This window comes from Netta rufina, assembly GCF_964035555.1.
Source record: "Netta rufina genome assembly, chromosome: 5".
NCBI classification, from domain to species: Eukaryota; Metazoa; Chordata; class Aves; order Anseriformes; family Anatidae; genus Netta; species Netta rufina.
The window spans coordinates 36,653,645-36,775,540 of record NC_140128.1 but is presented as its reverse complement, the minus strand read 5'-3'; the positions used below and the strand labels follow the sequence as shown (position 1 = coordinate 36,775,540).

At 39.4% G+C, this 121,896-nt stretch overlaps 1 protein-coding gene across 1 annotated transcript; it reads right to left on the bottom strand.

Moving 5' to 3' along the window:
* Window positions 1-12,292: 12,292 nt before the first annotated feature.
* On the bottom strand, window positions 12,293-42,678 carry SEL1L (SEL1L adaptor subunit of SYVN1 ubiquitin ligase). The gene is made up of 21 exons (XM_084287704.1): window positions 42,550-42,678; window positions 35,908-35,945; window positions 35,358-35,580; window positions 31,823-31,990; window positions 31,094-31,199; window positions 29,229-29,391; window positions 27,412-27,465; window positions 27,271-27,330; window positions 26,580-26,661; window positions 26,098-26,252; window positions 25,339-25,395; window positions 24,343-24,411; window positions 23,589-23,666; window positions 22,831-22,893; window positions 21,878-21,965; window positions 21,471-21,619; window positions 20,688-20,853; window positions 19,945-20,019; window positions 18,711-18,883; window positions 17,010-17,138; window positions 12,293-16,253 (listed from the first exon to the last, which is right to left on the bottom strand). Exons 1-21 carry the CDS (start codon window positions 42,617-42,619, stop codon window positions 16,050-16,052), a joined length of 2,370 nt encoding a protein of 789 aa, XP_084143830.1. The 5' UTR covers window positions 42,620-42,678; the 3' UTR covers window positions 12,293-16,049.
* Window positions 42,679-121,896: the final 79,218 nt, after the last annotated feature.

Below are 121,896 nucleotides of genomic sequence, written 5' to 3'. Positions count from 1 at the left end.
CCTACCTCTTTCAGTGACATTTGAGATTCTGGCAGTGCATACCAAAAAAATATGCTCCCAGATACCCACTGAGCTTTTATTCCTCATGTTGAACCGAATACCTTGTAATTTGGAATGATATGTAGGAACACACACCTGATGTTTGCACCGCATATAATTTTTTACATATGGGATATAATTTTAGCCAGGCAAGTATTTAAACTTCAGTGAACTGGAAATAATATGACAAGGATGAGAGAAGCTGGAACATTTCTGGTGGTAAGTTTCTGTCCTCAAGGAGAAGCTAGTAATTAAACAGCAACTAATCATTAAACTTCATAGGCCAAATTCTTCTCTACAGCTGCTCCACTAAAACCACTTCATTAGAAAAATAAACTGGCCCTGTGCTATGGAGCTTGACCAGCTCAAGTTTCAGTTATGCAGCTAGTAATACTTATTCTCTTCCAAAATGCTTAGTAGGGCTATTTCCATGTGCCTCAATCACCCACATGACCACAAAACCACCACATAGTCCTGCAAAATGGTACCTTCTGTTCACGAGAGGCCTCTGCTTTAGATAGCAAAAAAAGAAAATTACTGTATCGCATACTCACGCCCATTTTCAAGAGTAAATTAAAGATGAGTCTTTCATTTCGTCTCTCAGCTGGCAAACCCAAAAGCCCACAGCTTCTATAAATATTCACATCTACAAATGCCGGCTAGAACTTGGCCTAAAAGAGCATAATGAAACAAGAAACAACTCCAAAAGCTGATCCTATTTCTCCAGCACACCAGGCAGGTCTGCTGCCCATGGACCACAGGAGCTCTGCTTTGAATCAGTGCTCCAGCATCCACTGGCTGCTCTTTGAATACGACAACAGTTTTGGATGACTACAGCACCGTCATAGGATCTCAAAGTGTACCAGTCAATTCTATCCTCAGTTTCAAGCCAAAATGATAGTGCTGAGACATTTAGTTTGGTTACCTTAACAAATGGAGATGAATCACATTTCATTCAACTCCGGACACCCAGAGTTAGACATCTAAGCAGTCATCTGATGCTCTGTTTATAGTTAATACAAGGAAGATGACACCCCCAGAGTACCCTTCATCTGATCTATTTTAGAACAAGGTGAATCCCCCTTCAGAAAGCCTAAGGCAACCAACTTAGGCTCGTATGTCTTTTGCACACCTACATTAGGGCACCTGAAGCTCAGCCAAAAATAATGTTGTACCAATACCCAACTTCAGCATGTTTTCAACGTTTTAGGAAATACTTAGTGTCAGAAAAGCACATATGAAGGATTTGGGGACAGGTGAGGGCAAAAGTTCTTTAATTTATGGCTCCCTTTCAACAGCTGTATAGAAGTGATTTTAAGAAACCTACACATCTCAGTAACCTACTTTCTATAAAAGTATATTCTATTAATAAAGCACTATTTGTTTGTATTGCTATCCAAGGGACACATGTTAATTTCATCTCTTTGGTTTTTTAAACCATTATGCTTTGATGTTTTTCCCACGTATTTTTGTGTAAATATACATCAAGGAATATGTTAAATAAATAAAGTGCAAACAAGATGATATATCCAATGCTTATATTAACCTTATCAATAGGAGCAGAACTGTAGGGTGAAATACTTGGCATTAAGGGACAGCTTTCACATTACTTCTTAGAGGCTTTTACTTCAAATTATCTCTAGTCTGATCCTGTGGATTGAATTTGCATTAGCACTTGGAGTACATTAAATGAGCGCCTGGAGTAATACGTCTTCTGGCTTCGTTTCAGCCAAAGCAAAATCAGTTGATGTACTCTGAGATGCAAAGTAAACTGCAGTTAAGCATGGATTATTGGGACATTCATTTTGAAAGCGTGCTCCTGTTGTAACCAATGCACTAATGCAGATACATCCGTAGTTTTTCAAAAAGGGATGGCACTTTCTCATTTTTTTTTCCCTGTCCAATCTCAGTCTATGAAATTTTACATCCTGAAGTTTTGAAAGTGATAGGATCTGCCACTCAGCTCACTTTATTTGCACATTTAGAAGATGAACAGTGAAAATTGATAGCATAAGTAAACAGGGATTTGTAAACCCCACCTGGGTGTCTATAGATAAGATTGCTCCCTTCAGATGAAATTCTGGCCCTGGCTGAGATTCTGGCAAAACTTTCACCATCTAAGAGGAGCAAAACTTAAAGTCCCCCTCTTGACAAATGTCCAGATGTATGAGCTGTAACACTTGTAGCTGTGTTTCCTAGGATTCAGATTAACCAGGTCACAGCTACAGCCATACTGCTGAAGACAACACGTGCTTGTATCCAAAGCATACAAAGACAGGCATTCCTTCCTTGAGGTTAAACGGCTGTAAAGTTATTGCATCCATTAGCAGAACTCGCTATCCTTTAGGACACTATGCAGCATGGTCATGCAACAAAGAAAACATATTAAGAAATCAGAGGACAAAAAACATCTGGTTTTGCCATTGAGTACCTTATGGATTTCTTTTTTTAAATAATACAACTAGCATTTCAGAAAAAAATGCCTGAGAAGTTCCTTGTAAAGGCTCTCCTTTCCTAGCTGACAGCAGAGCAATCCTAAGCGACTGGCTCAGACATACCCAGCTCTTTAACTTGGCAAGATTGGGTTAGAAGATTGCTGCCACCACGTGAATCTTCATAGGTGTGTATACCTTCTTTGATGATGATGCTTTCTTCTTCTCTTTTTAGTTAAACTTTTCCATTTTCAAAGAGAAAGCTAATGTTGTTGAAAAGCTTCAGAGTGATGCTGAAGGCTTTACTTTCACAGCCTGCCTTTAGGCATAGGGCTTTTCAGCAGTTTAGAATTCATTTACTCTGTTCGTTGTCTACTGGCGGAGACCATGATGCCTGCTTTGCACAAAGCCTCAGCACAATACATGGGTTAAAGGCTGCAAGAGGAAGCAGGAGCAGAGTGCCAGAGCCAGGGAATCTACGAGCTGTGGTCCTTTAGTGAATTCCATCTTGGCAACCCCTCTCTGACTGGAAAAGTCATCGCTTCTGCAAGAGGGGCAACAGAAGCCTGGTAGAGCAGAACAGCTTGTGAGATTTCTAGCATACATCGATACTATTTCTCAGCCTCGTTTGCTGATGCCAGACTTGAGATAGCTGAAAATTAAGGACTCTAAACACGATGTGTTTAGCCCACTCACAATATGGTTTTAACCCACACACAGTCTGGGTTTCTCAACCAGGGAACTGTACCAGCTGCTACTTCTTAACAGGGTAGCTGGCAAGGTAGCACAAACAAGGGCTCCAGAGTGAAAACTGGGCACTATCGAGATGCAGCTGTCACTTTTGCACATCACAGCCTTTGGACTTTTACCTAAACCAACCACTCAACAGAAGAGTAATTATGCCACTGATACAATTAGGGATCCAAGGAACTCACACAAAGGAGAAATCTGCAGCCTAAAGACCAAGATGTGCTGGCAAGTTCTTAATGCTAACTAAGGTTGTGAACCGTAAGAGGCTACAGTGAGTCTGAATTGAGACATGGCACAATGTGGGAGAGAAAAATTTGGCCATTTCTCTTCCCGGAAAGTTTAAAGGTCATGTGCTTGATGGCTTTCATGTTTTAGAAATAATTCAAAAGCTACAAGTATTAGAAGAGCAGAGATCATTACATTTTCCAGCTGCGTTCCCATATGTAGGCAAAATGAGACATTAGCTCTTTGAGAACTACTGTGATTTGCTTTGTACTTGAGGTCTCCAGAGAAGTTATCATGAAATAACTAACATTATACAGAAAACCACAAAGATTGTTAGCTGACAAAGTCATGGCATTACAGATCAAACGTAATTCATAACAAATACCACTTCAGGTTATAATCAAGACTGAAACTTTTGGAGAAGAGATAAGCTAGCTACTTGGAGGCGAAGTGTTTAGGAAAATAGCGTGCATTGCAAAATCCCATGTAATAGAACCCACTGCAGTAACTGGTCTTATTTGTGGCAACACAAACCTGATCTACTAACAAATTTGTTTAACTGGAAAATATTAAGGCAAAGTCCAGAGCTCGCGTGCATATTACACAAGGTAAATTTCACTCAGCTAGACAGATAAAGAAAAAAAGAAACCAGTCACACACAACAGGCAGTGAACGTACGCGTTTTGCAAGCATCCTATGGTTTGCAATTTACTTGCCCAAACTAGTAAGTTTACAAAACACAATTTCACAGAAGACAAGAATGATTCATGGATGATTCACGAGTACAGAAATGCTCATGTTTGCCAATTTTTTCCTTGAAAAACCTAAAAGCGCCCTCAAACCAAGACAGTGAACTTACTCCAAGGGTAACTGCCATGAGAAAGCCCAAGCAAGCCCTGGAAGCAGCGAGCTGTGAAGCACCACCTGACCTCGTCAGGCTGCCCAGCGTTATTTCTTCATTTGTTTCTCTTTGAAAAGCTACAGTCACACACACACAAAGATTGTACCGCGGGACAACAGCTGAGCCTGATGGCAGCAAACCAGTCAACAAAATTATTAACAGGAACCAACGGGGCGCAGCGCAGGCACCGAGCACAAAGGGTATTTAACTCGGGGAAGCGAGGAGCGAAGGGGCTGGATGTCAGTCAGCATAGAGCGGCACCCTGCACGGAAACCTGCTCTCAGTGCCTTCCTACCCTGCGGTTTACACGGGGTATCGGAGGCAGCCCGCAGGAGAGGAGCGGCAGCGCTGCCTTCCATCGCAGCACCCCTCATGCGGACACTGGCCGAGCACGGCAGGGGCCGGGGCAGGGGCTGACAGCCAGGTGCCCGGTGCTGACAGCCAGGTGCCCGGTGCTCTCCCCTTGGTAAAGGCGGAGCTAACCCCGATTCCCCCTGTCCCCCGGCTTCCCCCTACCTGCGCGGTGCCGCTCCCCGGGGACACGCCGCCGCCGTGGGACCGGGCTGGGCTCCGCTGGGCTCGGCCGGCGCAAGCAGCGGCCCCCGGCCCGCCCCGGGCCCGGCGTCGGCAGCGCGGGGCCGCCGCCATTGGGCGCTCCCCGGCGGCGCGGAGAGGGGGCGGTGGCGCCGCATTGGGCCGTGAGGCCCCGGCCCGCCCCCGGGGCGGTGGCAGGGCGCTGAGGGGCTCGGCCGCGGCAGGGGATGGGACGGGCCCGGGGCTCGGGTTCTTGTCCCCGGCTACCGCCAGGGAAGGCTCCTGGCCGAGGGGCAGCCTCCCCTCCTGCCCGTGTGAACGTAAATAATACAGAGGGAACAGCACTTCGGGAATATATATAATAAAAATATAAAAGCAGTCTCTTTCGGGGTGTTCAACAGAAAAGCTTACATATGTCAGCGCTTGTTTACAACTGATCCTAACCATGATTTTTTTATACCCACTTCTGGTACAGAGTAATAGGTGCCTCAAGGCTTATGGCATTAGATGGGTAGGTTTCACAGCTCAGGTGTCATCCCCAGCCCATGTGTTTGTCAGGATTAATAAAACTGCAATGCCCATGAAACACTTTTTTTTTTTTTTTTTTTTTTAAGTGTTGAGGTGTAGTATTACAGGCATTGTAATATTAATCTAAAATATTCACTTTATTTCTGTCTTTAAAGATTCCAGCTTTCAATCTGCATATGCAAACAGCTTTATGGAGGCTTTCATTTTTAACTCTAACAGTGTTGAAGTGGAAGAAAGCCAAGTTGAGGAAAAGGACTGGGGTACCATCCACCCATTCTGAAGGGATGACCTTAGCAGATTTAGGCAATTACTGCTGAGCACTGAGGAGGTATCATCAGAGAGCTTCCTAGAAAACTGAAGCATGCAAGCTGAGAAATGTTAATTACCTTAACAGCTGCACAATGGCACTGTTTAACAGCATTAACTAACATCAGAGTGACTAAAAAAAAAAAAAAAACAAAACACAAATCACACAAGTTTTGAAACAGATCACCTAGGGAGGAAGGCAGTGAAGCACTCCTGCAGAAGACTGGGAAATGCTCAAATGCCAAGAGCAACAGGCCCACACCATTAGGGTGACTGCAGCATGCTTGGCTCTTGAACATATCTGGCTCACCCTATCTTGCATTTGTCTTGAAGGGGCTTTCAATGAGGCCTTGCACCCTGCCACCCAAAGCAAGGGCCATGCCATGGGGCAGGTGCAGGACACAGTCTGGCTAGTGGGTTGATGCGAGTGCCAGCTTAAGCTGGGCAGGGGAAAACACACAGCTTGGACACTTTTGAACCTGCAGACCCTGTGCAGTCCTACCCAGCAGCATGAAGTGTTCGTTTCCCAAACAAAGATAATCAAGAAAGGTGGACTTTGGATAGCAGGTGTAGTCACATATGTAAATATAATGACTGACTACAGCAAGGACAGGGGATGGCTCTGCCCAGGTACAGCTGCTGTCTTTGTCTCTTCTCATAAGAGATTTATGAAACAAAAGTACTATGGATTAGCAGCTCCCCTATACATTCCCCATCTTTAATAAATCCAAGAGCTAGAACAACGTCACTGACCTCTGCTCCACTGATGTGGAAAAGATCTCACTTAGTAACAGAGTTCAAGGGACTCCGAGTCTGCCAGTACCATCCAGGTTTGGTCAAGCCTTGAACCCCATTTCTTCCCTCCAACAACATAGATACTGAGCAAGTAAACTAGAATCATCCCTAATCTCATGTTTTAAATATACATCACCTCATTTTTTGTTCTTTCAACTTTGCAGACAATATAGTGAAATATTAATGTTTAAATTTAAAAAAAGAGGATACTTAATAATCCATTACACTTTGGGAAGCTGTTAACTATGCTATTTTATTCCAATTCAATCCAGTCCAAAACAATGATTCCCAAGCAAATTTCACTGCAGATTTCATTGAATTACATCAGTTCATGAAGTGAGATATATTTAATTGTATTAAATGAAGTGAGAAAGTGCCAGCGCGATCTCTGGAGATTGATGTAACTCTTGGTGACACCTCAGCAGAGGCCCAATTCAGCAATGTACTGAAGCACATCCAGATTATTATTTATTTATTTTTTTTAACCCACATGGACCTGTTTCCATGACTAAGTAAATTCATGCTCCACATACCTGTTAATACCATGTCACAGAGTCCAGCTTCACAGGCATATTCACGTATGTGCCTCAGCCCATAGGTTGATATTGACTCCACACAGAGAACAGCAAGATAAAATACACAGGTATGCCAAAAAATTGCTTGTTCAGCTTCCTTACCTTACACGCACATGGATGCATGGGAAGTCTCGGCTTCAGCTGACACATGCAAGCTTGAAAGATCTGAGAGATGAACATGGCCTGGATATTTGTGTTGCCCCAGTTTTGGCAAGATTAGTTTAAAGCTGATAGTCTATCACCTTCATTTCCCATGCATAGACCGGGCATTTTCCACATGGAAAGAAATTGCTCAGGTGTCCAGGCACCCTTGTTTTGCCATATATCAGCAAACCAAAGTGATCAGTAGCCACAGAGAATGCTCTGTGACATGAACAAATGAGAAGTTTGTAGAACAGTAGTGCTACAAGCACTGCAGTCAGTGTAGGATTCTGGAAGTTGGAAGTGTTAAGTGCTTATAATAAAAGTGACAAGTACAGGGTGAGTTAAAATGTACATGTTTGCAAAGTCTTTATGTAATTTGAAAACTTCCTTTCCCATAGTTGCGAGAAAATCTTAATGATTTCACATCTAGAAATCCTGAGACAATAAAAATTTGTTTTATTGTACTTAAATAAGGAATAATATTTTTAAATGACACAGTCTACCTTTTGTCCTAGTACCTTTCACAGACAGCTCTTATAGAACTAAAAAGATCCTAAATTTGAAATGTTAAAAAAGGAAGCTTACTTTTAGCTTGCAAAGTGATTTATTTTCCCCCAACTGCTCATTTGCAGCATTTACCACAGAACTTTTTCAGTTTTCAGCCAAAGGATGAGTAAATATGAGAACAATATTTTATGATGCTGAATATACAGAAACATTTAAAAATCATTCCTATCAACCTATGCTTTGGAGATAAATTAAGAATGACAAATGTAGTGAAGAGCAAACTTCTGGGGGCTTGTAAAGTCAGTATCATATTTAGGCCCCCATCAAAGAAGAAAAATGTAACATGTACATTTTTTTTTATAGTATCTTTGTGGAGCTCTTCACTGAACATGCAAGGTATGCCTACCAGAGTAAGTGAACATTGTTAATACACCATCACATTCACTAAAATGGGTAGTTGAGACATGCATGTACATTAATCAAGAACCATTTCTTTCTTGCTCTTTAAGGAGTTCCTACTTGCACCCTTTACCTTCCAGTGAGCAAAAGATTAGATTCTTAGTAGAAAATCCATACAGCTGTTTATTTAGCAAAGGGGCAGAAAAAGCCAACACAGCTGTGTAGTGAGATCACATTTATCTCACTAAGCTTGAACTCTTACTTTAGTCACCTCCCTTCTGTGCAATGTTTCCCAGACCTCAACATCAAGTCAGACTCAAAATTACTTAAGATATGAAATCCTTTAATTATCCAATTGCAGATAAGCATTTGGCATCAGGCTTTATATTCCATTATAAAATTTATAGTATTTTGTGTAACAACTATTCCTAATGGACTGTTCAGACCAATAATCAAGTTGATGAGAACCAGAGAGTAAATTAAATGCTACATGAAAAAATTTAACCTAAGTCCTCTTGATCTCACAGCATCAGTAATGAAGGTAATCAACTGCTGGAAAACTCAGAAAGCATATAGATTTTCAGGCCTTCTGTTTTTGAATTTGAAGGTGGATCCTTCTTATAATTCAAATGCATTAGCTGTAGGCTGGCACATGCGAGATATTTCTTCAGTAGTTTTAACATTGGCTATACCAATGTTAGATTATATGAAATGCATTTTTTTCATATGTCCATTTTTAATAGCATTAATGTGAAAAATACTAATGCAAGTGAGCTTTTCCATTAAAATTGTCAATAGGTCTGGAAAAATATGAAAAAAATATTCAAAACAACTTAAATGCCATTAATGCATTTCCAATATATATTAAACTCCAGAACCTACCAAGCTTTAAAGTAAGATTGGTGAGAAACAAGTATTTCTGTAAAGTACACATTTGAAGTTATTTGTATAGCTCAAATATTTTACCAGATGGCCTCATTAGCCAAAAAAAAGATTGTTAAAGAAAGATCTCTACCTGCTGCCAAACATTTTCACTTGCTTTAGTGAGAAAGAATATGCATTCGAAGAAAATCTAGAGTTAACTTTGCAAAAATAGCTGCTGTCCTGGAAGCTATGCCCAACTAGTCCACATGTTATCTGCAAGAAGTATCCCAGAGACATTGCAAGAGAGACTAGTACAAATAGCTATGAAAAACTTAATGTACAGTAAGCTGTGCAATCAATTTAAGGTTTTCTTTTTTGTGATTGAGTTTATGAATGGACCAGTTTCTTCAGTTTGTCTTTGAGTCTGACTTTTTCTGAAGTTAGGAAAAATATTACAAATAAAGTATTTTCTTGGCATAATACATAATATGCAAATACCCACTTTCACATTAGTGTTTGTTGTAACAGTACCTACATTAAAAAGTAGACAATGACAAACAAGTTCTAACAGATAGCAACAAAAGGAGAGGGAACATTAGAGGAAGTGTTTATTGGAAGAGAGGATTAAGCAGAATACAAGCTAACTTGAAGTGCAAAAATCAAGGCTAACGAGTGTTTTGTTTACATTATTAACTTTGATTAGGGCAACATTAAAAGTTTATTTTTAAACGAATAAAGATTTGCATAGGGAATACATGTTCTAGAGAACTCTGCACTTCATGAGTTTACCTTTTAAGTACAAAAAATGAAAGATTTTATACATAACAAAGTTAGAGGATAGTATAGTTACAGATTATTACTCTTTTCTCCTCCACTTCTAAGACTGTCAAGTGTAGTTTTAACACAAAAGATGGAGAAAAGAGCTGAAAATATACTTGAACAATATCAGACATATAGGAAAGTGAGCTCTTAAAATTATGGTCTGACTTTCAGATTGGTAGGGAAAGGCATCTGAGTATTTTGATTTTTAGCAGAGTTGCTAGCAGTCTAGCTATACTCCAGCCACAAAATCAGGCACAATAGGTGAAGGAGAAAAGGGCTATAGTGGGAGAAGCTTTCATACATTTTTGTATGAAAGACCAAGTAGGAAGAAAACAAAGCAAATTGAGTTAGAGAAGAACAGTAAGAGACAGTTACTGGCTGATCTCTGAATGAGAAACAAAAAGATCTCTATTTTCTAGGGATAGAACAGATCACAGATTATGCTTCATAGACATAAGCAAAAAAAGGTTTGACTGATTTATAGACCTGTCCAGTCAAACCCTGGACAATGTTTTTGCAGAGCTCCTGTTTTTTTTTCCTCCCCCTAAAATAGGTACTATAAAAGACAATCTCCATATCTTCGCAGGTATTTCCATCCCTTCTTCAAGCACAACATGGCAACACATTCTTCTGACTTAATCATGTAGGAGAATGAGATCTGAGGAGCACACATTTAAATGTAAGTAGTCCAGATGGAGCACTTGGTAATAGCAGGCTGACAGACATAACACACAAACTTTAGCAGCCCAGGGATGTAATTCTTCAGCAGGCCTTTCCAGAAGCTAGTGACCTTAAAATTTTGACTTTTTAGTTATTAAAAATCAGTAGCTCAGTATGCTTAATTCTCATATTTGTAGAGCAAGTTCCTGAAGCTCCTGCGACCAAATGGTTAGCTCCTTTCTCTCAATATGTATACATAAACACATGAAAATTCTCCCATGACTTGACAGTATCTGATGGTGTGGAAATTACTTTTCCTAATCTATGCCTGAAACGTGTTTTTTTTTTAAACAGGTCCAAGTCATCATTTAATATCTGATGCCCCCCTGTGGCTGAAAACAAGCACCCCAGGCATAAACATTTCTACAGCAAAGGCAATTAATTTGAAACAAAAAAAGAACAATGTTAGTATGAACCTCGTACAGAGATGGAGCCGCATACAATAGAGGGAAATCTATCTAATTATGCATGATAGTTCAGGCCTGTGATTAGGAAGAATGACTATCAACAGAAATGGAAAAAAAACAGGGACAGGAAATACAGGAAGCATTAGACAGAATTGAGGAAATTTAAATATTTTGTAATAAAAATAATTTTTCCAAGTTATTCCCAAAAATCTGGAATTGCAGTTAGTGTTATGTGGAAGGTTACGTGGCAAGCTCAGAAAGTTCAGCTGCACAGAAATCCAACTGTGAACAACCAATTCCCTAGGTGAACTGCCTGAAATATACATCACACTCAAAAGCGCTTACCAGAATAAGCAGCACTGATACCTTTAAGGTTAAAAGCATTCCCTCTGGTTTACTACAGAATCCAGCTACTGTGCTGCAGAACCTAAAGTCCCATTTACCTCTTGCTACCTGGACTACAACTACAGTGGTGCTCCATCTCCACTTTTCTTTCCTGTAAATTAAAGAGAAGACTAGACATTAAACCATTCATTACCTGGATAGGTGGTATTCCATCACAGCTGAGCTTTTGGAAGACATCACTTAGTCTTCTGACTTTCTTGTATTAAAAGACTACAGTCCTTGAGTTTTCCCACCACAGAAAGCTTGTAGGCAGCATGGACTTGCTTATCAACCTGCAAACCTAACCAAATCCATTCCATAGCTTCCATGAAAAGTGCTTTTGAGGTAGTCAAGTAAAATAAGCTGTCTACATCTGTCCCCACCTCACCTGAGCACATCAGCAACCATGTCTTAAGCCACAGGCAATCCTGGAAACCTGTCACTAAGCTTGAGCTACAGGAAGGCAAGCCAAATAAGCCTGTTTTGTTGCAGGACAGTCTCAACAGGTGTTGAAAGGCTCCTCAATGGACGGAGCCTGAAGGGACAAGTACATGCAAAGAGGGCTGAAATGGAAGCGAACCTGTCAGGCTCCCTTCCTCAGTATCTGCTTCTAGTCACTGTGTTATCCACATATTAGTATGGACAATGCAATAGTAATGCTAAAGGTATTAGTCTTGAGTCACACAGCAGTTCTGTCTGCTACAGACGGTACAGATGTTGTATACACTACAAAGTGTCACACAGAGGGCAAGTCTCTAGCAGAGATGAAAATACAATGCATAATTTTCACCCCCCTTTCTAAACCTCTTAAATTATATGTGTATGCATGTATTTTTAAGAGGAATAAAAAGTGAAAGAAATGTGAAATGTGAGCATCCTTATGGGAAGTGAGGCATTTAGTAGTGACAAACATCCATACATATGATTAACAGTTGATGTCCTCCATTACCAAAACCACTGTGAACACAGGGTAACCACACAGGTGGTAGCTTTATTTCACAAGATTAAAGATACAGTACAAAATGAATCTGTACATCTTTCTATTAACAGAATTTGTTTACACAATTATATTACATTTGACCAGCCTTTATACTGATTTTAAATACAAAATAAATTTACAAAAGTCCTACAAGACCCTTTAAAGAACTGCAGCTGATAAAAACAAAGGGACTATTTTTTGGGGGGAACCCTATTTGCCATATGCACTTGCAGTAGTTCTTAAACCAAACTAAGTTATCTTAGTTTAATATTCTCTGAAACAAAAATAGAATTTGTTTGTTGTTGCCTATCTAAAAAGGAAACAACTTCCAAAGCTGACTGTAAACCCCTGTAATATAATCCTTATAGGTCAAAACTAGTATATAACAGGTGGAAACTAGATAATGCATAGTCTTAGAAGTCCTTTCACAACCCAAAATTTAATGTTCTTCTCAAAGAACATTTCTTTTCCCCCACTTTAAAGTTCAATAAGAGAAGATGACCAAAGTCATGGAAGATGACTAAAAAGTGAACGAAGTTGTGTTTCATAAAGTCTCATCGTGATATTTGTATCAAAGGCCTTAACTGCCATTACATTGTCCTATGTCCTATGATGGGCATATAAAGCAAGGAAAACTATTTCAATAGGCTAAGCTCTGGGGCAGGAGGTAAAGGGAAGAACTAGAATCTTGTTTTCTCAACATTTCAATGTTACTTTCAAACTGCAGGAACAGCTGATGTGTTTGATTAATAATGTGAGATGCAGAACAATGTTTTCCCATCATACCTTTCCACATGTTCTTGTATATAGAACTCCTACTGACAACTGTTACTGCTCTGCATCCTCCCCTGCAGGGAGAAGAGAGCAGGTGTCTGGGAAGGTCAAATAGGCTCTGGCCTATGTTACTAGAAAGAACAGTTTTTCCATTTAAAGAACAATCACATACCTAGAAAGGCTTCTCTTAAAATCAAGTTTCTCTTCTAAAATAATTCTGCGTATAAGCTATAAGACAATCTGTGTGCTACCAAAAGGGAAGAGCACTTCACTGCAATCAACTGAGCAACCCAGTTCCTTAAGGGAAAAAAAGTTTGATAAGCCAAGTACACAACAAGAAACATTGCTAGTAAGAGTTAAACACACTTCCCTCAGAATGCAAGTTTCAGAACAGAGTAGCAAGGGATTGTCACAGAAACTGAACTGATGTTGTCTAACAACCAATTTAGAAAGTATATTAATTTTTTTAATCCCTGAGTTGACTTATTACTCATGGTAAATACCTTTTTACTACCACTTCATTCATACAAATGTCATCTGAAAAAAGTTAGTGATAGCAATTTGATGGAAGTGGGGAAAAAAGCAGAAAGACTTCCTTATTGCTTCTGCGAAAAGCAGTTCTTTAAAATGAAATAACTCACTGATCTTCAGCCACGCTCTTCTGTTGGTTTCTTAGATGTAAAAATGCATCAGTTCAGTGAAAAGTGAGCTGTAAGACTGTCACATGGCAGTAATGATTCAAATAGAGCTTTTAGAATTTAGTTCTCATAGATTAAACAAAAACAATTTTACTAAAGCAGTAACAAAATTGTTAAACATCCTAAGAGACCAATGAACTAGTGGTAGTTAACTGAAAAACATTTTCCATATAATCTTTAATTTATTCATGCTGAGCTAAAAAGAGCTATTAAGTGACAGAGGCAAAAAAATACTTCAGAGGAAGTGCTCAGAAGTCAGATATCTTAGAAATGCAGCTGGGGAGTTGCTGTACATTTTAGACACTACCTTAAGATTCAATACTGTTGCATCTCATAATGATGATCAAGACTGAAACAAGACATTCCTCTATCACTTGCTGCAACCCTCCAAACTTTAATGAAAGATTTGTCTCCATATAACCAGCAAAGGCATTTTGAAGCACTGAAAAGCTCTACCTATATTTTAATACTAAATCATCCATGACACTTCAGTTTACAGAAGAGTGGATTTCTTATCCTCTCCCTCAAGCTACAGATATATTAATGCAATGGTTGCCTTACAAATGTATTAAATATAAGAACAGATCAAGTCTGAACTCTACAGCATATTGACAGGTTGCTGCCAATCCACTGGAGGAAAATAATGCATGAAAGGAAGCTCTTAACCATTTAAATGCAGCAGACTTTGACAAAAAGGTACAACCTCATCATTTGTATTTTTCTGCTTTAAGACAGCATATTCAGAGGGTTTAATGCTAGTACAAACAAATATTTAACTGCCTTTGCCAAATAAGAGCAGAAACATCTGTATTTGTTACACCTAAGCTATTCCCTCACTGCTTCCCACCCTCAACCCCTGAAATTGTAGTTCAATGAAAAATTGTCACCAACTCAAAACTCTCCTTGCAGTCTAAAAACATCATTCCACAGGTCTTATTCTTTATACTCACTAGAAAGCCTTTGCACTGACCTGGTGGGATCAAGAGGCCATAAACCATTATCTGTCTTTATCTTTGGATTTTGTTACAAGGGATCCTCAGATGACACAGCCATTCAGATGTGACTTTCTCATGTATGCCAGGTACAAGAGAGGTAGGCCATAGCCAGAGCACTGCTGTGATCTAACATACGATTTTTATCAACCAAACTTTGGAGTAGCATCACTAGTTTAAGTCCATGCCCTTCTGTCAAGTATGCATCTCTGGGGCCCCTTCTCTGCAGATACATTAAACAGATGTACATGTAAGATACCACATACATTTCAGCTGCAAGACCACCTTGCAATGCAGAGAACATGCAGGATCATTGAAAACTAAATACAAGACTCCCACTACTAAAAAATGAGTAGGCTAACTCAGTTTTCTGGCTCTGTCATTTCTTCAGTGTCCACTAATACTTGTGCTTTCTGCAATCTAGACTGAGTCTCTCTGCAAGAGAGAAGTTAAATTATTTAGGAACATTACCAACTTGTCCTTATGTCACTAAGGACTGCAAATTACAGTCTCCAAAAGAATTTTAGAAGGATGCAAGATCTGGGCACTGCGTGAATAGCTTTCAACAAATTACCATCACAGACTCAATCTGTGCCAGCCCACCTCCTGGGCTATAGATCCTTGACAACTGCCTACTATACAGGTAATACTCAAAACAAAAAAGCACAAATACAGAGTGACATGTTTGCTAGCTTAGTTTTACAGACTTTATAAATAATCCACATTAAACCATCCAGGACAGCATAGAAGACCAAAGTGTAAGAAATAAATGAAGTAAAGATTGCAGAAATGCTTGGGATGCAGATCAAAATGTAAGTTCATACAGCTCTAGCCTTTTTAGACTTGGAATAAAGTTCAGCTTCTTGGACTGATATTGGCCATAAAATCATTACTATTATTTTTGTTTTTATAGGGCAGCTGCTATCAGGCAGGCAAACAACTTCCAATGCTAACCTTCTCTCTCTACAAGATGAAAAGGACTTTGAAGAAAGAGGAACTAGATACAGCAGGCAACATTTTTGTAGTAGCACACTTCTGTGTTTCCATGAAAAAGCCATAGTGTTATTCCATTGGCACTGAAATAACATTCAAATCAGTTTCAAAATAATTCTTATCCCTGAAAAAAGGCATCATTCTAAGCAGCTTTCAGACTTTTTCCTTTATAAACTTCTTTGTGCCTCTTTTGTGGGAAGGACCATTGATCCAAAGTCCTAAATCACAATGAAAATTGTTCTTTGTGGAAAAATCCAGTTCTTTCACTGAGGCTCTTGTTGCTATTGTGGTGGTTGATGCTCTGGTGGTGGTTCTTGTTGAGGCACAGCTGGCCGCAGTCCTGCTGGTCTGGGAATTGCCTGATGTTGCCTTTGTCTGTAAGCTATAATTGTTCCCAGAAGTAAGGTGATGATGGTCATAAGGTAAAGGTCCCACTCTGGCCCCAGCAGCTGGTCCATATCAATATGTGAGAATACCTCCCTTATCTGAAGAAAAGAAGTCCACATCATCTCAAAGTAATATCAGTAATCTGGGTAGTAGCTTCTGTGAACACTACATAAACATTGCCTCAATCCATTTAGAATGTTTTGGTTGTCCACTGCCAACTATCTTAGACTTAAATTTTGTCAAATGTAGCTGAATTGCCTGAACTAAATGGCAATAACTTTCCTACCATTTGAATTTATCAAGTAATCCAAAAGGCAGTAAGATAGAACAAATATTTATGACATTATATGCAGAAATGTCACCAAAATTCCATGTAATGGATTTTCCAGTGCCATCATTAAGAAGAAATTTATCTTAGTTTAGCTATTGTGCAGAGCAACTTTTCCAACAGGAAAAAGGATTCGCACAGGATTCAAACAGGACTCAAGTGGGATTGATGCAACTGAATATAAAATTAAGAATTAAGGCTACAAAAATTTGTTTCTTAAGCAGATATTACAATAATTAGCTCAACTTTGATGGCAGATACTCATGGATAGGAGCTGTCAAACAGGTTTGAGAAATTCTCTTCAGTGGAAGAGTAGCACTGAAGAGCACTGGCTGAGCACATTTTAGTTTCTTGTAATTGTGTAAACAAGAAGAATCATGACTTCAGTAAATTTAATAAGTAACACCAAAAAAACTATCCAGTTTTCAGATGGCTCACATGAGATTTCTACTCAAATAAGAGCTCTATTTTTAAAAGATTGAGTTCCAAACACATTTTTTCCTCCCTTTAATTCTATAGTACTTACATTAATTTCTCGAACATACTGCACAGAATAAATCACTCCAAGCTTGCAAAGTGCTAGGAAGACTGGAACCTGAGCATCTGGGCTTGCTTCAGCTGCCATGTCATAAAATCGTTTTGCAAGATGAATATCCTACAGTTAAGAAAATACAAAACTCAGTTCTGAAGAACTCAAAGTTGCCGTAAGATCTAGAGATATTTCTAGAAGGAAACACTGTCATTTTAAAGTGTATACTCAAGTATACTCTGAAATGCCACATCAACCATGAAAAGACTAAGAAAACTGAAGTCAGGTAGGAGAGCATAGTGACCAATTCCTCCTAGTTATACCACAGTATGCCTGCAGCTTCCAACCATTTCTGCACGTATTCCCAAATTAGATTTTACTTTTATCCTAAACTGACCTAACTCACATCAATGATGGCAGTGTGCCAAAAGCATGAGCACCAATAGCCACTTGCCTAAAATAGTGCTCTCTGCTGGGGAAACTGGAACAAGAAGGTGACTGTATCAAAAACAGAGGATACATGTAGTTCAACTTTCCCTGAGATTTTTGGCTCTGCTTCAGATACATACAGTGTAAAGTTAAGATATTTGAATACAAATTGCTTATGTTCATTCACACTGGTGGGAAGAATAGGCCTGTGTAAGGCTTACTTCTGGAAGTGTGCAAAGTTGGAAATTCAAGAGAAATCTCCATGCCACATATTAATTTAATCCTGATTGTGGAATACCTTAATCATTTTCTGCTCATTAATACATCAAAGCTTAGTTTTATGACATACATGGAAACAAGTGTGAAAATCAGTATGTGTATGAGCTATACTAAATCACATTTTAATATTTTTAGTTCAATAGGACAACTTTTGAGTACTCCTTGAGCCTGAAAGTCTGCTTGTTCTGTAACTATTTAAAAGAATTTCCTTATCTCCTTTGTAATATGCTAGTATCAATGTAGGAGATGATCCTAGTCATGGCTTATTTTCATTTTTAATTAGAAAGCAATTTGTTCTGTTTATATGTATTCCTCACTCTCACTTGACACATGAGAAAACTGCATGAGTCCAAGATTTAATGCACAAGCCACTGAAATATCATCCCAAATTTTAGAGAGTACTATGAGAAAGTCAATTTAAGAAAATTAACTTCTTTTTAGCAGCATACAATTTTCATTCTGACTCGGCCAACATTAAATCTATGAAAAAAGTGAGTGTTTGAAATTTGTGAAGGGGCTTAACATTTGGCTTTGACATAGTATGAAAACCATCTACATATAGGAAGTGTAACAGTCTGTAAGACAGACTATTTATTCAGTAAGTAAATAGTGAATAAAGCAAAAGCTGTTTCAAAGAAATACCATATTTACTCAGGATTTACTCAAAAGAACAGTGACCTGAATTGAAGCCATGCAGGCCACACTATTGGACTGTTCTCCTTAACTTTGGACTGTTTGCAATCTTAATGACATGGATGTAGGTAGAGGTTTCCCTGTAGTATTAAAGTATCCAACTCTTTCTTCAACAGTGAAAGTCCACAGTTCATTAGGCACTGTTCATGCTAAAAATCTATATATGAACCATCCACAGGCTCCCAGTGAAGGAACAAACTTGAGCAGTAGACATCTGCTACATCAAGAAACATGCCTCAAACTGCCAGTTATATAGCTACTGGAGAATGTACTGAGAAGTGGCTATGTAATACTCACCTGCTTGATGCCCAATCCCTTCTCATGCATGTAGCCCAGATTAAACATGGCTTGGGCACTGTGCTGTTGCTCCGATGCTAGTCGATAGTGAATAAATGCGGTTTCATAATCAACATCGGTACCAAACCCATAAAAATGGTAATCTCCAAGTTTAATTCTTGCAACTGTATATCCTATAAACAACAGAAAATAGCTAGGCAAAAAGTCCTCCCGGCAAAGAAAGCCTCTTAGTTTCATATGAAGACACACTATAGGCTCTTGTTATTCATTTCTACAGTTTGCACAAAGTTTATCGCTCCCTCACAAATTTTTATCTTTTTTTAAAGGAATATTTGACTTTAAATAATCCAAATCCAACTGACTCTTATTTTCAGGAAAGTACTTCTCCCAGTAATCCTACCAACATTTCTATTACAATTTAGTGGTATCAGTTGAAAAGCTATATACTGACATTCATAGTCACTTATAAGGAAAAACTTGTTATATGATCATTAAGGGCTACAGATTTGTTTTTAAAAGAGACAATAAAAACTTGAAAACTGAAGTATCTGATCAGCATTTGGTAATTGATTTTTAACTATACTATTTCCTCAATTTCTAATTTTCTAGTAAAAGCCAACACTGTAGGTCTACAGATTTTCAGACAAATCTCATGCTCCAATTGCATTATACCCTCTTCAGTAAAAAGCTGGAGAAAAGTTAGAGAACTTGCACTGATACGCATAACCTTCAAGTTTTTTTTTTTGTTTTTTTTTTTTTAAACAATAAGATCACAAGCATCAGTTTAAACTCTGCCTGGTTGGATAACAAGGCTACATTTTTGATCACTGGGCTTTGCTTGCTTTGAATAAGAAATTGCAATTCTTACTGATGATGACAAGTACCAAAATTTTCAATGGTAACTTGTATCTATTGTTCAAAGTGGATTTTTTTTTTTTTTTAGAGAAGTCAGTAAATCTGTTCCTCATAATACTGCTCTATAATAACAGAGAATGACAAGAGAAACAAACTATATTTGTTTTGTTCTTTTTACTCTTCAGGATCTCAGAATGGCTTGTGACTGCAAGCATATTGCAATAATACCAGTGGAAAAAAACAGCAACTAGGCTCATGTAACTAATGCTGAACAGAAATAGATAAGCTTTTCCTTCCTTCCCCATTTTATAAAAACAGAATCAGACATCAGTAGCTCTTCTAAAAATAAGCAAATTGGAATTGTGTGGTACAGACTTACCTTGAGAAGCCGCTCTATTCCAGTGAAGCAAAGCTCGAGGATACGTTTCATTTTCTCCGACTATGCTAGCTTCTTCTAGAAAAGAAATTAATAGTTAAGTGGGAACTCAGTATGCACTTGCAAGACACCCCCTACTTATATTAAGCAGGCTAAAATGAATTAAGAACTGAAATGTACTATTGCCCAAACAAGATTCAGCCTGTCTGAAATTACTAAGAACTTCAATTTCAAATTAACAGAACCAATCAACTCTCTTCATCACTGCTTCAAGTGTAGAACAAGTTCAAAAGCTGAAAAAAATTGAGCATTTAGAAAAGCCATTACAAGATAAAGAACAAAGGAAACTGAACCTTGTATGCATAGCAAAGGCCAAAGGTAAAAACTAAAGCTAGTGCTACATTATAGATTTAAAAACAAAGATGTTAGGCCTGTGTTTCGGAACTCTGGAGACCAGAATTTTCAGCACTATACAAATTTCTAAAACATTCCCTTACAACCCTATTTTTAAATCCCAGAAGTCACAATTTAAATGTATTCTAACTTTTAGGCCAGGAAGATATAGAGGTGAAAAAAAGACTGGCAATTTTCCAGTGTGAAGAGCAGGAAAGGGGATAGAAGTCTCACTGAAGCACAAACTGACCAAGAGCTACTTAAATACACCTTCAAGCATTCTGAAGTTCTACTAAATGGACTACTACAGGCCAACTCTAAAAAAACATTTCAGTACAAATTTAAGTTCTTACTCTGATCAAGTATGAAAGCAGCATTGCTTTGTGCAACTTCATAGCCTTGTTCCGCCAAAAGAAGATACTGAACAACAGCAGAATTTGAATCACCATCTTTATAGCTGTTGTAGGCAGTCATAAGTCTTTCAGACCAGCGTCCCCGTTCACAAACGTTCTTAAACAACTGCAGAGGAAAAAAAATCAGGTTGTCAGGAACTTCAGAAATTAAGATTTTTTTTTCGGCATGAAGTAAAAAAGGAGGTAAGCCTTGACATAAGCCTTCTTTTTTGTAGGAGGTAAGCCTTAACATTTGAACACCTGTTCCCAGTATTTGCATTTCACAGAAAAAGCTCAATACACAAACATTACCTAAGACAAACTTACTTTAAGGTATCAGTTACTAAGCAAACATGCCAAGATTCAGATGCTTACTCAAAGTTATGATTAATGAGCTTTCTAACAGCTTTCTATTTCTCAGCTTAAATGTAACACTTGAAATCACATCTATATGAAGAATTCAGTACTAATAAAAAAAACTTACGTTTGCTTTGTACTACATCCTTCTGTTTTTTTTAAAGCTAAGAAAACTATTACCAACTCACCATTCCAGAACAAGAAAGATTAAAGATTTTTCTCATGAGATACAAAGGTTGTCAATAATATATCACTTTTCCTTATTACAGCCTTGGCTCTGCAGTCATCAATGGATTTTAACTAAGACAGATTTCCTATGTAAGTTGACATGGTCATATCCAACCATTTGCAAGTTAACATTTGACTTTTATAAATGGATGACCTTACCTCAACAGCAGTATGACAGGATCGCATCACTCCAGTGCCAGTAGCATGCATCTGAGCCAGATTATAAAAAGCCAGAATATGGCCACCCTGGGAGGCCAAATTAAAATATTTCAAAGCTTGTTTATAGTCTCTCTTGACTCCAATACCATCTAAAAAAAAGATTGAGTCAACGCTATTTCTCATAACAAGCAAGGTTATATAAAATATAGTATACATTTGCTCTCAAAAGAAGTATTACAGAAAGGTGTTATCAAAATGTTAGGAAAAAAGCAGATAGAATAAAATATAAATGCTGTGCAGTAACAACTCCGCATGCAGTATGTCCGTACTTCTAATGCCACCTAGCGAACAGTTACTGAAAAGGCAGTTGTTTATACTTGGCAAATCATCATTTTGATGCCACTTACTGTAATACATGGAACCTAGTTGAAGTTGTCCATCAACCCATCCCTGTTCTGCAGCCTTCTGGAAATACTTCAGTGCTAGCTCATAGTTCTGCAGGAAGATTGGGTCCAGTCATTAGAGCTTTGCAATACAGCACAATTTAAGTAAAGAAAGAACATATGTCTATGTGCAAAATGAAATATCTATAGACCTATATCATAATAATAAATAGAAGACATGCTAGACGTACTCTGAAAAATTGAACAGGTTGCTCAGAGACTGTGGAGTCTGCCTCCTTGGAGATACTCAAAAGCTGCCTAGACATGGTCCCAGGCAACCTGCTCTGGGTGCACCTGTTTGAGTGGAGGCTGGACCAGATGACTTCAGAGGTCCCTGCCAACCTCAACCATTCTGTAATCACTACTGGCTACTCTGAAAGCTAGCATTCACATACAGAATTACAACAAATACAACAAATAGTTTTAATAAGCAAAACCAATGTCTTGCTCTGTTTTTAAAGCCATTGACTCCTTTCCTCAACTTTTGTTAATTCAACTGTTTGAGTATCTGTTTATATAGCTAATTATAAAGCATCTGATAAAAACCCTTCACATTGAAACTTTTAATTAGTTCATTTGTCATGTTGCTTTTCCAAAGTGTTCCTCCACTCTCACAAGAGACAAAATTGGAGCAGTTAAGACCTGATAGCTTTAATTTTTCTTGTGAAAGTATAAAACTTCAGCTAAAGATTTACTTTGCTCTGCTTTTCTAACAGCTTCAGCAATATTTTCAAACTTGTTAGAAGAAACTCAGCTTTTAATAGCTGTTAACTCCAGAGTGATTTACTAGATTTCTTCATGAAGTTTGCAGTACAAAATAGTTCATAAGTCTTCTACAGTATTTTCCTCCAGAGGAAAAGCTTGTCTACAAGTTGCACAATCAGCTAGAATTAGAAAGATGACCATCAAAAGCTTACCACTGGAACACCTCTTCCATACAAGTAAGCCATTCCTAATCCACTCTGCCCAACTGGATTACCCTGAAACAGGAAAATACTCCTGAAAAGAAAGTCAAAATCTACAGCTATATATTCCAATTGCTACCTTATTAACAACAATAATACTAATAGTGCTGGAGAGAAGAGCAAAAATGCAAAGCCAATCTATTAAGCAATGGTTATTAAAGGAGAAAATAGCATCTTCAGTATTTTTTATTTAGTGACCACACAGGTGATTACTATGGGGAAGAAAGCTTTCAATGCTAGTTATGATAGTCTGTGTACTTTCAAAGTGTTGCATGTGATGTAGAACACTTACTCACAGAAAGTTGGGGCATTAATAACTTATCTTTATTTTTTTCAAGTTTGCAGTGTTCTGGATGCTACAGAAACTCCAGAAACAACTAATTTAAGAATCTGTTAGGGCAGACAGGTGGCTGCCCTGTGGGCTGTATTATTGACTAGCACCCCTGCAGAAGTATGTACCATTGTATTTCTTCAGGACAGGCAATGTGGCACATCAGAAACCCTTAATAAATGTAGGAAATAAGCAAGTGAAGAGATCCATGACCAAAACTGGAAGCAGCCTACAGAACCTTTGAAGGGGAAGATTTAGTTACAAACTAATCTGGGATAGAAGTGCAGGTATGCACATTGAAGTGCACAAAGAAGCATTTGTACTGTTAATCAAATCTTATAGCGCATTTGTTGTATTTCTAGCTAACAGATAATCATACCATATCAGCAGCTTTCTTGAAATACTGAAGTGCTGTTTCATTGCTCTGAGGTACAACATCACTTCCTTCTGAGTACATCTGAAGGAAAAAGGCATTATTGATGAACACCCAAGTAAGTCAATTCACTGTAGAGATAAAGCATTGTAGCATTAGACAATTCTAGCTACTATTTTACAAAATAAATAAATTGCACCAAAGCAGAAGACATGTCCCTATGCTGTAAACTTGAGATTCAGAGGGATTAGCTTCCAATGGAGAATTAATTGCCCAGAAAATTAAAAAATTTGAGTGGTAATATCCTTCACTTCTGATTTGTACCACTGTGGAGTAAAGAACACAAATCAGGCAAAAAATCCTGAGATCATTGGAAGCCAAACTGTATTAACATTTAAAATACTATTCGTCAAAGAAAATTGTTGCCAGACCCTTATCCTAGAAGTCCAGAAAGCAGGAAACCACAATTTTTCATGTTAAGTGCCTTGACCAGCATACTACATTTTTTTCATGCTCCAAGCACATGAATTTTGTGTCCTTTACTGCAGTGACAGCCTCGAAGAGATAAGCTGGCACTGCTACATATTGCAGCCTAACCTTAGCACATACTAAAGTAGAGTAATAAAGATTTGACTCTTCACAGGGTGAAGGTAGCTGACAACCCGTTCTGATCTCTCTACCAGAGATTAGTAAATAGGAAATATCTTTTTCTATTGAAACATGATCAATTTGCTTACTTTTGAGAGTGCTTACATCTTACCTTTCCCAGAAAGGCCATGGCATGTGAGTTACCAGCATTAGCTGCTTGATTGAAGTACTCAAATGCTCGCTATAGAAAGGAAAAGTAGTATTTTAGCAATCTTGACATATGATTTGAGTATCTTCTTGCAAATACAGCATGAGTAGACGGCTTGTCAAGTTATCAGGCTGGGATACAAAAACGCTCATCAGTCCCAGCTAACTCAATATAAGTAATGCAGCTCCCCACTTTATATAGTCTGAATATTGAACAGCAATTCCTCTCAGTGTATTCCAAAAGGCAGATGAGAAAAAAGTGAGAAAAATAAAAACAAAACTGCTACTACTTACAAGCTACACAGGTGAATCTTACTTCCTTATTGTACCTCCAAATTCTGTTTAGAAAACAGGATATCTAGAAGTTCCTGTTCCAGTTTTACACAGACCTTGCATGTACTCATTCTGATCACTTATCTCTGAACCTGTAGAGAGCAGCCATTTTAAGGTATTTTAAAGGTGATGGCTGTTAAATCATTCCTGGTTGGCAGTAATCCTCAGATCTCCATTTTCCAGTACATATTTAAAGAGGTTAATTATTTTAACTTCTCTAAGTAGAAGCTAAGGTTAGCTTACATCAGCAGAAGTTTTATTTTCTAAGCAGATTTAGTATCTTTAGCATTTAAAGTTTTGTTTTGGCTACTGAAGTACACTGTTCTTACAAGTCAGGAGCTAGAAATCATCACTAACATGTGTGCATCATGACAATCCTACTACACATGCAAAAGCTCAGCCAGTTTCGCATACCACTTAATGAAAAGCAGGTCTTTTTTTAATTCCTCCTTTATAAAAGCATTAGTCTTTAACTGTGTAAGAAAATCTGCTCAATGTACTAATCACAAAGATTAATTTTTGATGTATGGATTATGTTAACTACCTTATGATATATCTTAAATGCTTCTGCTTCATTGTGGTCTTTGCTACATTCCCCCCACACACATCAGACATACAGAAAAGCTACCTGATGATTTTGCTCTACTCCTCTTCCTCCATGCAAGTGCAATTGTCCAAGACCAACCTAAAAATAAAGTTTACAGTAAGTCTGAAGTCATAGATCTGCTTCAATAGCTACAGAGTACCGTCCTAGTTTTTTCCCCATATTACTCTGACAAAGTGGAAATTTATCTTAAAGTTATGTGATAGTCCTAGATGCAAAATAAAGACTGTTTATTTAACTTCTACCTAATTCTCAAGTCACATCTGCCTAAGCTAAATCATGACAATTTGCCTGTTATTAGCGCCCTCTAGTCCTTCTGCATTAAGAGTTCTAGCTTGCAGCATGCAGAAATCATGCAAAGAAAAGAGAAATTTAGGTCTGCTGGCAGTGCCAGTTCTCTTGATCAAGGCGTCGTCCTCCACAACATCTGAAACTCTTACCTAGTCTGACTGGTTTCTATCTAGTGAACACCAACACCTTTTCTAAGATACAGAAGTGGTAATATTTTGGATTTATTTTCCACAAAGAATTACATTTTCTCCCGAAGTTGCACCTTAAACATATTAAAATAAGCCTTCTTAAGGGGGGTTGGACCTGATGATCTTTTGAGGCCCCTTCTAACCCCTCCAGTTCTGTGATTCTCATAAAAACTCATCTGGAAATGTAAATCAACCCGAGTGCTAAGTAACTGAAAGCTAAAGCTCCAGTATCTTTCTGTATTTCATAAAGCTATTCCTGCAACTACCCAAGCCTCTGCAAACCATCAAATAACCTTAGTTGTACCTGTGCTTGTACATCTCCTTTCTCTGCTAAAAACTGGTAATACTGAATCAAGTCTTCTTCCAGCATTCCACTTGCCATTCCTGGATTTTCTACTTCATCTGCTAAGCGAATTCGCTGAACCACTGTGCCACCAGTCAATGAAATGTCACTAGCAACTGGAAAACAGATTCGTAAAATTTCCAGGCAGCTTTGTTCAATACAAATATTATACCACAACTTTGTAAAAACAACCAAACAAAACAATAAACAAAAGAAAAACTTTAGTTTCTACAGAGCTTCAAACTTTTTCAGAAAGAATATAAATTACTTTAGCATTCATTAAGTGTATTTCTATAAATAGAGATTAAAAGGCATACAATTCAGACCCAAACAATTAACTCAGTAGCAGGAATACTATTTTCGCAGTTCTAATGTTGACACAAGGAGACCTTCTAGGCATTTCTGTATCATTCAAAAATATTAGACTAGTAAAAAGTTTTTACCATGATTAGCTACAAGTCGGTAGTGAGTGAGAGCAGATTCACAGCTTTGAAGGACTCCTATCCCAGCCCAGTACCGGTAACCCTAGAAAGAAAATATGAAAAGTATGGGACTTATTTGACAACACACTACTTGCCAGGTTACAAAAAAATCCACGTTACTTGAGCAAGTTTTAATAGGACAACAGACAAAATGAAGGCCATTCTACATGCATTAAAATCAGCTGACCGATACCATTAAAGGTTAAAGTATATGCAATAAAACTCAGATATTGCTGAGAGAAAAACAGGCTGAAACTTATGATGAAAACTTAAAAGAATGCCTTTCTACTCATACACATTGCATCATCTTAAATACCACACTGACTAAACCAGCATTGTCTGTAAATCTTTCAGTTTTAAGCTACAAAAATTAAAGGTTTTCAGCCTACAGAAATTAAAGCAGTGGACACTTCTGCTTTAAGTCAAAAAGGATATAAACAGGATATAAACTCAGTCCATTTAAATCCATGGTGGTATACAGCTTATAATGAGCAGACTTTTCCTTAAATTAAGAAGAAACAATGTGGAATATATTATTGCCCACTTAATGGATGCACAACCTAATTTTTAAATAAATACTTTTAAGAGTTTAAAAAGGGGAAAGAATAATGACTTTACACATACAAGAAATTAACTGGGAAATCTTACTTACCAAGATCATATGGGCTATCAGATTTCCTCCTAAAGCTCCGAAGGTGTAATAGACCAGGGCCTTGATAAACAAACACAAATCACTGGTTACTTAACATCTGCCTCCCAAGATAACAAAAACCTTCAGCATATGCTATTTTACCTTAGCTTGACTAGAATTGACTCCTAGACCAGATGCATACAGAAAACCAAGAGCCTAGAAATAAAAATAACATTAGTCAGCACATTCTTTGAAAACTACAGGATTAGCTATTCCTGGCATACATAAGAATAAAGAAATAGAATTCAAAGCTGCAGAGCACATGCCAAGCTCTATCTGCACTTAGGTGTTTCCTGTACCAAGGCCCTTCCCTTCCTATTTCTGAATATAGGGTTACTAAGTTACTATTTACCTAGAACACTACCATAAACGTATCTCACCACATTTCAGTTTAGTGTACCAAATACAAGGAACTGCTACTTCCCTACATGCCTGCTGTAGATCCAGAGATACTGAACAGTAAGAGCACCCCAGTTTAAAGACACCTTGAGTATGAGTTAAGTATGCACCTTGTCTCTCATACACCAGTGAGAAGAAACACTAACCATGAACTTCTAGAGAAGAGTTTTATTTGATTCACTGTCTGAAAGATCCTATGAATTTAGTATTTTTGCATCTGTTCTGACATGGATTAGATGCATTTTATGACTATAAGAATAAGCAGTTAGAATAACAAGAGCTGCTTGGCTAAAGTTATTTTTATTCTTAGAATTTACATAAGTACTGCTCTCTCTCTAACACCTGTTACAGCTGTGTGACTCAAACTAGTGGCACAGCAGATACAGTGCATAGGAAGGTGTTCATATTGCACAATGCACTAAGACTATTCTAGGCAATTCTGAAAGCACAGAAAAAACATCTCATGCAGACTGTACTGAATTCTAGAACAATAAAACTCAAGGTTTTATTAAGATCAAGTCTAGAAACAACACTCCTTTCTACTGTAAATTGTTGCTCCAACATCAAACATGTAATAGCAGGAGACTTGAAAGTCTAAGAACTGAAACTAAGTAACTCCTAAAGAAACTGACACTTCAAAAACAAATTCAAGTAGTAAATAAGTTTATGCAGATACTGACACAAATTGACAATAGCCATATTTTACAACATTACCTATGAACAAGTCCACATAAACAATTCCCTGACATTCAAAGGCATACATACAAAGGGAGTTCTGTTCCACTAAACGGCTTCCAAGAGTCTTAGAGTTTATTACTTCCTAGATTATAAACATCTCCTACCACCTGCCATAAAACTGCAGATGAAAAGCTACAGTATCTGAAATCCCACACAAACCACAAAAAAAATTGACAGTTTCAGAGCAGATTTGTAGGCTAGATTCACCTGTATCCACTTGGTTTGATTTAAACCTCAAGTCTAGTCAGTCATATAATAAAAAACTAAGCAGAGACCACAATAACACTATTACTGATAGTTTAATACTACTTTTTAAAACTAAAATAGAGAACCTGTTTCCATTCGTTTACCTTGTACTTCCAAAAATATTTACTTCATAACCATACAAACAGAAGCTGTTCCTTTACACAGCTTTTGTAATTTGCTCTTGCACCCTCTGTAAGGCTAGCAGCATTTGGGGAACAATCTTTGAACCAAAGGAACCAATGAAATTTACAGAGGTAAAGCCAATGTGTAGTCAGGATTAAGAAATACTTAGGCAAGCACTAGTAATAAAAAAGTATTTCCTGAATAAACTCCAAACTTGATGTAAAACATCTGGTTTTCAGACAACTTAAAAAGCAGTATCCTTTTATCTTTTTTAACCAGGGAACAGGTGCTGTTCATCATTCTCATCTGATCTAGATGGAAGAACAATCTATATAACCAATTTAAAACAAGTACAATCTATAAGCCAATTTATAAATCCAAGAAACTTCTGTAGAATTTAAGGACATACATACCATTTGTCCTTTGGGAGAACCTTCTTCTGTTAGTTTTTCAAATAATTCTTTCGATGACTGTATGTTCTGCTTCAGATAATCTCCAAACAACAAAGCATAAGAGACTTTCTCCATTGCTTTTGTATGATTCATGTCAGCTGCTTTCAGAAGATACTGATATGCTCTTAAAGGAAAAGAATTTGAATCACCTTGAAGCAGACCAACAGGTTTCATTCATAAACCTAAAAAGATTTGGGGTGGGGGTGGGTGTTTTTTTTTTTAAGCCTGTTTTCTACAAATGCATCTACAGTCATTTGTTCCAGCTGTGAATTGTCTATACCATAGAACAGCTCATATGATTTAGTTAATAGACAAACCAGATTTTAATGTTCACTTTATTCCACATGCAAAGCAATATGTATTTCCTCTCCTGCAAAGTACATTAAAATTTAAGGTCAAATACTCGCATTTTTGTAGCAGCAGTTTTAAGTCCTGTATTAGATATTTAGTAGGACTACCTATTACACCTTCACAGAACACAGCCATTTAAAAGAAGCCTGAAAGACTATGGAGTCTCTTAGTACAAAGTCATTCAGGTGAAAATACTAAACATTTGGTCCAAGACAACTGCATATGTAATTAGTTTTGTGATGAAACCATCATGTTAAGTATGAGAAAGTTCTCTGGAAACTCTTGTTTCTATTTCAACCTCAGAACTTAGAAAATAATTTCACAGCAATTTCAAAAACTGTGACCTCAAACACAATATATAACATGCTTCAGTTTGATTTGTCACAGGCCTTTGGTAATATGCCAATATTTTTCTTTATTTCTCTTGCTTTCTATTATGAGACTTGTTTTTCTTCCTCTTCACTTTCTTTAGGTACAAGCTGAAGCACACTTGGTTCCTCACATGATTTGATCTTCTAAGAAAATGCAATGTGTTCAAGAGAGCTAAGACTTTCAAAAATTCATAGACTATTTTATAGTATTTTTTCTAAAAAATACTAGCTAGACTGTAACAGAGGCTGGTTCCTTTTTATATTAGCCAAGGTGTGATAGACAGCCTCTAGCTGTCATTCAGCTTCCTGATACATAAAGTAGGAATATGCCTCCTTATCTTGACCATGGAATTTACATGGTAATAATGCTTACAGAATAATCACTACCCTGAAGTCACCACTTGCTGATGAAGTTATCAACATGACTACCAGAAGGTTCAAAGTTAGCTACTATTAATTGTAGTAAACTGACAACTATTTCACCAACAATTGGTTATATTACAGAGTAGAAAGTAAAAAGACCAGATTGAATAGAACAATCATTTCTTTCTACTCTTTGCTTTGATTTCTTCGACATGCATTACCCTTTTCTCTCACACAATGCTAATTACATTATTTATTGAGAATAGGTTTAATGCTATTTTTCTGCTGAGACCATCAGAAAGCAAGAACAAAAACAGAGCAGGGTAAGAAACGCTTATCTTTCCTGATCATTCACCTTTGAAACAGAATGAGAAAAAGACCATAAGAAACATGAAAAGGGGCATGTCAATTACCTCTTATCACATTCTTAGTTTCTTTCAACACGGTTTCCACATTTAGATTGTGGCTAGAAAACTGCAGCACCACCTTGCATTAAACTCTGTTTTGAAGACACCCACTTCAGAAATGCATAGTTTTTTTGTGTAGTTAGGGGAAAGCAAACAAGTTTTCTTTCTAAATGCCCTCAAATCACAATTTTCAGTACCATCACTGCCTAACATGATGCTAAGTTCCATAAAATGGGGGAAGTCTCAGGAAATCTCATTTAGGTTGGTTCTTAGTTAAGTCAGACTGATCAGCTGTGTAGTCATTCTCATCTGGGAATGGAGAGGGTAGACTTACTCTTTCTTCTGAGCCTTTTTACTGCTTTCATTAAGGATTTTCATTCCGGTCTGATAGACATCCTCAGCTTCTTGCATTTGCCTTCGCTTATTAGACTGCTCTTCAGCTTTTAAAAACAAAACAATAACCCCAAAACATTAAGATCCACAATTACACATCTTAAAGACTATTTGTTCAAAAATCCCTATTTGTTCTAAGGGTAAATACAACCAAAATGATGTTTCTGAATACCAATAAGCAACCCCATGTGATTAAAAGCTACGTAAAGGAGGCATTGATTATCTTGGGAGATGGTTTCTTCCCATGTGACCTCTCTCATAGGAATTTGTTGTTATAGCATTCCTTTCATTGCTCCAAAGCAAGACATGCAAAGAAGAAAGGTCCTCCTTCAGGAGAATGTTTTCTAGGAAACTGTTGCCTGCGTACAACAAATCAGCAAGTGTAATGGGGAGCACTGCCAAACCCCTACACTTCTACAGCCTCTGAAAGTGAGTTTTACAGGTGCCTCCACTGCAAGATTTCCCCAAAGCTTTGTAAATTGCATTTGCATTATGATCTTTTCCAATATTTCCCATCATGAGAACTTTGCCTTTATCATTTCTTATACAAGGTGGCCATTAATACATGACCAGGACTTCTAGACCTTTTAATAGGGGACATAAGGAGGTATGAGAACACTGAGTTAAGAAAGCATTCCTTGGACAAGAACAAAGACATCAGTTTACTTACTTTCACAGAAGCCCCACTTTTGATCTTTCTTGTAATCATAGGTTGTTGCACACCAAAGCCTGCCATCTTCCCTCCCATCTGCAGTGCACTCTGCATACTCCTTCTCCATAAACAAAAAGGGGAAGTGACAAGGTTCACCATCCGCAGTACCTCCAATAGCTGTCAAAACTGAAAATAGATACCCAGGAGTAAGACTGCTTCCCTTTATTCTATGAAGTCATCTACTATAAATAGTAAAGCACTCCTATGTTGGTATTAACTTCTGTCAAGTTAAAAACTGCATTTCATCAAGTTTTCAGTAAAGTTTCTAACTTACAAAAGCCTGAAAAAGCAGTTGCTTTCCTAAAGAGCACTTCAAAAATGTTACCGTTCCTTTTCTTAATTGAAAGTAAGAATAAATGTGCAATTTCTTCTATTCCTTATTTCTAAGCAAAGAAAATATTTTTAGTGTAGAATGCAGATCAGTTATATATATATATTTTGCCTACCACAACAGACGGTCCTTCCTTTTACTTTCACTTCTCTGTACTCCCTTCCTCATGCAAAAGACTATCCACCGAGTGCATTCCAGTGCATTTATTCATTTTAACCATAGTGCAAGATGTAGCCATGCAACTGAACTATTCAATGGGCTACTGAAAACACTTGAGTATCAGCAAGGAGTACATTTAGAAAATACAACTAAGAAAAAACTACTTATCAATGTGAGCCCCATCACTCTTTACTGTTGTACATACTTGTTTTGAAATCTTTATTTCCTTTCACCAGTTAAAAGTTGCATTCAAGATTACTTTCAGCACTCTGATTTCTCAAGCACTAGACAAAGGTTAAGTGATTCCAGTACTGCAGTATTTTAAGTCAACCTTCTATAATGACTAAGAATTATCTTCAGTTATTGAAAATGAAGATTACTTCTATTAGCCTTTTATAAAGTTTTGTTTTGCTATGCTAAATGCAGAAGTTAGCTTCAGCTTCATCTAAAGACATTTGCAGAGACATGCAATTGAGAATGCCAGTTACCCTGTTTTTTCAAGTTAAGCTTCTAGTTCTTGTGGCTGTCAACAGAGCTAGTTCTTCTAGAGACTACACCATTTTTATAAAGCCTAGAGACCATACCTTTTTTTTTTAATTAAAAAATTCCAGAATTAGCTTGCTCAAATTGCTCTTCAGAATTCGATTCCTCGGCATATATCCCCACCCAAGTTTATTACCTCTTAACACAGAACAGTTATTTTCAGAAACTGGAAAAAAATGTCTATATGTAATTAGCCTTGAATCACTTTAGACATCTGTTAGCCATTGGGTAATGCACAAACTCATGCTAAAAGTACGTGCAGCTACAACAGATGGGACCTCTTATCGCTATGAGCAAACTCCAGGTCCAGGATGTTAACACAACTTGGAATTTGAAACTTTACTTGTATAGCAAGTATAACACTACCTCCTATAGTGAGAGCAATCGGACACAAGCTATTTGTGACAATGCTGTGCAGAAGAGTTAGTTGTACACTGGAAGTTATGAAATTACTCCCACCCAGTCCTCCCCTTTGCCTTTTAAAATTCTGTATATTTTTCCATAATGCAGTTTTCCCCCCACATAGCCACAAATATTAACTCCTGAAGCAACAAAACCATGCTATTACAGGATAAAATGTTAACCACAGTTTATCATATACTTAAGGAATACAATACATGTAATTTACATGGAGGATAATTTTTTTTTTTGTCAATTTGGGCACACAAAGATTTATTCAGAGCAAAACAGGTGTGTACATGGTGTTTTGTCATGTTGTCCTTAATTATTTACATTTCATAACTTTACACTGGAAGAAACCCAAATATAGATTGCTTATAATATTACAAAGAAGTACTATCACTGAAAGATTACTCCAAACAGGAAGACAAATGTGGCAGGAATTGCCAGCTCTGTACAAACTAGCGAGCAGTTTTCAACGAAAACTATACAGTTCTGCATTAACAAAAACATGGAAAATAAGAATATGAATATATATATTTTTAAACTATACACACAAGAACTCTTCACTGATTAGAAGATAATAGGACACTGAAGAGAAAGAACTTTTCTTTAAAAGAGAGCCTTAATTGTACTAATTCTAAGTTTATGAAGATGAAATTTTCCCTGCTCAATAACCTCCAAGATGCATGTGAAAATTTGAAAAATATTTTTCATACAATCACCATGCACATGAGCAAAAGATGTATCTGAGGTAGGCTCCTGTCCCACTCAGTTAAAAAGCCTGACAATGGAGTTTTCCTTTAGCAGTTTTTTCCCCTCCCTCACAGAATACAAGCACCTTTCCTTCAGAATTGCATTACAGATAAAAACAGTAATCCTTCCATCCACACCACTAACTTACTTCATAGCAGGTTCAAAAGAACTGAACAGGACAAGTAAGTTTACAGTTTTTAAAGTCACCTGCAAGCAGTATTTTGACAAGCATAGTTAAAAACCTTAGTTACAAGCAATACTCAGGACCAAGCCATCTGGTCACATCTTATGTAAGATAAAAATCTTAAAGTTTACTTCTGAAATAGACTGCGCTGAGTACATATGGTGCTTAGTTCACCACTTTGTGACAGAAAGCTATTTAGTGGACTTTATATACTTTTTCCCTGTACAACATCACACCTCTCAACAGCAGTATTGAATCCTATTAGTGACTTTTTACTAACTGTATACTAGTTCAGCATCAATAAGAAAGGCTTATTAGAAAATACTGAAAAACAAACAGAGACCCTATTCATTATTCCTGTTTTCTTTAGATATTCAAGACATGAGTTAAGAAGATAGCCAGCTTAGTATTACCATGTAACTATACTTTTTGGTTGAAGATTTACTTCTTATGAACAAGTAAAAAACAAAATTTGCTGCAAAGGCTGGAGTACTCAAAACTGTGCCATCTAAGTATCATCCACTACTAAGTCCAAAATAATCATATTAAATTCATATTACTGTAAGTAAAAAAGATATACTAGAATTTCCTGCTGAACTTTGGCACAAGAACACAAGGTTTTACTTGTATTTGCAAACTTATTGAAGTTTAAAAGCAATTTAGGTGTTGCCCTAATGCTCCTAAGAAACTTGTCTTCATATCACAATTTGTTTCCTCTGTCAAACCATTCTCCAGGCATACAGCCAGTAGACTGTAACACTGATGCAATTTCTTTCTACAGTTACTATATACATACACACACACAGTATAGTATGCATACCTGAGTCATATATAAAGAAATTCGTACTCTATCCATTTGATAGTTTAAGCTTTCCAGGAAGATGAAAGCAGTAAGAGTTATGAAAAACCTTGAAAATGAATCTAAAAAAACCACTAAGACTTCAAACAGGTATATTTGAAAGTTTCACATTACTTCCTGATAAAAAAGGCACCAATTACCATTCACGTCTGGAAAAACTCAGATTTTTTTAAAATATGTTCAAAATGACAATTTATGTACAACCCACAGTTACTCAGATGTGTCTTTCTTGCCACTCATTCAAAAGCTTGTGAGCAGTTACCTGGATTCTGTATTTCTGCTTCTTCCAATTCTTTATTTAATAGGTTGGACATTTCTAGAGAGTTCAACTCTTCCAGTGAATTCTCTTTTTCTTCCTCTTGACTGTGAAAGTTTTCTTCATCCTCAGATTGAGGGTCTGACTTCCCTGATTCAAGGAAGATTTGGCCTGCTACCACTCGAGTTCCCGTGGAATGGTCCTTTACCTGGTCCTCTGCAGCTAAAGTCTGAAAGAGAGCAGCCATGTATTTTAGATTAGAAATGCAACAGGAGCAGTTGGAAAAATGATTACTTTTTAAAGATATGACATTTAAAGAGCAGTACCAGAAGTAAATTGAGCTACTGCTACCAGCTTTCATCAATTCACTTCTAGTTTTGTGAAAGATGCACTTCAAAAGATATAGCACAACAGTAACTCTTCTGTTACACAGAAGTTAAACAGTGAAAGCTACAGAATATTTTAAAACAAGAATCAAATCATAGTTCTGGAATTTCAGACCCTTGTTCTCACTCCACAAGAAAAAGACAGAATGACTAGAAATGTATTTCCTTACCTTTGGCTCCAGGGATTCATCTTGATTTCCTTCTTCATCTGCAAAAAGATGTTATAAGTCATTAAAAAAAAAAACCACCAACTTTCCCATAATTTCTAAATGGTATTATATTTTACCATTTTTCTAAAATATACTACAATTTTGTTCAATATCCAAAACGTTAGTTTTTAACCCAAATTAATCCTCTAGATTAACCATCTAATCTGAATTGTTCCAGTTCAGGTAAACTGCTTGAAAAGGTACATAGCAAGTGAAAACAACCTGTGGAACCCAAGGATTTGGGTCATCAAATCAGCTTTAGTATAAACAGCTTCATTAGTGACCAGTCACATTAGCACCACCTCACTTATGATTAAACATTACTCTTCACAGAGGAATACCAATTCATTCTGCACAGCCACCAGACTCAAACCTTTGGGCAGAGGTTTCTCTTAAGAATAGAAGCTATGAGACATCACTTTAGCTCTAAGGTACCATTCAAGAGATGCAAGCCTTGTTTAACTGTTCCCTTTCTCACCTGAAAGGGCTATCTAACTGGTTAGAAAGACCAGAAAGAGAAGAAACAGTAAATAAGAAAGGCCATTAGGCAGAAACCTACTAAAAAGCAAAAGGAATGGAGGTAAAATGGAGGGAAAAGATCATCAGAAAAGCTCACTTATGACAGTTTTACACCATTGTTTTGCAATTGTCATTGAATTTTAGTTCCTATAATTTTAAAGGGCTACCCACTCCACTTCTGAGAACTTTATTTGCACTATCATCTTGATGGAAAGTCTCTAACACTATCACAGCTGAAGCATGACCAATTCAGTCATCAGGATCTGACACCACCTCATTTAGGTAAATAAGAAACATCTCAAAGAAAATGTTATAGGCTTCCCTCTCTCCCATACACAACTCACTGAAACAAAAAACTTAAAATCTGAACAAGTAGCTAAGCAGTAGTGCCACTAAGCCCTACTACATTTACGAATTCCTCCCCCCAACCCTGAGATTTTGGGTTGTGAAATACCCTACAGAAGTAGCAAGACATTGATGGGCTAGAGAGCTGCAAAAGTAGAAAGGTTACCTGAACTGATGGCTTGTAGGTGAGGTACACCACTTAGCATGTTACAGCTCGCTATCAAAGAATCCCCACACAAATACTGAACATCAGCAAAACTCTACAAGTTCACAGAACTCTGCTGACTCTGTGTAGGCATTTGGCAGCAAGCAAAGAAAAAACTTGCATACTTTTCATCCTCATGCAAGCGACGTGCTTTACCAGAAATCAGTCATCTCTGACAGGACAAGCCATGAATCACCAGTTTCATGTTTTGAAGATTATTATCATAATGGTGCAGCTGCAGATATTTGCAACGAAAAAGCAAATCTTGGAAGCCAGATTCCATAGACTCAAATCACTTCTATTCTATTTTTTGAGGTCTAATCTTTGGTCAGAACAGGTATGTGAAAATATGAGCATCAACTTTAAGCTGCGGGAGCATAACTTTAGAAAAAGAAAAAATGTTATCATAAGTGAAGCTGCAAAAGCAATGCAAAAGTAACTCAAACAGATCTGTCTACTGAGCTTACTGAAGAGGATGCAGAGCTCAATGAGTTTGACTCCCCGCAGACACAGGATTAAAAAAGGTTTAGAACAGCCTGCGTGGGTAGGCAGCTGTACTCTACAAGTCCAAAAAAGAAAGTGTGAAGAGCTCTTCAGAAAAGGTAGTGGAGACACCACGGAGTACTTAAGTTGAAACAGAGCCTGCAAGTAGCAACCAGGCAACCAGCCTAAGAACAAGCACTGATTTGGAAAAAATACCAAAAGAAAAACAGGCCTAGCTGCATTTTAAACAGAGACTACTGTGCTTCCCAGCTTGAGGATTCTAACAGAGAAGAATGATAAGTCTGAAGAAGTCCTACCACTGAATATTAGTACTTCAGACTACCACATAACAGCTGGCTTTTGAATACATTAAGTAGTATGTACATATCTGGGATATTTGCTGGTCCTCCCTATTTGGGAGCTGTTTGACAGACAGTTTAAAATGTTCCCCAGGAATTACACTCTACTATTATAAACAAATTTGATGTAAAGCCAAATGCCACCAGTGCAACTTCAACCTCTGGAGTCCGCCAGGAGATTCAAGCATGCTTCTGGAGTGGGGAAAAAGGAGAGGGTGAAGCTACCTAGTAGACTGTATACTGCTATTAATAGGTACGAAATACACAGTGCTTGTTTCTGTAGTAACATGTTATTTTTAATAGTTATACCAGCTAGGGTATCTGTTGTTGTCTGGTCAAAAATAAATAAAAATCCACCTCCGTTCCTGATACAGCACTAGACCATTCTGATTTTTGGTAAAAGCTTTAGTAATTGATTTCAATTTCTGGAAGGTTGACTTTACCATGTAAGACCACAATGGCAAATATAAAAAGGGCATGTTATTTATGCACATATACCAAAGAACATTTGTATTATGACTTCATATTCAAGGCAAAAGGATTACTGAGCTGAAAGGCAGGAGACAACCAATCCAACAATCTACAGCTCACTACATCTGCTCTTCCTTGAAAGCAACTCACCCTGTTTCAGATGTATTGCATCACCTAAATTCCCTCTGAAGGAGCCAGCACTGTTATTGAAGAGTGAAGACTTTAACAATTCATTCCAAAATATATCTAAAACAACAAGCTGAGTTTAACTGTTCTTGGCTCCTAGACTTCCTTCTAAGTAAAACAGGCAAAGTTGCAGTTGTAACAGATAACATTACTAGAGATGACTTACAGCAGTGTTTCTCCACAGGACTGCTGACTAATATGCACACACTACCCATAGAAGTTTATCTACTTCTAAGAAACACTTGAGAAAACTTCTGAAAGCATTAATGAAAGATCTGGGGAAGGTCACAGTTTGACCTAAGAACAGCTTACTAGTCAAGGCTCAACTACTGACTAAAGCCACAGATGTTGTGTTTGTGCACCTGCTTCAGAGATTAAAGCTGATAGTTTAATTTGTTTTTCCACAGGCAAACCCAAAAGCAGATGTAACAGACTTTTTATAGAATTAGGCAACCTTGGTAACACACCCAATTAAAAAAAACCTTCTGGAAAAAAAAAAAGGAAGTCAATCCTACCTTTTGTTAAACGAATTAGAAAGACACCAAGATGCATTAAAAGGAAAGGGTAGGCAAAAATACTTGTGCCTGAAACAGGCAGCTGACAAGATCGCACAGAGCTTCACTTACAAACAGTGCTGAACCAGAGGCACTGCTGGAGAGCTCTCAGGCTCAGCTAGGATTTTAGGGCACTCCATACAGCTAAATGCTTGCTTCAGCTATCCACTACTTCTTATATTATTACAATCAGCTTTATAAAAAAAAGTATTTTTCCTCAGAAAAACTACTGTTCAATGAGCCTATTTAAATACAGCAGAAGTACTCTAGCAGCTTATGCAAGATAATAAGAACCCAACATTCTGCTAGAATTGACATTTTCAACAGTACTATGGAGGGCATGAGTAGTAGGAACTATGCAGTGTGATTCAGAGAATGTCATGAGGTTGAAAGAGCCCAGCAGCTCCCAAGTTTTAGTGTTTTAGAAGAACAAATCAACTGTCAGTCTGTAAAGCTAAAAAGCTGCTACTACTACCAGATATCTAAGACTACTGGTTTTAACATCAGACTGGTTGCTCATCTTTGGGGGATAACTAAAAATTCAGTAACTGCAAGTAGTGGGCAATCTCCCAAAGATCGGACAAGTGTCCTAAGCGATAACTGCCAGTCAGTTCCATTCCCGTTTTTTGCCAGGCTTTTCAAGTTTCCAACACTATCACAAGGCAACCAGCTAGGGGAGTACATGTACCACAGGGAGTGTACAAAACTAGCCTTCTTTGTACCATTAATAAATAAAACAAAAATATAGTGTTTATTTCATCTTTATCTCATACTTTTAAAAGTATTTTATACACATTATGAGATGCATAATATCAGCACAGTATAAATATGTATAATTTAATTTATATTATAATTTATATTTAATTGTAAGTTAATGGATGTTGAAAATTTTTTTTTTTACTGATAGGAATGCATGATCAAAAGAAGTTTGGCAACCACTATACTAGAGATTCTCTGTGGCACTTTTACTTCTTTCAACATTCTTTTTGTGCCAGTGTCTAGTTAAGACTTTGATACAGAATGCAAGCCCTGTTTACCCTACTTTTGCAGGAACAAGGGAAATATTAAGATAAAATTACCTAAGACTGCTCCTTATCAATTTTTCCATTGTTAAATTCAGAAAAGAAATGGACACCACAGCCACACAATAGCATAGTTGCTGTTCCTACCACATGAACCTACAAAACATGAGGTAGGTTGAGCAAAACCCTTGTGTGGCATCTATTCAGCACAACTAGTTTCAAATTATCCCTGGCAGCAAGTAAATCGCACCCAGCTACAATCTTTGCAGTGTCCTCATTTTAGGGCAATTACAAGATTAAGATATAGGTCAACCGTCCTCCTGAATACAAATCTTTTTTCAGTCTCCTTGCAATTGCTGGGTAGCTGTTTACAAAACTTACTCTGCAGCAGTCCCTCTGTAGGAACTGAGATTCCCAAGGACGCAACAAGTTGAAGAAACGTTTTCCAGCTAGGTCTGAGTTTTAGCAGTACAGACACAAGCATCTATTATATGCCTGTACTCAGTTGTCCTACCAGCTAATGCCAGTATGAAAAAGCTCTGCCTAGTACTGACATTAGCCAAGGAATTCGCAGGGCAGCCTGAGCAAGAACCACTTCCTCTCCTCAGGCAAAATGAAGGAACTTCTGCCTCCTCAGGCCTGTGAGCAAGGCAAAATACCAAGAATCAAATAACACCTGCAATCAGAAACAAATAAGAGAAGGCTTTTTTTGCCCCCTAACATTCTTAATAAATGATCAACAGAAGCAGAAGGCCATCACTGCTGTGATAAACAGCAGATTGCCACCTCTCACTGGAACAGCTACCCTTTTTAGCTGCTTTTTTGCCAGTGCCCCACAGACTCCTTCACATTCTTTCCCCACACCCAACTTTCAATTTCTTCATAACCTGTATAAATATTGTATCTTTAAACAAATAGCACACATTTTTTAGGCCTAAATTTACTTGTGTTCACTTTGAGTTTTCAAGAAATTGATTTAAACAGACAATGACTACAGAGATAGAATTTACAGCTAAGTGGCTGACAAAAAAGTCTGTATTAAGACTGTCTTTTAAGTTAGAAAATAGTTGAACCATTTTTCTTTAACCTTTTTAAAATCTCTCCCTTCAATATATTTAGATTCCAGGTAGTCATTTCCAGACTTTAGGAATGACCAACTGTTCAAAGACAGTAAACACAGCTGCTAGGCGTGGACCAGACAAGGTATTACTGCAGGAAACCCAAACACCTATGAAGCAATTTTTCTTCTGTAAGAATGAAGACAAATTAGGCGCAAAAAAGGTCTTCCTGTTATAATCTAACAGTCCCCCCCTAACTATTTCTGGGTATTAATGAACAATTAAAAAAAGCAGTGATTTAAGCCTGGCAAGATCACCCCATCTGCCAGGCACTATACCATGGGCTGCCTTGGGCCTATTAATTGTATTAATTAAATTGCCTGTAACCATACTTTTCTTCAAGGCTGATGTGGGCTGCAGGAACCTCACACTCACAAACACAACTACGTGATAGTGGCAAAGCAGTCAAGACAGCAGACCCACATCCTATAAGCTACCACAGCCACAGCTGTACAGTTCACAGCCCATGCTTTTGACACATAGCTTCCATGTACGTAACAGATGGTTCATTTCACTTGAAGAGTCTCCTCTTAACTTTTGACTTTAGAGATGCTATCAGGGTGAACAAATTATTCAGACAGTCTCAGTGCCTCCCCTCTAGCTTCATAAAGCTTGTACTTGTCTTTTCCACACTTTAGTGAGTGCTCTGCTGGCTTACAGCATTACACACTAAGCTCATATAACTACGCTTGATATCCCATATGAACTGCAATAACACAGCTTAAACATTTAACTTCCTACTACGCTCATGCAAACAAACCCCAGACCACTGAACTTCCCTCTAGAGAAGAGGTGAAGTTACTTTCTTGACTGTTCACTGACAGTCTAAAAGCACACCCCAATCAGCCCCGGACAAGGCTGTATGTTGAAGGGGCTCCCAGGATTTAAGGTCTCTCTATGCAGAGAAATGCCCTGTGTGCTCCTCCCCCCAGTTCCCTCGGTAGGTAGCAAGAAGCAAGACCCAGACAGGAACCGGTGACAGCGCGCCCGGAGCACCGGGCAGCAGGAGCGGGGCAGCGCAGGGGTACAGGGCAGGCCCCAGCAGCGCTGTGCGGGGCCAGCACTGCCCGGCCGGCCTGGCACCACCAGCTCCGGCGCTGCCAGCCACTGGGCCACGAAGCGCCCACCGAGGAGGGGGCAGAAGCCACTCAGGGGGGCGGATTTCGGCTCCCCGCGGCTGCTGCAGGCAGTGCCGGGCCCCGGGGCAGGCCGCACCCTCCCCCCCAGCACGTCCCCCTGCAGCAGGCCCGGGGGCGAGGCCGCATCACGGCGGGGCCCGGCGAGAGTGAACGGAAAGAACGGAAAGGACGGGAGGGAGGACAGGAGGAGCCCGGCACTTACCGGCTGCCACCAGCACGGCGGCCCCGAGCGCGGCGGCGCCCAACAGCAGCAGCAGGCGCAGCCGCCCCATCCCCGCCGCCTCCTCCCGGCCGCCGCCGCCGGAGACCGAGCCCGGCCCCTTGGCCCACCCCCAGCCCGGCCCCGCCAATCCGCTCCGCGCGCTGACGGGAGGTAAGCGGCAGCTGGTGGCGGCGCTGCACGCAGCCCGCCCAGGGAGCGGCTCGTGCTACATGGCCCGCTTTTATTGGCCGGGGGGAGGGCTTCAGCGGCCGTCACGCCCTCCCGCCAGCCAATGGGGTCGCGAGAAGGACTGCGCGTGCGCCGGCCACGCGAGAAGGTCTTCCCAAATAAGGGCTTCGATTGGCTCGCGCGCCCGTTCCTACAAGGCCCATGATGCCTTGCGGGGAGAACCCCCCCCCCTCCCCGGCCGCCTGTCACAGCGAGGCCGCCGGCGGCAGGGACTACATTACCCAGAGTGCCCCGCGTCGAGCTGCGCACGGGCCGAGGGGGTGGGGCTAGCTGCGGGCCCTATATAAAGGGTGGGGCGAGGCTGCTAACGGCTTTTAAGGGCGGTGGTTAGGGTGCAGAGGGGCGGCCGTTAACGGTGGCGGTGCTGGGAGGAGTGCTGTGAGGGGCGGGAGGAGCTTCTTGTGGTGGACGGGAGGCGCCCAGGGCAGGCTGAGGGCTGCTCTCTGGGGGGACCCTTCTCGTGGGCTGCTGTGGGGGTGCTGCTTTTTAATAAAGAAAAAATTCTTATCTTTTTGTCCCTTGACGTGTGTGTGTCCTCTGTCAGTAGGTTTCTATGTTAGCCTTTATTCTCCAATGGGAAACAGGTGTGTGCCTCCAGGTTGTGCCTTCAGCTTGTGCTTAAATGTGCCAGGGGACACCTTTCAGACAACAGAACTAGAGACAACTGAGTGTGCTTGCCTGCTCAGCCGTGTGGGGGGTGGCAGTCAATTAAATTTATAGCCAAAGGGGCACAGCTGAAGCATGTGGAGATTTGGAGGCTCTAATTAATTGAAGTTTATCAAAAAAGTCAGCTCTGGGAAGGAGTTGAGGGCTATAGAATGCAGCACTTAGGTTCCTGTAGGCATCACGTTTTCCTGTAGGCCAGTTAAAAATAGCGAAATAAGAAGGGAGACTTGGGTTTGGCTGCAACAGGATGAGATGGTTAGTTAGGATGTCACAGGGCCATGCCATAATGCTGTGCTGAATTACACAACGGACTTGTCGCAGCATGCACAGACAGCGCTGAGCCCTGTCACCCTCCTGGCATGTTGGCTGTCTCTGCAGGGTGGGAGCAGTGAGTAATGGTGGTGGTGCTGTGGGACAGGCCTGCAGGACCCTCAGTGTCCCCAGGGACCACAGGCAACCCCACAGCCACTGGGCAGTGCAAGCCCTGACCCGGACACCAGGCGGTCTTCAGCAGTTGCTCCTCGCAGGCCTTGTTCGAGACCAAAGCCATGAGCACAGGGCCAAGTGGCATGGAGGAGTGAGGGAAAAAAGTCAAAAGGCTTTTATTTTTTCCCCGAACTCATTAATCACATTCAAAATAAATAAATAAAACAGATAATATTGTAGACTGGGTTAGTTCCAATTAATTTAGTATATGCTGTAGTCTAATAGCATGATAAATTTATTGCCGGTTTTCCATTTATGTGTGCATCAGCCATAAAATTTCCATTACCTTTCTTAATCAGTTTTGCGTTTTCTTCTGTGAAGCTTTGAATGGATGCTTATGCATTTTTGCTATATAACTCCTATTTATTCTATGCCAAAATACAATGTTCTCTTATATGTCTTGGAAAAATCTTTTGGTTTAGATGGTGAAGTAAGTTACTGCATCAAGTGACCACATAAATAAGGGCTCATATTTCCTCCTTTGCTTGGTATGCTTGATTTTAGTTTCTCAAAGTGTTATCTAATCTAAATGGTCAACAGAATTTTGGATTGGACCTATTTAAATACTACTTAGTACTTGTATAGTATGATATGGTACTAAGTATTTCCCAGAGAGAAGAGTGTGAGTTAAGGTTTGAGTTTACTGATATGCCTAATAACTTTCTGAGTATTTCTAATGCTCTGTTGATTGTCTTCTATTTCTATAGTTTGATCACACAACTTTCTTCTTTTGAAGTAACTGTGACTTTTACATGATTTATGAAAACTTCCCAGTATTGTTATATTTTTTTTTTTAAATGCAAAACTGTGGAAGTGGGAGAGAGATGAAGCTTGGTACACCTGAAGATTAATTTCCTAAGAATCATCCTTGCAGAATATTCCCACATCATTTGTCAGGCTTGCTTTAAAAAAGTCAAATGTAAGAAGCTTCAGGCACATCTCAAAGACAAATTATCTCCCAAAATGTACAGACTTACTGATGGATTTTTCTGACAAAAAGGAAATTTCTTTCCTGTTTAAGTTTTGTGCAGACTCATTTTCATAGCTTGTTGGAAGATCCTTTTTTGCTTTTCTTTTAGGATGTCCTTGTCAAGTTTCTTGCCATTTCTTTCTGAGGAAACAATTACAAGGAGAATAATCTTTCCCAATCTCCAGTGTTTGTGGCTGTTATAGTGTTTATGATTGTAGCAAGGGAGGTAGAAGGAATCTGCAAAGTAAGGTACACAATGCCAACATTAATTAAACATCCTTAGGGGGCAATGGTGAAAGTGATCAATCCCCTTACTTGTGATAACCAGTTTCCCAATTACAGGGAGAAAGGGAAGGAAAAGCAGTGATGGAGAGAGGAAGGAGTATTCTGCCATCTTGTTCTATCCATCTTTATGATGTGCTCTCAGTTGAACTGCCTAACTCATTTTCAGCCTCTGATTTACCACTGCCCCTTGAATCGTGTGAGAAACTGATGGCAACTAAAGAACTCTCAGGATAGAAGTGAGCAGGCTGTACGTCCTGATCTGACGCTCACACCTTGAATCTCATATATCCCCATTTATGTGCATCTATTTGTCCAGCTTTATGTGCATACAGCTTTACAGCACTGGAATAGACTAACACACAATATATGAATATACCAAGGACTCTACTGTGCAAATTCAATGAGGTCAACATCCTATCCCTAGCAATGGCTTATAGAAAATGTTTAAGGAATAAAGTACTAGAAGCAGAGCTGCTTTTGGTCCTTTCCAGCTTTCCAGAATCAGAGAATTGGGGACTACTGATGGAGAAGACCAGATGCACGTCATCCACAGACCTTTTCTTTACAAGCTTTTTCGTGCTTTGTCATAAGAATTTATGGAAGCAAGTTCTATTCTCCTTCATTCCATGCCATGTGAAAAAGGAACCTCCTCCTCAAATTTTAAACCTGTTCATCCTTTCCATGTGCCTGCTGTGTTAGAAATGGTGAGTAATCATTCTCTATACTTCTTCTACATGCTACTTGTGATGCTATAAATCTTTACAGTTTTTTTTTTTTTTCAATTGCCTGTTTCCAAAGACAAAAACTTCCAGTCCATTTAGAATCTTCATGCTGAATTGTTCCATCTTTCTGAACATCCTCAATTCCTTTGTACCTTCTATGAAGTTCTGTTACACCCTTTTTGAGATCTGGTGAACAGAACTCTGCAAAGAGTGTCTTTTGTCCTTTAGCCTTCTCTTTCTCTTGTGTTAGATTTTTTGGTTTGAAAAAAGAAATATGCAAAATTGTCTCTCTAGTCTGAGCAGTATGCAATGAGAATGAAGTCACTTAACCCTGTATTAAATTATATGAATTCATGAATGTCAAATTCAGTATAAATTCAAGCACAGCACACACTGTGGGGTGCAGTGCTTTAAATTTCATGCACAACCCTCTCACTTCGCAGCTTACACCTGTGACTGCAGATAAACCATAAATAGGGGCAGCCAAACCATTAGAGAAAACAGTTTTCTAACAAAACCAAATATTTTAAATAAAAAGGTTAGATACTCTTCCATTATCCTTTTTGCTAGCTAGATACCCGATCACTAAACCATTTCCCCAGGACAGCAGTCCCACTTTCCTTCAAGTCTCAGATGTTTATCAGAGAAATGCCTGTTAAATGGCTTCTAGTAAACAGAACAGTGATCTTCACAGCCCAAATGAAGATAAAGAAAAGCACAATGTTCTGCCAGTGCTGATTTTATTCCCATGCTCCCTACCATATGGTTTTATCACCAAAATGATGTCTTAATACTGTAAGCAGGCCAGCTTGTTAGTGCATCAGGGGTCTGACATGAGAGCAAAAGACAATTAAATTCATAACAGGAGAAATTCGGTGTGAATTGAAGTGACGATATCATTTGGTGGCAAGGCAAGAATGGTGCAGGCTTTGCTGGAAGTAGTGAAATAGGGCTGTGCAGCTAGCCAGACAAAGATTTTGATCATGTCTTTTTCAAAGTGGACATTGGGCCTGATAAGCATGAGTCTAGTCATACCACCTCACTCTTGACAGTTACACATTCCACAGCATAACAGCCTGAACCTGCAGTGGGGATGTTCTCAAAACACATCCTAATATCGCTTGGCAATACTTGAGATGGTATTTCATTCCTGGGCATCACAGCCCAACTCATGCACCTCAGTTCTAATCTCCCATTTTTACACCCTGTTAGTTCTCTGCTGATGCATTCCATATAATCTTGGGTGGGCTGATTTCTATCCTAAAATATTGATTTCTTACTCTGTTGTCTTAGATTGTTTTAGATGCATGTAAGTTATTACTACACATGTTTCTAAATATTACATATTACAGCTGATTGGTTTTTAACCATTTCCTGTTCCCAAATAACTTAAGAAAAAAACAATGCCTCCCCAAACCATGTTCATTACTTGCAAGTGTGTGTTGAATCATTTTTTTCTGAATAAATTACACACTGCATGAGTGCTAGGATTGTTTATTTATGATTGATAGTTTAAATCCTGTGATTCTTTTATGTTCTTCCAGCTGAATGACTCAATTTTTCTAACCAAAGAATTATGAACAGTAAACAACCATACTTATAAGCTAACATTACAAAAGCCCCAGAAATGACAGCATAGCTGCAGTGCTTCTGTAAATACAGAGTAGATACTCAAGAGTTCACACAGTCCAAAGGGACAGTCAGTATAGCCAAACAACATTCTCAGAGATGCATTTTTTTCTCTTCCTCATCTGACTTTGTCTTCCCCAGAATTACAGCTCTGTGGATGTTTCCACAGTTAATGCCCAACACAACTCCCATAATGAATATCCTGTGTACATCTTTTCCTGGTCACCTCTTCACTGACCAGAGTTCCTGCTTCGGTCCTGAGCCTGTAGCCAACACAGAAAGTTTCAATAATTGGACTCTCAAGCTGGGAAGGAAAACATGGAGTTTGGATCCCTCGTACCCCTGGAATCCATTCACATCCTGCACTAGCCATGTTCTCTTTTACCTCAAAGCCTGTCAGTTCCTTTGAGCTTTTCTTATGTTAAAGTAATTCAGGTTACATTAGAGACTGCCATTAATACAACAGATAATGCTACATCCATAAGTACAAGAAAATCCAACATATATAACATTTTTAGGCTGCAGACAGTTTTAATAAAATGTTGGATATGTCACTGCAACAAGTTCCTTTCTTTGAAATTGTTCCTTTCCTTCAATATCTGCACCAAAATTCACAAGACGCCTCTCAAAATCGTGTCAAAGACACTGCATTATACCTAAATTAACACATCTATGCAGAGGTACAGAAAAGGAGCAGAGTACCTCTTGTTATTTCCAGTTACAGATCGATAACTATGAGACCATGTTTCTTCTAAATGAAACTGTTTTCCTTATTTTGCCTAGCTTCTTATGTTTAGGGGCTAGAAAATAATTCTACTGTTTTTTATACAGCATTTCTTCAATAATTAAAATGTTTTAAAAAGTATGAATGTTACATTTTCACCAAATCTGTACATAGATTGGTCTGATGTCACCACATTTTTTTCTCTAGAGAAGGCTGATGTTCATATGCCATAACATAGTTCAAGATCATTTGCTCTTCCTTGTATCTAAAGACAGGACCTTGAGCATATAGCCAAGCAGATAACAATATTTTTAGTGCAAGCACAACAGCTGCCCTTGCTGGAAGGTTTCCATGCTAGACATGGAGCTGACGCTCTTGGCACAATTCAGAGACTTAAGAAATCTATAAAAGTAACTCCCGCCCCTGGGATTATAACATTACAACTCCGGTAAGCACGTAATACTCAGGTTTCATTAAATCCTGCAGGAAATCTTACTGAAGATAACTGGAGCTCTTCCCCTGCAAAAATAAGCACTAAAGAAAAGCAAGTGATAGCAGTAACTCAATAGCAGAGTTTAAACCAGAACCAACACAAAAAGCAGCATGATTCCAGGAACTTAAATGAACAGCAGCATTTTTCTTGTATGCCATCGTTGGTACAAGGAATGTAAGAGCATCTGGTCCATTAAGTTATCTGGTTAAGGACTATTCAGTGTAATGGAAATAACAAGCAATGAGAAAAGTGGTAAAGCAAATACGCACAAACATTAGCGAGTAGGTAATAAGTGAGGCAATAACAATGAGGAGAACTCAGCAGTCATTGACGGGCTGTTAAAGTAAACTACTCAGGCATGATCTTGACAGGGGTACCACAAAATCAAGGTTATTATGTGATTAGATATTTGAAGTGGGCTGGCTGTGGAAATGTATGAAAATATGGAATACTAGGAAGAACTTGTAAGGTTTTGTAAAAGTTATGGGATGTTTGGGGGAAGGGACAAAGGTAGGGAAAGGGAGGGATAAGGGCGGACAGCAGGGAAACATACCCAGGACACTTTTTAACTGAGCCATGACCAGCACAGTCTGTTCCCTTGTCTTGCTAACTATTGAGTTTCTTTGTGACCTCAGCAAGTTCACAAACACCACCATGTCAGATGGGAGTGTCGGTCTGCTGGAAGGTAGGAAGGCTCTGCAGAGGGACCTGGTTAGGCTGGATGAAAGAGCCGAGACCAGTTGCATGACATGCAACACAGCTCAGTGCCAGGTACTACTGTGCTTGGGTCGTAACAACCCTGTGCTGTGGTGTAGGCCTGGGGAAGAATGGCTGGAAGGCTGCCCAGCGGGGAACGACGTGGGGGTGCTGGTCAGCAACTGGCTGAACATGAGCCAGCTCTGTGCCCAGGTGGCCAAAAAAGCCCATGGCATCCTGGCCTGCATCAGAAATGGTGGGGCCAGCAGGGCTAGGGAAGGGATTGTCCTCTTGTATGTGGCACTGGTGAAACTTCACCTCAAGGATTGCATTGGCGTTTGGGCCCCTCACTACAAACAGGATGTTGAGCTCAAGTGTGTTCAGAGAAGAGCAATGAAGCTGGTGACGGGACTGGAAAACAGGACTTAGGAAAAGCAACTGAGGGAACTGTGGTGGTTCCCCCCAGCTGGGCAGCTCATCTCCACCACTCTGCAAAGGAAGGGCTGGAGGGGGGAAAATATGATGGGGGGGGGAAGGGGAAGAGGCTTATGGGTTGAGATTAGGATAATTTAATTAAAGGAAAAAGAGTTGAAAAATAAAAGTAAAGGCCACACAGAATCAAAAAGAGAGAGAGAACAATTATTCTCTACTTTCCATATGCAAGAGAAATTTGGCCTTGTCTTGAGGGGCCTCAATAAACAGTGTTTGTTTGAGAGGACAGCATTTTTTTATTGAGAGTTCCCCTTCCCAACCTTTTATTGCTGTGTGTGACACCATATGGCATGGAATATCCCTTTGGTTGGTTAAGTCAGCAGCTCTGACCATGTCCCCTCCCCAGCTCTTGCCCCTTCCCCAGCCTCCTGGCTTTGGGGGTCTGGGGGAAGGCTTGGGGAGGATATTGATGCTGCACCAGCACCATTCAGCAACAGACAAAATGCTGGTGCAATACCAGGGCTGCTCTTGCTACATGTGCGGAGCATAGCACTGTATGGACTACTGTGGGGAAAGTTAACTTCATCCCAGCCAGACCCAGTACAATAGTCGTGTATATGGGCAGAGCTTCAAGAAATGTGCAGATGGAAACTGGGATCAGCATTATAATCAAATCTTGGACAATAAAAGCTGAAAAAATAAGTCAGCTTTATTTGTTATTTTTGAATAAATCAGGGTGCTAACCCATGCTGTGGGCTGTGCCACAGGTGCAAAGCCTTCATTTGAGATTGCAGTAGATAGCGTTGTAACATATAGATTCCAAGCACAACCAAAGCTGGGCGTGTATGCTTTTGTTTCTCCATTCACTGCAGTGTAGACACACATGATTTTTTGCAGATCCTGTATGAAGTGCTCAGATTGGCTTTTGGTGAGACAAGCTACAATAAATGCACAACCACAGCTTAAAAGTAATGATACTTTAAAACATAATTGTGGTGTCATTGCTACTTGCTTTTTGGTCGTGTGGAATGATTCATAATGTTTTCAAGACTTGCTTTACAGCTGCTGTGGTTAGAAACTTCAGGAAAAAATAAATCAGGATGCTACTGTCATCAAAGGCCTCCAGCAGCTGGAGATTTATGATATGCAATTAATGTCTTCAGATTCTGATATTTAAGAAAGAGCTGGAACTGGAATCTGAACTTCTGGTGAAAAAGGGGCAGGAAAGTTTGAGCCAAATTATTGGGATTGTGTGTCAGATATTACTTATATTTTCTGCTAGGCAATATATGTATATATATATTTTTGGCAATAAAAGATGCCAGCTTACTAATACTGGGGAATAATGATGTCCTTCCAACACTTATAAAAGATGTATAGGATCTTAAGTGATGAAGCATATTGAATTGGGGGAAATGAAATTAATCTTCCTCTGTCATCAATAACAGTTCTTGCAACTGCTGATTGCCTGATTAAGCCTAGGAGGAGCTTCTACCCTCACGATTCCCCCAGGATTTTTCAGGGATTTTTTCTTATTCTAATATAACACATTCCTCCTACATCTTGGTATCAAAAGCAGTCTTGTTAGGCACAGTGGAGATCATTCTAGAAAATGCTCATTAAGGCTAAGTGCCCTGTCTGCCTCCCCACACAATCTGGACAATTTACAAATACCTTTCACACCTCAGGGAAGAAATCCAATGTCTCTGGGAGGGAGTAGGGAAAGTTTGTTTTGTGTTCACTTAATGGGCTTCTGTTGGTGTGTGAATAAGGTAAGCAATACACAGACTCCTTTGCTTACTGAAGAATCACAGTGTGTCCCTCACCAAGCACGAGTGGAAAACATCACTGTGCCATGTGGCTGGTCCCTCCCAGAGGGACGGAGTCTCTGCACTGATCGCATTACTGCTGGCCAAGACAAAACTATGCCAGGGAACACAGCTCATCTCGTGTATTCAGCATGTTCTGAGGGGATCAGTTACCACCTAACGTAGTCTCTCCTAAAACAAATTAAAGCCAACTGGCAGCTGTCTGATTGTATCATTATAACACTCTGTTTAACTTTGTAAGCGTGGCCTACAGTGAGGTCACTCTCATGTGGTTACACAGGTTTTGGCTTATAAGTGGCTGATGTTTCTGGTTTTGAGTACCAGTGTTAGTTGCTATGCCTGTAAGAGACAGCAGGGAAATAAACTGGAATTAATCTGGCACTGCAGGTTTTTTGTTGTTGTTGTTGTTGTTTGTTTATTTGTTTGTTTTTCCCCCTCTGTGTGATTGTGAGTTTTAAATGTTTGGTGTATCAGGCTTTTCTGGCTAGATAAGGGCAATTGTGTTGGCAATTAGTTTACTGCAGTCATGATCTTGTTTTTTTTTTTTTTTTGTCTGTGAAGCTGCTGAGTAACCCACAGCACATAAACAGGAACAGGCTGCCCAGAGAAGCTGTGGATGCCCCATCTCTGGAGGTGCTCAAGGCCAGGCTGGACGAGGCCCTGGGCAACCTGACCTCGTGGGTGGCATCCCTGCCCATGGCAGGGGGTTGGAACTAGATGATGTTTAAAGTCCCTTCCAACCCAAGCCGTTCTGTGATTCCATGATAAAGCAGTTTTGATGGAACTCAGTGTTCATGTTACAAACTTTATATGCTCAGTCATAAACTGAATACGTTAGAGATCCTGCTCTCCAGGATCCTGCATTGTTGTGCAGGAGGAGTGTTACATTTAAGGTTTAAGAGGCATTTTCACTTGAGCACAAAGCTGTCTTTACTGTTGCTTCTGCCATATGTCGCTGTAAGATTAGTAATTGGGCATTTTTCCTCAGCAGTGCATGTTCTATACATTGAAGTAAAATCTTAGCAAATTAAAGGAACTTGGGTTGTAAATTAGATTTTTAATGAGTTACAAGGGGTCAGCTCTAAGTTCTTGATTAAATTTCTTAGCATAAAAAAATCCAATTCCAGATACCTCAAAGCTTCTAAAAGCTGTGGAAGTGGGACATCACAGATACAAAGCGAAGGAAAACGTTGCATTATTTTAATCTCTGTCATAAATTCGTTGCCACCCACTGGAGCTCGGCCAGCCTGTCTGCTCAGGAGTTGTCATTTGCCCCTCCAGAGCAGCTGAAAGCCCTTCTCGTTCACTAGATGGTGCTGCGGCATTAACTTTGAACTGCCTGCAGCGTCTGCAGAGCAGGTAATGCAGCCTAGATGTTCTGGAAGTGGTTTTACAAGCAGTGGTGTTGGGGAATTGCTGGAGAGAGAGGAAAGGTTCGGCAGTTCACCAAAAATTCTGAAAATCTGTTGGTTTTGGAGGGGTGGGTTTTCCTTGTCTGTTGTACTTATCAAGTGATAAGTATAAAGGTTAACTCTGATTCTTAGTGTCTGTTTTCAGTAGTGTTCAAGATATCTTAAAGACTGCTGAGTTCTGTGAGCTTCAGCAAGGGGTACTGCTGCTTATGTCTTTGTACTAAAGGGCAAAACCTTTCTGGTTCAGCATCCACTTTTTGACAAGCCTTGTCTTAGTCTCTCGGGACTTCAGCTGCCCAGCTGTTAAACAGCATCAGCAACGCTTCCCTTCCTTACTGACCCAGAACTTGTAAGTGGAGCAGGATTCAGATTCTTTAATAATAAACCTCTTTAGGTAAATACCACAAAGCAAGGAAATGCAAGGGCAAAATTAATTGCTTCAGTACAGTAAATAACATGTGCACAATCTTCCACACCAAGTTGTGAAGAAATATGTATTTCTTCATAATGGAGGCAAGTATGATTTGGACTTGGACATGTCGATCTGTAAGCATGACTGAAGTGTCTTTATCTCACTCCTGGGACAGGGTAGTATTTGTATCAGGTACAAACAGCAGAGTTTTGTGCTTTTGTGAGTCTGTGCTTTTTCTTTACTTTGAGTTTTTTAAATCCAGCGAGACACCTTCTCTAGGAACTTTGTTTTCGGATTCTGAGCAACTTTTGTCTGGAAACAATTTTATTTTGAGGAAAAAAAACAAAACAAAACTCTTTTCTGGCTTGGGACTGAAAATCAGATGAATGTGTGATTCTTCTTTGTTCTTTTTTTTTAATCGCATTCCAGACTAGCTGTTGCTAAGACTTACTGTCTAATTTAAAACTGGTCTTTCAGGATTGCTGGGGATGTAGCTGAAGCTTGATGTTACAAATTCATCCAATTTCAGTTTTGTAATGATTGGGGTTCTTTGTGTCAAGTTTCTCTTTGTGTTTGGCTGCTTATTGACTGCTGAAGTGAACCAGCATTTTGCAAGGGCAGGAATGGATCAGCATGTAACCTGCACTGTACCTGCTAACACTGTACCTGACCTATTTCTTCTACCTGCTGGCAATGGCAAAAGAGTAGCACACATTTAGGGTATCATAAACCTAGTTCTCCTACTTGCTTTATGTAATTTTCTGTCAATGGCAAAATTATCTGTTTGTTCTGTTCATTTCTTGTGGATATATATATATATATAAACAATAGATATATAAGACAAAGATTAACAAAAGTGGTGGTTAGAATAAGGTAGCTGGCCACACAGGTTCCTATGATATCCATAGTCTAGTCATACAGACCACAATTTCAAAAAGTGGGCTCCTTTGATTGTTAGCCAAAGGATATGTTCCTTTTTTTTTTTTTTTTTTTTTTTTTTTTAAATAAAAAAAGAGGAAGAAGAAAAAAGAAAAGTAAAAGTTATCTTTACATTCAAAGATCAAAGATCTGGGGTAGTTTCAGCTCTCAATGTGAGTATAATTGTCTAGCTATAGGACACCTAATTTGAAAATGTCAGTGATGCCAATGTCTCTATATGTAAAAATTGGAACATGAATTAGGTTAAGATTAATATATTTGAAAGTCTTGTAATCTTGAATAATTTTATGGAAATATAATTATTATTTATAAAACCTCTCATGTCTGAAAGATCACTTTATATCTTTAGAAAAGTGGGTGTTGCTGTCAATTTCTCCCCCTGATGCTGATGTTTGTATTTTGGCCAAGAAAAAGGAAACAAACAAAAAAATATGACCTTGCAAAATAGAATGTTTGTGAATGACAAATAACCTTCCTGTTAGGGCTGCTAAAAATCTTAGAAGTTTGGGATGAAAATAGTGAGGCAGATTTTCCAGGCTGGAAAGCATCAAGCACTGTAACAGTTAGCACAGTGACAAAGAAGGAATGTGTGCCTTGGAGGTTTAGTAATAGGATATAGCACCTTCTAATTAGAGGTCACTGGTTTGAATCCAGCTCAGGATAATTTAATCATTTAGCATCATTTGGTTTAGAGGCCTATGTGAAATGAGTCTCAGGTCAGTATTACTGTATTTTTAATTATCTGCAACAGTATTTTTGCTGTTTTCCTTAACTACATGTATATTTTCAGCAATAATTTTATTAACTTTTCTAAACAGAGAATAAAATATTAAAATGAATAATCTTTGTAGCTGATAGCAAGGGAGAGAAGGACTGAACTTGAATGTGATAGTCCTCTCATTCAGATAGCTGGTGTCAGTAATATTGGATTAATGCAGGGAATTTTATCATGCAAGAACTTAATTATTTTGATATTCTGAAGCAAACTTTGAACTGTGTCTTAAGCTATGTGAAGAGTCTTCTGGAAACACATGGCATAATGGCATAGTATGTAAAAACAAAGTTGGTGTTCTGAATGGTTTGCTGGGTCAGATTTTATGCAAAGACGTCCATTATTAGGAAAAAAAACAACCACAGAACTACTTTATTAGATCAGAAACAAATACAGAGTATGGTGCTCTTCTTTACTTTCTCTTCTCGTCTGGGGATCCTGGTGTCTGATGACTGATAACCTAATTCTGAGATAGACATCTTGGAGAGTTTGGGAATGATAGTGGTTTTTTAATCTATTACTTGATGTAACTTTGTCACCTCTGTTCTCCAAGGTCAAATTACAGCAAATCTTTTTATTTCAGCATCTGGTATTTGAAGGATGTTTAGAACTTGATTTCTACTTTGTGTCTTTAACCTTATTATCTTACAGAAAAGGAAGTATGGCATTATGAAGCAGTCTGATTTGTACAGAATACCAAGTTTTATTAAGGATCACTGAATCTTAAGCTGTTCTTTACTATATGCACATTTGTATTGTCCCAGAAAATCATAGGAAGGGATATATTTTCATTGGGACTCAGTCCAGAGGGAGTGTGTGTGTGGAATCCCAAATCCTAGTGCATTTGTTTTCTTGCATGTTTTTTTTTTGAACTTGGTAAGAACTGTGGCTTGCATGTTACTGGTTTTGAATACATAAATCTAGCACTGATGGCTTGTGTATGTGCTGTGGTTTGTTCTGCATCTGAATTTAGGGATGCTTACCGGAATCATGATTCAGTGTTACTTAATTTATAGATTCAGGTAGCTCTGATGGAGAAATACTGTCAAACTGGATGTGGTTTTGTACTAAACTCTAGTCCAAATGAGAACTGTAGAAGCTTTCCATCACTGTTTTTAGGTCAGCTTTGTTTATTGTTTTGATTCATTCCCTATTGGCAGTTATTCCATTCGATCATACCAGATTATATATACAAACGTACATATATATATATATATATATATATATATATATATATTTGTGTTGTGTACTACTTGCATTTTATATTAGATTCTTCTAGTTAACATGAACTGAAAGTTAGGGAGGGCACATTAACTGTCAACATTTTGACAAGAATGAATATTTTGTGACAGGATTAGAAAATATAGTTGCACAAATACATTGTAGGTGCAGGAAAAATGTAGAAAGAGAGTGAATCTGAGACAGTGGTCCCCTCCTCCCTGCCAAAATAGGCAGTCATCCCAACTTTGCAACAGAACAAGATGCAGAAAGGGATCTTTTTTCCATTGTCAGATGAGAAAATTACAAGCACAAAAATGTGAGATGGAGCAATTTTCAAGTCTTTGAGTCTTTTTTTTTTTTTTTATTCTGCAGAATTGCAACATTTGTCTTATTAAAAAGAATGTCCAAAGCCCTTTGTATCACCTGTGTACTGCCTTGCCTCTTCTTTTACTTTAGTCTGACAGAAAATTGCCTAAAGCTGTAACAGCAGTGGTATGAACTTATCTGAATACATGAAGGCCAAGGTAAGTCTAATAAAGTGCTCCAAGCTAGCTAGCTCTGGTAGGGTGGTTATTCTAGTGCAGCAGCACAGAACCGAAAGTAGGTAAGTTGGTAAGTCTTTGAGGTCACAGAGAAAATTGTCAAGTTCTTTCATGGCCCATTGGCTTCAGTAAGGATCAGTGAACTTGACCTCATAGGACTGGAAGAAAAAAAATCAATCTAAATATTTCTCCATTTCTTCTTCATTTCTCCAGTTTCCTGGAGACCTGGGACATAACCCCCAACACCTTTATTTTATTTTATTTTGTTTTGTTTTGTTTTATTTTATTTTATTTTATTAAGCATAACATAAATCCTTCTAAGCTGCAGCTTGATATGAATAGAATGGGATGCTCATGTGAACTACAATGAATATGCATCACATTACCTGCATCATGCCTGGTGTTATTGTGCCATAGTTTTTGGAACTGAATGAGAAGTCTTGAAATCAAATTACATTTAGAAAATCAGCTACATGATTCTTTCATACTTGCACCTGCCTTCTGAAAAGATAAATGTGATTTAGAAAAGAGATGCTTTATATATATCTGTGTTAAGCTTTTGAGATGCTATCTCAGAAAATGAGAAATTGAATTTCAAAGGGTAGAGGAAAGGGACAAAGCAGATAGGACAAAAAGGACCAATTCTGCATGTTTTATTCATCACTGTCCACTAAATTTTTCAACCACTGCCTACTTTTCTCCTGTGCTTTAAAGGAAAGTTGGAGAAATAAGTGAAACAAACAAACAAACAACAATGAAAAAACATGACTAACTTCACAGTAAAATCCTGTGGTGGCAAGTTCGCGTCAGTTGTGAAGTATATAGAAAGATCTTTTTATGGTAAGGTTTGTGTAGAAATAACCCCAGGCCTGTATATCTCAAGACAATACTTGCAAAAGTTTGTAGTTCTGCAAAAAAAATTGGCTTCTGTAGCTAAGCAGTAGCAGCATCAGCATCTAACTTGTCTGATCAGCCTGTGTTATCACTGCGAACTCTGAATACTTAGGCCAGAGCTTGAACTGATGTGGGTTAGAGGGAGATAGTTGTCTGGATAATCGCAAATAGCAAACATCTGTAAAAGTGGTGTGATCTTTGTGGACAGTTTGAATATTGGAAGAGCTATATATGGGGACTAAATTGTTTATTGTGAATTGCTCTCCCATCTCCTCTAGCGAGTGATTTCATATATCAGTGCCCTCTCAGATAAAACAGGCTGGTGCTGTGCTGTTGCCTCACTTCCATTCACATGCTATCAAGTTTAACACCAGCATACATCTTCCTCTCCTTGGAAAATATGAGGATAGGCAGTACTTCATTATTACATTCTTTCTCTTTCCTCCTCTTAGTTTAAGTAAAGCTACCCACACAGTGCAGACATCGTGCTTTTTTTGTACTATAATTGAAAGTATCAGTTGCAGCCTTTCTTCTAAAAATTGTATCAAGAAAATTATTTTTCTAGCCTCTTCTTCAGCAGTACCAGTTACTGCAGGAACTTATTTTGTTCATTTTTGTTGTTGTTGTTTTTGGATTTTAGTTAATGTATTTTTACATAAGGAAATTTCACAGGCTATTGATAAGAGTAGGAATGTTCAAAATCACATTTAATTTCTGAAAATAAGTGTCACATTGCTATATTCTCCTGAAGCAATCACTCTGCGCTGTCACACCACAGTTACATGGTTTTGCAAAGATGAACAGGTCAGAAGGTGAGGGCTGTTCAAAGATTAATCTCATAGATCCAATAGACCCATAAAGTGCTCATGGGCTGGAAGGGAGTTAGGATTATGTGGACCCTATACCTAGCAATGGCTAGGTATACACTTTCATTTCTGAATTTGATCAGATGATTACAAATATATAAAACCTGCATCATCTAAGTAATCTGCTCTCAGACTAGTTAACAGAAAATGTTTGAGAGGTTTGGGCAGATGGGGTTCATACGTGGTTGAAATAGGTCAGTGTGTCTATTATTTGTAATAATCTTGTATATTGACTTGAATGGAAAGCATACAGCATGTTTTATTCTAGTGGGGCTTTGGCATAAGTGTAAGGAAGAATGTGCTGAAATAAGGCCAACAGAAAATGTTACTAATGATTGAAAAGTCATCAAAGACAAAAATAGTTCTGTTAATTTGAATCTTTTCATATATACTTATTATACTCATATGCGTTTTATCTAAATGGTATCACAGTATTGAAAGTCCGAGAAATCAGGTGCTTAACTTCTCACAGGGAGATCAGGAAAATTCATTATACTTACTGTGGAGTGTCTGGAGAATATAATTCTCCAGACTTTCCTTTGATCTGATCAAAATTTGATCTGTGGAGTGCTGAATCCCAGATGGATGGTAAAATGTGTTAGACTGTGGAATAGTCTCCCAAAGGGAGAGGAGGAGGGAGAAGCTTTGTCCAGCAGGATGCTTACAACTGTGCTGTGAAACTGCTGAAGAATTAAGTTCTTAAATCATGGATTCTTCTGTAATGCAGACGCAAGGAAGTAATCCTGAACCTGGCACCAAAGGTTCACAGAAGAGCAGGGAGAGAAGCCCAGATTTTCTTCAGTTGAAAATACATTGTTTTTATTGGCATAATTCAAAAAGGCTTCCATTTCTTCTTTCTTATTTTGTGGGGAAGGAAAGAAGGGAGTGGGCTCTCCACACCAAAGACCAGAAATTGGACCGATTCAATTGGTCCAATTGAATTTCCTTCTTAGGGTGTTTGACCACACTGAGATGGAAACAGTGAATGAAATCTCTTGTGTGAGATGTTTGCATAGTTATCAGAGATGCTGCCTGTTATCTTCAAACCACTAGCTAGGGAATGTGAATGCTCTACCACTGGTTGAGGAAAAAAATCTTTGAAGTGAAATATTTGTCTCCAAATGGGATGCATTTCAAGAGCAGTTCTTTTAGGTTCTCTCCAGTGTCTTATTCTGTAAAGTACTTTCATGAGGGATCAAAAGGTTGCTAGGCTTTCCCTTCTAACTTGTAGTTGAGAATGCAAACGTTTTAGGGTGATACAGATATTGAGTTCAAGATCAGAGTTAAAATTGATCATGATCATTGGGGAAAATGACCAGACTCAATAAAAAAAAATACAGTAAACATAGAAATCAAGCCCTTTTTATGTGTTCCTCTGCCTTTGAGCTCATTGACTAGCTCTGACTTTCCAGGTCTGTCATGTGGCTTTGCATAGAACATCGATGTTGTGCCACAGCATTTTCTTAGCCTATCCAGCCAGTATTCCACTCTCTAGTCTCTTCTTTATTAAACAAAAAGGAATAATTTCTATTCTGTTCTCCATTTCAATGGATGTGACAAACATGGGAAGCCCTTTTGGGAAGGAGTTGTCAAATGTACAAATACAAAGTGGGAATTAACTGGTCACAAAATAGATCAGATAAAAGTGTTGGCAAAAATGGCAAAGATATTTAGTCCAGGACTAAATATTGCTCACCATTTAAATGAGTTTGTTAATCTTTATAATACAGAGATGCCAGATTAATTTGCAGGGGATTTCTAGATAGCTCACTAGGTTATTATCCACTATTTGTACTTACTTTACTTTCTCTCTTTTATTTTTATTTTTATTTTTATTTTTATTTTTATTTTTATTTTTATTTTTATTTTTATTTTTATTTTTATTTTTATTTTTATTTTTATTTTTATTTTTATTTTTATTTTTATTTTTATTTTTATTTTTATATATTTATATTTATATTTTTGTAGGAAGTGCAGACTTTCCTCTTTACCTTTTGGCATAGGAGGCCTGTGCAAATGTATTCATCTCAGTGTATTCATCTCAGTCTGCTTGGAGTAATGCCATCCAGGGAAGAGCACTTGTCTTCAAAGACTGTATTTCCTGTCTCTGATTCCTTAGTCCAAAAAACCTAAGCAGCATGACTGCTTTAGGAAGGGTTATGCCTTCACGTGGCACCTACTAGTCAGCCTGCCTCCCTGCTGTCTATCTGCGAGGCGCAGACTTAAGTCAAGAGAGTGGTAAAGGCTCTTCATTTCCTGTCCCTGGGTGGGAAAACTGCACAAGAGTTGCTTGCTGGGATTTCAGTTAAGTTGAATAACTCTTTAACTTGAACTACTCTTTATCAACCAGATAGAAAGAATTGTCTGATAAAATACAATTAACTAGCCCCCAGAAAAAAAAAAAAAAAAAAAAAGACTTTTTATGACAGAATATATCGAAGACATCTGCGAAGCGGGACACTGCCAGCCCCCGGGCCATATGCTTCATGTCCCTGGCATATGCACAACTAAGCACAACAGCACCGAGCATATTGGGAGAGGTATGGATGCCTCTCCACCATCTCCTCCCACTCCTCAGAGGAACAGAGCAGAAAAATCTTCTTTTGCTTTAAGCAGTAGAAATTCACCAGCCCTTAGGCAAGAATGTAATCAAGAGAGAATGAGGACAACTCTGTGTCTGTCCAGCTCTGGCTAACACCAGAGTCCTTTTTAATGAGCTACAAGTCAGAATATGCCTTTCATTTCACTTAGTGTTAGAAAGGGTTAGGGATGGCACAATTTGCTGCCTCTTAACTCCCTGTATGCCATTTAAAAACCGGGAAATGGAGAGTGTGTCAGGGAGGTTGTTATCTAAAACATACTATTTTCTGCTTCTCTTAAATGAGGTTTTGACTGTGCTTCTTATAGACATCAGTTCTATTTTTACATTTTAAAACAATTGATCAACCTCTAGGTCTATGTATTTGCCTCTATCTTATCAAAAATAAGAAAATTCTCAACATTCAGAGAGTGAGTCAAGTGAAAAACATTGGAGAAGCAGTTCTCTAAATTCGCTTGCAGTTCATTAGATCTTTTTGTCAAGGAAGTGCAATTTCTTCCATGCACATGGTTGCTTAGACAGTCTTACTGTATCTTTTTCCTGTGCTTTCAGGATAAAGCTGACATGAGTAAATTTTTGTGTCTAACTTAATTTAGACTTTGTTGCGGCATTAAAGCAAGCCACAGGGAAGAAGGTGAATGGCAAAAGCTATTAGGATTAATAGTAAGGTGGCATTTTAAGTTGTTAGAAACACCTCCTCCTAAGAGCTGATTTTAAATTGGGTCAACAGATTTATCCATTGCTGAACTGAGACTACAATTATAAATAGTGATGCAGAACGGATAGAAATGTTCAGCAGCTGCTTCTGCTCTCTTTTTTAACCCTCCTATGGTATTATGGATAGTATAAATTTATTCACTGTGGTCAAAGTATAATATGGAGAGAATCAGTTAAGAGCAACTATTTTATCACCTGTTCTGGAATCAACATTTTATTTTTTATTTTTATTTTTTAAATAAAATGTGAGTTCTCCAAGCCACTAACTCAATATTAAAGAGTTTTGGAGAACGGGAAAGCTCTATGACAATGTAGCATTGCCGTCACAATCCCACTCTTTAAAAGTATTTTAAGGAATGATACAAAACCCAGGAGAATAGCTCCTCTCACATAAGTCTTGGCAACAGAGCAGAACAGTTTGGATGCCATCAATGAAAGGTTAGAGACAAAGAGCGTATTATTGTCAGTCAAGTTGGTTTTATGGAAATGTGTCCTGTCAAACAAAACTGTCATCACTTGACAAGATCACATCTCTGGCTGATAAAGACAGCAGAATAAATATAGTGTACTTGAATTTCTCAAAGGCATTTGTCTTAGCACTCTAACATCTTGATTGGGGGAAAAAAAATCACAAAACTTGGAACTAAGAGGTTATGTACTAGATGGCTTAAAATCTGTCGTCTTGGCAGTTCTAAAAAAGATTGTTGGGAAGAAAGCAGGGAGTCTTTCTGACAAGATCTCAGGAACCTATTTGCTTCTATATTCAGCATTTTAGCAGTGTTCTGAAATGTAAATAATTCTCTGACAAATAGTATGATTTGTGCACTACTTATTACTGAAGAAGCTAGACCACTGCTGCATTATTACAGAGTAATTTGAATTTACTAAATATCACAATTGAAAATTTTATATGGACAAGCACAGCATAGTACACATAGGATTAGAACATGCTATAGCTAATCAAACTTTCTAAGAGACTCCTGGAAAGGAATAACTTAGTGAAGGATTTAAAGTAGATAACCATCTTAATATCTGTCCATATTAATGTGATGTGCCAAAAGTGTCTGATAGGAACAATGGAACTTTGAAAGCGGAGATAGCAGGTAAAGAATAGCAGCAGAAGAAATTAGTCTCTCTTCTGTATACTGCACTAGTAAGATTTCTGCAATCCTATGGCCAGCTTTGGAATTCCTACTCCAAGAAAGACATGGTAATATTAGAGAAGGTCCAGAGAAGGACACAGAAATGATCCTTAGCTGGAAATGAGCATAAATACACTGATGTATTCCACCTTTCCTGAAGAAAAGTCTGCAAGCTGACTTAGGATAGCTTAATTTGGAATAAAAGATGCCTTAGTAGGGGGAAATTGTCTGTCTTCTAATAATACAAAGAAGTAGGTCTGTTTAATCTAAAAAAGATGCAATGTTTAAGTGAGAAAATGCTTTCAGATAGTTAACTAGTGAATGTGGTGGATTTCCATCACTTAGAAGTTTTTAATATTTTATCTTGCTAAAGAGCTTGTTTTAACATTCCTAGAAAGTTGTACTAAAACTGAAAGAAATCAAGCTGAATGGACCGTGGAAGTTGGAAAACCTGTGAAGACCTAGGAAGCGTGCTGGTTTAGTTGACTTAGTGGTTAAAGCTTTGTCTGGTGGCAACCTTCTAAATAGCTCTGAGGAAGAGGGTTAGGGAAAATGAAAAGCTGCATTTTGGAGAGAGGAAGATGAAACTGAAGTAGCAAGGAGGGAGGAAGAGAATTGGTGAGATGGAAAAAAAAATCTAACTGACTGGAGAAAAGGATAAGAAGAAAATATGTTAGAGAATGACTTTTCCAAGTTTGCCCCAGTTTTAGCATGTACATACTTCATGCTTGTTAGTTATGCTTTGCTTGCTGCTGTACGTAGTATTTGTCAAAATGGAGAAGAATAAAATGCTTCATGTGGGAGCAAGCCTTCACTTTAGTTGCCACATGATACATTGGTCATTTCAGTAACTTGCCTTTGGTGCACATGGGACAAAGGAGAGTATTGCTTGCCAAAGATAAGAACCCAGGGCTCACTGCTTTAACCCTCTTTATTCTTGTGTTAGTGAGCATATATTTTGGAGACTCGTGAATTTCTGGACACTGTTTTTATGGTGGGACTCTCTGCATCTGAGAGCTAGGCTCATGAAAAAATCTTCAGTGGCAGTTGTGGCAGTAGCTGTTTGTATTTCTTCTATTTTTTTTTTTTTTTAATTTTTACTATTGTGATGAGAAGTATAATATGTAAAAGATTTAGCAGAAATTTTGGAGCATCTGGAGTAATCCAGGGCAGCCCCATGGATAGCACACATAGCTCCTTTTCTAAGATCCTCTTTAAACCACAGCTCTGATTGGCCATGGTTTAAAACAAACAAATGAAAAAAACCCAAACCACAAACAAAACAAACAAACAACAACAACCAACCCTACCCATCCATTTTGTTTCTTGGGAATCTCACCAGCTAATTAACACTATGCTTAATTAGCAGAGCAAATTGCACCAACAGCTACAAGAAAACTTGATGGAAGTGTGTTTACATGGCATGCCTAGCATATGCTTTTTTGTGTACAAAATTTTTAAAAGATGTGAGAGTTGTTCTGTATCAATGGCGTGGTGGGTGGATAGGTTGCAGGTGCACACTCCTTCAAGAAAGGTTTGTCAGTTTGTATATTTCATTTATCCTTGAGTAGCTAGAACTTGTTAGAAAAAGAAACTTGAAAGACGGATCAAAATTGCATTCATATGCATGAAAGGCTTTTGAAGCCGAGGGCTTTTTTTATTTTTCCCTAAGTTAAACCGTAAAGGTTCTAACAGAGAAAGAGGAAAGCACTTTTCTTCCACGGAACTCTCCTTGTCTACTAAGATTGTTTGTGCTTTTGTAACCAGCTGCAAGCTGATGCCTGCTGTTCTGGAGGGAATTGAAGTGTGTTAGGCTTTTCTTCTAATTTGAACACCTTCATGTTTTAGCAAAGACATGTGTGGCAGGCAAAACAGTACATCTCAGGGAAATGACCAAAGGAGGTGAGAGCTGCTATGTTTCAATTCTTCACCTAATAGGTGAAAGGCAAAGCCGTAATCATCCTCTGGAAAAAAAAAAAAAAAAGAAAAAAGAAAAAAAAAAAAAAGAAGAAAAAGACAACTGCTGATGAAAGCATCCACATAGGGCCTTTGTCTGAGAGATGTCCAGGCATAAGGCTTTATTGCAACAGAGGAACTGTTGCAAACAGTTTCCAATTGCAGTTAGTTTTTGGCTTGCTTTATGTCCACATACAAGGTCACAAAATCCTAGGAAACTTGCTTGGAAGGGACCTTTGAGGGTAATTGCATCCAGCCTCCCATTGGGATTAGGACTGTTGCTACTGTTGGACCAGGCCAGCTGCAGTTTAGATTCTAACATTTTTCTGGACTACCTCCTTGATGCTGCACTGTCCTAGCAAAGCAGCTGTTCCTAATGCTTGCTGGACTTCTCAAGCTGCAAGTTGTTCCTTGCTAAGTTGCTGAACTTAAAATGTGTTCCTTGCTGTCTGCTCAGCAGCAGGAGAGCAAAAATCTCCTTGCACTGCCTCTCCAAGCACTGCCTTCTCAGATGACTACTTATGAGCATTAATGGGCTGTTAAGTCTCTGTGGTCCATTCGTTTTGCAGGCAAGTCTTCTGGGAATGACAACAACGTGGCCAATTTTCAGTGTTAAACAATTATATAATATCTATAGGCATCAATTTGACAGGAGATTACTATTAAGAGCAATGTCTGTAATATTCTTGCCATAATCGAGCCATTGTGCCTCCACTGTTAATTTAGCTCATTTCGTGTTAGACATTCACTGAACTGGCTAAGATAACTTCAGACACTTGATCACTGCAGTGTTATTAAATAGTTGCATACTAATGCACTCAGATGACTTGTAAGCCTCATGTGATCAGAGGCTGGCTGAGCCATCAGAGCAGGTTAAAAGGAAAAGACAGTTCTGTCTTGCCTGCTTTAGCTATTTTTTATTAAAATAAATGAAGCATTTTTTTTAAATTATGGTGGGGTGATACTAGGTTGTCAGCTCTGGGATTGGTGTTCCTTGCTTCTGGCCACAGTGGAAATTGAGTCCAAGTATATGTTCTTCCCAAGGGGTCTTTGTATGTGTGTTTGTTTTGGGATGGGCTGTGGGGTGGGATATAGGATGGTGGTAGGAGGGGAGAGGGTGACAGGAGTTGCAAAGGCAGTACTTATGGAGTATATCTAAGCATAGATGTTAAAGACTCACATTTCTGCTCTGGGAAGAACATAATGCTAATTAAAAAGTAATACAGGATTTTTAAAATTATTGTTTTTCTTCTATTTACTTCCAGTTTCAATTTGTATTCACTTTTTACCAAAAAGTAAAAAAAAAACAACCAACCAAACTTACTTCCTGAGCATAAGCACTTGAGCTCCGCTCTTTTTTGTGTCAGTCCACACTTAGCATAAATGTGATGCAGAACAGTTCTAGCAGCCGTCCTCCTCCTGATAAATCCATTTCCAGTGCAAATAGTGCCTGTACACTTTGCATACCTTCTAAGCAGCTGCTATTCCCATACAGTACGTGAGCATATTCCTTTTAGTTGCTGATTGACGGCCTCCCCAGGTTGCTTTAATGTGGCTGGTAAGCAGAGGCGGGTATGAAGTACCTTCTTTTTCAATTTGACAAGCAAGAAATCTTGACCATTTCAGGTCATTAAATATTCCATGGCACTTCTCCATGGAGAGAGTTGTTTTTTCAGCCCAGGTGTTCTCCAAATGTCTTGCCAGACTTCTCTTGTGATTTCAAATTAATATAGCATTTTTTTTGACGTACTAAAGTGTAATTTAATACAGCTCAACTGCAAAATGCAGTGTCTCAGAGATGGCTGAATTTCAATATTAAGTGAGCCTCTCACTGGTGCTTATATAACTTACAAAGCATGCTTAGATCTCTAGGGAAAGAGAATCATTAAAAATAGGGACTTTTGCTATTATTGCTGTTCCTAAAAGTAAGAATTACCTCTTTCTTTCTGGGAATTCTGTATGGCTTTTTGCCTGTGGGAGCTGTCCTTGTCTTGAGGTTTTTCCAGTGGCCTTTAAACTTTAATCTGGAGCCTTAGTAAACCTTTTAGGTACAGGCTGAGACAGATTTTGTTACTAAAGTAAGCCCTCTGCTGATGGAGCTGTGTGTTCAATTCTTGGCAGAGCTGCGGAAGCACTTGGCTTGGTTCGGTTGCTGTTCATCTTTTTCATGTAGTCTTGTGGGAGATGTTGATAATTCTCAACTGCAGATTAAAGGAAAGAGGAGCACAGCATATTTCAAAAATACTGCAGAAATTATTCTATTTGGTTAAAAAACCCTTTGGTTTGAGATGATTTTTAAATACGATGCGGTTCCTTTTAGGAGGGGCATTAAAAGATAATGTAGTCAGGCTTTGGGTGAGGTCGGTGAGATACATGTCTGCACACAGTTAAAATTGTATCTTATAAGAAATCACTTCACTGGTAGCATTTGGTTTGTAAAGGGAGGCTGTGAAAATGAAGGAAGCGCTATACCAGCAACTGTAGCACCAGCTTATCTTCTGTTGTTTTGCTGCATTTATATGTTAGTCTTTAACTATTTTTTGAATGTACTGGCTGCCTGTCGGCAACCGGAAACAATGCAGGCAGCAAACTAGTTTTGCTTCGTTATGTGACGGGCTGAAATTAGCAAAGCTCTCCCATGTCAGTGGATTTTTGTGAATTTACATCTGCCAAGGACTTGCATGCTTTCAGGTCAGTGTGTCCTGTGCCCAATGCATTGCTGTCTCACAAATGTTTATTAAATCATTGCAACATGAGCCAAATGCTGGGCATCTAAGTATGAACGTTTATCTCCAAGTAGTTTCCGCTGGTTTCCCAGAAGCCGGGCCCTTTCAGGAGGCAGAAAGAGCAATGTCATTTGAGCTGTAGCTGAAAATTGTCTCACTAATGCTGGTATTCCTGTCTCTGGACAGGGTGAGGTGATTAACCTTCTAATTCAGGCACCTAAAACCAGATGACGTGAAATCTGTATCATAGCATATGTCCATCGCTTTTGTGGCTGTTCTCTGAAGTGGAGCACATGCTGCCAGCATGCTTGATTTTGGCATCTCTCACCACACCCTGCAGTATCTGAATACGCCTTGGATGCTAATGCTCCCATGTGCTGCAGCCTGCTGCTAATGTGCTACTAGGACAGAAATGTGTTCCTACCAAGCAGTGGTAATTGAGCAGTGTCCCTGTAGGATGTCACAGTGGCACGTCACATCGTCACTGGTTACAGCCTCTGGCACAGCCCTAGGCAGGACCTTGTGGTGACATGCTACAATGCCACCATCAGATGTTCCTGCATCTGTCTCGTAAGAACTGAGCTGTGCATAATTAGTAACAAGGAAGTTTGACACCAACCAATGAGGTTTTTATATTGTGAGGCTCACTCACCACCTTCCACCATATTGCTGAAGCTGCAGTTAATCATCTTGTGTGCCTTGTGCAACTAGGCCACAATCCCAAATGAAGCATATGTGTAACAAAGAGTAAGAATGGAATAACAGTACCCATGATTTATGTCTTCCTTTCATTTGAAGCCCTGTAATTTCTGTAGAGAAACATTTAATACTCTTAAAATAGTTTTAGATCTGGGAGACAGCAGAAGAATAAAATCCAACTGCAGCAACCTCCCTGGAAATTAATTTTGTTTCATTTTAGGAGCAGTGTTGGTGCCTAGGTGGGTGGAGGAGAAACCTGGCATGTAGAAACGTGCTAGATTCATGACAGGGGACAGGTTATAATGGAAAGTCCAAAAGGCTGCACGCTGTATCAAGTAATGGGAAGAAAAGTACTTTCTGCCTCTGTATGCATTATTAAGAATAATAACCATCTGGTGGGTGGAGAACTGGAAAAAACTTTACTTAGTGACTCTCTGCCTTTAGTACTTCATAACAAATCTTAAGGCTGAAATATTTGAAGTTAAATGAGTAGCATAAAATAGCTGGAAATCGTTTCAGCCTGGTTGTAAGTGCCCAGTTAATTTCACAGTGGAATTACGGATGGTTTGTCAGTGGTTTTTATCACTAGCATACATTCTTGTACTAAAAAATGAGGACTTTATCTTGCATTACCTGGCTGAAGGATTTCAGAGTATGAAATCTGTCAGAAGGGCAAGGGTGGGATGCCCTGCTCCAAGAACAGCAGATGTCAGGGACTGAAGTAACTTAGGGGCAGAGGGCACTTAAGACAAGAGAAACTTAAGGTTCATCCCTCCTGTTCATTGTGCTGCAGAGAAAGGAGCAGCTTTCACTGCAGGACTGCATTGGTAAGTAAATGAATTCTCCTCAGCTGGAAATTCTTGGAAGAACAGCTGATATTTCCAGTATCTGGCCATGCTTTAGATCCAGATCTGGATTTTGAATTGTCTTCTCCATAACCACAAAGTTTAAGGTTACTTGGATTTAAACTGTTAAGTAGAGGAGCTTATAGAGGAATTCAGGAGCTGATTTTGGTATAAGTCTGGATATTAATATTAGGTCTGGATCTTGGTTCACATCTGGCATCTTTTCCCAGGCCAGTTTGTTTCTCAGGCTGTGAAGGTCTTAAGCAGTGGACTACCACTGCTGATTTTAGAGGACAAAATGTGTATGTGGTGCTTGTTGCATTGTCACTGCTTCTTTCCCACTGAGTATTGGCATCCTCCCCTCCTAAATTTCCCGTGCATTTGCTGTTAGTTGCAAAACTCTTCTTCCCTCCCTTCTGGTGAGCATTTCTACCACATTCCTCAGAGTGGGACTGTAGGGTAAAGTTATCCGTTCATTAATCACACAGTTGATGTGACATATTTGACTTAAGTAAATTAATTCATGTGTCTGTCTCCTTCTAGACTGAAGTACAGCTCTATCATATTTTTGTCTCTTCTGGCCCAGTGATGCTGCTTCTTCCATTCATTCTTTTTCAGCCTTCACGATTTTTTTCCTGAAGTGCTGTTGATGAGATGTTTGGCTTTGATAAATTACCTTTTCTACTGTCCTAAATGTAGACATTTTAGCAGTTTCTAACTGAAGTCACAGGCAAACTTCAAGAGATGCTAACAGTTGCAGCATCATCCATATCTCCTCATCACTGCTTTGTCCCTGCACCTATCTCTTACTTAGAAAATTCTTCCTGGCTTTCTTTTCTTATGCATTGTTATCCAGCTCAAGCAGGTAGCCTATATGGTGTTCCTGCAGAGGGAATTGCAAATTTCTGAAAGTTTTCCATTTCCCTCACCTACTGCAGTGTGAGTTTTTGCCTGTTGGCCACTTCTATTAAATGAAAATGTGCTATTAAAGGGGGAGTTTTTGGATTTCAGCTGCTGCAGAATCACATATAGAGTTGGGGTCTCTGAAGTTCCTTGGACCAAACTCACAATGGGATTTTAAATTCTTATAATACATGGGACAGATAATGATTGGGACAAGTCCTGACTGTGCATGTCTCTGGCCAGTTTAGAAGTGTGTTAGCTATGTTGGCTGCGCCCTGCTGTTGGAAGTGCTTGATGGTCTGTCAAAGGAAGAGTGCTGTGCACAACTGGTCGGATAGATATTCTTGGTTTTTGGTATGTTTTCCTCTGTGTGATCTTAAGTACTTAGTCAAGGCAGGTTGTCACTTTGTCCTCTGACTAGCAAAGGAGATGCACACCCTCTGTTGTGTCACCGACTAGTTTTCTAGAATCATAGAAGAATGGTTCAGAAGATCTTGCAGTAATGTAATGTGTTCCCATACCCAAACGGGGTCAAGGAGGGGCACTAGGTCCCTTACTCTTCAAACACCGCGACCAGGGCTCTACCTAGAGCATACTTAGAAACCACAAATGTGTGGTTATCCACATGGGCGTAGTTCCAGAGACATTTGGATCATCTCAACCTCAGTGTGTCCCAGAAAGGAGGAACACTTTGATTTATAGTGCCAGCTCTGTATGTGTAAACTGAATTGTGCCCTTGCTATTATTTAAATAAAAAGACGTTTTGAAAGCATTGACCTCCGAAATTCTACTCTGCCTTTGTTGGATGTATTTACAAAGGCTGAACCTTGGCCTTCCAACACAGACTGTAAGAGACAAAGCGTGCTAAGCCACCCATTTATCAGCTGGTGCAGAGAACGGCAGCACATAGCAGCATTTCTCCCAGTGCCTGGCTTCACACACAGTCTGCAGCCAGCTGCCAAAATGTGATCCTGAGTTAATGGAAGCACGTTCAGTAACATACAAAGCAAATTTGGACTCATAGAACATAGGTAATACCATATGATAGCAACACGCTTATTTAATGAATAGATCAGTTTCATTTCCATGACGTTTATCTAAAGCTCTTGCCTGAAATTCATTGACTGAAGGCAATCAGGGAAATAAATCTTATGTTAAAAATCTCTCAAAACCTCACAACTTCCCTGTTACCTTGGAGTTTGGCAGTGTGAATACTGAAATGAGAGGATGTCTTTGTCTACCCAGGAATATTCTTTCTGCTGCCTCTTCAGAGCCAGCTGTGCAGTGTTTATGCACTGTCTTGGGGCAGGACATTGACCAGGGTGCTGCTGGCCAAGAATTCAGCATCATTTGCTTTGGTGACCCTGGTGCTACTCTTAAAGAAGGAGGAGCATTTCAATCTGCACTCTGCTACCTTTGGGCCTCACCCTTTTTACAAGTTCTAAATTGGACTGGAATTGGCCTTTTCAGGTTAATTAAAACTACTGGCACAAGATTAGGCACCAATTTATTTTGTTTAGCCACTGGCCAAGGTTTTGCCCTTCAGCTAAGTGCGCATGACGAGAACTAGATTAACCCGACAAAGGCAAGGAGGGATACATCTGTAGTTACATGTTCTTCCTGAGCCCTGTGCACTTCTGAGTAATTTTTAGGTTTATTCACAGCTGGTGTTTTACTTGCTGAAGTTAACCTTCTCCCTTTGGAAAATGTTTCTATGCATGTGGGTCTTCAGATAATTCAGATTAATATATCACTGCCTAGTCATGTGGCTTAATTTGCGGTCTGGTGACAAGCTTTTGGGGCACATGGCATACTGCTTGCTGGTTCTGAGTCTCCTGGTGTTTGTTTATTGGATGGAAATGTTATTCCAGTTATACAGATATCTCCACGTTACTTTTGAATTTGCTCCTAAAATGTGACTATTGGAATTGGGAATTCAGAACTCTGCTACTTTTTCTCATTTTAGTCTCTGTTCAAACATCTTCACGACCATCTTTATCCTTCTTCCTCTGCATGTTCCCCACTTGATGGCAGTACAACAACATGTATGGAAATAGGGAGTGCAGAGAAGCTTAGTTCTGAGGGTTGCACCTCAGCAGTGGTGAAAATATGTCCTTTATGGTAACTGCTTACTTAAGCTACTATGTACCTTGTTTAAGGTGGCTACATCTGTGTAAGTTCTACCTACAAGGCCCCATCTGTGAGATTTAGGTAATGTATATGTGCTATTTAGCTCAGCCTTCCAGAAACTAACCTTTTGATTGCTTGTCTGTGTTTGTAGACATAGATATTACCTTTATACAACAAGCAAGACTCTAACTAATAAAATGACCCCATGTCCCCAAACTTGTGAAAGCAATGCATCTAAACCAGCAGTTAAATTTCAGAAAAAGCTAGAAACTAATCTCTAAGAGCAAAGTTGGAGAAAATGCTGAGACTAAAGCTATATCAATAACCACAGCGGATCACTTCTGCTTCTGTTTGGGAAAACTCAATGGCACAGATCCAGCTGTCAACTCAGTCTAGGGGGATCTGATGCACCTTGAAAACAATCTCATTCTGTTTCTTCAGCTGCTTTGATCTTTTGTGCTTAATTGATACAATTTCTGGAGTACATATCTGAGAGGGCAATGACCTCTTCTTCCCATTTGTCTTAGTTTAAAACTGGCCCTATGCGGGGTATAAATAATAAAGCTATTTACATAGTGCTTTCTGTTCCAGTGGATCACTAGGCAATTTTCAACTTCATACACTTGGCATTAATAAAAATAAAGTGACTTCTGGCATGGATGTTAGGGCTGCATTGGCTGAAGTTATAAACACAAATCTGGACTGTATGAAAAGTGCCAGGGATCTTTTATGGATTAAGAAGGAAGATGAAGCCTCTCTTCTGAGGCTTTTTTTCAGAAATGGTTCTTGCTGTGGAGCATGTTCTATAGAACTGCCTACAGCTGCCTTAGAAGGATGAAAGGTTGAGGCAGCTCTGTGAGCATTTGACACTGAGTCCAGGAATCTAATTTTGTCAAGCCTGATGATGAGACTCTTAAATCATCCCCTCTGGCCTTTTAATTAAAGCAATCGGGCACAAAACTGGCAGCAGAACCACTAATGGAGAGCATTTCCAGCTGAGGCTGCAAATTTAAGACGAAAAGATGGTGTGGAGCATGGGAGAAACAACTCTATCTTTCTTGCGATCTTGAGATGGTAAGGAGGTAGGTTGGGTGAGAAGTGATGTTAGGGTGAGGATTCTCAAGGAATGGATATGTTAGTCTAAAAATAATCTGCAAGAATGAAAGGTTGTCCTGCGTTCACTTTTTTCCTTCATTTTGCCTAGCTTTTCCCACTTTTCCGTCCTTCATTCTTAGATAAGCCTACCTTCAAATCAGGATCAGATGAAGCTGGTGAAGCTGTAAACAGAAACAAACAAATAAAAAAAGAGTTGCTTATGGACAGGACAATACAAAGAAGAAGATTCAGCTTTTTGAAGGAAGGAGGTGGGATGACACTCACTAATGGAGTGTTTCCCGATGATTTGTAAGGTGTAAGGTATGTATTCCTTAGCAGGTGGGTTTTGAAAAGTTCCAGCTTTTAAAATGTCAGGGACAAGAGCTATTTAGTGGATAGCTCTTATTTCTTGGGAAAAGCTGGATCTAAATCCAAACTTTGCAGCTGATACCATTTCTGCTTCACAGAACTGAATTTGAATTAAAAGATGCAAGTTGAAACTAAAGTAGATTACAAAAGTTTGTTTGTGGTTTCTGTTATTATGCAAAACTTTATGGAATTTACTTTGGTTTTAGGCTGAGTCAAACTCAAAGCCATTACTAGCAGCTTCAGGAATTTAAAATGAGGACACAGATTCTCTTTAATAAATGAAATGAATGCCAAGGTCAAAAAATGACAAAGATGCCAGTTTTTGATTTATCTCCTTGCTTCCAAACTTTTAAGGTAATCTCTGTGAAGTCTCCCCTACTACTAGGACTAGAAATCTCTCTTTAGAAATATGAAAATTGAGATGCCCATCTCTCCATTTGAATCCGTAAACTGCAGTTTAAAAAAATAAAAAACAAAAAGGAAATTCATAAAGGAAAGTAGGCAATCCAAGGTGTGCTAGATATATTGGAATTATCAGCAAACCAAAAGAGCAAAAGTTGTGGTGAAAATATGAGGCTCTTCCTAGGCTTGTACAAACTGGAAAGGCTGACCTCAGCCCAACTGCATCCTTGAACATTTCAAGCTAAGTAGGGACATTGACACTATGGATTTATTCTGGGGGACTTGTGCTGGTTTCTGTTGTGCAGACTCTGGCCCAGAGCAGGTATATCAGTGTTTGAATTTCTTGTGTTGTTTCATGTGGTGTTTAATTTCAGTAGAATGAAGAAACTGTCAAAGCAGAAATAATGAATAAATGTGCTCTTTATGATTATTTTTCTTCTGACTGTGGTGAGATTAATAATATACTTGCTTGTGGCTCATGCATCATTTTTGGTTAAAAAGAAATGCAATGTCACGCACTGCAATTCTCCTTTCTTTTTGCTCTTACCTTTGTTCTTTAATGGGGACCATTTTAAATGTGTTCATTTTGTGAGGAGCAATTATCTTAAGATCACACAGGAGATAGAATTCTGTATGGATCTTTTTGAAGGTGTCACAGGTGACAACAAAGCATACTGGATCCGGATATGTGCTGTTTTTATGTTGTTGTTTTTTGTTTTTTTCCCACTGAGAAGCAATGACACTAGAGCTTTTTCCCTGCTTGACTCTCTCACTCTCTTTGCTGCCCAGTCCCAATATGAAGAACAAGGCTGACTGGGTACCTCAGGCAGAAAGTGCTCTCCAGAAGAGCAAGCAGCTTGAAGTTTTGGCATATAGTAATACAAGTTTGTATAATTATGAAAATGTCTGCCTGACAAAGTGGTTGAAAAAAGATTTACCTGATCTCTGGGAGATACTCTTCAGCCTACCTTATTGAGGCTTGCAAGTCTTTTTGCAAACCTGGTGAGTCTGAAACATTAACACCCTCTTTCTGGTATCTCGTTCCTTTTATTATTATTATTATTATTATTATTATTATTATTATTATTATTATTATTATTATTATTATTATTTTAACTCTATTTAACTCCCTCCTTAATCTCTTTATTATTTGCATTTCTTCCTCCAGGATGATAACCCTTTTAACAAAAGAAATACAAAAAGAAACAAAAGTAGTTTCTGCTATTGAGTCTTATGCTCATTTAGCTGTGGTTATCTCAATCCCTAAGAAGGAACAGATTTCTGGATTAATCAGGCTTAATTTTACTACCCTGTTAAGGTTATTCCTGGAAGCAAACTTTACAATTTTTGAGCCCCAAAGTAATGTACTAATTTTAATGAATTCAGCAAGTTTGTTAATGGGTGAGTATTTTATTAGTTCTATTTAGAGTACACTCCAGTACCTTTCAAAGGTCACTGATGAATTATTGGCAGACCTAAGAATAAAATCCAGTTCTCATGGCTTCATTCTTGGGTTTAATATCTCTGTCCTTTTCTGTATATATGCAATCTCCTGCCTGCTCAAAATATTACTGACCTCTATAGAAATAGAATTGGGGTTGCATGGGAACACTATTTCTTATAGCTTCATTCTATACATTGAACAAATTCTTTTGTTATAAGTATTCTGCTTTGATAGGAGGATTTGTGAAACTCATTTTCTCCTCAAATCTCAAGCAAGTATCAGTTAGTTCCTGTGAATGCTGTTAGTTTCAGGATTAAAAAGTCTCAAATATCAGGTCTGTGATCCTCTTGATGAATGTGATCAGAATCATGAGTTTGAATAAGAAACTTAAGAAGTCAGTAAATTCTATGTGATTCAGGGGTTTAAAACATATTATACAGCATCCAGCAAGCACAACAGATAATTGCTTGCAAGGAGCTATCTGAAGTGGATCTGCCAGTGACTATAATTTATAACTGGTATTTCCCAATCAGCTGTGAATAGAGCCTTAGGTAAAATATGTCTTGGCTCTTAGGTCTGGAGCCTGGTTGCTCCACAAAGCTGATCAGGATTTGGTAATGTTAGAATTTGGGATTAGGGAAAAAGGCAGCTGATCTTGTGAAAGTCCATTGGATGGAGAACATCAGACAAATTGCCCACCTCAGGCAATATACTGAATTCTTAAACTGTGGAATGAATAGGGTAAGATGCCAGGATAATGAGAGGTTTATACAGGTGTTTTCCCACTTGCCAGGTTAGTTTTAATTGCCATACGTAGAAGCCAATTTGTGTTAAAGGGAAAAAAGCAGCACGAGCCAAATTCAGAGGTGACATAAATAGCGTGTAATTTACACACAGCTACAGCAGTGTACGTGCTCTGCAGTCTTATGTGAGCCACGTGCTGTGGGGCCCAGCAGGCAGGCTGCAGGCTGCGGGCTGTACTGATATGATACCTGCTGCAGCCCTGCTTTGCTTGGAGTTTAACATCATCCAGGCCATGGAGGTGCAAGTGGGTGGTGCATTTTCACTGGTAATTGGTCTTCAGCTCTGAATTCACTTCATTCGTCCTCCTTTCAACTCAGCTTTTTGCCACCTGTATAGTGTGGTCCATGAGTTGGAGAAATAATATTTGAGAGTAATTGATCATCTGTATTATTTAATAACCACGTAGGCACATCCTGCATGGAAACATGCAGCAAGGCAAATACAGGCTGCCTGGTATCAAAGCTGTGATGATGAACTCCCATCTTAAACTCTGGCTATTGCTGAAAAGGCATCATAAAAGTTGCAGGTTTTTATTTAACAGGCAGTGAGATTAATTATACCCCAGTGTCCAGTTTTGTACCATCACTTAAAAATGTTGAAAATTGTAGTAGCTCATCATCAGAACAGAATGCTTCAAATGTACTTTTAGTAGATTCTGATCTTTATTTTTCCTAATTTAAATCTTGGCCTGAGGTGTAAGAGAAATTAGAACTAGGTCTCAACAGCAGCTGTCTAAAAATACCAGGATACCATCTCTTTCCTGCAGTAAAACAATGAAGTAATAGTTTGGTGATTCCCCTGTTAGTCCTGCAGACCTAATGCAGCCATAGGACAGTGAGACATTGGCTGAAAACACCTTTATTACTAATAATAGGAGACGAGAACAGCAGCTTGAGTGGTTAGAGACAGCAGAAGTAATCTGACTTAATGTCAGCACACTTGAATTGGGGTTGATGAGTGTTCGGAAGCCCTGAAGCATGTTGACTGCTGCTTTGCTGACAGGGGCCAGACTGAGTGCTGGCCTGGAGTATTGTAGGTGCTGGCAGCTGAGAGTTTTGAGGATGAGTGGAGGGAGGTTTCACTGATGATAAATTTCCTAAATGAATTAATGACAGCTCATTATTTCCTCCATAGAGAAGAGAAGGAAGCGTGTGTGTATATGGTCTAGAACTTAAGGCTGGGAATTGTTCTGTAATTAGCACTGGTATCTATTCATGATCCCTTTGCTTTCTCCTTCCTCACCCAAAGCTGTCTAAGCAGGAAATTCCCTGTTAAGCAGCAGCTTGCTCCTTGCTCTGGATGATTCTGGGTGAAAATTGGTGACTAGCAATCCACTGTAAAAGTCATTTCTCCTTTGTCTTCCCTCTGCATCTGGTTTAAATCATTGGCTATGGGACTCTCACAGTATCAGTTAACATCTGGTTATAAGCAGTGCCAAGGAAGATTAGTGAGAATGTTGCTGGGGAGAAATGAAATGAAGAGTTCACTGTGTATCAGCAAGAGTAGTGGTATCACAGCCAGCTTTTGAGAGAGCTACTGAGCTTTGATTGAGGGTGGACAGGAGGAGGAGGATGAAACTTAAGGATGAGGAGAACACTTCCCACAAGCTCTAAGCATGCTTTTGTGCCAGAGAGAAGATGAGAATGCCAAGAAGCTTGAATATGTGCTGGCAGCTTGTGCCAAAGATTAGAAAACCTATCAAAAGGAAAATTATACCACTTCTTGAACAACAAAAAGGAAATTTTATCTTCCTTCCTGTACTACTTATTGAATAGGTTGGAAAGGAGGAGGAAGCTGTTTCACTGTATTAACAAAGGAAAAAAGAAAAGCATCTGAATTCTCACATAATTTGAAAATCTTTATTTAGTTTCAGCTGGAAAATACTTATTTTTGCTTCTAAAGATAAAATACTTTACATGAAATAGAAAATAGTGAAAGTGTCTTCATATGATGTTCCTCATTTCAGAAAAGAGATTTAAAATGTTTAGTCAATGCTTTTGTTTAAGTTTAATTGAAAAGGCAATAACACTTGTTAAATACACTCTTCAATAAAAAAGCAAAAGGATAGATCATTGCCTGCAGAGAAGGAAATCTGACCAACACATTTGTGCTTCTCTGAAGTCTTACTTGGCTCATCCATCAAATTCTGGCAAGCAAAAGTCCCTCACAGAATGGCTGAGGTTGGCAGGGACCTCGGGATGTATCTGGTCTGACCACCTGCTCAAGCTGGGCCACCCAGAGCAGGTTGCCCAGGACCACGTCCAGGTGGCTTTTGCAGATCTCCAAGGAGGAGACTCCACAGCCTCTCTGAGCAGCCTGTGCCAGGGCTCAGTCACCTGCAGAGAAAAGAAATGCTGCCTGGTGTTCAGATGGAGCCTCCTGCATTTCAGTTTGTGCCCACTACCTCTTCTCCTGGCACTGAGCACCACTGAAAAGAGTGTAAAGTGTGAAAAGAGTGTAAAAACTCTGTTGTCTTTACACTGTGCCTTCAGGTACTTGTACACAATCAGATTCCCACCCCCAGGCATTCTCTGTTCCTCTCCAGGCTGAACAGCAGTCTGAGCACTCGGCCTCTTCTCACAGGAGAGGTGCTCCTGTTCCTTAATCATCTTTATGGCCTTTTGCTGGGCTCTCTCCAGTATGTCCATGTCACCTGTACCTGGTGGGGCCCACAGCTGGACACAGCACTCCACGTGTGGCCTCACCAGTGCTGAATAGAGGCAGGCTCACCTCCCTCAACCTGCTGGCAACACTCCTCCTGTTGCAGCCCAGGATACCCCTAGGTTTCTTTGCTGTAAGGGCTGGCTCATGGTCAGTGTGGTGCTTCCCAGAGCCCCAGGTCCTTTTATGCAGAGCTGCTTCCCAGGTGGGTGGCCCCTAGCACGTATGCGGGGTCTGGGGTTGTTTGCAGGTGCAGGACTTTGCACTTCTCCTTGTTGAAATTCAAGGTTTCTGTCAGCCCATCTTTGATCAACCCATCAGCCTGTCAGCCTCTGTCCCATCTCAGCTGGTGCTATGGCTGTTTGTACAGCCAGCATTGGAGCTGGGCACTGGATTCAAATCCCTTTGCAAAATCTTGTTACTAAGCTTACCAATTTCCCTCCAGCTTATACTAAAATAGTAATAACTCCTGTCTACAGTGGGAGATGTTTGTGATCAAGACTGTGGTTAAATAGCAGAGAATGTAAGGTTTGGGGTTTTTTGGGGGGCTGAGGTGGGAATAGGATTGGGAAGAATGGGAATGGTCAATACTAAAGGTATTTCTTAACTCCTGGAGCAATAAACAAGCCCAGTGATATCCTTATTATGCAGCAAAGCACTTAGAAGTCAGTCTCTTGACTTTGCATTTAATTTCAAGGACTTGCTGTCTGGATTCCAGTGAGCACCTGAACAGGCATCACTGATAGGCCTCCGTGTGTCGCTACTATGGAAGTGGTGCCAGAGCGGCTGTCTGTGGGGCCTGTGACAGCAACGCATTGGTGCAGCTTTTACTGCTCTCAGAACTGTTCATCCAGCTTATTTTATTTTATTTTATTTTATTTTATTTGCATTTTGGCAATAATTTTGGTGACAGCTTCTGTCTTCGTTCCTTTGAACCTGACTCTGGTCACATGAATAAGTTAGTTTTCTCACATCTGCAATGAAGGAAAGAATGCAATCAAAACTGGTGCATTTTAATCTGAATATATTCATATGGTACAAGCAATACTGCACTTGCCTAATAGAAAGCAAATGAAATAGGGTTAAAGGAATCAAATTTTGTCTTAAAGGAGGCAGATGATGGTAAGAATATGCACTTTGTAACTTTATCATAACAGCAATTCTGGAGTTCTTTCAGTAGTCTGAGTAGGAATAAAGCTTTTTTCTCTTTATGCAGAACTGTCTGAGCTTGCAGAGTAATGCCCACTCTGTCCTGAATGATTACTTTGGATCTAGGGATTCATCCTTGTTCTCTGTGTTGGTGCGTGCATCGCAGGCTTATGGATATTTTGAGAGATGAAAAAGCATAAAGCTTTAGCAAAGAAACGATGTCTGGGTCCTGCATTAAATAAACATCTTGCAGCATTTGCAGTGCTAGGATAAAAGGCTTGTTTTAGTGTTCATGGAAGTGGTCAGATGTGAGTTGACTAACACGTTTGTATGGCTAAATATCTACAGAATGAAAAAATACATATAGTACAGTTTTTCTTTAATTAGAGCTTTCAAAGAGAAAGCAAATATTTTATTTTAACCTTTAGACTAACAAGTACTGCTTAAAGGAAACAGGCATACTTTTCTGAAAAAGGATACTTTTCTCTTTTGATTACCAGCTGTTTCTAAGGAGCAGATCCATTAAATACTGGATGGCTTTGTGTGAATTTTATAATGCTTTTCTCTTACCAGAGATGTCCTTTGCTAGGTGTTAAGTCAGCTTCATTACTAGGTTTTTGAAGGCCTTGTAACCTTGAGGTAAAGCCATTCTATGCCTAACAAGTAGAGCTGTCTTGTCTCAAAAAATGACTACAGAGGAAGTAAAAAAACACACCTAGAAAGTGCTGCAGCCTGTTTCCCTACCCGTTGCCTCTCCCCTCTCCTGGGTCTACAAGGACTGCAGATAGTCCTGGTTATAATTCAGAGTCATTTATCATAAGGTGTGGGGCTCCCTTGACTAGCTTTATGAAAAGTATTAATTACTGCTTGATTCTTGCACTTTTCTGGAATGAAGTCCACCCACAGCAGGCTTTTTTCCCTCTGATAATTTCCTTTGTGTGTTTGCATCATGTTCTTCTGTCTCTGTCAGTACAATTTGAAAGAACCTGGTAAAATTAATGGTTGCTGGGAATTATTTTTTTCATTGGTAGTATTCGTGACCTGTGGAGACCAGCAGCTCAGCTTTTATCCTTAGATTAGTGTTTCTCACTTGCCAGGAGCACAACCAGGTACTCTGGTGTTGCATTGGAGGGTTTGACTTCCCCACTTTGCCTTGAGGGGATTCCTGCTTGTGCTTTTGTGAAGTTATAAGGAAGGATTGAAGCAAATGAAGTTACTCCTGTGTGAAAAATTGAAATGTCTCTGTCTGGAGTTTCTGTGCTAAAACTGCCACTACCAAATGTGTTATGAAATCTGTATGTAAGAGATACAGCTCTGGCTGCTGTTTCCAGCTTGAAGGCAAGTTACCTACTTATAATTAGTGTTATTAGTTCATTGATGTGCCTTACATATCTTTTAAATTGGGAGCTTATGCTTCCAACAACACCCAGAAAACTAAGAACACATCAGAGATAGTGCAAAAGCATATATTTTTTTTTTAATAGGAGACCCATTGTAATAGCTGAATCTTGTTTCCTTGGTTTGGAGTGAATGGATTGAGACAGCAACTGCATTTGCAGTGAAGCATTTGGGAAGGTGTAGGCGTTCCTCAGGCTGTTGGACTCTTTAAGCCCCAAACCAGTAAATACTAAGCTGGCATTAAGCAGAAATCTAAACAAAAGCTTCCTGAGAGCTATAAACTACTCAGGCCACTTCCCTATTAGATTCCCTCTCTTTGGTTATAGTCCTTAGTATCTGAGTGGTTGTTCCAGCTCCTGCTCTGCTTTGTGATTTTCCTCAAAACCCCCTCCTGACTTTCCCTCATACTGACATTCCCTGTGTCCTGTCTGGCTTGAAGGCTGGTCTCTGCATTTTTCTTTTGGACTGATCTTTGCATATTAGTTGGAATCCTGGCTTGGACTGAATGTTTGTGTTTTTCTAGTATTGGATTGGAGCCTTCCTCTTGTCTGTTTCCCGTCCTTGGCTCAGTGGTCCTGTGACCCAGACAGCATGGTTTTGCCAAGTGCTTGCAATAACCCTCAGACTTTCTAGTAGCAACTGGCTGTACCAGACTCCAAAACATGTTAAGGGTTGTCTGGTCTTTAAATCTACTGTAGTTTAGTTTTAGCTGTAAGTATAAGATTACTTAAACTTTTGGGCTTACAATGTGTTCTGGAATCAGATGACTACTGTCTAAGCTGTCCCAGCTCTAGTGGCAGAGTTTTCCAGTAGTAAGGTCTGTTGCCTCTCCTGTTGTTCTGAGCTTGGTTTTGGTATGTTTTTACCTAATGCACTATTTTGCTTTTGAGCATTTGTGTGGTTCTTTCCCAAAAGAAAGAACCATCATGCCATACATCATACCATATTGTATTGTATCATGCTTTGAGCAACCTGGTGCAGTGGGAGGTGTCCATGCCCAAGGCAGGGGGGTTGGAACTAGGTCGTCTTTATATGATTCTTTGATACATAAATTGTGACATAAATAACCCAGAGAACCATTAGGAAAAGCAAAAATGTAACCTAGGTTATAAACATGTAAAAGGAGCTTAATACAGATAAAAGACGAGGGAAAAGAAAAGTCACCATAAACACTGTTCTCCTGCTAGCTGACAACTTACTGTACTGGAAGGATGAGAACTTGATGTCAGAAGAAAAGGGCAGATCCTTACATCTGTGCATTTGTGTTACCGATGATCCATAGTAGGAATTAAATCACTTGACTTATAGTAAGTGTTTCTTATTTTTTATTAGTTTATTAAAAAATTAAACTAACAATAAAATATTGTTCTTGGATTTTCATAAATTATGTTCTTTTAATTTACCATAAAGAAATTTTGCAAGTAGCAGCTCTCACTGGTCTGTTGGAGTCTTACTCTTATTTACCTGGAATCTGACTCAGTGCAAATGCTCTAGGTAGAATATAAACATCCCCGTGCAGACCCTGTACTGAGTGTGAGTAAATGGGCAGTTGCTTGGAGCAGCGGTGGGGGTGGTGGTAAAAGTAGGGTGGTAAGCAAGGCAGGAAACAGCCTTCTAGTGGTGCCTGACTCTGTGTTTGGTCTTCGTTGGCTCAGGGATGGTACCTAACAGCTAGAGGCACTATCCTCTGTAAGTGGCCTTAAGTTATGAGAATGAATATGTACTTGTGAAATAAGTGACCACAGCTGTGCTGCCTGCACTGTCACTGCTGGGAAGAGAGACCAGGCAAGCACTGGGAACTGGCTTCAGCAGCATGAGTGGTGATGGGAGGACAGGGAAGGCCAGAAGACTTCCCATGCTTCCTGAGGGCTGCTCCTTCCTGTGTGGCAGCTCTGCATTTTCTGGGTGTCACAAAGCAGGTGCCTTCAGGGGTACCAGAAACAGACTGGGGGCAGAGGCAGATGGCATCCTGTGAGGGGTGGGGAACTTGCCATTTGTCTTTGGGAGAGAAGCGGTGATTTTGCTCTGTGGCATCTCTACTGCTGTGCATATAGAATATTGAGTAGAGACCTTGAAGCAGAATATAGCTGACATTATCCTATCCAGCATATTTCCACGGGGGATAAAGAAGACCCTGTTAGAAAATAAAAGATATAAATAACTTAGTTTTCCTGGATTCTGTCTCAGTTTTCAGACAGAGTTGGAACATGATCGAAACTTCTAAAAGGCTGTTACTGCCCACTTCAGTGGCCTGAGCAATGTTGCATGTGAGAACAAGAATACAGAGCCCCTAGAGAAAAACTGTTGCTGGAATTCCAAACTAGAGATTAGAGGATTCTCTAAATAAAACATTTTAAGAGTTCAGAGCTCATACGTTGAATCTTTTGACTTGTATCAAGTCTCTCTCTTAAACAAAAACATTTTGCTGAAAGGGTCTCCTTCACCTTCTGCTTTGACCAGATACGCACTGTTGCTGTGTGCTGCTTCGCAGCTAGTGTGTTCTTTAAATAAGTGGCTCCACTTAAGTGCACAGTGATGGAAATTCCTGTTGTGGAAGAAGATCATAAGATTCATGAAAATGTACTTGAGAAACTTTAACAGAACACTGAGGTTTACTGCAAGTATAATTATTTCAGCTTAGTAGGTTCAGGGCCAAAACTGCCTTTGTTGGTGTTTTCAGTGCTGTTCTACTTAGTACATGGCTGCAAGAAGGTTTCGTTAAAGGGAGGAAATCATAGCACAGTCCTTGAGCTAGAATGCCAAGATGTTTCATCTCCATGTATGCTCTCTTAAAGTCACATAAAGGAACCAGAGTTATATTTAGTTGTATCATATTTCTGATGAGATATTTTTAGCAAGTCTTTTTCATTGCCCGCATCACAAAACAGCTGGGAGCCCAAGATGCTGTTCAATGTCTTTTCATTAAGGCCTCTTCCATCTGCCAGATCATGGAGCTAATAACTGTGACCAAAGCAAATCTGCCCTCGGGCAAGGAATAATGCTGGACACGCAGCCATTCATTCTCACTTTTCTCCTTGTGGGAAAGTTGAAACTTAACTAACTTACAGCTAGAAAAGGATAAATTTATTGAGGCTGTGAAATGGTAATCAGTTGACTCTTGGCTGTGCCTAGTGGCTGGGGCTGGGGCCAGATCCTAGGCGCAGCTCTGCACCATGTCACCCTGACTAAATTACAAGATGAATACAGAGAGGCTAAAGCCTTCTGTGGTTGTTGAAATGCAATTCTGGGCGAGGAAGCCACAAGAATCAACCACAGCACTCAGTGGCATAAAACCAGAAATGTATTTACTAAGCAGGTGGGTAGCAGGGGGAAAGCATTTTTGTTCAAGCAGTTTCTATTCAAGCATGCATATGTGCTTGCTCCTTCACTCTGTATAGAGTACATACCAGTCAAAATCTCTGTTTCATCATGTTAGCATCATGGTCTTAGAGGAGTGGGAAGCTATTTCCAGCTGTTTGAGATGTCAGAGTCCTCACTGGGACTCAGCTGAAGGACTGGGGCTGGCAGGCATCTCAGCTACACCAAGCAGGCTTATCTTATGTTAGAGAGATGCTGGAGAAAGGTCAGGAGAGGTGAATGCAGGCAATTGGGAAGTTGGAGAACTACGGGAGAAAAACGTAGAAAGCTATCCTGAAGATTCTCTGTGAAGGAGGGAGGGAGGTACTTAAAATGAAGGAGGGAGTGAGATACTTAAGATCCATTTTTTGTGCAGTTGAAACAGAGGTATTTCCTTGATGCTGGAACTTGTAGCCTTCTATCTTGAATTTCAAACCTTTGCTTTAGAAGATCAGAGTGACTGTATTTGAATTCTGAGGACCTGAGAGGCTGAAGAGAACAATATATCTTTATGATTGCACATGAATAACACAAACTAGATAAGCAATAGAGCAAAATACTTAGAGAAACAGGCATATCACAAATGTTTGCAAAGAATTAAAGAACTGCTGCGCAGTCCTTAAATTTACAAGGGCTGAATGTCCAGGAAGGTTCATGATAAAGCAGTGTTAGGAGCCAAAGGCAAGTGGATGTGAAACAAGAACTGGTTCTGCTGCTTGCTAACTTGGCGTAGTCCTAAGCAATTTGATTCTCTGTTCACACCTCAGTTTTCCACATTTGTTCTTTTCACATCTGCTTCGTTGACAGTGCAAGGGCCTGAACTTCTGACAGTATTTTGTGGTTCACAGGATATTATTGGGACTTTCAGGATATTATTGAGGCTATACATTTTTTCATTCACGATTTTGGCAGAGAGGTAACAACCAAAAGAATAATTTTGCTTTTTCATCTGGAGATTCAGTCCATACTGTTTTACTTTTCTGACTTAATGTCTCAGTGTGCTTCAGTTCAAAATATTGTCATCAAGACAGCAGTAACTAGCAAGGTGCACACAACCACTGTGTGGCAGAGCTTGGAGCAGAGCTCCTTCCTGCTCAAGCACTTTTAAATAATCCTTTCTGATTTATGTGATATGCTAGTGAGTAGGAGCAAATTTCTGATTCAAATACTGCTGAATTTGACCAAAGTTTAGGTTTGGACATGAGTCCCAGTCTGTCAGTCTTACTGGATAGAATATCTTTTCAAAATATCCAAAGCATCTTCTACAAAGCCTGTTGAATCCCACTGTGATCTTGTCAGACTTTGCATAGTGATTGGTGGTAGAGCCAGAGCCTCATGTTGTAATCAAGTATTCTTGTTAAAATGTTCCTGCCTGATGTAACTTTTTCAGGAAGCACTGAAGTGATTCTTCCCCAGATCTAATTTGTAACATAGCTGAGGATTTGGAGGGGAAAGAAGGATCTAAATCCCATCAGTCATGAAGTACCTTCCAGGCTTCTGATGTTACCGGGGAAAGGCTAACTTACACAGCCATTCCTGCAGCTAAACAAATCGATCATTTCAGTACACACGTCACAAACTCTTCTCATCCCTCTACATTATAAGCAGGATCTATATATTAAAGTATGAGATTAAGCAACTTTTATTATGAATTTAATGAGCTTTAAAACTGGACTTACCTTGACTCTCCTGTAATTCAGTGGGAACTGAACTCACTTGTGCCTGCGATGAAGTTAGTCCATTAATCAACTGACTGCTATAGTATTAGTCTTCTAAGGTGAAAAATATGAATCACATTTTATGGATAAGACCCTGGGAAAACAGACGTGATGATGTCACTTTTGTTATACTTGTGCATATTTTTAAAGCTTTTCTTTACTCAGTATATTGGGTGGTTGGGATACCCCAGAAAACAGAAGTCCAAACAGCATATGTCTGATAGCATTTGCTGGAGACTTGATGATACTAAAAGCAGTCCAGCCACGCTTGTGGTGCTGTGCCTTAATTTATCATCCAGCTGGACATGAACTGTCTCCACATCTGTGGCATAGACAGCTGGTAACCCAGATAACCCACAGAATAGATTAAGAACACTATCACTTGGCAGGTGAGGTAGAAAACTCTTCTCTGTCTTCTATTGTACTTTCTTTAATCATAGGGCATCTCTGCCTACCTACCTGCTACCAGAGAGGAGTTAGAGGGTTTTAGAGTGTGTCACCTACCCCAGGAACATCAGAAGAGCTCAGTTTGGGTCTCATCTAGTGCAGTCTCTTCTCTGTATTCTTGAAAGGCAAGATTGTGGCAGATGTTCTTTGACTTAGAAATGTGGGTTATTTAATTTGTTTCTGCTGTTGGCTTCTGAGGGCAGGGGAATCACCAGATCAGATCTGGTCTGGGTCTGTTTCATTCTCTGCTCTATTTCAGAGTCCCCAGATGGCGCAGGGGACTTTTCTATACCCAGCTGCAGACAGACAAGAGGTGTGTTCTTCCTATCCCTCCCCTTCAGTCTGACTCTGATCTTTAGCTGCTAGCTTTGTAGTCATCCTCATCAAATAAATACTTAAACCATTCCTGCACTGTGTAAACCAGAATCCTGTTGAAATAATACCAAAGTCCTTTCAGAGCCAGGTCTCTGATACACTTAGCACAGTGTCATCTGCCTGCCTCACAGGAGGCAAAATGGCTTGAGTGAGGTACAGAGTAAACTGTGAAAGGGGGGAAAAATAGGGAGGAAAAAATGCAATCTGCAGCTTAGAAAAATCTAATTCTCTCAAGGTGTATTGAAGTCTGCAGAGCGGTTATCTTTCTGAGCGGCTCATAGCAACCAGCAGTGTATCCTTTAATAGCCTTGGTGAGATTGAAGTTTTGGTGATTGTAGTCACGTTGTTGGCCCTCATCCTCCTTTCCTAGGGCCTTTCAGCAGTGCCCCACATCAGAGCTGTTCTTTAGCTAGATGGAAGAATGAGTGGCCTGACAGCTTTGAAGGAAGTGCTTAATAAAAATTGATGGATACAGCCCGAGAAGGTCCCCTTCCATTATTCTTGCTGGGAGTAAAGTTATTAAGCTTTGATGGAGTCATGCTCTCTGCTGAAGTATTTTTTGCCTGTGATACTGGAGTTTACTGGGTTTGAAGGGAGATGGAGGACAGGTAGATAGAGGGAGGGAGGTTGTGAAGGGAGTTTGGAAGCAAAATTTGTACTATACTTGACGGGAGGTTAGGAAATACTAGCATAAAGAAATGCTAGCAGACTTTAAGGTAGGGGTCTCTACTTTCCCTATAGGTATCACAGATAAATATCTGCCCTATCAGTTAAGTATCCACCTTTGAGGGAGATATTGCCTGTGTTGTTTTTTCTTTGTAGGCAAAGCAGAAAATGGTTCTCTGAGTAAGAAGGAAATTATACAGGCAAGAGATCACTTTTACTATTTAATTCTGGTGCCAGCTCTCCTGTTGTAGATTACCTCTGCTGGGTGGTGGAGAGACTGCAGAGTGCAGAACAGATACCAGGTCGCCTTTCCCTGCAGGTGTGTGGAGCCCAGAGGAACAGAGCCAAGGGCAGGTCTCAGGTGGATAGTAGACATAGCTGGGGCAGCCTGGCTGTCCAGCAAGCTTTCCTCCCATTAACAAGCATCCTGTTCCAAGGCCAGTCTGCCCCTTGCAGTCCCTTAACAAGAGAATGAAGTAGCACTTATTTTGAATATTTCAGAGGATTGGATGCATGGCATATCTATGGCTTGTCCCATCTAGGCTCTGCCTTTCTCTGTGTGTGCCTCTCTTTTCTAACATTGAAAGAAAAATACATTTATGCACTTCATGTCTTGAGCAGGAGCTATGTTAGTGTCTAGCAGTAACTCTCACTGGGAGCAACCAGTTTAACCTTCCAGTTGGTCAGTCACATCTACCCCTGCAATTCAATCTGCCACAGTGAATGCTGGATTTAATAACACAGTTCTTTAGAAAGCATTCTTCTCTAACGCTTTGTTGTTCCCAGAATGGTAAAGGAGTCTGGTTTGTATTAGCAGTACTTCATGAGATCTAACTAAATGTCAAAGTGAGGGTTTGCAGTATATGCTGTAACATGTGAAAAAGCTTCATCATCAGGTTTGGACATCACTTGGTCTGCCATAAAAGTACAAATTTATCTTACAATAAGTCGATGATTTGCTAGTAGTTATTAATAGGGCTGAAGTGGTCAGTAATTTCAGTTAAAAAAAAAAAAAAACAAGCTCTAGGCAAACAAAACCTTTGAGCTGCATGAGCAAGAAGGTGTTCCCATCAGCTTGTCAGCTGGGCAGTACTTAATAGAAAAACTCTTTGGAGCTTATGTAGGGATGGATACATGCATGATTAAGTCTCTTACTTTTTCCACTGAAACTCCTGTATTTTTAAAATCTGTATTTTCATTTTGCAAGTAAGTTTATTTTTATCCTATCTTGGCTTGGTATAGGTTTTGGTTTTCAATATTGTCTTCTGTTTATTGTGATTACCTGAACAGGGGTACTAGCTTACTCTCACAGTGTCAGGCTCTTCAATACAGAGTAACATCCAAGGATAACGTGTTTCTTGTCAGTTAGACAGGCTTAGGGGTTGGTAATATGAAAATTGGTCAGGAAGAAATGTCTTCTGATGAGTGCATGCATCTCAGTGGTTTCAGAATATGGGATTGTGCCCTGTAAACACACAATTTTTTTCAAAATTTTAACTTCTTGGCATCCTCAGCCTCCTGTGGAAGTGAATTCTGCCATCTGTATGCATGCTATATATATATGTATATATAACTATTTCCTTTTCAATCTCCACCTTTCACAGTTTCACTGCACATCTCCCTGTTATGTAGTTTACGGAACAGAGAACAGAAATCCCTATCTCCCTTTACTAGTGCTCTTCCTTATTTGATGTACTTTTATCATGTTCCCTGCTTTGTAGCCCCTTTTTAAGGCAATCAATTGAAGCTGCTTCCATGTCTCTACATGTGATCATTTCAAAGCTCTTGACCATTCTTTTCACTCCTCTGTGAACCTCTGTTTCTGTGATATCATTCTTTGAGGTGGTAATACCAGAGGGCATACACAGCAACTGTATCACATTGCAGATCATAGTGACATTTGTACTCACCTGTTGTCAATATTTACCTGAAACCTCCCAGAATCATATTAGATCTTTGGTTTTCATGTTACATTAGTATCTTATAATTATGTTGAGATTAAAGGGACACAGGTACTTACTCCTCCTTTTTGGGCCAGAATTACTAAGTTGAATGTTGAAACTAATCTTTGAGTAAATTTGCTTTTAATATCCTTGGGACTTTCACTGCCCTTTTGGAAAGACACGTTTCCCGTTAGGCATCTGCTTGCAGTTCTGATTCTAAATTTTGCTTTCTTCAGCTCATCTTACATTTTCCCATGTTTCTGCCCAGAAATCAGAGTGTGTATTGCATTTGGGGAATTGGAGCAGCAGCAAGCTGAAAGACTTTCCAAAAATCCTTTCAAGCTTTCTGCCTGCTTCTCTTTTAATGCAATGGAATTTAGAAAGCAAAACAGAGATCTCTTGCTGAAGTGACAGCAGCTGCCAGGTTGGTAACAGACTGATTGTTAGAAAGCTCTGGTGATAGCAGAATGTTAAAGGAAACTTTTAGAGCATGAGAATCACATCCTGAATATTTCAGATTAATAAAGCTCTACACTTAAGTGCTGGGCAAAAGCAAACATTATCAATAAAACAAGAGCTGCTTACTGAATCTCATGAGTACTGCTGTTTTAATATCTTGAGGAAATTTCTGTTAGGCTCAGGCTGTTCACCCACGCTTTCGAATCAGGCAGAATTGGACTTCTTCTTCTGTTATCAGGTACTTTGGATTGTCCATAATGTCTAGTGCACAGACATCTGGAAAACACTGGCGTTGCTTGCCTATTTTTTTTTCCCCTAAGTGTCTAAGAAAGGTAAGCAATAAACTTGTGCTTTGTCACTACTTTTATTTCTTCCTCCCTTCCTTTGTAGTTAAATGAGAAAAAACTCTTTCAACAAATTTCCATTACTCTTCATTTACAGAAGAGGATATGTCTCATATATTAAAAGAAGAAGAGGATATGTCTCCTACTAAACATCCTACAGTGAGAGCTACTTGTAACAAATAAAAGCATTTTTTTCTCCTTTTCCTTGCAATTTTTATGAGCTAGTAAAGAAGAATTTGGCTGTAAAATGCTCTCCAACCCTTAAAGAAACAAATCCTGAAGAATATCTGGAACTGTTTTTAAATGTTGAATTTTGAAAGAAACACAAACTGACTGCTTATCTTTAGCTGTGTGGTACAAATTTATGGGCTTGGTTTTCTGTATTTGTTTCCTGTGAAAAATTTCTTAAGCATATGTATGCTCCCATGGACTGATTTGGGAATCCTTTAAAAACAGTTTTAATGTGTACAGAGGGGACAGACATACAAGGAAGGCTTTGGTTTTTAAGGTGAGAGAAGAAGAAGTGATTATTATCTTCATCTTTCAGTGAGACCATTTGCTTGTAGGGAACAGTACATTTGTTTAAATAAATGAGGATGAAATGAGTTTGCCTGATATTGCTTTATGTGTAAATTTCTGCTGTGTACTGTCTCAAAGGAACTGCCTCGAAGGTGAAGATTTGGGTAGGGCTTATTTTGTCTGTATGTCATCCTGAATGCCCTTGATGTTGATGGATCTGGTACTTTGGGCATTGCAAGAGTTGCCTGCTTGATTGGAGTGTGATTCATTAGCCTGAAGCTGAAGCGTGGCCATGGTTGAATTTGGATATTCCCAGCAGGAATTGGATGTGTGATTACTATTTGTGAAGAGGGGAGGGCTGGTATGTGCCTGATCTTAAAAATGGACTTCCATGACTCCCTGTCCACTTAGTCATTCAAGTGACAGGATTCCTGCTTGCAGGGTTACAAATCCAACAAAAAACAGCTAATCACCTTGAGCCACTACTTCAGTCCTGTAAAAACATCCCACTCCAAATAGCTAAGTGGTGGACACTAGGGGCCAGCATGTACATTGGCTTGAAATGCTGAAAATCCTTTTTAGGGGATGTATTCAGGGCATCTTTAGGCAGTATTCTCAGTGTCTTCTGTTGCACTTTTGCTGTACAGGAATGATAGCACTGGGTTTCAGCTGTATTTTTAGGGAGTTTACTGAGAGACTTGAGGTGGCTCTGCTAGCATGGATCTTTTCTCTGTGGAAACCACAGTTTGGGTGCTTATGTGTGTCATGGGAGAAGATATCTGTGTTGAGCAGATATGCAGTATTGCAACATGAGCAAGGCCTGGATGCAGATGTGAGCTGGGACTGGTGTGAGGGACTGAGGAAAAATTGGAATGGCCTGCATGTAGCAGGTCAGGGGCAGGCACTTTGGGAAAACTGTATGAGGCAAAGCTTGGATAACACTTCCCTGGATTAATGTTGGATCTAAGGCAGTCAGTCACTTTCTAGAGAACTGCATTACTTTATTTTAAACAGGGAAGAGGTCCCTGCTTGTGGTATGGTAGCTACTGTAGTAGAAATGCATTCGTTCAGTATTGAATCATGTTTATACTCCTTTTGGCTTCACCGAAAAAAGACTTTACAACAGTACAGAAATGGGTGGAAGGAATATTCTGGAATTCTATTTATTCTCTTGAGATTGGTGGTGGTTGTCTACTACATGAGACAGTGCTAGTGGATGTTTCCCTTCCTCCTCCCAGCATGCTGTCTAGTAATTCTGTAACAAGGGGAATATGAAAGGTGGTATGCAGGATTCAGAGAGACATCCTTCAACCAGAACATTCATCCTTAGCAAAAAGGGAAAGGCACAATTTGTAAATTCCTGGAGAAGAAAAGAGAGGAAAATACTGAAAGGGAAGGAAGAAAAAAGCACTGCCTGGTCAAAACATAGGAGCTGTCAATGTCCATTAGCCTACAGCACAAGAAAGCTTGGCATCATTAGTCCTTAGTAACGTCTGCAGTTCAGTTACATTTACTTAACTAAGGAGGAGTCCAGCTAACAGAGATGTAGCTGGAGAGCGATGGTTCCAAGTAATTCAGACGTGGCTCTCTTCTGTGACACATTATCAATACTCTGTGGCAGTCGGTCTTTCCCTGGGTTTGACAGACGAGCAGCACAGTGCGCTGGGTCAGGCTGGGCCTTCGCACACAGGCAGTGTAACCAGGGCAGTCTGTGTGGGTGTGCACAGAGGTGGAGCCGCCCAAGGGAGCTTCCTCTCCTGCAGACCGTTACCTGACACATTGAGCTGCCTGCTGCTTTCTTCTGGTGGTGCAGGAATGCGTGGTCAGCACCAGCGGCGGTGCTTCTCTGCACGGGTTTGTCTATGAGCATCTAGGAAACGGTGGTGAGGAGCTTTATCCGCAGCAGGGAGGAATACATTTCTGCATCTACATTTTCTTCAGAAAGGAATTGGAGAAGTTCCAGTGTCCACTGTGGGCTTAGAACTGATCCTACTACTTCTCCTTTATCTCCCATATCAGAAAAGGGAACAAGCCCCAGCATGGTAGCCTTGTGTATCGGTTATCAAGTAAAGGAGAACTTGGTGGTGTTCAGGAGGGGACTAAAACGTCAGTTCTTTCATTTGCAGTATTTTACGAACACTACTGAGGACCCAAAGGGAAACTTTGGGTAGTACTATATTAAAAATAAATCTGACATTAAGGATAGGACCTCATGATGGAGCTTTCAGTAGGCCGGTGTTCTCCACTTGTGAGTGTGGGGACTCTTGGCATTAACTGAAGGACGGAACTGTCACCTGGCTGGAGGTGAAGCAGGAGCTGGGCGTGGAACAGCAGAGGCTGTGGGGACAAGCAGTGGGAAGGACTGTCACGTAGCACCCCGCCGTGAGCCACGGTGCCATGTACCAGCAGCACACAGAGGCCTCTCCTGCAGCTCCATGGTCACTTCCCACAGGAAAGAAAGGGGCAGACTTCCTCCATGCAGATTTTCCAGTCATAGATGATTTTTTTTTTAAATTTCTTCCTTACCTGTAAATTCCTAGAGGTGATTTTAAATATAAGATGTTGCCAAAATTTTAATGTAGTAAAATGTTGCAGGACACCACAATTGGATTATATTTTTTATATATATATATTTTTTTTTTCTGACAAATGGAATACAGTACTTTTTTTTTTCAAGTGATTAAACTTCATATACCAAGTGATTAAAGTTAGTTTAACAGGCTATCTTTAGATCTCCTTTTTAAATTTTTCCAGTAAATCTCTCATTTACTCAGTTACTTTCTGCTGAGCAGTTAGTTAGTGCCTCATTAAAGTGGATTAGATCAACCCACGTGTTATATAGCAGGTTACCAACTGTTAATATCTTCGTCATTGCTGCCAACTTGGCTAACCAAAATCTGTGATCCCTAGTTGAAATCTGATGTTGCTTAGTAGCTTCATTTAGCAGTATTTCTGACTTCAGTGTCTTCATCATATTTCAGCATGTAACCCTGCAAGGATGTACACAGGAGGATGCAAATATCAGTTTATGGTAAGATGACTGAGAAAAAAGGGAGGGAGTTATAAACTGTGAAAAAGTACAAATGGGCATGGGCAATAAAACAGTGAGGAAGCTTACCAACTGGCAGTCCCAGAGCTGGCTAGGGCTTATCCATATCTGTGCAATACTGCAAGCCTGAAATGTCATTATTCACAAGGAGTTCTGGAGTATAATCCATCATCATTCAAAACAGACCAGCCATTCTCTGAAAGCTATTTAGGTCATGAGATGTCACCGCACCTGACCATAAAATCCATCATGCTGGGGAAACCAATGGCCAGTGCTTGGCATTATGAAACACTGTGAGGCAGAAGCTGTATTTATCTTTGTTAGAATTGACAGATCGCCCCTGTAGTTTCAGGTAAGCCCACGCTGACAGATCAGCACAATGTATTACAGTCCATCAGGGTGATCTCCTTTGGAAGAGACCAGCTGCATATATAGCTTGAGGATTTCTGGTTTTGTCAGTGGATTTGAGACACTGTGAAAGTATATAAGAAAGGCCCCTTTTGAAATGCTAAACAGCTCTATTCTTTAATCCTAGCAATTGTCTTCAGTGCTGGATTGTTCCCTCCCCCAACCCTCATATATATTTTTTTTCTTGAGTCTGCAAGGGAATTTTATGCTGGTGAAAGTCTTCAGCCTGACAGCTTTGCTTCCCTTTATGCAGTAATGCAGCACAGCCTACAGCAGTACAATCTACATCACGCCTTCAGGGTCCCCAGAAGACTGAATAGTAAGTTCAGTGTCTTAAACTCATTCATTCCTTGGAGAGTCGTTAGAGCTCACCAGACTTCCAACAAAAACCATTGCCTCTATGAAGAAGATGCTGTCCATCAGCATTGCATAAACTTTGCATCTGCTGCAGTATGTGTTAGACCAGAGCTGACTTAATGCAGCAGACTGACAGAGAAATCTTTGCTACACAAATGAAATAAATAAATATTTCTTTCTTACACTAAGATTTGGCTCTTACTGATAATTATTTCTGAGGCAAAAGATGGAGCTTTCTTTCCTTTGACCTCATTGTATTGCATAATTACAAAATTACTAGGTAGTAGTAGTGGTCGATAGTGAATGCCAGAGGACAGTGTGAGCAGGCAAAACCTAGCGTATACTCCCAAGTATGGGTGAAACTACAGAGTCAGCCTGAGGCAGGCACCTGCTATAGAAAACTTCATTCCAAACAGTCTGAAGTTTGACAAGGTTTTTATACTGAAAAATGAATTTTACAGGAATGATTAGGCAACCTTCTTGTTGTTAGCAGTTATCAGTTCTACTTGAAATTGCAGTCTGATCCAAAAATATATGTCTGGATTTTTTGCAGTCTGCTGTACCTTATTCTTTTAGATCTTATTCTTGTGACAAGGTGCTGTTACTGTGATAGAAGCAGGACCTTAAAAGACCTTAGCAGCCCCTAAAAGTTGCCCAGTAAATAATTAGGAACTTGTCACTGGCAGTATTGCTAGAGGAAAGTACTCCACTAAACTGAAATAGCCCAGTATGCTTCAAACTTCCTACCAGGATAGCTTATAGCCAGCTGCTCACCACCCACTTGAGTGCTGGCACAAACATTGCTGCTGCTTGTAGCATATGGTGCCACTGATGGGGGGCAAAGGCAAACTTCTGAAACCTTGTGTTTAGGAAATTTGGTACATGTGCTTGAGGAAAAGCCCTCTAAGAAGTGAATGAGTTTTACTTTTCATCCTGGTGCTATTTATTATGTCTTCTTATCGAAGGCGTGAGAAACACAATAAAAATAATGCAACTCTAGTGCCTTCCCAGTGCTGTGCCCATGCATAGCCTTATGGTTTAACAGCAGACCAGGCTTCCACATCCTATGGCATGCCACCGACTTGCTGTGAAAATGTGGGTCAAGCTGTTTCACTTCTTGTGGCTTTAGTTCATTTTTTTTTTTGTTTGTTTGTGGTTTTTTTTTTTTTTTTTTCACCTGTAAACAATGACTGGACTAACGGAGATGCTGTGAAATATTGTGTATTGATATTTATGATCTTTGATTATTCAATTAAATGCCTTGCAAAACTCATCTTTTTCTGGTAGATGATTTCAGATATGATTAAGCTGAAGTTTGAAGTAGAACATGTAAAAGTTTTCATCAGAGTAGAGGTTGTTTAAATTTTGATTAATTTGACCTCTTGGTAAGTAAGTACAAAGCAATACTATTCTCCGTCTGTTGCACTGAACTGAACAGATAGTGAAAATTTAATAGGGATGGAATCAACAAAAGGATGATGGAGAGAGTTCTCTTTTCAGCAGTGTTTATTTTAATTCTCTCCCTTCTCTTATTTATCTTACAGATTTTGATGAACAATCAGCTAATTCCTGGCATGTTTACTAAATTCTCTTTCATTTTTCTTTTTTAAAGAGGGAACTACAATGTTATCAGTAGATGTATATAATTTTTCTTGCAAATAGAGAAAAACAGAAATGCTCCTCAAAAATTTTAAAACACTCTTTAATCAGTGATGGGAAATGGCAGTTTCATAATACCCGGTAACAGATCTGAGTCTGCATCAGTTAGGTAGCAGCTGCAAGTGAAAGCTTCCAACATGTTTTTAATGATATATGTGAAAGGAGTCACTGGATTTTTTTTTTTTAATAGGATATGAATACATTAGAAATACTGCCTGTAACAGTAAATGAGCGGTGTAGTTACTTTTCTTTTATGTTTCAGTAAGATTGAAAGCAGTAGTATAGTTAGTGATGCACAAAGGCTTTCTCTCAAAGAGCAAACATAAGTGATAATAGCAACTATGTAGTTGTCCCAGTAGACTTTGATACTTTCCCAAAGTGATTTCACCATCTACTGTAGATGTAGCCCTAGTGGGATGTGCACCCTTGTGGTAGGTAGCATTGTTCTGTTTTGCAGACCAACTAATGTTCTTAGCTGTGGAACTGGGACTGAATGCCCCATGGAAACTAAACTTCCCACAGAGATGGATTTTCCATCAATTGGGAAGAACAGAAAGAATTCTGTCTCTATTTTTGTAGATATGTCAAACTCAGAGGACTAAACTATACCCACACCTAACATTAGCTCATTTAGCTTTTTATATCTTTTATGTATTTGCAGCAAAAAGCCTTTTCTTTATGCTGCTTTTACTTGAATTCCTTTACTGGGGAGTCTGTGCATCTCATTCAAGCCAAAGGCAGTCTTTAGAAAGGCTCCCAGTGAATTTAACAGGATCAAAATGGAAGAAGACATAATAATTTATGAAGAATATTAGATGTGCCAGTAAATCCCTGAAACTAAACAGCTTTATGGTTAATAATAAATGTTGCTGGTGTATTTCATTAATTCTGTGACCTATGCGTTGTTCTTGGAGACTTAAGCTCAAATAGGACAAGGGAAAGAAATTAAAGGAGTGTTCTTGTACCAGTTGGGGATTGATTTGTATTGCTACTTTCCATGTTGCAGTTTTCTTAGTATTCATATTAATCTAGAAGATATTCAATGACTAGATAAGGTGGTGGATGTAATTATATGGTTTTTATCTGTACTTCAGCCAACCGTGATGAAAATATCGATCTGTTTATTTCTTATTCTTTGGATTAAGGTTACTCTTTAGAATGACTGCTGGAATAATTTACTGTAGACATAAATTGTGTATGCAATGGGTATAGTGCAGCTAACTGGAAATGTGTTAAATAATTTACTAGAGCTAATAGTAATAAAGACTGAAGAATCGTTAATATGTCATCTTTGGTTGCATAAAACCTCTTGTCACTAAGGGACCTAGAAAGTTGCAGCTGTTCTTTGTTACTTCCCCATGTACATTCTTAAACTCATCAGTTCTCTCATGTAGATATTTAAGCACTTTCCAAGTAATTCATTACACCGTTCCTTCTTTTACAGTTGCAGTTTGGTCAGTTTGTAATATTGAAATGACACTTGATTACATGCATATATAGTTCTGTAAGATACTTACATAATAAAAGTTACTTCAAAAATGTTTCAGCAGAAGGTAAGGTCTCTTAATAAATCTTCAGTATATGATATCCAATAGTTAATTACAATACAGCTCTACGATGTTGTGAAATCTCCCTGTGACTTATTAATGCTGCCTGATCACTTTGTCTCAGTTCATTACCATGAGAAATTTAGCCCTTTCAGCTACCACTCCTCATTATGACATTTTTAGGCTTATTTATCTCAACTCTGCTTTGCTTATTTTGCAAGTTACAGTGAGTGATTTAATAAATTGCATCACTGTTGTAGAAACCTGATACCATGAATCTTTATTATTGGTGGTGGTGTTTGATTTATATTCTTAAAACATAACAATGGGACAATGGCTTAGTCATTTCTGGAACATTTACTGCTTCCTATAAGATAGCAATTTCTATGGCAAGACCTGGAAAAGGTGGCTGCCAGAGCAATCAGAGTGATGCCTTCAGATACAATAGTGCCAGCTAAACATAATAATGCACCTGAATCAGATATTGCATGTAAGTATCATCAGCTGTTATTTAACAAATTCAAAATGGAGCAATACAGTGCAGGCTGAAGGTTGTAATTCAGAAAGAAGATTAATAGTAAGGCATATGATAGATACCTAAAGTGCCAGAAGTATGATTATATTGGCTTTTTGTATTGGCTTTTTTTTTCCCCCCCTCCTCCAGAAAGGAACTAGAAATCAAGGAAATTTAAAAGAAAGTAAGTAGAATGCAACAACTTTTCTAATAATCTGTAATGGGGATTTTTACACCTTCTTTTAAAGCATTTGGAAGTGTTCATGGATGTTCTTGGTGTTAGAAGATTTTAATGTTTAAGCATGTTCACAAGCAATGTGAGTAACTTGAAATGATTCAAAGGAGATACAAAGTGCACTGAAATCTTTGAGAATCTTAGATGGTTTTAGAGAAGGACTAGTTTAGACAGAGAACTGAAAACTGAAGGTGCCTTTCTGGAGGTTTGGCTGAAGATTGAAACTGTAGCCTCTAATGGAAAACTTAAACTTTATCTAAGAAAAAAAAAAAAAAAAAGACTTGAGTCCTAATCATTTCCCATACCTTTTTTTTATTTGTCTATATGCTTAGTCAGTGTCATCATCATTCTTTTCTGTCTGCAGTTAATATCCTGAAGGAGGTGAGAAACCTTTATCTAAACATTATTATTGTAATTTTTAAGAAACTGCTTCAGAATATTATCCCCAGTATTAATGTAGTCTATTATACTTGTAACTAATATCCAGTGTGAATCAAATGTTGCAGGCTTATGAAATATTGCTTGGTTTATAGGGTATGCCAGATATCAGAAAAATTGTTCTGCAAGAAGCTTAGTTCTTCACTTACATGGAGAAATATAAAAGAGCTAACAGAAAAGATTTATTGTACGGGCAGTGCATAAGAATAACCATACTAGGTCAAATCAACGAATCACCTGTCTCAAGTCTGTTTTGACAGGATCCATCAGCACTTGTCCTGAAAAATGTGCAAGGACAAAAAAAAATTCCCCCAAATACTCACCCAGCTTTCAGGACTTTAAAGGTTTTGAATCTTTCAGTGGATTTTTCTTCCAAAAATATGTTCAGAAACTTGCTTTTCTGAAGCTACCTACATTTATTTAGTTAGTTAATTAGTTTGTTTTCCACAGGCTTATAAAATAAAATTGAGGACTTTATTAGGTATCTGATAAACAAAATGGTGGGCAGAAAAAAGGGTGAACTGGAGATCTCGATCAAAGGAGAGACAGGGAATTGTTGATACTGCATTTGGGAGTTTGAAGTGGGAGGCAGGCTATTTAGGGAGAGTGAATGCTGGAATAGTGCCTTTCCCTGTGTGCTGCCTTTTCAGAGGCAGTGCACCAGCTGGGCTGCTGAAAAGCTGAGCAGGTTACCTGGTAGGAAGCAAGAAGGAAGGTTTCAAAGCTGGAAGTGACAAGAAAGGTGCTGTCAGAACTTCTTCAAAAACTAAACTCTTTGTATCATGTCTTCAAAGGCCCAGGAACAGACTGATGGGTGACAAACAGAACAAACAAACAAAAAACAACATCAAAGCAAACAAACAAGAAAAAAACAGTGTGGATATTTTTTCTGGGTCTGCATTTTCTTTATGATCTTTAAATGCCCACAAATGCACTCATGAAATCTGGTACTTTCTGTATCAGATGACCCAGGGCTTTCAAGGTAGCCAGCTCTGGAATATACCTTTCCAAACTCATCATTGTTGTTGGCAGTCGGTAAATCCAGTTTGCCATCTCTTTGAGTCAGAGACTTTGTTTCCTGGGCCATGGTGATTTTTGTTATGTTCTCCATGTCCTCACTCAGACAGCATGCATCAAACACCAGCAGGCAACGTCCCTGTCAAAAAGGTGGTGTATTGCCTTCAGTGGAGTAGAGCACATTTCAGCAATAAAAATCCCGTTTTCATATAAATATCCTTGATTTAGAAAGTGGAACACACACAATGCAGAAATGATAGGTTATGGGAAGCTTTTATTTATTTATTTATTTTTTGTAAAGGAAATGTTTTTATGAGACCCTAAGGCACTTCTAGCTCTTCAAATTGTTATTAACCAGCAAGGCCCTTTTATTTTGATATGCAGAAGAAAAGAGCTGTGTAGTTGTTTTTTTCTCCTATTATTTATTTTATTTTTAAACAAAGCAACTTAGAGAGGTAAAGATTTGTTTCCTTCCTTTAGAGACAAATGGGTGTTTTCTACTCAGGTCACACCAGAGATTGAGGGTAAAAAGGAGGAAGAAAAAAAAAATTCTTAATAGTGCTGAATTGACTATTTTTGTTCATTTTACAGTATCATGCTTCTCTGACATGTTTACTTTACAAATGCTTCAGCTCATGGCCATGACTATTTTGAATGGTAAAGTATATAATTAATGTCAAGGTGAAAGGCGATTATGCTTGTGAACACTCCTCTATGCCCTCCAGAAACCACTTATGAAGCCAATTTAGGTCACACATGGTTCAGTCTCTCGGAAATCTTTCTTAGTAAAGCCCCGAGGCACTCTCTTTTACTGAGCAATTAACAGAAAGCCAGCTCCTTGTGCTATTGTGGGGAAATGATAATTTGTGGAGAAGGGGGAAGGACTGTCTAAGGCACACAAATGTTTCTTCATACAGCTCTGCTGAAAGCAGAAAATGCAATTTAAATGGGCAGTTAAGGCAGGGAGCAACAAAGGTCCAAAATGCCAGAATGAAAGTGCTTATTTGTTAAATACAGTGTTTTGAGGCTTTCCATCACCTTCTGTTAAATTTTTCCTGGTTATTTGAACAGATGTTTCCCAAGAAACCCCCTCGGCAAGCCATGCTGCAAAGGAATAGTTCCCAGATTTTGGCATATCTGGATGTACTGCTGCACCCTGAAACCCCTGCACAGGCGTGTGCTGACAAGCTTAGAACAGCAAAATGGTGATGAGCATTAGGCTTGGTTTTGCAGTTGACATTTTTCGAAAGCCAGTTTGAGTCCCCCTAATAATATGGTAGTAAGTTACTAAAATTTGATTCTCGCCAGCGTAAACAGAAACAAGCTATATATGACAAGACTGTACAATATCTGTATGTAATAACCATGTGTTATCATGTGGTACTGGAGCATTTGTTATCAACTACATACATTTGGATATCAGCTTGGGTTTCTCAAGCTGGCCAGAGCGGACTTTTACATGAAACATCTGCATGATGTTTCTGCCAAAATGTGGATTTGTCAGTTATTAGCTGCTGAAGTCTCTGGACAAAGAAAATTCCTAGTAGTATGCTTATTAGTCAGAATCAATTATATTAGTTTCATAATCAGACACAATTGAGTAAGTACCCCACTTCTTAAACTCTTCAAGATGCAGATAAGTGCCGTGACTGAGCCAAGGCCTGATTGTTCTGATTTAGTCAAGGTACTGTTGTAGTCAGCATTCATGAGGAAAGAAACAAAGATTTACTGTAGTTGTGGGATTAATTATATTTCTGCTGTTTATTATGATATCAGTTTGTATGACAATTTCGTTTGTGTATAGGTATGTAATCCTGGTAAATATTCACACAAGATGACCAAAGCTTGTAGTTGAATGAGAGTTTGAAAGTCTGTGGTTACTCTTGTATTATACACAGAGTTTAATTCACTGAAGTTGTTGGGTACAAAGCAAAGCTGTTGCAGCAGTGCCTAATGTCAGAAGGGAATACAATTCACTGTACTGTAGTGATGTGATCAGGACTGCAAAATACTTCTAGTTTATTTTTCTTTGTTAAAAATAGGAATCTATTACCCATGTAGAACAAAAGACAGAGTTAAATACCCTCTACTAAAAGGCAGAAAATGAGTTGATTACTGTGAGTTGTTCCCTTTTGGCTTATTATTTACCTGTTGTGTCCCTCACGAGCTCTCCTCTGAACACATAGAATCAGTGGATGTCAGGCTGGGGCTCAGCAGGAGCCTTCACCCTGTTGTCAAGTTAAGAAGCAGAAGTGGAGAGCTCTGGCATTCTCCTGCACTGACTCCTCTGGCTCATCTCTGGTGCCAGCTCCGTTTGCCCTCTCTACAGCGACAGGGTGGGCAGTGCTGGTCTCCCTTCCAGTGTGGCTGGAGGGCTGTAACACCTAGTACCTACCATTACTAGGTGCAGGTGGGCAGGTGATGTAGCTTTAGACTGTCTTAACTACTTTCTCCATGCAGCAGCTGCTCTGAAGTTCAGGTGGTCAGTCTCACAGCCTGTAGCATAAGAAAGCTGGGAAAGTAAGGGTTGATTCATGAGATGCCAAGCAGGTAGCCTTCAGTGCAGTCTCCAGGTAGAAATACTGCCTGTGAGGCTTCCTTCTGCTAGTGGTGCAGAGGAGATAACTAGATATAATAATATTGGATTGAAGGGTATTCATTAGTATCCTCTCACTGTTGATAACTGGCTTGTTAGGGGCCTCTTCACAATCTGAGGAACAAGGGAAGTGAAATCCCTTTTTCTGTGGCACCTAATGTCCCCTTTAACTTAAGCTGCTTAAATATCTACCTACACTAACATCTTCCATACCACGTTGCCCCAGGTACAGTTTACTTCTCTGGTGTTTGATCTCACACTTCAACACTGACTGGCTCTCTGATCCGTTTCCTCTGCAACCATCTCTGCTGCCTGCTACATTCAGCTTGTTACATCTAACACCCTCCCCCTTTCGCTGCTGAGCTCTCTCCTTATGCAAAACCCTTCTCTGAACTATTTTTGTGGTGCTGACAGGAAACGAACGAACAGTAATGAGGCAGTTAGATGGAGCTGACAGTTCAATTATTTATTTTTAAAGAATGCATATATTAAAGTATTAAAACTGCATGGGCCAGATCCTCATCTGCTACTGCTCTTTTGTGCTGAGAGTATCTCTGAATTGTGCCGGAGGAATCTCTCTTAATATGTGCTTTTTAAAATAATGTTGATTTTTCTGGGTCTTCTTGCCTTTGCTGGTAAGATATTTTTCTGGCTGCTGTTTTGATGTGAGTGATAATGAAGAGATCCTGTTGGCATCGCCTCTGACCGCAGCACAGCAGGGGCTGCCCCAGCTGGTGCCTGCAGCGCGGTGCTGCCTGCCGTGCTGGGGCACCGTGCAGCACAGCAAGAGCATTTGCTCCTGCAACTGCAGCAAGTGGAGCCAATACCAAGGGTGTATGCAGCTTCTGGCTAGTGATGAAAAGTCAGCAGACCGCTTGGTGTTGAAGTAGCGTGTCCTGGGCATGTTGTTTTGCCACTCTGAGCACTTAGCGAATTCACTGTGCTCCTCTGCAGGGTGTATTCTCCATTAAACAGAGTCCTCTCTGCAGTGGAGATCATGCTAGTAATCTATCATTCAAAAGTTTTAATAGCAATAGAGTGCTATAATTGAAGAGACACATTTGTCTCTGTTCAAAATAATATACACACTTATTATTTAGCCAGGGCCAGAACAAATTGTCCATAAAAGCACATATTTTAATAAATGTTCTCTCTTGTTTCAGCAGCATCCCAAGCAATCACGAGATAAAATTGCATGCATTCTTGGCATCTTCTAGTACTGAAATGCTGCATTCTCTGTGCTCTGGATAAAGCCTGCCTTAAGCCTGTCCTGACCTTGGACCAGAACACTTGTCATTCCATCAGCTTTCTAAACCAGAGCTATTCGTCGGTTCTGCCTTTGACTTTGTCATTTTGTTTTCAGTCACTTCCTATGAACTATAGGATGGTGAATGAAGAAATGACAGAACTTTTTATGAGGACACCGAGACTGGTCAGCACCTTTCTGAGTTGAAATCCCCTTACACATCTAATTTGAAGACAGCTGAGGAACCAAAGCAATTTCTTTTATAAAGCTGCTTGACAAAAGGAGTTCTAGGTGATTAAATCTGTCTGTAATATGCCTCTCCTTGTTTGTTTTCCTTTTTCTATATAAGGAACAGTGAATCTTTTAGTAGGAGGCAACTGCTTGATGTAGTTAATGCTGTAATTCTGCACTTCTACCCACATTATATGCTTTGAAGCTGTGTTTCTGTATCTTTTAAAGTTCCCATTGATATATCTTTACCGTGGACGTGAAGAAAAATCAGGAAAGTGTACAACTCAGGTAAACTTCCAAGCTTGTGTATAGGAAAGATTGTATTTTAAATTATCACATATTTATTTATAAGTAGGGCAAGGAACTGCTTGTAGCTGAGAGTCTTTGTGCACCATAGGTTTCTAGTTCAAATAAAGCCCAGGTCACTAGTACCCGTTCAGTTCTTTTTGAGTTACTAGGAAGCAGGAGTACATGCCACTGCCAGACCCCTGTCTGACACTGTTGCCTGAGAGACAAGATAGGTCAGGCATTGTCACGGGCAGTCCCTGGGGGTGTTCAATGAGAGGTTGGGTGTGGTGCTTAGGGACATGGTTTAGTGGATAATATCCCTGGTAGGGGGATGGTTGGACCAGATGATCTTGGAGGTCTCTTCCAACCTTAATGATTCTGTGGTTCTGTAGAATAAACGGAAGGGTATGAACTCCTCTGTCACTCTCAGGGCTGGTCCCCTCTCACTGGACTAGACAAACAGGATCAGACACACTCACATTGCACCCGGTTATACTTCACTTAACCAGGGGATAGAAGTGTTTAGTCCCCAGCTAGAACTATCAATCAAGCATGAAAGTGACTTTTAAAAATTATAAGCCAATTTATAGCTCACTGAGGTTTTAATTTTATTTGAAGACAATTATCAGTAGAAAGGTCGTCTGCATGCTTGGCTGACATCATGCCCAGGCTGCATATACAGTAAGCTGAGTCTCTAGTATCAGCACATTTAGGAGCTCAGATATACTCCATGTCAAGGATTTGTTCGTGGAACATAAAACTTCTTGGAGCCCGTTCATGACACTAGGCAAAGCAGATGCTGACCGAAGGGTGTGAGTCTATAGGGCATAGCTGCTGATCTGTTTTGCCTCGGTATGAAATCAAGTGTACCATCCTGAGCAATGACAGCTTCTCCTCTTGCTGTGCTTGCTTCCCCTACTGCTTCTGCTTCCCACAGTTAGGGTGTGCCCTAGGATGAGAAGTTATGAGGTGGGGTTACAGCCAGGACTATTAGTTTTTCCAGTCTGGAAAGCTTATACTCAGTCTGCTCTTGAATGGGTTGCTGCCAGGGTGCATTTTCAGGTTCCTCAGTGCTTTAGTTATGTTTTGTCAGGGAGAGCAGAGAACCAAGACTATGGCAATGCTGATGGGATACTATACAGCTGGTGATAAAACCTTAGCCTGACTTGTAACCCTGGGAATAGCCCCAGGCAAGGCCACGTGGGAAGCTGCAGAGCACTTTGACATTGGGTTGAATGTTACTACCAGAGGTCAGAGAAGTAAAACCTCCCTGTGCTGTCATTTGGATAGGCTGTAATTCACTTCTCTCAAGGTATTGCACTCAGTTGTTTTGTGCTATTATATGCCATTGAAGCAGCTGGCTAAAGACAACCTTTTGTTTGGTTCATCGATTAGTTTGTATAGTGCTTTTAAGGCCATTACCATGTGTAAGTGAAGTAAATAATGTTAGGGTCATTGAACGTGATATCCACACAAGGATTTACAGGCTTCTGACTTCACTAGCTCTCTGTTCTACCCACACTTTAAGTGCAACCACTGATAATAAGCATTGAAGGGGATAAAAAAGGCTGACATGGAGAGGGAAGACAGAGTAGGGTTTATTCGTTAAATTTAGAATATATTTTTGAATTACCTAGATGTAAAATTTAGGAAGTTTGTATCCTCATACACTATCCATCTTAAAGCTATTGTCAGAGTGGGTGGTACATCAGAGGTGTGTGTTTGTATTTTCTTCATTATTTGTTTTCTACCAAAGAGAAGATGATATTTCTGCTTCCTTTTTTTTTCAAGATCTTTTGTATACACTTATGAGTTTATTTTTCATCTTGTCATAAATTGAACTAGCAAAGAAAAGATGCGCTAATACTACTTTTGAGTCAAATGAGAAATATTCAGATATGTTTCAAGAAACGAAGTCATATTTCAGGATGCCTTTAGACTAATTTAGTAGACAAAAGGAAGGAAATTAAGTGGACAGAGATGCAGAAATTCAGTTGCCATTGGTTTTACCATCACATACCTAGTTCCTGCCAGCCTCAGCCTTTGATCCATACCTATGTGGGGCTGCATGGGCCTTCCCTCTCCAGAGAGAATTTGGGTAGTGTCAGAAGATGGCCACTGGTACTGCTTATGGAGGAGGAACTTCTGTCCTCAGTGCCCTTTGCATTTGTCCTGATCACTTTTCTTCCCGACACACCATCTCTGCAGAGAGATTTGTTTCTGAGGTGAAATCACAGCAAGAAAAACAAATTGCCAATTATTTTAAAACGGTGAATCTTTTATGTTTAGTTGCTGTGTTGTAAAGGCTGCTTGATATTCCACTGTCCAAAATAACCCTCTGTGGGTCTTTTTGCCATTACACACAGAGTTCTTCCCCAAATCTGGGCTGTCAGAAGCTGTCAGAGCTGGGCTGAGGCTGTGTTATGAGGGGCTGTGAAAGTGACTTCTGTCAGCTCAGTGGTCCTGCAGCCACTTGGGTAATATTTGATCTTGCTTCCCTGACTTTCTCACTTCTTGTGAACCCTTTGCTCCAGTGGCATCTACGGGTATCTCAGGAACACAGAATTGAAGGGAAGCGAGGGGGGGAAGCAACCAAGTTGACTTTCAGGTCACCAGTTTCACTGTGTCAGAACCAAAAACAGAACAGGAAACATTGTTTTCAGCTTTAACATGAAAAATTAAAATCCACTTGGCTGAGCCCATGGTATGGGGCTTTTTCTGTGTATGCTGTTTGTGTGTCATGAAATATTTACTGCTCAGAATGACCCAAATTCATTTTTTTCAACCTGAAAAAAGATTCCAAGTGTGCTAGGGTCTGCTTGTTCCCTGCTGGGCGTGAAAAATTAACACCATATCACCTCAAGAGTTAAGAGGGGCATCGGATAAGGTAATTTTTCAACCAATCTGTTGCTACATGTTTTCTTCTCTATTTGAAATATACATGGACAATTTAGAAAAGAAAAAAAATTGGAGCCAGAGCCCTCTCGAGGCACAGGCAGGCCTGCAAAGTGTCGGTCACGTTGCCCAGCTCAGCTCTCCTGATCAGTGGCTAAAGCTGCCTTGTGGTCTGCTCTGCCAAATGATTTGCTTCAAGTTTTCAGTTTTAAGTAGCAGCATGAATATATAGGACATTTCCTGGAGTTTTTGTAGCTTTGGGACAGACAGTAATAAATAAGTGAATGGGGGACTTCATGTGCATGTGTGATGAAAAAAATTATTGTAAGGTTGTGCTTGCTTTTTGTCAGAAGTTCACAAAAAAGTTTTTACTCTCTCTCCACGCTTAGCTGATAATTCAACTAACTCAAAGCTTAATGCACTTGATAAGCCAGCTTAGTCTGCTCTAGACTCTTTAGCAACCCTATATATAAATATATATATCTTTGTCCTACCCAGCGTTCATAAAAAATAAAATGAGAAAATAGCATGTCGTCTTGCACTTAGAAGCTCTTCTACAACAGTAGGTTATTTTCTTCGTGCAGCTGAGGACTTGTGCATAGCTTGATGTTACAGAACAGTGTGTGACATCCAGTATGTGGGAGTAAACAGTACAGAGCCAGTGTTGTCAGGCCAGGGGGCAGAGACATACCTACTACTGGTGCAAGTCTTGAAACAGCTGATGAAAACAGCATGTTCCCTTCAGGTAGCATAATAATAATCAAAAGGAGAAAAAAAATAGTTACAAAAAAATTAAAATTTCTGCAACAACTATATGAATGAAAGAGAAAATGACTTTTACCACAATTCTTACAGGTAATACATTTAGACTACTAGAAATACTTTTCCTATTAAATGACAAAGTTAGTCCAGTACTTGTTAAGCTTACGAGGTCTGTCATGTTTTGAGATACAATGTGGTATCCCTAGCTACAACAGGCTGCAACTTTACAGCCATGAAAAGGCAGATCAGTAAGACCATATGCAGGTTATATATCCTCATTTATTTTTCATTATTGATGCTATTTTGTGTGTGTGTGACTCTATTTACCTGTGGGGCAATAAAATGAGAGTTGTCAACTTAATGGCTAGTACCTGACTTGCTTAAGATTTCTGTCTTGTACATGATGCCAGGTTTCTAATGCTTCCTTGTAGATAAATTGATACCCTTCAGGGAAGGCTTTAACAGTAAGCCACTACTACTACTTGTTAATCGCAGGTGCACTTTAAGGTTAATAGAACCTCATTTTGATTTTGTAAAGCTAATGCATTTATTTATTTATTTATTTTTATCATTTAGTGTCCTTTTTTATTTTTCCCTTGAAGAAACTGAGTGCTTGCTGATACTCTGTCTACCCTCTGTTGTGCCCTAGAAAGCTTTGGAGCATAACTGCCTTTTTCCCTCTCCCTCTGAGTTTGGCTGGCTGCATTTGCTGTGCTTCCAGTACATCAGAAACCTTCCCTGTAGGCTCAGAGAGAAGAGGGACTTGGTTGTCTTTGTTATGTAAATAATGGGCAGAGACAATTTTTTTGTATAGCCAGAATCTCGCATGCTACAGGGATTTGCATTATTTTCATTCAGGTATGTTTTGATGACTTCAGTCCCCAAACCCCTGTCCTCAAAAATGTGAAGGCAACATGAATATTACTGAGATAAGGAAAAACCCTTAGTGCTGGAGACCCAGAAGACCAGACTTCCTGTGCTGATGATTGGTGTGATCAGTCTGTAGCTGTACAGACTTTCTTTAGCTATAGTTCTGTTGGTTCAGGTCAACCTTTTCTTTGCAAAAGCCCTTTTTGTTACAGTCCTGAGACTGTTGTAGCTGAGCCCCAGGAAAACACCTGCAGCATGGCAGCATTCTCTCAGTTGGGCTACAGGCTCTTGGCTCCATGCCCTTCATAGACATTGTTTTCACTGATGCAGCTATGTTTGTGGAAGAAGTTACTAGCCTCAGAAATGCTCCTTTGCTCCTAGTACTCCTGCTGTTACTTCTACAGTCAATTAACGCTCTAAAGAAAACACTCCAGGACTTCCTTAGCTTTAGTGGAAGAATAGCCCAACATAAGATAGCGTGCTGCTGTACACGCAGCCAATTCCCCACAGCCACATCATGTGGAACCTCCTCTCCGAACTCTGTCAGCCTGAAGAGACAACGTCCATTTTGGAGCATAACCTTGCACTATCAAAATCCTCTGAAGTGGAAAGCACTTCTGGAAGTGCTCTCTCGTTTGCTAATTGAAGTAATATCATCTGGATTGATTCAAACTATGGCTCATAATAACATAAGTGATTTTGTCTGAGAAAATAAGGAAGCATTGAAGGCGTTAGCTGGCAGATCTGTAGCTATTTTTGCCTTCAGCAAATGATAGAGAAGATCACAGGAACCATCCCCTTCTACTGTGGGGATAGCTGGATCCAGCAGAAAGCTGTTGTGACCTTCAGTTCCTGATTTTTCAGGGAACAAAATTATTTTGGGGTCACTTCGACCCAAACAGCATTGTTCTAGACTTCAATAACAGCAATTACTAAATCTAAGTTCTTGAACAATGCTCAGCAAAGACTCACTTTGCCACACATCTTTCAGTTGGAATGGGGCAAAGACTTTGCAGTGTTGGTGAGAGCGTTTTGATTCTGGCCTCTTCTCTCTAATCCTGATGCCTAGCAGAGAGATTGTAGTTGTTCTGCTTTGAAGCACAAACAGGTAGGCTGCAGTGTCAGATCTCATTTTACCTTCTGAGTTTGTCACTGAACAACTCAGCATCCCTGAATTATTCACAACACAGAGTACAAGCATGTGTCGAGATCAGTAATCATCAGCCAAGCAAGAAAGAGATCCAGGCTGCTGGTGGTGGTTTTACACTAACAAGAGAACCTGAATTTGAAAAATCAGACATTCTTGGTATTTTGTGTTCAGAACAATTCAACAAAAACATAAAACATAGGTTTGAGCATCTAGGTGTTCTTTGATTCCCCTATTTATCCCATTAAAAGAAAAAAAAAGTTTTCATAGCTTTGTTAAGATTGGATTTCAACTGAACCATTGTAAATATTTCACTTTTGCATTGTAAATGCAAAATAACGTCACTGGTCTTTTGAGCTTTATGTGGATTCAGCAAAAGTTAAGTTCTGGTTCCAGCATCCTCCTGTACTTTGGATAATTCTTGCAGAAATTAAAGCCTAAGAACCACAGCCTAGGTGGTCTTCAAGATTCAGTGCGCTGCTACTGTAGCAGGCCCCTCTAAACCAGTCTAACTTAATGCAGCTGTAGATTTTATTTCTCTGGTAGGGTCTGTTGTGGCTCATCGGGAAACTATAAAATGACGGGAAATGTAGGTGATTCTTGAAAAAGGATTTGCCCTTTGACTGAAGAAAAATGACTTATAATATTTCCTGATTTCAAACTATTTTTTTAAACTGGGAATGTGGAAAAAGGAAACTCCTACCAAAATGAGTTCTGATCATGCATAGCAGCCAGTCTTTTTCTGGGTTTATGGTCTGTGAACAATGTTTCCACTAGGCCGAGAGGATGAATCAATATTTGTAAATGCTGCATCCTTTAGATGAGCCATGACAAGGCCGAATAGCTTTTTCCATGGGAACAGATCTCCTCATCCATAATTAGAGTAAGAGCTGTAGTCAGGCAGTGAGGTTGGTAGTACATGGTGATCTTGTTTGTTGTGACAGAGAGGCTTGGGTTTATTTAATTCCCAAATGATCCTTATTTTCTTAGGGTGATAATGTGATTCCTGCTGTTCAAAGTTGTGGCTGACGTGGCTGTGGGGATTCAGATGTGTGTACTGCCTCTGCAAGAGAATATGAACTTTGTATGAGCCCTTTAGCACTAGAGTGAGGAAACCACAGAGGGTGTTCTTTAACACAGTGGTTGACCTTATAATGACCAGAACTGTCAGTGTCTCTTCTTTTCTGGTTTCAGTGCAGGTCTCACTGGAATACAGAGAGGAATGAATGGGAGGGAAGAGTGAGAAGTCTTCTTTGAAAAATAACAAAGCCCAAACCAACCAAAGAAACCCTTCCAATGTCATATTTCTCCTACAACGACAAGAAAAAGAGAGAAATCAATAGCTATAATTTTTTAAAAATTGAGTGATTCTTGGGCTTTGCCAGAGTCATAAAAGTAGACAGATAGCAATGGAGAAAAATAGACTGGGAGCTTTCATATCACTTCAACAGTCTGGTAAACAGAGATATTACATATAAGAGCTCGCTCCTACTGTTTGTTTGCCACATACTTGCTACCTTCCTTTTCTTTTGCACTTGACAAAATTTGAATAGATGTCATAATATGGAAAAAAAAATCCTTTCTCAACTAATCAAGATTTGCTGTTTGTAACCTGTAGTGTTATATTCCTTCTGGTGTTTTCCAGTCATTTACACAGAATTTGTGGAAGAACAATGCATTGGACTTAATTGCTCTCCCCTCAGCCCCGGGTCAGTGCTCCTTTTCACCCTTCCCCTACCCTGCACTTCTGTACAGTCCTTCAGGACTTCTTTATGTAATGGGAACTGGGGTGGAGTTCTGAAATATTAGAAAACCATATATTCCCATTTCAGGTCATGCTTATCTAGAAAAGGAAAACTTCAACTCAATACATTTTCAGCCTCTGTTATCAGTACATACCTGCACAGAGAATAGGATGTGCAGAAAAGGAGGAGGTGGTTTAGAAAAAGAAATGCTGATAGGAAAGGAACAAAGCGTGTAAGACCTGATACAAAAACATATCAGAAGCAGGTAATGAGGAGGCTGCTTTGTATGAAGAGAACAGAATTCAAGTTGCATAACATGACAGCTCTACAGTTTATGGCTTACTCTGCCTGAACTCAAAGGACTTGGTTTATTTTATGAGTTAATGAGTAAGGAGGTCTGGAACTTACTGGGAAGGTGAAACTATGGTAGTTACTGCTACTTATAATGAAATAAACTTTTATTAGGACTTCAGAGTTGTGCTTTACTGCAATTTACTGCAAGTTTCTTATTCTTTTGAGCATGTGTTCATATAGCACATGGAGGCCTTCAGGAAATACCTCAGGTATTAAGGTGGTTTTACAAGGGTAGAGGAAGAACATTTGGTGCAAGGGACACAAAGTCAGGAAAAAAGAGTAGCTGTATTGCATCCGGTCTAACAGGTTATAGTCACATCTGTGACAGTCCCAGTGAGAACGGGTGTGTATGGAGTGGCCTAAACCAACCCTTCAACCATCCCATAGCTATGTAATGGAGCAGGAGAGGGGATGCTTGTTGGAACATCTCCATTGGTGCCTGAGAGAGAGCTGTAGACAGGACACAGGCCTGGTACCTATATTGTTCTAGCTTGCACAGAGGACTAGATATTTGTTGTCTTTCCCTCTGTTGGCTTTTTTTTTTTTTTTCCCTCTTCTTGGCTTTCTCTGTATTAAGAATCAATAATTTGCCCAGATCATTTTTTCTCCTGAATGACCTTGGTAAGTTAAAGGCTGGCATTTGTCACCTGTAATCAAGCTAATGATCACTTCACAAATAATTTCTCTGACATTGATTGGAAGTAATCACAAAGTAAAATGTTTCACAATGCAAGTAGAAGGGACAGGAATGAACACTTCAGGACATTGTCAGAAAATAAAGTTAGAACAAGGTTAGAAAATAAACAGTCGGTGCACACATTGTAAAGTACAGTTTTCTGCAGGGGGAGGTAACTTTCATGCTTCTATCTCATTTTTTTCTTCTTGCCAATGAATGCAAAAAATAAAATGTGGGGGTGTCCAAGTTTTTTCAGTTTTTGTTTTCATTTTTTTCCCCAGTATTAACCTTTTCTCAATTTCTCCAGTTCTGCAACAGCTACCCAGAGGCAAAAGGAAGCTGTTAGTCTGCTCAAGGAATACAAATGGGACAAAGGAATGGAGAGTGGGGGGAAGCAAAACATTCCCTGGTAAATGAACATGTCTGCCATGCCAGTTCATAACAGCAAAAGTGGCTAATGTGTCCTCCTTGTCATATGCAGAACTGAGGACTAATTCAATGCATGAGTTTATTACAGAAACACAAGGTACTGAATGCTTTCTAAGTGGCTCTTAAGTTTAGTGATGGGATGCAATTCTGTTCAGAGTAATGGGGAGTTAAAGGGTATTTTGTCTTGTGGCTGTTAATGAAAGATACCAGTAGTGGATACAGTACTCGTTGCACAGGATTAAAGTAGTGAGCTACAATGCTAAGAAGGTTTCTGCTGTTAGAAATGATTGCCACTAGGATCCAGGCACTCGTGGCTCCAGCAGACTGTGCCAGTGCTTATGGCAGTACTGAGCTGTGTGCATCATGGGTTCAATACTTCTTGTTACCTGTTGGTTTCTGGTGTGTGGATGAAAGTATTTTACCTGCTGATACAGGAGCATTTTGGGGAAAACATGAGAGTTTGAACTGAGTTCAAAGAGAGGTTAAAAAGAAAAGAAAATGCAGTGTTTTGAATTCAAGGAAATATAATGGACTCAACTAAGACTAAGAATAAATGAAATAGAAAATATGTTTAAAGCGATAGGACAAGAGAATGTGGGGCTTGCTGCCCTAATTCCCTGGAACTTGTAGTTTCTCAGTGTCTGTTCTGGATCATGCGGAGGGGCCAGGGTCTTTATCTGATTGTTCCAAAAGGATGTAAATAATGCTGTATATCTTAAACAGATCTGGGAGATGAAAAATATTCAAGGCAGCAGTATGTCTAATATAGGTGAACTAATTTGTTATTCTGCTCAGGAACTCTTTGTTCCGGAATCAAAATGATGGATCAAAAAACATAGTTGTTTACTAACGGGCTTAGAAGGGCTTTATTCTTTAACAGAATGGGAACTATTGGCTGTGGGTGAGCTGGAGAATATATTCACATGTATTCCTGGGGCGGTACATTTTTTTTAATGAGTGATCATAAACTCCTCTTTCAAATGTCATGTTTAAAAGTCTGCTCTTACCACGAATAAACTAGTATGTGGCTTGGTGATTTCTGCTGTATTCTGTTGATTTTAAACACATGGTCTCTGCTCTGTCCTTAGGGAAAAATATTGTGGTGGTGGTGATAGTGATGCCTGTCAGAAATAGCAGTCTGCACTAAGGCAGCCTCCTTATGGACTGTAATGCTGTCCACAGTCCCTCTGATTACGGATGCTATAGTTCTCTTGGGTTTATATGGCTCCAATATGACTGGGTTTGAGGACTGGACAGATGAAGCTGTGCCATGTGATAGAGGAGGGCTTTACTGCACTAGCTGTCCATCTCCCCGTATCACTCCATTTCTCCCTCTGCTCCATGCATCAGAGCTCCTGAAGGCTTTCAAGGGGGTAGTATTTTTTAAGCACATCTAAAATGCATTGGGTGAATTACAGAGCATATTATCTCCTCTGATTATAGATGGAATTAAACCTATTAGCTTGTATGTAGATGCTTGCAGGGTAAAGTCTATAAAGACTGGATAAACAAATACTATTACTGAAGCGGAGGGGACCATCCATCTATTCATGCCTCATTTTGGCATTTGTACCACACTCAGCACCAAAGCCAATAGGCTGCATCCTAAGACCTGTGAGGTTTATGTGAGGAAATAGCATTTGCTTGACTACAGACCATTACGCATATGGGTTGCGTTTCATCAGCCTGGTGTAAAATTGAATTTTAGCTCAATCACAGAAAATCGTTACACAGCAGAGCTGGGACAGAGCTCACAATGACTTGTGGTCAGTCCCCCTGCCCAGTGGAGAGCTGACATTGTGGGAAACATTGTGGGAATATTGTGGGTATACCCAATGGGCTTGTGCTGCTGTAATCAGTGCCCCGAGCAGGCTGGCCACCAGTTCTGCAGGAAGTTCCCTGGATGCATTACCACCTGATAAGGCAGCCTTCGTGGTCTCTAAATGACAAACCAGTTACATGTAAATGTGTAACTAAAATATACTAAATTCATCTGAAGTCTGAATATTTAACCAGTAGTGAAGAAAATGCTTTTAGCTTTTACCTATTTATGTTGATTTTAAATTGTGCAAGCAGGAGGGTAGAGGAGCATGAGTAGGAGCAGGAACACTTACTAAAGAGCTTTTCAAATGAAAAGGTCTCTGTCTTCCAGGACGGTAATGAGCTCAAGAGTTTTACCACCTGTACTGTGATCATCCAGTGAGGAAGGTGGGTGATCAGAGGATCTACTCTCTTCCTTTTTGTCCTATGTGTGTGGAAAGTTGGCATTTGCACCTGTGAATCTCTCATTGATTGTGGAGAGTAGGGAGAGTCCAAAATCCACAGCATGTAGAATAAAACCTTGTTTTCCCCCAGTTCGGAGTCCTGGTTTCCAACTTTTGGAGTTGGCCCCATAATTAGAATGTGAACTAACAATATAAAGCTTTATAACAATAAACAAATGGGTTTGAATAGAAGAATTGGGTGTCTGGGAGCATTTTGATTTTCAGTGGCTGATACTTGAGATTCATTTTGTCAGACACAGGTTTCCACTCTGCCTGATATGCTACTTTCCCATTTCTAGTGTTCTTAAGGCACAGTTGAAGTAAGATTAAATTCTTCCCATTCTTCTACTGGTGGTAGTTCTATTCTTTCTTGTTATGTATAACAACACAGGAGGATGGAGTGAAAAAAAGAAGCAAGATTTTAGTCTTTCCAGCACGATCCTGCATTGTGCCATTTGCATTGCTTTTCAGTGCTTCAGTTTCTCCAGCTACAAAATCACTCTAATTGCGTTTAGCAACCTGACATAATGGTATGAGCTTGTTTCATAAATGAAGTACATGAGTGTTAATTGCAGATTATTATAAAACTTCTGCTGATAAGTGGAGGGGAGATCATGAAGAGCATGCTAGATAGGATGGGATGGACATCTTTTTGAGATTACTTTCCAGTTGTTTATACTACTGGGTTATACCAGAAGGAAGTCTATCCATTTGGATTTTTTTTTTATTTTAAAAGGAAAAAAAATCAGTTGCTGAGTTCACCGTGTGGCATTGTCTTGCACCCCTGTCTAGTGGGAAGCTACTGTAACCAGCACTGTGCAGATGATGGTGGAGCAGGGGTGAAATGTGGTTTGGGGCAGCCCTGGTACTTGCCGGAATGGAGACTAGGACCCTCTTCAGCCCATGTTTTGCTGTTGCAATTCAGTAGAAGCACCTTCTGGGGTCTTTGGACTTGGGTAACTTTGTAATTGCAGCGGCTGAGCCATCTCTAAGGAGGATGACCATAAGAATCAGAGGAGAAGTGAGTACTAAGCTGACGGGTTGGCTCTCCATGGAAATGCATCTTTTTTTTTGAAAGAGATGGGCTCGTCAGTGCTGGTGTATTAAGAGTAGAATATTGCAGAAGTGAGAGTGCAAAACAGAGGTAACACGCCAGAACATCTTAAAAGTCTAATTGTCCAAGCAAAAAATGCTTAAGGTGTAAAAGACAGGACTCATAAGTATTTGTGGCATTACTTTTAATTGCTTTTGTAAGAAACATTTTTAACTTGCTGGCAAACATTTGGAAAACTTAGTCCAGGGGGAAAAGAGATTTCTGTGTGTGGCTATTTTTACTGATATTGCATAATGCACAAAACCATTTGTTCCCTGAATAGAACTTTGTAATTAAAACAAATTAGAAAGTAGCTGAAAGATTTTTATGGGGAAATAGTATATATATGGATTGGTTGGCTTTCTGAACATGAGATTTCTTATTTTTTTTGTAGTTTCTTTATAATAGCTGAATTTCCCTTTAGGGGTTTACAGTGCAGGGTATACAATTATTTATGGGATATTGGAGTATGATAAATAGAGCATTCTGGCATTAAAAAAAAACACCCAAAGGAATCTCAAGATTTATATTGCATCTGTCTGCCTTGCATTAACCCTGACCTTGATTATGAAACTCAGAATAATTAGAAATACAAAAGAAGTTATACTGGTTATGTATAGGTATATTAACATAAGCGTGTTTAATCTGATATCCAGAGATTACATGTCTCATTCTATTTTTTTCACAGTTACCCTTTATGCAGACATTGTAAATCTTCAATTTCTACTTCATAAACCCTGTACTAGGACACAGACACATAGAGTAGGAATGTATCACCAGGGTCAGTGAGTACAGTCCTCTATGTTTCTAACAGACTTTTAGCCTAAAAAAAGTCTGGGGAGCAGCCCTGCCTCAAGCCAGTGCACTTCACAACAGCCTACAGAAACTCTAGATGTGGGAGGGGGGGGCAAAAGCTGTAACCCTCACGAGCTCCCAGTACCTGAGTGTTCTGCTTTTCCAGATAAATATGAACGATACCACCCCTGGTAACAATTCCTTTCTTGTAATTTAAAGCAAGTCTGACCACTTGAATATTTTTTACAAGAACTATTAGAAGCGTTGAAATTTCTTTCTATAAACACCCTTTAAAATCTTTTGAAAATGTTTTTAATGAGTCATTCTGCTCCCTTGTCAACGTTCTCAGGATGACAGAGCTCTCCCTACACCCTTCCTACATCTTTATAGGTTAGAGAACCTTTGAGCTGGCCTTTTCCACACTTCTTAGATCTAGCTTAGCCAGCCTGATCCACTCTGTGTGAGCTTTACATTTCATTTGTTCTGCACATTCCCAGCTGTTGCATCTGTATCTCAAATGTTTTTCTGCACAGCTCCCATGGCCTCTTTCCTTCCTTGTCTTTGCTGTGTAATAGACAGTTGGCTCTGTGCTCTGCTGGCCAGAGACATTGGCACCTGTGGCTGTGGTGAAGGAGGGGAGCTGTGGGGCTTCATTCCAGCAGCTGTGGGTGGATATTCCAGCCTGGGATCACAGGGGAAGGTGCACTCTTTGCTGCTCCTTAATGCTTTGCCCTCCCCAGCCTCGTGACACCATACACAGATTGCAGATGTATTCCAGATGTGTACCCTGGGCATGGGGGAAGTCTTGCATGCCAGTAACAAAACAGGTCTAAGTGTCTGCAGAGCCCCACAAATGAGCACATTTGAGGTGGCTATGATTTTGGATCCTATGATTTTGGATGCTGAGAGAGGTACATGCCTTTAAGGTTTATCTTTGCTTTGCAGGCACAAAAGGCGTGTCACAGGACTGCCTTTTGCAACCAGTTTTTATACTAATAACTGTTTTTTATTGTACTGTCACCTTGGCTTGATTATTTTTATTTTTATTTTTATTTTTTTTTTGAGGAGAGACAGTACCCGGTGTTTGGACACAAAGGTTATTTTTTAAAGTTGACAGTTTTTCAGTGAGCTTGTGAGTGTGTGAATGTGATGCATGCACATATTCTTTCTGTGCTTAACCAGAGGACATGGCATTGGAGAGGGACAGAAACATTTTTCTTTCTTTGGAAGACAAAATGTGATAGAAAGGTCAGCAGTGGAAACATGTATTCCCTTCATTAGACTTGCTTCATTTTGTCTGCACAGCCACTTCTGGAGCCACTATTAATTGGTAGATATTGTTCTGTACATTTTAATATCAGGGTGAATGTTTTGCTATGTGGAACTTTTAGAAATCATAAAATCTAATGATGCTAAAAAAAAAAAAAGCCTCAACTGCCAACAGCCTCATTATACACCAAGCCAACTGAATGAACAAATATGTGAATAGAATAAAGAGGCAGGATTAATGCCTAGAAATGCACTGGCATTCAGAACAAAGCAAAATACCATTCAAACACTGAAGATTGCTGAAGCTCTTGGAACTTATTTCAAAAATGCAAAGCCAAGAAAATGTATAGTTAAATGCTAAAAAGCAGGCTAAAACCACCAGATATTTCTGAAAAACAGCACTCCACTCCCACGCTAACATAAAACACTAAATTTGTTAATCTGAGAATTTTCTTTGAATGCATAGAGCTCATAGTGTGTGGGAGGCAATGTTTCCTGCTGAAGTTCTGCACCTATTCTGAGTGTGCTATTGCATTAATTTCTTCAAATTTATGGTTTTCCACTGCAACTCATTCCGTAATATCCAGAGGCCCATGTACTTCCACAGATTAAACAAGATCTGAGTAGCACCAGAATTTTAAGCTGAGTAACAACATGAGAAGAATTTCAAGCCAAAATCATGGCTAGTGTTAAATGATTGAAGTATGTCCATTGGGTAGAATTTGTAACAAGACAATACAGGTGTCAGCTATATGGTTTTCAGGACCTGCCTCCTCTTTGGTGTCTTGTTAGCTGCAGGGACAAAACACTGTTGCTTCAGAGAGCAGGACCCAGGCTTAGGGCATCCCTCTCCTTGTGCACAGCTTCAATATCTGGATCACAGGCATTAGTGGGCTGCTACAGCCTGTAGGCCATGAGTCTTAGCCTTATCTGTGTTAAAAAAAAGCACTGCTTTAATGTGACTAGTTATTTGAGGACACTTCTATACATACAAACAAAACCTATTATCTTGGCCTGTTCTCTGTCCCATGTTTTGCTGGGTCCTTCTGAGGGATGTCTTCACATGCTGAAACAGGGCTGGTCCTTAGCAATGCTGCTGACATCTGTGGCCTTTATTCACTGTTGCTATACTGAATTATCTTGAAAAATCAAGTTAAAGACACGTAGAAGCATGAATCTTAAATAAAGCTCAATTTATTTTCCAATGTTCTCCTTTTTCCTAATCTTTCCTGGGCTTTCATTTATTTATTTATTTATTTCCCCAAGTCCAGCTCTGGGAGTCCCAACTCTCATCAGGAGAAATGGGGCAGAGAGACTTAAGAGTGATGGGAGCGAAGACTGGAACTGGTTTCATTATTGATTAGATATGGTTCAGATAAGAAGTGATTCCTCAGTATGGATTACATGTGTCTGGGAGGAGGTTAGCAACATCTACAAAACAAAGAATTAAGAAGACTGTATGTCATCTTTGTTTAGAAGAGTTTGGGTGGCTGACTACGCAATCTGGGGTTTTTGTTTACACAAGTGAATGGAACGCTGTTCTATGTCTATTAGATCATGCAAAGAGTTTTTAAGGTGCTACAAACAAAAAGAAAACAGCAACATCTTGGTGTTTTCTTATTTTTATTTTTGTAAGCCTTGTTTCAGGGCAGAACCTGCTATAGCATCTCCTAATATACAGCATCATCTCTCATGGGGATGACTAATCACAGGATACTTGACCAGGGTTCAGGTTCAGTATTTTGGTCCTTACAAAGTCTTTCTGGCATACTCCAATAAATGTGAAAGCTCAACAATTCCTGAGAGGGAGGTGTTTCTCAGACTCCATAAGGAATTTGTCTTATTAAAGTGAGATTTATTTACTGCTACCCTTGTGACTTCTGTTGTGAGTTTGGATGAGTTACTCAGCCTCTTCACACTTCGCTTTCCATATATAAAATCAGGATGGCTAACTTTGTATGCTAGAAGGTTGTCAAGTGAATACCAGTGATGCTGTTGGGAATCTTGTGGTATTAACTGAGCTCCAAAATCTGATGCTAAACGTTTTTTCTTCACTTTTGGCCTACCTTGTACTTTTAAACTATGAGATCTTCTAGGATTCTCAGAAATGTTTAATGACCTACATAGAACAAGACACATTAATGTATTGCAGGGAAAGTGAAGGAAGATTTGAATGTTTTTCTCTCCGTGTTTGTTTATAATGTGATCTGTCTATTAAATTTTCCCATGCACACACCAAAAATCTGACATGCACGCATCTAAAGCTCTGCTCTCTGAGTTCTGCCACTTTGCTGTTGCAGACAGTCACAGTTTTCTGACTGACTCCTGGCACAGCAGGAGAAAGGTTTCTCCTCCAT

Excerpts from the sequence above, each read along its gene's own strand:
- SEL1L (XM_084287704.1), bottom strand. The coding sequence starts at position 42,619 with ATGGGGCGGCTGCGCCTGCTGCTGCTGTTGGGCGCCGCCGCGCTCGGG. Across the intron at positions 25,396-26,097 it reads AAGGAGATGTACAAGCACAG|GTTGGTCTTGGACAATTGCA; the intron begins GTACAACTAAGG and ends CTTTATTTTTAG. Across the intron at positions 20,020-20,687 it reads TGCTTTCATACTTGATCAGA|AAGAAGCTAGCATAGTCGGA; the intron begins GTAAGAACTTAA and ends TTTCTTTTCTAG.